The sequence below is a fragment of the Balaenoptera musculus genome, chromosome 3 (genome assembly GCF_009873245.2).
Source record: "Balaenoptera musculus isolate JJ_BM4_2016_0621 chromosome 3, mBalMus1.pri.v3, whole genome shotgun sequence".
NCBI lineage: Eukaryota > Metazoa > Chordata > Mammalia > Artiodactyla > Balaenopteridae > Balaenoptera > Balaenoptera musculus.
Genome location: NC_045787.1, coordinates 169,331,746 through 169,440,704, shown reverse-complemented (window position 1 = coordinate 169,440,704; position 108,959 = coordinate 169,331,746). Strand labels below are relative to the sequence as shown.

The 108,959-nt window shown below is 58.0% G+C and overlaps 3 protein-coding genes across 21 annotated transcripts; all 3 read left to right on the top strand.

Annotated features, from left to right (window-relative positions):
• Positions 1 to 45,260: 45,260 nt before the first annotated feature.
• TCF3 (transcription factor 3) lies at positions 45,261 to 81,181 on the top strand. 13 transcript variants are annotated; one of them, XM_036845645.1, is made up of 19 exons: positions 45,261 to 45,469; positions 47,408 to 47,545; positions 50,754 to 50,826; positions 64,075 to 64,148; positions 64,311 to 64,389; positions 67,166 to 67,233; positions 68,526 to 68,655; positions 69,347 to 69,396; positions 70,612 to 70,714; positions 70,797 to 70,966; positions 71,051 to 71,183; positions 71,593 to 71,651; positions 71,753 to 71,831; positions 72,638 to 72,711; positions 73,068 to 73,229; positions 73,304 to 73,406; positions 75,940 to 76,069; positions 76,307 to 76,495; positions 78,796 to 78,922. In XM_036845645.1, the coding sequence occupies exons 2-18, from the start codon at positions 47,474 to 47,476 to the stop codon at positions 76,479 to 76,481; spliced, it is 1,734 nt and encodes a 577-aa protein (XP_036701540.1). In that variant the 5' UTR covers positions 45,261 to 45,469; positions 47,408 to 47,473; the 3' UTR covers positions 76,482 to 76,495; positions 78,796 to 78,922. The 13 variants fall into 13 exon arrangements, with proteins under 13 accessions (XP_036701540.1, XP_036701539.1, XP_036701532.1 ...); XM_036845644.1 differs by lacking the exon at positions 78,796 to 78,922 and adding an exon at positions 78,357 to 78,480 and having other exon boundaries at positions 76,307 to 76,502; XM_036845637.1 differs by lacking the exon at positions 76,307 to 76,495 and adding an exon at positions 78,360 to 78,583 and having other exon boundaries at positions 45,299 to 45,469; positions 78,796 to 81,181.
• Positions 81,182 to 85,928: 4,747 nt separating this feature from the next.
• Positions 85,929 to 89,765, top strand: LOC118891852 (cytochrome b-c1 complex subunit 10). Its single transcript, XM_036845648.1, has 3 exons — positions 85,929 to 86,079; positions 88,959 to 89,107; positions 89,607 to 89,765. Exons 1-2 carry the CDS (start codon positions 86,030 to 86,032, stop codon positions 89,077 to 89,079), a joined length of 171 nt encoding a protein of 56 aa, XP_036701543.1. The 5' UTR covers positions 85,929 to 86,029; the 3' UTR covers positions 89,080 to 89,107; positions 89,607 to 89,765.
• Positions 89,766 to 97,304: 7,539 nt separating this feature from the next.
• MBD3 (methyl-CpG binding domain protein 3) lies at positions 97,305 to 108,497 on the top strand. 7 transcript variants are annotated; one of them, XM_036846544.1, is made up of 6 exons: positions 97,305 to 97,596; positions 103,100 to 103,259; positions 103,854 to 103,952; positions 104,814 to 104,907; positions 105,367 to 105,544; positions 106,718 to 108,497. In XM_036846544.1, exons 1-6 carry the CDS (start codon positions 97,487 to 97,489, stop codon positions 106,908 to 106,910), a joined length of 834 nt encoding a protein of 277 aa, XP_036702439.1. In that variant the 5' UTR covers positions 97,305 to 97,486; the 3' UTR covers positions 106,911 to 108,497. The 7 variants fall into 7 exon arrangements, with proteins under 7 accessions (XP_036702439.1, XP_036702440.1, XP_036702437.1 ...); XM_036846545.1 differs by having other exon boundaries at positions 97,311 to 97,596; positions 104,817 to 104,907; XM_036846542.1 differs by having other exon boundaries at positions 97,312 to 97,596; positions 103,815 to 103,952.
• The last annotated feature ends 462 nt before the right edge of the window (positions 108,498 to 108,959 follow it).

Sequence of the window (108,959 nt, the reverse complement as noted above, 5' to 3'; positions counted from 1 at the left end):
GACAGAAATGTACTCCCTCACTGCCTGGGGACCAGAAATCCGAGGTCAAGGTGTCGTCAGGGCTGGTTGCTTCTGGAAGTATCTGAGGGAGAGTCTGCTCCTTGTCTTTCTGCAAGCTTCTGGGGGCTCTGGTAATCCTTGGCATCCCTTGGGTTTGGCAGCGTAATTCAGATCTCTGCCTTTGTCTTCACACGCACTTCTTATCAAATTGGATTTAGGGCCCATCCTACTCCAAGTATGACCTCATTTTCAACTAATTACATCTGCAAAGACCCTATTTCCAAATAAGGTGGCATTCTGAGGTTCCGAGTGGACATGAACAGGGAGGGGGCACGGGACACTAGTTACCTCGTTGAGGGGTGTTTCTCATTTTCCCAGGCTTTGGGATGGTTAAATGGAATCACGTTTACTTCTCCTTTCTTTAACCGTGAAGGAACTTACCTGTGAAACCATCTCCGTCAGGCACCATCTCTTTTTTTGTTTGTTTGTTTCATATTTTTAAAAATTGAGGTGAAATCCACACAGCACAATTAGCCATTGTACAGTGTACAATTCGGTGGCATTTAGTGCATTCACAATGCCAGGCAACCACTGGCTCTCTCTCGTTTCAAAACCAGTGTAGTATGCTACTCACAGGCCAGTTCACTTTTTGCCAGCAAAGGTGTGGAGGTTTTTCCCCACACCAAGCAACTGTGAGACACCAGCTGAATGTCCTAAATTTAACTCAGTTCCTTTTTTTTTTTTAATAGTTGAACTTTTATTTTTATTTTTTAAAATTTTTTGACCACACCATGAGGCTTGTGGGATCTTAGTTCCCTGACCAGGGATTGAGCCCCAGCCCTCGGCAGTGAGAGCACGGAGTCCTAACCACTGGACCGCCAGGGAAGTCTCTTAACTCAGTTCTGATACCATCTACCTGAAGACAGCGTCAGATCCCACAGGTGAGGGCTCAGTCCCACAGGACTGCCCCCACTTCAGATGGCAATGGAAAAATCCGGGCTGTCACCTGCGTTATAAACCCAAGGGTCTCATGACCCCCTCCTCAGCTTTGATTAATTTCCTAGAGCGGCTTCCAGAACTCAGGAAACCAGTTTACGTACTAGATCGCCTGTTTCTTATAAAAGGATACGACTCAGGAACAGCCACATGGAAGAGGTGCATAGAACAAGGTGTGTCAGAAGGGCTCGGAGCTTCCACGCTCCAGGGACCATCCTCCTGGGAGCCCCCCCGCCACGTGTTCAACAACCCGGAAATTGTCCGAACCCCATCCTTTTGGGTTTTTATGGAGGCTTCGTTGTTGCATGATTGATTAAATCATTGGCTGTTGGTGATGGTGAACTCAACCTCCAGGCCCTGCCCCCTCTCCAGAGGTCTGGGGGGGGGTGGAGCTGAAAGTTCCCATCCTTTAATCACTGGTTCCCTGTCCTTAGGGACAGTCCAAAAGTCACCTCATGAACATAAACTCAGGCTAGTTGAAAGGGGTTTATTGTGACTCACACAAGACCCCTCTCTTTCTCTTGTCACTTAGGAAATTCCAGTATTTTACGAGCTCTGTATCAGGAACAGGGACAAAGACCAAATATATATTTATTATTATTAATTTCAATATCACAGCACCCCAGTGGAAAACCCCTACCCTCATTAGCATCATCCCCACCCCCTCCCCAGCCCCTGACAACCAGGAATCCACTCTCTGTGTCTGTGGATCTGCCTGTCCTGGACGTTTCCCATCAATGGAATCACACACTGTCTGTCCCTCTGTGTCTGGCTTCTCTCACTGAGCATCGTGTTCTCAGGGTCCGTCCACATGTTAGTGAGTGTCAGGGCTCCTCTCCTTTTCACGGATGAGTGACGGTCCCGTGTGTGGAGGGACCACGTGGTGTTTATCTATCATCTGTTGATGGGCATTTGGGCTGTTCCAGTTTGGGCTGCTGTGAATCCTGCTGCTGTAAACATTCATGAACAAGTATTTGTTTGAACATCTTTTTTCAAGTATTTTGGGTAGAGACCCATGGCTTCACCTTAGGACAAAGCCCTCTCATGTTTTTCCTTAAGTGTTCTGCTGCTTTTGGGGTCAATTTAGATAATTTATGTTTTTCCAAGAAAATCATCCATTTCGTCCCAGTTTTCACGTTCATTAGCATAGAATCCTCCATCGTTTTATCTTTGTGCATCTAAATGTCCTCGGTATTTATGGTTTCATAGCCTGTCTTTCATTCCTAATTCTCATTTGTGTTTCTTCTCTCTCTCTCTTTCTTGATTCCACCAGCAGGTTTATCTATTTTAGGGTGTTTTCCTTTTTTTCAGAGAAGCAGCCGTGGGATTTATTTATTAATTCTGCTGTGTTTCTCTTTTCTAACTTGTTAATTTTGGCTTTTATCTTTATTAATTTGTTCCTCTGCTTTCATTAGCTCTGTTTTGGGGTTGTTGTCTTCTTGAGACGCTGACTTTATTTATATTCACTGTTTTTTCCTTTAGCCATAAAAGCGTTTAAGGCAATGGATTTGTGCCTGGCCATCACCCATAGATTTTGGGGAGAAGAGTTTCATTATCATAATTTTTCAAGTACTCTGGAATTGTTTTGATCCGAGAATTAGTTCTTTTTAAGACTTTGCTACTATTTATTTCTAGTTTCATTCATTGTGGTTGACAAACATCGCCAGCGTTCTTCCCACTCTTAGGAATGGATCTGGATTTCTTTGGGGCTCAGTAGGTGGCTGGCTTTTGATCCACGGGTCTTGGAAAGAATTCTGTCCTCTGTCCCAGGAGAGTTTGATGTGTCTTTTAGCTCGACCTCATTATGTAAACCAGGCTGATCCTTCTCAGTCTTATTTTTCTGTGTATTCCTTTTGACAAGTACTAGGAGAGAGGGGTTAAAACCTATTATGAGGCATCTGCCCATTTTTTTTTTACTGTATTTCTAACACTGTTTCCTGTATGTGACAGCTTCGTGTCTTTAGTATCCTTGGGCACATTTAAGTTCCTGACAGTTGTCTTTCCATGTGTCCTGTATTCTTAACAATTATGAATGTCCCTCCTTCCCCGGTCTGGTTTTTTATCCTGAGGTCACTTTTGTCTGATGTCAGAATCATGGCCCCTTCTGCCTTTCTGGTCTTCATTTGCCTGGTGTAACTTCATCCCTTCTTTTGCTTTTTTAAAAAATATACATTATTTTTTAGAGCAATTTTAGGTTCACTGCAAAATGAAACAGAAAATATGAGATTCACTCTATACCCCAGCCCTACACACACACACACACACAGCCTCCCTCACCATCAACATCCTACATGGACACATCATTATCACCCCAAGTCCTTAGACTGCATTAGGGTTCACTCTCGGGGTTGTACATTCTATGGTTTTTTTAATATATATATAAATGTATTTATTTATTTTGGGCTGCGTTGGGTCTTCGTTGCTGCGCGCAGGCTTTCTCTAGTTGTGGTGCGTAGGCTTCTCATTGCAGTGGCTTCTATTGTTGCGGAGCAGGGGCTCTAGGCTGACGGGCTTCAGTAGTTGTGGCTCGCGGGCTCTAGAGCACAGGCTCAGTAGTTGTGGCGCACGGGCTTAGTTGCTCCGCGGCATGTGGGATCTTCCCGGACCAGGGCTCAAACCCGTGTCCCCTGCATTGGCAGGAGGATTCTTAACTACTGCGCCACCAGGGAAGTCCCGATTCCATGGTTTTTAATTGTTCCAACAATTACTATTTGTGGTTTCTTTGATGATAGCCATGTTGATTCTTATCCGTAGTTTTAATCATCCTTAGGTGAAGGCAGATCTGAGACGACTACCATTTGCTAGAAAATAGTGTTCATGTCTTCTCGCTGAGTCTCCTGACTGCTGGTCCGTCCTCCCTGTAGTAGAGGCGTGAGACCTCCCATCTCCTGCTGGTGGGGGTATAAGTTGGTCTCACCACTTAGAAGTATGGCCGTATCTCTTTATCCCATGTCCCAGCAATTCTTCTCTTGAGTGAATGCCACAGACAGATGAGGGCTCATGTCCACAAAAACAGACTTGTTAGAGATCATTCATAGCAGATTTGTTCATGAGAGCCCCAAACTGGACATAATCCAGATGTTCATCAAACCCAAATATCCACAGTAGAAGGGATACATAAATGTGGGGTACTCATACAATGGAAGACCACGGAGCAAGGAAAAAGTGTACATGGATGCATCTCTCAGATGTGTTGTTAAGTCAAAGAAGCCAGTCACAAAAGAACACACATCCACTTCCATTTATATGAATTTCGAGAACAGGTGAAACTGATTCTTGGTGATGGAGGCCAGAGTAGTGATGACTTCCAGGGGATATAGACTGGTTGGGGGCACGACAGAGCGTTCTGGGGATGGAGACGCTGTAGCTCTTCATTGGGATGAAGGTTACATAGGTGTATCTATATGTAAATATGCATCTAGCTGTAAACAACAAAATCCTCTCTGGTGATTCTAAACCGAACATTGGCATTGCTGCCATTCAGCCCCACGATGGGGAAAGGGGGAGTAGACTGGGGGAGGGTGTCAGTAGTCACGTTGTTTTCTCTGGATATGTTGGTGAGCTCCTGTCTTGGCTTTCTGTTCATCCCAACAACTTAAACGGTCCCTTCAGGCATGGCTGTATCCAGCTTTTGACCAGATCTAGGGAACTGCTTTGTCTCTGCATGGGGACACCTGCCTGTGTTCGGCAGAATAACAGCCCTACAAAAATGTCCCCGTCCTGGTCCTGGGACCTGTGGACTTTTCACCTCATGGGGCAGAGGGGACTTTGCAGGCGGGATTAAGTTAAGGCCCCTGAGACGGGGATGACCCTGGATTCCCGGGGGGCCCAGCATCATCCCAGGGTCCTTATAAGAGGGAGGCGGGAGGGTCAGAGGCAGAGAGAGACGGGAGATGCTGCGCGGCTGGCTGTGAGGATGCAGGAGGGGCCGCGAGCCAGGGATGCGGCGCCTCTAGAAGCTGGAAAAGGCGGAACCGATGTTCCCCTGGAGCCTCCGGAAGGACCAGCCCTACCTGCATTTAGCCCCGTGAGGCCTCTGACCCCCAGGGCTGTGTTGTTTTTAAGCCACTATCTTGGTGGCAATTTGTTATATCAGGAATGGGAAACTAAAACCCCCTGATTGAGGGAGGTCCCCCATGCACGGGGGAAGGAGAGTCTGGCTGTCACTGGAAGCCAAGGCAGGGAGAAGCTTTGTTAGCTGCAAACACTGAGCCCATACGCTCTCCCATCGGGCAGCCCTCAGTGGCCGTGAACTGTATCCAGGCCCACTGAGGGGTCCCTGTCAGCCTTGGACGATGCCTTCAGCTCCTCCCCAACCACTGTCACAGGGAAACAGGCTCCTGGCTGTGCCTCCACCCTGTTCCATAGGTCCAGGTGTGTCCTGGGCAGTGGGCTGGATGCAGGAGGCCAGGGGAGGGGGCGTTTGACCTTGCAGACTGGACGGGGAAGGAGGGGCCGAGTGGCTACGGGGTGGGGAGTCAGGGACTGGGGGGGCTACAGGCCGGCTGGCGGCATCCATCTCCCAGTCCAGTCAGCGCTCCCCAGCAGATCCATGCGGGTCGATGCAAAATTAATTAGAGTAATCAACTCGGCCGCAGCACCAAGAGCACCCACACGGGTTTCGGCCACTAATTGGTGGGAGCTGACAGTGTGTCCCCTGTGTCTTCAAGGTATTAACACTCCTCTCCCCACCGTAGATTAATTACCTTTTTGCATCTTGCACCTTGTTCGTTGCTCCTGGACCGGCCCTTCCTGAGGAGGAGGAATGGGGGTGGTGTGAGAGGGGGCAGCGTAGCAGACTCTGGGCCCCCTCGTGTCCCCCCAAGAATGTGGAGAGAGACTGAGACCCAGAGGGCAGCAGACGGCTGCATCCAGGCCTGGAAGTGCAGCCGCCGTGAGCCACCCAGGCCTTGGAAGTGGTGGCCTGGAGCCCTGTTGGGTGTGGGAATCACAGGGGCAATTGTCCACATATCCGTCTATCCATCTGTTCATCCATCCTTACATCCATCCATCCATCATCCATCCATAGACCCATCCATCCATCCATTCATATATTAATAAATCACCCATCATCCATCCATGACTCATTCATTCATTCATCCATCCATCCATCCATCCATCATCCATCCATCATCCATCCATCCATCCTTACATCCACCATCTATAATATGCTCTTCTATCCATCCATCCATCCGTCCGTCTGTCCATCCATCCATTCATCTATTAATACATCACCCATCATCCATCCATAGGCCCATAGATTTATGAATCATCCATCATTCACCCATCCTTCCATCTGTCCATTCCTCAATCCACCCAACCATTTGTTGACATATTGATGTGAACACTTATTTACATACCTAGTCTGCCTACGTATTCACTTACCCATCATGGCTTCATTCATTCATTCATTCATCCATCCTCCTACCACCTAGGCATTCATCCGTTCCACTGTCTACCCCCCAACTCCCTCCCCCATCCCATCAAAAGGTAACACTTAATTGATTGCTTACTGTGTGCCAGGCCTTGTTCTAAGACCTTCACCTGTTTTCTCTCATCTACCCTCCACCCGCCCTTCCATCCTTCGAGCCGTCTATCTGTCCACCTGTGTCCCCATCCATATGTCTGTCTCCCCATCTTCCAGTCAACACTTACCTGGCCCCTCAGGGCAGGGGTGACTCATAGCTGGGAAGGGACCCTCAGTCCTCTGCCAGGGGAAGGGACGAGCCTCAAAGGCTGGGAGACGGAATCTGAGTGATGGGAGTGGGGTGGGAGGAGAAAAGGGGGACATTTCAACCGGGAAAGAGTCCTCAACCCTGGGCTAGGGAGGCGGCTCTGCTCTCAGGGGACAATGCTGCCAGCAGTGGATTGTAAATTACAAGCATGTTTACTTTATTATATGCAGTGGCAAACAATATTTTCAGCCACAGCAAACAGAACAGAGCAAAAAGACTGCTACCTCAGTCCCCCTCCCCAGGGACGTGCGTTATGTGGGGTCTGGGGTCTCCTTCCAGGCACAGGCTGGGCTTGTGCAAGCCTGTGTGTCATCCACCCATGTCTCTTTTGACACTCTCCGACCTCGCAATTGTCCCTGGACCACTGGTCCACGCGAGCACGTAGAGATGTGCAGAGTTCGAGGGCCAGTCGGGTTTAGTCTGGTTCTTGGCAACAGCCCACCGTGCTGCAGTGAGCAAAAACCACAATGAGGAAATTCCCAGAAGAGGAAACGCAAATAACCAATAACATGAAAAACCGGAATTCATGAATTAAAACCACAGCGTTCCGATCTGGTAGAATTCTTTTTACACAAGGAGCGGTGCGTTTGTTAAAACGCATCATACTATAGACTAAGATCTGTGCATTTCACTGTGTGTAAATTTTACCTTGTTTTTATCCCATTCAAAAATGTTTTTGTATTGTGGTAAAATCTACATAACATAAACATTTACCATCTGCACCATTTTAAGCGCACAGCTCAGCGGCACTAAGCACATTCACACTGTCGTGCAACCATCCCCGCCATCCATCTCCAGAACTTTCTCATCTTCCCAAACTGAAGCTCCGTCCCCTTTAAACACTGACTCCCCAGCCCCTGCCCCCCACCATCTACTTTCTGTCTCTGTGCATCCAGCTCCTCTAGGGACCTCTTGTGAATGGAATCAGACAGTATTTGTCCTTCTGTGTCTGGCTTATTTCACTAAGCATCATGTCCTCAAGGTTCATCCACGTTGTAGCAGGTGACAGAATCTCCTTCTTTTTTAAGGCTGAATCATATTCCAGTGTATGGATGGACCACATTGTGTTTATCCACCATCCATCAGTGGACGCTTGGGTTGTTTCCACCTATGGCAGCTGTGAATCATGCTGCTGTGAATATTTGCGCACATGTACTTGTTTCAACACCTCTTTCCAATTCTCTTGGGTGCATATCTAGAAGTGGAATTGCTGGATTGTATACCTCAATGTTTCAAAGGTTAAAAAATGCCAACTCCCCCGGCTGGCATGGATGATGGCAAATGTACCTGCTGATACATAACTAAAGGATGTGCATTTTGTACAGGTGCTTTGGAGGTACTTTGAGAAAGTGTATCATCAAAGCCATAATATTTGTCTCACGGTCTCTGACAAGCAACTCCCTGACGCTAGGTTGTCCTGAAGGAAACTCCACGGAGTGTCCAAGTGCCCGTATTCAGGGATGCTCACAGCTGTCCTGTCTCCAACAGAAAGAAATTGGAAATGACCTAAGTGTCCAAAAGAAGACAATTTGTTCAATAAATGATGACATATCCGTGTCTGGGTATTGAAAGTGATGACTGCTGAGTATTTATTTGGGAAAATGTTCACATTATACTCTCGTAAATTGACAAGAGTGGAGTGTTTTGGATAAACCTACAGACAGAAAGAAAAGATTCCCGTGAATAGGAAAAAGAGTGAAAGGCCACACACAAATGTTTCAGAGCAGATATTGCAATAGTAGGACAGTGAACTAGCGTTCTGGGGCGCCTGAAACTAAGTAGCACAAAGTGGGTGGTTTAAAGCAACAGAATTTATTCTCTCCTAGCTCTGGAGGCCAGACGTCTGAAATCCAGGTGTCAGCGGGCTGGTTCCTTTTGAAGGTTCCACAGGAAAAACCATCCCAGGCTTCTCTCCCCAGCTTCTGGCGTTGCCGGCAATCCTTGGGTTGTGGCCACATCACTCCAATCTCCGCCTCCTTCTTCACATCACCTTATTCCCTGTGTGTTTCTCTGTCTTTTCCTTCCACCTTAAATCCAGAATGATTTCACATCTCAAGACCCTTAACTCATTACATCTGCAAAGACCCTATTTCCAAAGAAGGTCCCATTCTGAGGTTCCGGTGGACATGAATTTTGGGGGGATGCTATATTCAACCTATGACAGATGGACTGGGTAATTTTTCTTTTATTTTCTCTGCTTTTATCAAGATTTTTAAAAATTTCTATAAGGTTAACAAATTACTTTTGTAATGCGAATAAAGCTCACATTATTTTAATATATGAAACTATATCACAGGGAGTTCCCTGGTGGTCCAGTGGTTAGGATTCGGCACTTTCACTGCCAAGACCCAGGTTCAATCCCTGGTCTGGAACTGAAATCCCACAAGCCACACAACGCAGCCAAAAAAGAAAAAAACAAAAAGGAATGGAGGGGCTTCCCTGGTGGCGCAGTGGTTGAGAATCTGCCTGCTAATGCAGGGGACACGGGTTCGAACCCTGGTCTGGGAAGATCCCACATGCCGCGGAGAAGCTAGGCCCGTGGGCCACAACTACTGAGCCTGCGCGTCTGGAGCCTGTGCTCCGCAACAAGAGAGGCCGCGATAGTGAAGAGGCCCGCGCACCGCGATGAAGAGTGGCCCCCGCTTGCCACAACTAGAGAAAGCCCTCACACAGAAACGAAGACCCAACACAGCCAAAAATAAATATAAAAATAAATAAATAAATAAAAGATTACTATTAAAAAAAAAAAAGGAAGGGAGGGAGGGAGAGAGGGAGGGAGGGAGGGGGAGGGGAGGGGGAGGGGGAGGGGGAGGGGGAGGGGGAGGGGGAGGGGGAAAGAAGGAAAGAAGGAAAGGAAAGGAAAGAAAAACTATGTCACAGATTTGATCTTCTATTTAAACAGAGCTGAGGAATGGATTGTGACTTTTCTGGGCAAATTGGGATCCAGATGAAGATCGGTTTTCTGGGATGCAGCGATGGCTGGGGTTTGTAGTGTTTTTGGTCTCTCCATTAAGTAGCCCCCAAGTATGGAACATAATTTGTTGACTTTGGGTCTACACTGTTTGCCTCTCCCCTCACTGTCACTTCTCAGCACATGCAGGTCCCTCTCCCCTTGAACTTGCAGCCTGGAAACAAGAACTTGAACTTTGTCACGTTTGTTTGTAGCCTAAGAGTCACTAGGACCTGAGTGAGTCTCTCTGCTTTGAATAAAGGTGCCTGTGTGTTCATGTTGGGATATGGTGGGCCCTGAGTTTGTGTGCCTGGAGATTCTTAGCAGGTCCTTCCCCACTTTGGTCTCCTGTGTCACATCTGACCTCCCTCGCCCCTCCCATACTGGGAGTTTATGAAATGGCTTTGGAGGGATGCTGGCCAAGTGTCCACCCAGAGGCCTGGGTGGTCTTGCCCCGTCCTGTCCAGTTGGGAAGAGAAGATGGACACCTGGGACCACCAGCCTGGTGTCCCCATGTGGGCAGCCCAGCCGGGGAGCCCTGGCAGAGCCAGCTGCCTGGCACCCTCAACCGCTTTGACTCTGGCTTCCTGAGGGTCCCTGCTGTCCTGACAGCACCACCAATGGCCCAGGGTGACCTCTCCAACACGGCCAGGCCGCCAGGCACAAAAGACAAGGCCAGAGGGTCCACCACGCACACAAATGTTCACACACGTCCACACACATCTGCACAGACCACACCGACGTCCACATTGGGGCACACGCTGCCCGGACATCTACACAGGCCACTGGCGGGCACAAAGAGATACCGATGCAGAGCGTCGCTCCCACACGGCTGTGTGCACAGGTGCACAGGCAGACAGGCGTATGTCCGCGGGCACACGTGCACATGCGCACCCGCGCCCTCCATTCCCCCATCCCAGCCCCTTGCGCCCCTCCCGCTTCGATCTGGGCTGCTCGCGGCTCCTGGATACACCGAGAAGCCATCGATCCGCACGCTCCAGCCTTGGGAGGGATGCGCGGCCTGGCCGGGGTGGAGGCTCCCGGAGGTCCGGCCACACTCTCCCCGGGGAGCTCCTTCGGGGCCTCTGTGTGACCCCAGGAGCCCCCTGACCCCGCCACCACCTCCGGGCGGGGGGTGTCTAGGTCCCACAGTAGGTGCTTAATAAATGCTCCATTGTGGGGGTGGGGTGGGGTGGGCGGAGAGTTCGGGAAGTCAGCCAGGCCCTGGGCCGTGAGAGGGGCTCCCGCAGGCTCCGGAGCAGAGCCTGCCTCCCCCTCCCCCCAGAGTCTCCCGATAAAATCACGAGGCCCAGTTACACGTGAGTTCAGGAAAATAATGACTATTTAGTGCAAGTGGGTCCCGCGTGCGGGTGCGGGTGCTCGTCCTCTCGTACTGGTGGCGCCTGTGGGGGTCCAGCCCCCATCCACGTAAGCCCCGCCCCCACCCCAGTGAATGGGGAGCTAGGCTTCAAAGCCCCTGTGGTCGCCCGCAGCCCGGACAGACGTGCAGACAAGAGGAAGTGCTAAAACTTGCACTTGCACTAGAAACGTATTTGCTGCTTCTATGAAATTCGAATCTCACCGGGCCTCCTGTGTTTTTTTCCCTCTGGCTGAGATGCTGGCTGAGAGCACTCCCCAGATCAAGATACTTTTATAGGAGGAGAAACTGAGGCTGGGAGGCTGGGGGTGGGGCATACCCCAGGTCACAGCCAGGGCAGAGGGACACAGGATTTATTTGAAGGACATGGAGACAATGGTGGGGGGGAGGGGCAGAGAGGCCTTGAGACCCACAGCCTAAGGGGCAGGGACAGAGCTGGATAAGCGCACCCCTGTGTGGCCCGGGCCAGGCCAGAAGGAGGATTTCAATCTGGGAAATTCATGGGGAGGAGCAGTCAAGAAGGGCTGCCTGGAGGAGAAGGCATAGGAGCTGGGGATGGAAAGAAGTTGGGGTTGACCACCGGTGGGTGGGGCCTGCAGGCTTGGTCAGACCCAGCTGCACAAGCATCGCTGCCCCTTCCTTGACTCCCCCACCCTCTCCCTTAGGAAGGAGGCACCCCATGCACAGGTATTGGCTGCTGACATCCGTAACTCCCTCTCCCTTCCCAGCGGCCCCCGATTTCGATTTCCATCCCGAAGAAAATTACGTGCCAGAGGTAGAGCCAATCAGAGGGGCTCATCCCGGGGCTGTGGGATTAAGTCAGGGTGGTCTTGTGACTTAGGTGATCCAATCAGAGCAAACCTCAGGCCTTGAACTGCTTGGGGACAATGAGGGATGTGCCTCTCTCCCTCTCCTTCTCTCTCCTTCCTTCTTTCTCTGTCTCTCTCTCACTGAGCTCAAAGGAGGGAAGAGGCTGCTAGCCATCATCTTGCGGTTCTGGTGACCAGGCTGTGCCACTGGATCAAGCCTTACCTGCAGCTGCTACCTTTGGCCTTCAGCTCATAGGTCCATTCCACGGTTCTATTATTGGTGCCACTGAAATCCAGTTTCCTGTTTCTCATACCCACAAGCATCTGCCTGCTAAGGGAGCCCTGCTTATCTCAGGGAACTGGAGGTGTTTTCTGAAACTCACACCCACTTTGCAGACGAGAGCCCTGAGACTCCACGGGGTTGAGAAGTCAGCCAGGGTCCCCCCTCAAAGGAAGATTCAAACACGGGGTGGGGAAAGGATGGGGAGTCGCTGGGTCTGTTCATCTGTAGCACAGACCCCACCTTGCAGATGGCAAGGGTCCAAACGGATAAGGCACGGGGTGCCAGGCCTGCAGCAGGCACGGCCAGGGGGCTGGGACCCCGCCAGGAATGTAGACCAGGGCAGCCGCGGCAGCCCAGTGGCCAGTATAGGATTTTCCCATGGAAATCTCATGGCTTTTGTGATGGAAACTTGTTCAAACTTGAACACTCTGCTGACAAAGGACATTCAACCAGGGCCTGGGTGGGGGCCCCAGGTCCACAGGGAGGTGAGGCTGACGTGGTCCCATCCTGGGCTGGGGGCTCCTGGGGGTGCTTTCTGGGGGAGATCTCAGATCCTAGTTTGGATTCTGAGAGGGAGAAAGAGAGAGAGAGAGGTACAGAGGACAGAGATTGAGAGACAGAGAGAGACAGGGACAGAGGGAGAGACAGAGAGACACTGAGAGGGATAGAGACAGAGAGAGACAGAGAAATGGAGATTAAAAGAGAGACAGAGGGGCTTCCCTGGTGGCGCAGTGGTTGAGAATCTGCCTGCCAATGCAGGGGACACGGGTTCGAGCCCTGGTCTGGGAAGATCCCACATGCCGCGGAGCAACTAGGCCCCGTGAGCCACAATTACTGAGCCTGCGCATCTGGAGCCTGTGCTCCACAACAAGAGAGGCCGCGATAGTGAGAGGCCCGCGCACCGCGATGAAGAGTGGCCCCCGCTCGCCGCAGCTAGAGAGAAAGCCCTCGCATAGAAACGAAGACCCAACACAGCCAAAAATAAATAAATAAAATAAAATAAAGAGAGACAGAGACCCACAAAGACTTATTGGAGAAGCAGACGCCAACAAGAAAGGAGAGATAAAGAGATGCAAAGACACAGAAGACAAAGAAACACAGAGACATGGAGACAGACGGATAGAGAGAGACCCACGAACATGAGAGCCGCAGAGCAGGGCCCGAGACCCTGATGTCTGGCCACAGAGGTGCCAGTCGTGCCTGCACATCTGACCCCAGCCCGCCTCTCCCCCCACCAGCACCTCCCAATTAGAAGAGAGAAATCCCCAGTCTGTCTGCCTCGCCGGTTATTGATCTGCCCTCGTGGCTGCGGCTGGGAGCAGGTGGGGCTCCGGGGGGCAGCCTGGATGCCGGCCCCGGGCCTCCCTCCATATATCAGTATCGTTACGATTCACAGGGAGCACCCCCTAGACTTAGGGGCTCAGCCCAGACACCCCCGATACCAGTGGGCAGGTGGGCAGAGGGCCAAAGGGGATCCACCTCGTCTCTGTCCCGTAGGAAGAAAGGACCCCAAGATCCATGGTCCCCCTAACCCCGAGCCACTGGGCTGCCTCAGGTGGCCATCTCAGCCTCTCTGATCACCTGAGGGGTGTCCATAGCACCCCTTCCTGCCCAGATTCCAGGGACACAGGGGCCCAGGACCTCCTGCAGATAGCCTCTTTGTTCTGGAAAGGGAGAGTCCCCTCCTTCTGCGCCCTCCCCAGTGGCCTCCACGTGCGTGGCTCAGCGGATCCAAGCTCAGGCACCGCCAGATCTGACTCCCAGGTCGCACGGGGCTGGGCCAGCCCGGGTGTCCAGTGGGGCAGCGTTCTGGCCATGTGGGATGCAGCGACAGTAGCACCAGAATCCTTCTGCAGCTACTGGCAAGCAAGGACCTCGGCCCAGGCTGGCTCCTGTGCCCGGTCTCCATTCCTGGGGAGCAGGGCTGAGTGGACCCGAGGAGGGTCTCAGTGGACGGAGGTGAAGAAGACCACCAACCCCTCTCAGCCCCAGAGGCTCTGAGACCGAAAGTGGGTCCTAGACCCCAACCCGGACCTGCCAACCACTTTGGAAACGGCGCATATTCGCGTTCTCAGAAACTGGCTGTTGGAGAGAGGGTGAGGGAGGAAGGGACCCCTTCACAGACGAGGGCGCTGTGGCCAGACCACAGCCCACGCTCTACGCCCTGCCTCGCTTGTTCCCCGAGCCCCGGGACCCTCCGTCCACAGGCTCCAGTCTACACCGGCACGGTGCCATCAACCACACGGCTCTCTGGAATTTTCTCCTGCTTCTTAAACGTGATGCTTGGAGCAGGCAAACTCCCCGAGTCTGCGAGTGGTGGGGCCCAACCTGGGGTTTTCTTGACCTCCTGGTGATGGGTGACAGTCCCACCCGCCCCTCCCCGGCAGCCGGGTCCAGCCCATCTCTCTGGGGGCCCTGGCTCCTACCAAGCCCTGAGCGCCTCTGTGGACACCGCCCCACCCCTGTGGAAGGCAGGCGCTGCCAGCATCCAGCGGGAAGTTCATGCACTTGACACGGAGGGAGGGCGTCTAACACACGCAGGGGACAGGCCCGATCGGCCAGGAGGTGACCCAGTGACCACCGAGCTTCCGTCAACTGATACTGTGTGTGTGGCCCACACCAAGAGGATGGCCGGCCACCGGCCCAAGAAGGGGTCAGGACCAGGGCCTCCCTGGCAGGGGTAGGGTTCTCACCACCCAGGCAGCCCCGGGGTCACGGGACTCAGCTCCAAGCCGTCCAAAAGGGCTTCTTAAACAGTCTCGTCGTCCTAGCCAACTCTCCTCTTCATTAATGCGTAAAAATCATTAGGCACGGGTCCCGAGACCCCGATCGTAAACCGGCAGGTCCCTGGGGCCTGCGCCCGGTCGGCGAATGGCATCCATCCGGAGGCTCGCCCGCAGCCCCCCGCGCCCCCGCCCCGCCCGGCCCTGCGCTCCGAGCCTCTTCCCGATCGATTTTATGAAAGCAGTTAGGGGTTCGCAGTGTTTCCGCCAGCGCTTTTATGCCCCTGTTTAAAAATTCTTAATTAAGCAGGTTTTTTCTGTTTACACTTGAACTAATTACACTTTTAAAACCAACAATAAAACATTAGGCCCAGGCTATTAAGGGCTTCGGCGGAGGCCTGCGATGCGGCCCATCCGAGCAATTCAGGAACTGGGTCCTTCCGCGGCAGATAGGGGTGCCCGGTGGCAGGCGGGTGCCCGGCTTCGCTCAAGAGGGTCCCTGAGTCTTATCCGCCTTCCTGGAGGGTGGGGTGGGGGACAGCAGGCAGCCGCCCGGGCCTGGCTTCCGCCCGCCCCCGCGGTTGATGGAGCTATTGATCGCCCGGCCCTCCCCACGGCCCATCCTTCCGGGCATCCTCGGAGCACCAGGGGCTGTGCCAGGCGGGGCCCAGGGAGCACGGGAGGCCGCAGGGGCCCAGGCGGGGTGCTCGGGGCCGGGCCAGCGGGGGCCGTCGGGGCCAGCTCAGCACCCGAGCTGGGGGCCTGTACAGGGAACCATCGGGGCCAATGGGCATTTTCTGTAGGACCAGGGGCCCCTGTTCTGTGTGGGATGAAGCCCCCAAGCCTCTGGCCATCATCTGAAGCTCTGCCCGAGCTGCACCCAGCCCCCCGGGCCAGCCTTGCCCCCCACCGCGTGGGCACCTCTCCCCGGGTCACTTGTAGTGATTCCACATACTCCAGACAAGCCCTAGACAGTGGCTCACGGGCTTCCTCGTAGGGGAAACTTTCTGGACTCTGCAGCTCCCCCTGGACCAGCCGGGTGGCCACCAGGAAAGCTTCCATACCTGATGTCTGCCTTGCCTGCAGTGCAGTTCCAGACCCTCGGGGTTTCCGGCTGTGGGACCTTCTTCTGTCCCCACGAGTCACCAGGTGACCTCCAGCAACACAGAGGCCACTCTGAAGATAGCCGGCAGGGCCCTGGGGGCCCACTGGGGGCCTTGGCCCAAGCCCACCAGGCCCCGTGGAAGGTTCCAGGCCCACGGGCCACTGCAGTCCTCTCCTCAGAACCCCTCTCCATTGCCCCAGGCCCCCGACTTGGCCAGCTTCACTGGCCTCAGGGCCCTTCTGTGTCCCCATCAGTGATGGCCCTGCAAGCCACCCATCTCCCAGCTAGAGACGCTGTCCACTGGACCTCATCCGGCCCCCACAGTCAGTCCTTCCAACAATCTCCATCCTGCGTTCTGAGTCTCCCTGGAAGGGGCTGCCTCTGCAGCCTCCCCATGGCCTCGACTCCTCCTGGGCCTCCACCTCTGCTCTCACTCCTTTGGACCAGGCTGCAAAGGGCCAGAGAGTAAATAAGTTCAGCTTTCTGGGCTGGACGGTCTTTGTGAGGACAGCTCAGCTCTGCCCTTGTAGTGAAAGCACCGTAGGTGATGTAGAAGTGAGTGGGCGTAGCTGTGTGCCAATAAAACTTTATTGATAAAAACAGGCCAGGGGCCACATTTGGCCCTCAGGCCATAGTTTGCTAACTCTTGATCTAGACCATCCCCAACACTGACCTCAGGGGGCTCTTTCTCACGCTCAGACCTGGTGCATACCTCCCCTGAGCTAAATCTTTTCTCTGCCTCTTCATTGGTGGGGGACAAAGGTCCCACTCTCCTGGCTTGGCTTGGAAGGCTCTTCAGGGCTTTGGCCTAGCCTGCCATCACTGCTGCCTTTTACAGCCATACTTTCTCTCTCACTGATGCTGTTTCCTCTGTCATCCACCTTTATCACCAGGCAAACTCCTACTCATCCCTCAAAGCCCCAGCTCCAATGCCCCCTCCTCTGCGAATCCTCACCTGGGTCCCAAGCATGGCTTTTGACCATACCTTCTCCCCTGCTCCACCCCCACCCCAGCCTTGCCACCTGGGCTTAAAAATATCTGTGTCCAGCCCTGTCTCCTCCCAATCCCAGGGATTCTTCCAAACCATGTCTTGGCCATGGGAGTACTTTACCCAAGCCAGCCAATTGTGTAGTATCTCCTCCCCCTGGTTGTGCTAATTGGTCTAGAAATGGGCATGTGACCCACACTGGCCAATAAAAGTCCTTCCCTGGGCCCAAGCCAGCCAATTGTGTAGCATCTCCTCCCCCTGGCTGTGCTGATTGGTCTAGAAATGAGCACGTGACCCCCACTGGCCAATAAAAGTCCTTCCCTGGGGTTTTTCAGTCAGAGGCAGCAAGGAGGAATCCTTCCCTCCCTTGCTGAGAAAACAGAAGGCTGTGTGCTTGGCACCGTGGGGACTCTTACAGGGCAGCTGGGCTGGGAGAATGAATCGGGCCCCTCTTTTATGCAGACAACTTGAAATCAATTACCATCACCACCAACACATAGTAGGTGGTTCATAGACATAACAAATACATAACCACAGCTCCCTTTTCCTCCCCAATCTCCTACTAATTTCCTCCACAGCTCGTATCACCATCTTGTCTACTTCCATTCAGAATATTCATTTATTCCTTGAGTGTTTCTCCCACTAGAATGCCTGTCTATTCACAGCTGTCTCCAGGCCCCAGGATGCAGGAACCGAGGCATAACGGGTGGGGCTTTGCTGCAAAATGAAAATGCAGGACCGTCTGTTCCGAGAGCAAGAAATGATGCGTCGTTCAAGGTGCTAAAATGCAAAGCTTTTTCCTTTCTCCCTCGGTGTGTGTCTCTCCACTTGTCATGGTTTTTTAACACTTGCGATTCCGTGTCTTTCTAAGTAAAGGAAAATGAAAAGTTTGAACGATCAGCAGGAACATTACCACCTGTTTTGTGCAATTCAGGTCGTGCATGCAAACAGATACAAGATTGCGTACCTCGTATGTGCAACATCGCCAAAAACACAGTTTGGATTTTGTAGCCTGAGCCTGCATAAGTGTTTTGTTCTCATCAGAACAGATGAAACACAGCCCCAAACCTGGGTGTTTTCATTTCACTTCTGGACATGTGAACATTCTGCCGATGCTGTGGACGCCGGTGGTGCAAACAGGGCAGCAGGAACGTGGGGGCTCGCATTTCGTGCGTGGGTCCTGAGCTCACATCCTGCTCTGTGGTCCCAGTGGCTGTCACTTACCAAACACAAGGTCAGAGATCAAATGATCAAGAATCTCAAGAGGGCGGCAGCAGAGTGTTAAACCAAGTATAGAACCCTCGGCGACTACATAGGTCGCCCGCCTGCAAAGCTAGCCCCGCTAGAGAGGCCTGGTACACAGCAGATGCTCAATAAATGCTTGTTGCATGAGTGATGGAAGTTGGACATCATCTAATCCCAGGGGCACAAACAGTTTCCGCAGCCTCAGAGGCTATGAATGGTGTCCCGGCTGCAAGGTAGGATCGGGATGAGGGCGGTTGACTGGGGGGGTGTCCTCTGTGATGATCTGAATAGTGTGGCCCCCAAAGACATCCATCCCTAATCCCCAGGCCCTGAGGATGTGTCACCTCATGAGGCAGAGGGGACTTTGCAGATTGGATTAAGTTGAGGTCCCTGAGATGGGGGTGATCCTGGATTCCCTGGGGGGGCCCAGTGTCATCACAAGGTCCTTATAAGAGGGAGGAGGGAGGGTCAGAGGCGGAGAGAGATGCAGATGCTGCGCTGCTGGCTGTGAGGATGCAGGAGGGGCCGCGAGCCAGGGATTCGGCACCTCCAGAAGCTGGAAAAGGCGGGAACCGATGCTGCCCCGGAGCCTCTGGAAGGACCAGCCCTGGCCACGCCTGGATTTAGCCCCGTGAGACCCACGTCCGAGTTCTGAACTTGAGGACTGAGAGAGAATGAACATGTGTGATTTAAAGCCCTAAGTTTGTGGAGTTTGTTACAGCAGCAACAGGAAACTCATACACCCCCAACCTGCATGCCCCCGCCTCCCTGCTGCGGAGGGAACCCTGTTTCATCCATCCGAACCGCTAGTCTTCTGCAAACTGATTCTTTGATAAAAGCGGTTCTGCCACTACGTGCAAAGATTTGAAGCCCTGGTCTGACCCCATCTGCCCACCAGTCAGACAGGGAAACTGAGGCAAAGGGGGGAGCGGGGAGTCTGAACGGTGGTCTGGCTGAGCTGGGCTGAGCGTCCACCTCCTCAAACCTCTTGGTTTCACACCCCACTTTCTCAGGTGTACCTTCAGGAGCTGTAATGGGGCAGCCTCTGTGGAAAACAGTTTGGTGGCTCCTCAAAAAGATAAACATAGAATTATCACATGACCCAGCAATTCCACTCCCATGTATACACCCAGAAGAATTGAAAGCAGGGACTCAAATAGACATTTGCACACCCATGTTCACAACAGCGTGATTCAAAACAGCCAAAAGGTGGCAACCCAAATGTCCATCAACAGATGATGGATAAACACAATGTGGTCCATCTATACGGTGGAACATCACTCAGCCAGGAAAAGGAGGAAAGCCCCAACACTCGCTACCACATGGATGGACCCTGAGAACACGATGCTCAGTGAGAGAAGCCAGACGCAGAAGGACACACAGTGTGTGATTCCACTGATGGGAAACGTCCAGAACAGGCAAATCCACAGACAGACAGTTGGTTCCTGGTTATCAGGGGCTGGGGCGGGGGATGGGGTGACTGCTGATGGGGACGGGCCTTCCTTTGGGGTGATGGAATGCTCTGGAACTAGAGGTGATGTTTGCTCACAGTTGTGAATGTGCTGAAAATCGCTGAATTGTTCACTGTAAAATAGTTAGCTTTACATGAAGTCAATTTTACCTCTATTTTTAAAAATCCAGGGTTGCAACCTGAGGCTGCCGCTGCCCATGCCTATCAATCGCCGCCCTGGGGGTGGGACCGCGAGGCCACAAGGTGACCCCGTAACTTCCGAGGGATCCAGGGAAGAGCCCCCTGTGGCTGCCCCACCTCACAGCCCCTCCCACGATGCCCTAGGACTCCAGTTCCTCCACCTCCAAAACTTCTCATTTTTTTTCCTGTCTGCGTTTTAAAGCCGTTCCGATGGATGTGAAACTTTTGATATTTGTGGCAGAAATTGGAGGCTGGGGGCTCGACCCCTCCAACTCCCATCCGCCAGGCTCCAGCTCCTGGGAGGACTGCCTGGTTGTCAGGCAGGGGGGGGGGGGGAGATGGGGGGGCGAGCCTCCGCTCTGGGTGCAGCCAGATGAGGGGACGTTCCTCCTTTTCTCCTCAGTGTCTCCTCCCCAGCACTGGGGCTGGGGGCCTCCCTGCATCTCAGCACCCCGGCTACTGCCCACCAGAGCCCCATCTTCCCTCTGGGACACCGAGGTGACCTGGGCCAGGTAAGGGCTCAGGTGGGAGCACTTGGACAAGGATCGGCATGTCGCCTCCCGGGAGGCCCTGGGTGGGACCCCAGCCGCGCACAGCGAACTGCTGGTCAGCCTGGAGCGTGCGGCAGCCGTTCCCAGCCTGACATCAGGGTGGCCCCACCGCCCCAGCGCTGCCAGCCGCGACACCCTGGGGGTGACCTGGGCTGAGTCTGCTTCCTGGGCGAGGGGACCCAGAGATGTCCCACTCTGGAGGGCTCCTTGTGTCCAGCATGACCTTGGGCCAGGGCGGCCGGGGAGCCATCGGGGAGGAGAAGCTGCAGGTCAGCGTGTCACCCCCTCCCCAGTGTGGGGAGGGGACAGTGGGCAGGCATGGCCGTAGCAGCCCCCAAATCTGTGCTGAGTGGGTGTGAATTCTGGGCTCAAGGGGTTGTCAGTCCAAAGCTGCAAGTGGACCCCGGTCAGGGCAGGGCGGGGAGGCCGTCAGCTCAGAACCAGGAGGGACGTGGGGGAGGGGCCTGGTGGGCCCAAGGCCTGGAGGGGAAGGATGGGGTCCGCCAGGGGACAGGCAGGAGGTGGGAGACACTGGCCTGGGTGGGGTCTGTGGCTGGAGGGGGAAGATGGGGGCCGGCCGGGGGCAGGGGTACTGTCAGTGGCTGGTGTCTGCGGTGGTCCAAGCCCCCTGCCCGCGGCTGCCACATCTCTTGCCTAGCTGTTTTCCTGCGGGCGGGGGGAGCGTTTCTGAGAAGGAGAAGGAGTCCCTCAGGGTCCCGGGGTTTCTCAGAACTGTCTCCACCTCTTCTCAGAACTACCGCCTCCAGACCCATCCCCGGGCCCCAGCCTGACACACATCAAACTGCCACCTGCGGGCTCTGGGGAGGGGGTGAGCTCCCCGTCCCTCAGGGGGTGGAAGCGGTCGGAGAGGGGGGCGGGCTCAGACAAGGGCATGCCAGTCGGTGCAGCCATTTCAGAGCTGGGAAGACTGAGGCTCAAAGACACGCAGACCTACTGCAGGCTGTTCCCGGGAGTTTAGAGAGACGCCGGGGCCCCTAAGGGGAAGAGGCAACCCCTCCCTCCTCACCCCTCCCTGCCTGCCTGCCTGCCTTCCACACGTCCAGGCTCTGGGGACACACCCAGGGCAGGGGGCCCAGCCTCCCCTGCAGGAGGTGAAGTTCTAATGAGGGTGGAGTTCATTTTACATGGGTAACCTCATCTCTGGCACCCAGTCTGCGGCTCCAAGATCAGAAGTCTTCCTCAAGGCACAAACCACCCCCATTTTACAGATGGGGAAACTGAGGCTCAGAGAGCCCAGTGGCTGGCCCAAGGCCCCCAGTGGGCCAGTGGGACTGGCTGCTCTGGCGAGTCTAGACAGGACCCCACTCAGCCACTCCCTGACCATCATTTTCCAAAGTCGTCGTTTTTCTCTAACCACCAGCATCCTTCCCGCCAGGTCCAGAGAGGAAGGTCAGTTGGCCCAAGTAACAGGGGCACCTGGGAAGCCCCTCTCAGCCGCCCTGGGCAGATATGATTATTATTGTTGTTGTTGTTGTTATTGTTCTCCTGGCGCTCAACCAGACCCAGATGGCGAATCTGAAGCCTGGAGGAGCTCCCTGCCCTGACCCGTCAGGCTGGGGAGTTTGTGTACCGTCTCCCCAAGGCAGAGCTCGTAGAGGGATCACACACAGCTGCCCCTGGCTGCAGACCCCTATTAGCAACCTCTTTTCCGTCCACAGGAAGCCCCACTGCACAGATGGGTAAACTGAGGCCAGCCAGGTGGGGGAGCCGCCCGCCTGGGTGGCTGTTTGATGCTGGGCCGGGAGCAGTTTGCTTCCAGACCTGGCCGAGCTCACAACAGCAGCCAGATGCTGCCGGCACACATGCAGAGCTGGGATTCCAGCTCAGTGGCTGGGCCTGAAATATGTTTATGAATAATAATTCCAGGCAGCCCCGAGCCATCAGGATCGAAACCTTCTGTCTGGGTTCAGGCAGTTATGAAGGTGGGGGTGGGGACATATTACCACCTGTGCCTCTCCCCAGGCCGATGGAGGGGTCCTCCCTGATTTTCCAACCCCCTCCCCTTAAAATTGGACCCTAGGGACTTCCCTAGTGGTCCAGTGGTTACGACTCCGAGCTTCCAATACAGGCGGCGCCCGTTCGATCCCTGGTCAGGAAACTAAGATCCCACTCGCCTGGCAACAAGGCCAAAAAAAAAAAAAAAAAAAAAATTGAATCTGAAACTGGCCACTCCTCTCCACCTCTGTACCCCCCGTCCATGGCGCCCCTGGTTTCCTGCCTGGACCTTGATCCCCCACCTCCTCCTTCCTTTCCTCCTGCCTGGGACAACCTCCATGGGGAACCAGGAGGGATTTCCAAAAGACAATTGCATTGTTGCCTGCCCCCCACCTTCTGGAAGCCCCCCATGGCTCCCTCCCTTCTCAGTAAAATCCACATCCCCGACCACCCCACCCACTTTTCCAACCCGGGGTTTGGGGCTCTTCCACTCGCCATCCCTCACTCTGCCTGCCTCAGGGCCTTTGCACACGCAGATCCGATCCGGGTTTTCTTGTCACCTAGGCAGCTCCTTCTCCCTACTCAGAGTCCTCTCCTTGGGGAGACTTCCCTGCCCCCCAAGCAGAGCCTCCAATACCCCTTAGGCTCCACCCCCCCACCCCCGTCCCTCCCTCGCACTCCACTCTGCCCCACAGCCCTGGAAGCAGTCCGTGTCCAGTTCTGTCTGCCACCAGCCTCCGGGACCTCGAGACAGAGACCTCTCTGGTCTCAATTTAATCCAAATTCTTCCCGGGTGGGGGAATATTTGCTACCTGAGCCCTGCCCTCAAAGAGGGGAGACCTTGCCTGACTCACCTAGGCCCAGGCCACGCCCCGTATCGACCACGCCCACATGTAAATTCAGCGCGCTGGCCACCACCCCCACGCAAGCCGCCCCTCCAGAGCTCTGCTCCTGACCAAATGCCCCATCCCGCTTCCCTCCCCACGACTCCAGAATGGTTCCAGGTTTGGGGGCTTTCGGGACCCCCTTCATACCTCCCCCACTCTCCACCCCTTCCTGGTGGCATCGATTTGCCCCCGGCCACCCCTCCCCCTCAGCCCTTCCTCCTCCAGGTCTCAGCCCAATGCCCCCACCTCCAGGAAGCCCTCCCTGAATCTTTCACGGTTTTCTAATTAGACCTTCATTTGTCGCTACCACAGAACAAGGTCACTTCTGATGTCCTCACTGCAGTGTTCCCAGTGCCCAGACCAGGGGTTAGTGCTTAGGAGATATTCACAATATCTTTGTGTAAACATGCAGGAATGCGGGGTCTCAGTCCCCACCTGGAGGGCTCCTGAAGATCCCTGCCTGGCTCGTTGGCCTTGGGAGGGCAAAGGTCTGCCAGGCTGGGCTTGTCTGGAGGGGTGTCCTGGGAGCTGCCTGCACCCTTCATGTCCTAGGATCCCCCCACCCTGTTCAAGCCCACTGACTCCTGAAGACTTGGGGTGCCCTCTTCCCTGGCAGAGTTTGGGGTGCAGGTCCTCCTGGGGGATTCTCCACCCCTCCTGGCCCCTGCCCTGATATAGCAGGTGCACAATCAATGCCACAGTGACCACCCCCAAAGTCCCAGCCCTCAGAGCAGGAGGCGCCTTGGGATGTGGTTAAACTACATCCTGGAGCTCGATGCCCGGTTCACATGACCTCTTCTGCCCCCAGCTGACACATTCAGAAACGGGTGCTTTGTAGCCCTTTGCCAGGATTAAATGAAATGATACTTTGGGACTTCCCTGGCAGTTCAGTCGTTAAGACTCTGCGCTTCCACTGCACGGGGCACAGGGTTCCATCCCTCGTTGGGGAACTAAGATCCTGCATGCTGTGCGGTGAGGCCAAAAAATAAAATAATAAAATAAAACAAAATAAAAAATTAAGTAATACTTAGCTCCAGGCTGGTCCCATGACCCACTGGGGGATTGTTACGTTATTACCTTACTCCTTCCTCAACAGGCTCCTTGCCAACCTCCTTGCCAATCTGAGCAATGCCCCACTTCACAGATGTGGAAACTGAGGCCCAGAGAGGGGCTGTCCCTGCCCAGACTCCTCTGGCCGCCGGGCCTGGTTGGAGAAGATAAAGCCGTGAGCCGTTATCAGCCAGAGCGACGTGACGGATGAGCTGGAGAAATCCTCGCCGCCGTCCAGCTGCCCATCGATCGGGCGCTCCAGCCTCCGTGGCCGGCCACGATTAATTTATGTGGGACTGGAGAACACTAATTAAGTCTGTTTAAGAGGAAGTTAACTTTAATGCCCTGGCCACCTGCCTCGCGCACTGTGAGAGCTGCCGGGAGTTTCCGCGGGTGCCGGGGAGACCCCAGACGTGGACCAGCGGTGCCGAGTCTGGAAGGGAACCAGCACTGGCCTGCCACATACCACCTGGCCACTGAGACAAGGCTCCCGGCCCTGCGAGATCCAGCTGTTCCAGCTGTGCACAAAGGCATGGGAGGCCCTCCTGGGTCGCACAGTAGAAGCCTCAGGCTGGCCTGGGAGGTTAGCCCTGCTGTCAGGATGTGATACAGACAAAACCACCGCCACTGCGAGCCAGCTCCAGCCTTGGTGTGCTGGCACCTCTGAACATGAGGACAAAGGCTGGTACACAGTAGGTGCTCAATTAATCCTCCATTCTCAGTGGGGCTTCTCGCTCCCACTTGCACCCAGCGTTGAGTTATACATCTGGGAGGCGCAGAAACTAACAACAATTGTAAAGCAACTATACTCCAATAAAAATTAATTTAAAAAAATAAGAAAAAAAAAAAACAAATCGGGGAGGCAGATCAGGGGCCACAGCCCTCCCTTACTTGAGCCCCCACCCCCGTGCCCTCCTGCAAGAGCACAGAGTCCTCAATGGACCCTGGAACCTTGGTCTCAGTCTGAGCCTCCCCTTCTCGCTGCAGCCGGGCAGGATTTCTAAGGAAAGGATGCCCTTTCACACCTCTGAGCCTTTGCAAGCTCTGGTCCCTCTGCCAGGAATTCCCTTCCCTCTTCACTCAGAAAATACCCACTTTCTCATCCTTCAAGCCCTCCCCCAGGTCTGGCCCTCAGCCCCTCTCTGACCCCCTGCCCCATCCCTGGATCTCTCTCTCTGACTCCACCCTGACCTCCAGGGGGGTGGAAATGTCTGTGCCCAGCTCTGTCTCCACTCCATCTGGACTCACCAGCTGGGGCTCCAGGTCACCCAGGGCACAGAGAGGTGCACCTGGGGGCACGAGTGAATGAATGAACAACTGACAAATTCTCACAACAACCCTGCAGTGAGAGATTATTGTTGTCATTGTTGTGATTCGTGCCTGCTGGGCAGGCCTGCTGCATTTGTGGAGCCTCAGTTTCCCCATCTGTAAAATGGGCACTGCAGCACTCAGAGGCTGGACCAGAACCAGGACAAGAGGCCACAGCTGGGAGGGCTGAAGACACTGCCAGCTGGCCTCCCCAGGGCCCCTTGGACGTGCCCACTGAGGGGACCAGCTGAAACTTCACACAGTCCCGGGCTGAGAGGGCCGGAGCTCAGCCTTCAGAGTGAGCAACAGGCAGAGGAGGGACTGTGGGTACCAAGGCAAGGAGGGTGTGGGCCTCGAGACCCTGGCCCCGGGGCCATGACCCTGTGGGCAGTGGGCAGTGGGGAGCCCTGGCAGGTTGTAGAGCAGGAGAGGGCCCTGGTTGGATGACTGTTAGAAATGGCTCGGGCGAGGGACCTCCCTGGTGGTCCAGTGGTTAGGACACGGCACTTTCACTGCCGAGGGCCAGGTTCGATCCCTGGTCAAACCATCGGATCAAACAAGCCATGCGGCCAAAAAAAGAAAAGAAAGAAATGTCTTGGGTGGGAGAGATGGAGACCAGGAGTCTGAATCCTGGCTTTGACATTTGCCTGCGTGTAACCCAGCCACACGGTGCCTCAGTGTCCCCTTCTGGACAAGGGGGACAATGATTGTGTCCATGACAGACCTGGGTCCTGCTGGCCAAAGAAGTCAGCAAGGGTCTTGGGAGAAGAGGAGGGAACAAAATTGACCCCAGGCCAGCAGGGACCTAGACATTCCTCAGGGGAGAGGCGCCCACCTCCCTCCGTAGATGCTTTGCCTCCCTGAAGGAGAATAAAGCAGCAAACCCTGAAAATCTCAGAATCCTGACATCCTGAAATGCCCAAATCTCCACGTCCCAGAACTCCGAGATCCCGGAATCCCAGCGTATGGGATGAGCAGTACCATTACTGTCCTGGAGTTTGTGTCCCTTTACACCTTGCTTCCAACCCTCATTCCTGTGTCTCTGCCATCTCCATGCAGATTTCAATTAGTACCTTATTTTTAGATTTTTTTTTAAATAAAAACTTATTTCATTTATTTTACTTTGGTGTACCTATTTTTGTTCATATTTTTCTTAAATTTATTAGTAACCCACTTCAGTGGAAATTTGATGGAAAATAGCTTTCACTTATTTGAATAACAAACGGAGTAACGAAGAATTGCAGGTATAATAACACCTATGGATAGTCAGTAGTAGTGAAAATATTAAAACAATGTATAAGCATTCAAGTCGTAACAAAGTTTAAGCTTAGATCCTCAGTAAACCACAGAAGCAGATGCAGCAGTGGAATCCAGCGATGTGACTAATTTAGCCTCTGTGGCGTCCATAGGCTCATTTATTAAATGAATGTTTTAAATCTATCTTGATTTAGATTTTTTTTTTTTTAAATAGCAGAATCTGGGGACTTCCCTGGCTGTCCAGTGGTTAGGGCTCCACGCTCTCACTGCCGAGGGCCCGGGTTCGATCCCTGGTCGGGGAACTAAGATATCATAAGCTGAACGGCGCAGCCAGGAAAAAAAAAAAAGGCAGAATCTGGAGCAAGGAGGTGGGAGAGCTCCACGATGTGTATTTTCTGTTCCTGGATCTCAGAAACTCCAGTCATGGGGTCCCCAAAAGCTGAGCCCAAGACCAGGGCTGAGTGAGGGTGGTTATCCAGGAGCCCACCCAGGAAGGATCTTGAAGGACACACCCCAGAATGGTCACTGTCAAGGACAAATGACGGGCACTTATCCATCAGGTCATGGAGGGATATTGCCCCTCACCTCCACTCCCTCCAGAAGCACATAGGAGGCCTCAGTCTCGCTGGGAACAGGCAGCTGCAGCTATGCTGAAATTACAGGGGCCACGGGGCCAAGACGCCGGCCCCCAAAGTGTCTGCTGTTGGGGGGGGGCATTTGCTGAGTGTCACCCGCACTCTGGGACAGACAGGGTCCCTTCCCTCAGCGAGATGAGGCTGGCGGGGAAAACAGAGGACAAACAGGTAAACAAATAAATCACCAGGACAGAGTCACGGGTGTTAGAGACGTGAAGGAGGCCCCTTGGGGTGGGGAGGGTCAGGGAGGTCAGCAGAGACAGATGAGTTTGGATTTTCTCCACAGGGCACTGGGGAGCCATAGATGGCTCTTGCACAGAGGAGGGATGTGATCTGATTTTTGTTCTTGAATGTTCCCCCGACAAGTCCTAGTCCGCCAGCAGGCAGGGAGTCTGGGAAGGATGCGCCAGGCAGAGGGCACAGCGTGCGTAAGGAGAAAGCCAAGCTTGAGCATCTTAGCCCATGGCCAGCTGGCTGGGCTGGTGTTTGCTTTCCAGAAGCAAGGCAGCAGGAAGAGGGCTGGTGGGCGGTGGAGTGTCCAGAGGGGTCAGTCTGAGTTCTCACCACCCTCCCCGATCGCTCCGGGGCCTCCAGGCAGCTCACCTCCTGCTCTGGCCTCAGTCTCCCCATCGGCCCAGGAGTGTTGGTGTAACCCTGACCTGCTGGGATGTTTCACCCGGACGTTGGCTCCTGGTGCCCTGGAGACCCCCAGATCCGGGCCTGAGCCCCTTGTCTGCAACCCTGGCCCTGCCGCCCACTGGCGTCCCTTCTCAGGCAACATCTTCATTACGGAGCCGAGTTGTTTAAATAAATGAATTAATATTGACGAACCATCAGTGACCTAATAAATGATTAGTTAAGGCACACATACATCACGCCGCGGGGACGCCGGGAGCCCTTAATTACTGCTTCGGAGGGACCTGCAGGGCCACAGCCACTGCCCTGCACCCCTTCCTGGCCCTGGGCCCCTCCCTGGTCACCCTGCTCCTCTCCGGGTCTCGGGGGCTGGGCAGGAAGGCAAACCTGGCCCGTCGCTCCATCCCTGCCCTAGCTCAGGTGTCCACGTGGCCTTGGAGCAGCCTCGACCCAGCCTCCCTGCCTGCCCCCAACGTCCCTTCCCTCCCAGCGGCCAGGAGGCCTGGTTAAAATCATGACTCCTTCCTCATCCGCCCATCACTCTAATGCCTCCTGTGGCTCCCCAGTGCCCTCCAGAAAAAGACCCCAGACCTCACCATGGCCCACAGAACCTCCTGCATCCTGCTGTTCCCTCCGCCTGGAAGACCGTCTCCCCTCTGGGCCCAGGCCACCCTGCTCCCCTCAGCCTGCAGCCCCTCGGGGTGGACCTAGACGGATCTATGGGGTGGGGATGCTCCCAACCCAGGCCTGGAGGCAGCAAGGGGGACGGACGCCCAGCACTTGGGGCATTGGCCCTCCTCTGGCACCCTCGTCCTGCCGCTGCCTCAGTTTCCCTAGCAGGATGTGAGGGGAGGTCCCTGCAGGAGGGGGTCAGATCTGAAGGACTGCTGGGTTCATTTCTTCTCTCCTCTCCCTCCACCCAGCGTCCGCTCACCACGGGCGCCTGGCCCTTCGGGGGCCCCAGGCTCAGGGACAGAGACCAAAACAGACTCTCCCAGCCTGCGTGAAGGTGAGGGCTGGGCCAGGGGGAGGGATGGGGCCCTGCGTGTCTCCTCTCAACTGCCTGGAGACCCAGCCCTTTGGGGGTCTACAGTGGGGTAACATTGTCCAGAGAGGGCAGGGGCCCTGCCAAGGCCACACAGCCCAGTGGCCTAAGACTCTGCTCTGGGAAGGGCGGGGGGCGTCCGTGGAGTTTCTCAAGTCGTCGCGGCCCTGAGCTCCTGGGCCAGCCTCTCCCGCCTCCCCCACAAGGCTCTTGATGGCTGGGGGCTCAGGGCTGGGGCACCCAGCAAGGCCACGGCCAGTGGCTTCTGGGAGGGGGTGAGCCAGAGCTAAGAGGTGGGGAGACGTGTGACTGCAGCAGAGCCCAGAGACAGATGGAGAGAGAGGGGCGGAGAGAGACAGAGAGATAGGGAGAGACAGAGGGTCGCAGAGACAGAGAGACAGGGAGACAGAGGGACAGGGAGAGACAGAGGGGCAGGGAGAGACAGAGGGATGCAGAGAGACAGAGGGCTATGAAAGGGCACATGGCGGGCCCCTGGGGGAGCCCTGTGCTGGGGTGTGCAGGGGAGACTCTGGGAGGACATGGGTGGATCCCTCCTCCCCAGCCCTCCCGTTGCCCAGCCCCCAGGCAGCCCCTCCCACGGTCACCTCTGGGCCTTCACGGTGCATCTATTAAGCTCCTGCTGTGTGTAGGGCCCTTCTGGCTGGCTGGTCTGGGATCGCCTGTGGGCGTGCTCCCCTCCCGGGACCTCCCTCTACTCAGACCCCTCCTCCAATGGCCAGGCCCCTTCCCTGTGTGCCGTCCCTGGTGAAGCTCTCAAGGTCACACTGTGTGGTTTTGGCCCAAACCTGGCTTGTCCCCACTTTTGTCTAAACTGCCTCCCTGGCTCTGGGCCTCAGTTTCCCCACATTCAGAACCTCAGAAATACACAAGCAAGCCCCTTTCCTCAGAGATCACCCGAGGGGCAGGCAGAGATGGATCTGGGTTTAGAACTCATCTTCTGGGCTCTGCAATAAAGCCCCTCCACCTCCCTGACCCTGTTTCCTCCTTTGTAGACCAGATGGGTCACACTTCCTGCCTCACAGGGCTGTTGAGGGGATGAAGGCGGTAGCTGGAGCATACAGTCTGCACTCAGTAAATGTTGGGAATGACTGGATGATAGAGGTTTGCGGGATGATGAGGCTGGGAGGGTAAGCAAGAGGCGACATCCAGCCTAAGCCTTTTGGATTTAATTTACTGCTATTACCATTACTGCTAAGTACTATCGTTTAGTCAATCGACAAACGTTCACTGTCGGAGCATTTGGAACTGGGCCTCAAGACGCCTCGGGGTGAGCGTGGGTGGACGTAGGAATCAGCTCTCGCTGCGCATCCTGCAGGTGTGCTCACGTGAGGGCCGGCAGGGTCCCGCATGCGCACACAGTAGGTGGTCAAGGAAGTCCGCCTGTGCTCCGGCGTGCCCCTCCCACCCACTCCCCAACCCGCGGAGGAGTGTGAGCCAGGCGGGTCCTGCGCGCTGCCTGCGCGGCCCCGTCCACGCGCGTGGGCAGGCCTCGGGTGAGTGGAGCTTTCTCCCCAAGCTTCAGAAGTTGGTGGTGGAGGGGGGGCCCCAGCCCCACACAGGCGCGGAGGCCCGTCAGTCCTCCCCACGCTGCCCTCCCCACTCGCCACCTCCTCCGCCCACAGTGGGGGGTAAGTCTGCCTTCAGTCCTGCCCACCAAGCTCAAGCACCAACCAGAGGCCTTTGCAGGTGCAGAACGGCGTAGGGTTGGTGGAAGGGCTTGTCCCCCAAACCGGTCCCTTCCCGACCCTTTCCCCTTCCCGACCCTTTCCAAGTGACCCACCGGGGAGGCGCCCCAGGAATGAGCCGGGGCCTGCGCGTTCTGGCTCAGCCCCTCGGGCTTGCGAGAGCTCAGGCCTCGCTTTCTCCATCTGTAAAATGCGACCATGGGCTCCCCCAACCCACACCAGTTGTTGCAGTGATCAGAGAGGACGCGTATAAAGGCTTCGCAGGACAGCAGGACAGCACAAGCCACAGTTACTATTGACGGTAATAATACCATTTGATTATGTTTTTCTATATAGTGACTATTGGATTCACGCTCCCCTCACATGAGGTGCTCAATATATGTGGCTGGACAACAGCACACCCCTCTGTGCGGCCCAGTTTCCAAACTCACAAGATGGGAGCACAGGTTATCCACCCCTTCGTCCCTCCCGGGAGCACAGGGCCTCCCGCACCCGGGAAGCCCCCAGCATCCGGGCCCCGAGACCAAGCCCCAGTGCCCTTCGGGGAGCCGTTTACAAGAAGCCTGCAGTCCCGGCGCGGCCCCCGCCAGGCTGCTGTTCCTAGCCCATATAATCTAATCGTGTTTCCAAGGTTGCGATCGATAACCCGAGGCCGCGCCAAAACGAGGCTCTTAAAGGGCCAGTGGCCCCGCCCGGCAGGCGGGGAGGGGGTCCCCAGCTGCCCCCCAGTACCTGCCGCAGGGTGGGAAGGCCCTGGGTAAAGAAAGGCTTTTGCGTCAGCACAGCGTGTTGCGGGCCCCCACCCCCAGGCTGTGTGGTCCTGGGCCAGCAGCCTGACCTCTCTGAGCTGGAGGTGCGTCCTCTGGAAAAGGGGGCCCGGGAGGCCCACTGCAAACCGCCTCCACATCTGCACCTCCCCGATGGGGAAAGTGAGGCTGAGGTATCTTCTGTACTCTGCTGCGCCCCCAGCCACAGTGTCCCCACTCAGCCCCCTCAAGGTCCCCCGAGGCTCCCTTGGCCCTGCCTCCCCTCCCCGCGGGCCAGGGCTACCTGTCTCAGGATCTATACAAACGCACTTAGCGATCAATGTCCTCACAGGCCGGGCTCATCGACCTGCCACCGGGCCCCCTGTGGTCCCAACCCCTCTGCACTGCTCTGCGGAGCTGTGCCCCCCACAGCTCAGGAAGGGAGAGAGCCAATTCCTCCTGGTGTGTTTGGGGACCTTCCCCTGCCCGGAAAGGGAAAAACCTAAAGGCCCCTGGGGGTAAACTCTTCAGAAGCAGTGATGGAAGAATATTCTAGAAGCAATGCTGGTGGAATAGTCTAGCAGCGGTGACAGTGGAATCTTCCAGAAGTAATGATGGGGAATATTCTAGAAGCAGTAATGCTGGCCTGCAGTAGCAGTAATGGAATATTCTAGAAGCAGTGATGGTGGAATAATCTAGAAGCGGTGACAGCGGAATCTTCCATAAGTGGTGATGGCAGCCGGCTCAGGAGCTGGAATGTGGACTTGCCTGGCGTGCTGTGGACACAGCCCTGGTTTCCAGGGCCAGCTCTGACCAGTGCCCAGCCGGGCGGCCTTGTTGTCAGCCGTAGATTGGGATGAGGACCAAGCCGTCCTCCTGGTCCTCACATGTCGTGAGTGCTCAGAAGAACAGGCCTGGACCTGACTTGGAGTCATTGTGTGCCCAGGGATTGCTTGACCTCTGACCTTGCTAACCCTACCCCCAGAGACCTTCTCTCCCCCTCCACACCTTGCCACCCCCACCCTGGCTGAGGGACCCCTGTCCTAACCCTGCAGCATCCCCCCACCCCGCACCCCAGGCCTGACCCCACTTCCTTGTCACCGTCCAGGTCCAGGGTCGGGACTGCCGGGGTGAGAGGAGATTGATGGAGCCCCTGACCCCATGGCCACCGTTGCCAAGGAGATGGCCGCTGGGGGCTGTGGGGAGGTGGCCAGGCCGGGGGTGACAGAGGGACAGAGAGAGGGGGGAGAGGGAGGTAGGGATAGAGGTAGGGGACGGACAGACAGAGGGAAGGACAGAGGCACGGAGGGAGGGGCACACATCAGAGCCTCCTGGGCAGCATGTCAGCTCTACCAACAGCTGTGGGTGGCCCGGGAACTGGCATTCACCCTCCCTGTAGTCCACCTTTGATGCACCACTGATGGCCTTCTGTGTGCACACTGGGCTTGGACCACCCGGGGTCAGCCTGCCTCCATGGTGGCCTCTCATCCGTTCACGCCCAGGAGACCAGGCGAGGCATCCTAGAAGAGGGGCCAATGGTACAGGGCCCCACAGGATGAATAGGAGTTTGAGGGGTGGAGAGGGAACAGTAAGGAAGAGTGGTGTGAGTGGAGAGTAAGGGGTGGGAGGCTGGGGTATCAGGCAGGCTCCATGATGGTGGCACTTCTCCGAGGCTGGCGGACTGTGGCTGGTTTTCAGAGCCGGGCATAGATTTCCCATAATCATGGGGACTGCTGGGCATGTCCTTCAGACAGTCTGGCCTCTGAGCTGTTTCTCAGGTAGGTGCCCATGGGGTGCTGGACATGAGGGGTGACTTCACAGAGCACAGGTCATCATGGGGGAGAGGCAACAGCCGACACCGAGACCTGGGCAACAAAGGAAAGAAATGGGGTGGGGGACCTTGTGGGGGCCAGTGCTGGCCAGAGGCGATGCCAAGCGGGGGACATGCCAGCAGAGTTCTGGGGAGGTCTGGGCCAAAAGCCACAACAAAGGCCTAGATGTCAACTCGGCCAGAAGCTCCCTGTGCAGGAGCTGGGAGTTTGGAGCAGGTGACATGGAGCCTGTGGCCACCGATGGGAGGAGATTGAGGGCAGGCCATAGAGAGAGCAGGGAAGGAGCGGGATGGGCGTCAGGACCTCAGGGAGGACGGGTTCACGGTGGTCAGGCAGCTGAATTGGTAGGAGGGGGTCCTGCTGGGACCAGGGTCTCCAAGGGGGGGCCGAGTGTGGGCTGTGGCTTTGAGTGAGCACAGGTGTGTACACAGATATACACATGAGCATGCCGGAGCACACGTGCGTGTGCCCCATCACAGTGCATATGTGTGAACATGCAATAAACATGCCAGAATATGTGGACACGTGTTTGCCAGGACATGCGCATCTGCGGATATGCCAGGAAGCACGTGGAGACTTACACGTGTGACCATGCCGGAGGGCAGGCGGACAGATCAAGGCACAAAGGAAACGTGGATGTCTGGGCATGGCCAGCACGTGTGCACACGCATGAACAAACATAAACACGCCTCACGGGTGCAAACACAAATGTGCGTGCATGTGCATGGACACGCCAGGGCACACGTACACATGTGAACACAGCTGAGCACTCTATACCCAAACGAGCTGTTGCAGCCCGTGTGGGCACCCACGTCAACGTAGACAGGCCAGCGTGCAAGCAGGACCGAGCGCGTGAGCACAGCTGAGAGCTGCGTACACGCGAGCACAGCGTACTCACACGTGCGAGGACCCGCCCGGGCACGCGTGGACTTACCCGCGCGAGTCGCAGCGCCACGAGCGCTCAGAACCCACAGGCACAGGGCACGCTCGCGCGCAGATGGCGGCCGCTCACAGCAGGCGCCCCGCGGGTTTCTGGGCGACGGGCGTCCCCTGGTGGACAACGGCCGCGGCCCGGGCCCGGCAGCGCGTTTGTCCCGGGTAGCGCAGAGGAGGGTCCAGACCGGGAGACCCCAGCGCCACCGGGTCAGGCCGGGAGTCAGCGTGGGCGTAAAGTGGTCAGATTAGGGTGAGAATGGGACGGGAAGGTTTGGAGAGGCCAAAGGCAGGGCGGGAGGGGTCTGGACAGGGTCAGGATGGGGCAGCCGGGTCGGGCCCCCATTTCTTTTCTCACCATTGAAGCCTCTCCATCCCGCCCATTGGCGCCCGCGCGCCCGGGGCCGGGGAGTCTGGCCCGGCTCGGTATCCCCGCACCCGGGGGCTTCCCGGGGTCCCCCAGCGCGCGGTGGTCTCCATAGGGTGAGGGCTCCGATGCCGGAGGAAAACCGGCAGCCCCACATCGGGGCGCCACCAGGTGGCAGCACGTGCCCAAGTGCTCACCTCGGGCCTGAACCCCAGGACCCCGAGTCCCCAGGGTCCAGTCCCCGCCCCCGCGGCCTCTGGGAGGGGAGCGGTCTGGGAGGACCCTGTGTGACCCCGAGCACGCGGCCTCGCCGCTCTGTGCCTCGGTTTCCCAGCTTCGCGATGGGGACCTGGAGGTGACAGGGCGGACACATGCGTGGGCAGGGTGGCTCAGAGGACCGCTGAAGAGGTGACCTTGTAGGGAAAGGAGGAGCACACCCGGCGCGGGGAGGGGGGGGACTGCATGTGCTAAGACCCCGAGGCGGGCAGGTGGGAGCTGGAAGGCGTCCTGAGCCTGGGTTGAGAGAGCCTGGGGCCAACTGTGGGGCGCACCGCACCCACCACGGGGGCTGCAGGGAGTGGGGGTGGGGGCGGGGCTTCTGGACTGAACGCAGGAAGTGGGGATGACTGCTGGATCCAGGGTCTATGAGAGAATCCACAGGTTTTAAGGCAATCTGATCCTAAATTCTCAACTTTCCCATTATGGGATGCTCAGGGTGGAGCCACCTGCAGAAAATTCCAGAATCCCCATTCCCGCCAGGGTTGATGCCCCAATTTCAGGAGCAGAGACCCGGAGACCCCTGGGGGACATGGTCCCTGTGACCCGAGGGTCAGGGATCCTGTCCCCAGAGACCCAGCCCCCCAGGCGCAGTGAGGAATGCCCCTTCCTCACCCCTCAGCAGTTCCAGAGTTTCTGCACCTTTAAAATAATGCGGCAAAATTAGCAGCTCTGCCGGCATTAATATGCAAAAATGCAAATCAGGGGGTGATTAAGCCACAGCCCCCAGAGGATATTTCTGCCTTGATGGATTCTATTGTCAGGGAGGTGCTGGCAGAGGTGGGGGGATGTGACCTGGGTGGTAAGGGTCCTGGGGGGAGGGTCACCCAGCTCCCTGCCCCCGCAGTGTCCTCCTTGCTGCTTGCACACCCTGGGGGGCCGGGGGGTGGGGTACGGACACAGTGGACAGGGTCAGCCAGCTCAGCTTGCTGTGTGACCTGGGGGTGGGGACCCAGGAACTTGGCTGAGGGTGGCCCCAGGCCTCAGGGCTTTTGCACAGGCTGGGGCCCCCACCAGGATCGCTCCTGGCCTCTGTATCCTCTCCCCAGGGCCCTCTCGGGCCACCCAGCTTGGACCCCCCCGACAGGTTCAGATGCCTATAAAGTGGCTCCTTGGTGACTGTTTCTTCCCAGGCTGGCTGTGACACCCCCCCCCCACACCGTGCCCTGGCCCAGAGGGGGTGCCCACAAACACTCTACAGGTGGGAGACTTGCTCGGGGTCCCCCAGCCCATGAGAGGTGTGTCCCAGGCTCCCCATCTGGGGAGGGATAGAGACCACAGTGAGGGTACAGAGGCCCGGGTGTCCTTCAGTTCATGGCGTCATGCAGGCGGGTCGAAGTGAAGGGGGGATTCTAATGCCCTGAAATGGGGCCAGCCCCGCCCCCAGCCCCGACGGAGGAGGCAGAGAGCGAGAGAGGGGAGATAGAGACAGAGACAAAGAAACAGAGACCCAGAGAGACAGAAGGGGACAGGCAGAGAGAGAGATAAAGAGAAACAGAGACCGAAAGAGAGAGAGAGAGAGAGAGAGAGAGACACCAAGAGACAGTCCCGTGCAGCCCCTCCCCGCAGAGCCCCAAGCTGGCGCAGGGCCAGCCGCCAGCTGCTGCCTTCCCCTTCCCCTCCCCCTCCCGCCCTCCCTCCTGCACTCCGGGTGGGGGTTGGGCCCCAGGAGCCCCAGCTGCCGCTGCCACACAAGCAGGCCCGTTAGGCGCCCCACCAGCTGCCCCAGGACCCCGCAGCCCCCTGAGCGGGAGGAAATGCCTTTGCCTGGGCGGGGGCTTCTAAGTGCCTCTCTCTGCCTGACCTCAGGCCTCTCCCTCTGAGCCTTGGTTTTGTCACCTGTGAAATGGGGACCACCGTCCTCCCCAGCCTCTCCACCCAGTGGGTGCCCACCGTGTGCCAGGCCCAGGCCTGGGGGCTGCCCTGCAGGAACTGGGGTGGGGGCACTGAGCAAGCAAATCAGACAGTCCTGGGCATTGGTGGGGCGAGGGGCGAGGTGACAAGCCAGCATGATAGGCTGGAGAGTGAGGGAGAGAGGTGTTCCTGGCCAAGGGGCCAGCCGTGCAAGGGCCCTGAGGTCAGAATGAGGCGTGGTGTCCAAGGACCAGGGAGGAGGAAGCCAGTGTCGCTGCAGGGGCTGGAGGGAGGCCAGGTCAGAGCACACACAGTCGGTGCTTCTGCCCCCAGTTTGCTCCTTCTCCGGATCCCCCCCAACTCAGGCCTGCCGGGACCCCAGCCCTGGCTGGGGGGTGTCTTTGTCCAGCCTGACACAGCCAGGCCCCAGGCGGGGAAGGAATTAGGAGCTGGTGGGTGAATTTCTCGTTCTTCTCTGTGCCAATTCTGCAGACCTTATAAGTGAGGCACAGAGAAGTCACGGGCCGCCTGGGGCCAGCTCAGGGTGGGAGGAAGCCAAGGAGCAGTGAGGGGCCAGGCCCCACCCGGACAGCAGGGTGATGGGGAGGCCAAGCCAGAGAAACCAAGAGCTGGGTGGTTCCTCGGGTTAGAGGTAGGACCTCCACTCTTCAGGCTCCATGCAAAGGGGGAAACAGACAGAGATCTTCAGAGGGGATGCTCCGTCACCCCGCATTACCCAGTTCCTCTGGGCAGTGCTTGGGGCCGTCCCTGCCCTCGGGGAAGGGACCCCCCCCTCCGCGCTCCCCTAGCACCTGCCCGGAGACCAGGCAGCCCAGCCTCGCCCCTGGTGGGTGGCGTGCTCACCAGTCCACTTTACCTGAGAACTCGGGCCCCGAGTAGGGAAGTACCCCACGCTGGACTCTCTCCTCAGTGCTCCCTGTACTTGGCTCAGTCTCAGGGTCGCCCTTTGTGGGGGGGCCTCCCCGGGACACTTCCCCAGGTTTCCCCCCCAAGGACCCCGGGGCAGCTGAAAGCCTGCTCCTTCCAGGGCATGCCCAGTGAGCCTGCTCCCCGAGGGGGTCAGGGATCCCCCAAGTGGAAACCCACCCCACCCCATGCCATGGCTCTTCAGAGACCCAACTTCAGCCATGAGTTGAAAATTAAACTTTCTTTTAAGTTAAAAAATACCAGAACACACACAATCACACAGAAATACAATCCAACCTCTCAGTTCATCCCACCTCTTGAATATAAATATAAAGTAAGAACTGAAAGTTCCCCCTCCACCCCGCACCCAGAGGAACCGCGGAACCCCTGGGGCATTTCCTCTGCCTGTATTTCTTCAATACACACTTTTTTGCGTCGCAAGAAACTTTACTCTCAAAATGGCACCAAGTGTCTCGAACTTGTATTTTGTCTGAACAGTCCACCTCGGATGTCCTTCTGGCTCAGGACAGGTGTGCAAACCCCCTCTGCTGTCAGGCAGGATGGTTTTCCTTGTTCAGTCACGTTGGAATTTTCTCACGCATCCCCGGTGGACGGCAAGGGTTTTTTCTGAGTATTAGCTGCCACAAACCTTGTTCTAATGAACATCCTCATTTTTATTAGATTCCTGAGTGTTAGGGCTGGAATTGGAAGCGGAGGGAGCTCAAAGGGATTCAGAGCTTCTGTATTTTAATAAGCACCCCCCAGGGTGCCCCCACACCTACCTTCACCATTGCAGGATGTGACCAATCTTTTACTGTTTTGCCAACTATCAGGACAAAAGGTGGTTTCTTATTTGCGTATTTGTTTACACTTTTTTCAGTCATGAGTGACTAAGCTTCTTTTTCTCTGTCTCTCCGGTGGCCATTTGTGTGTCTTCATGTGTGAACGAATTGTTCCTTTCTTTGCCCAGTTTTCTGTTTGGTTGTTTTCTTATTGATTTGTAGGAACTCTTTGTATATGAAGGACACAAATCCTTATTCTGTTACCGTGTGGAAAATATTTTCTCCCCAGATGTCCCACCTCATCTAACCTCATCTGTCGGTCTGTTACAACTCAGAAGTGTATTTATGGAGTCACATTTGAAGATGTTTGTCCCTTTATAGCTCTGGCTTTTGTGCCTTTTCCACCCCCAAAGAAGGCAAGGAGGTGGGGGGACATGGGAGGCCAGCCTTTTCAGAGTTTCCTCCAATCCTGGGAGCACAGGGAGCTCAGCTGAGTCAACACATCCCGCCCCACACATGCTCCCTGCTGGCTGCACAGGACAAGTAGGGGCCAGGTGGAAAGATTGCAGGAGATGCTGGGCAGAAAAACTGCATCATGTTGATGGGTGACCCCATTGACTTGCCCCTTGTAAATACCCACCCGGGGACCCTGCCCTCAGATGGTCCTGAGCGTGGAGCCCTGCTGAGTTCACCGCCTGGTCAGGTGGCTTTGGTCATGTGGCTGCCTTCCTCTGGGACTCAGTTTTACCACGTACAACACGGGTGCCGTATGGTCACTGCCTCACAGGGCTGAGGTGAGATTCAGTGAGATGATACCTGCAGGGAAAGTGCCACTGAGCAGTTCCTGGGGCCTGGAGATGACCCAGTCCAGTCCTGCCCAGGGTCATACAGCCAAGACTCGGGGTGGGGTGGGGGTGGGACTTGAACTCGAACCTGTTGGCAAGCAGGGTCGAGGGGTTGGGAGGAGTCCTCACGCTCTGGGTCCTCCCCTGGACACCCGTCTGGCCCCAAACCTGTCCCTAGGAACCAGGAGCCCTGCTGGACCTTGGCTGCCTCACTGCCACCCTCCAGGCCTCCGCAGCCCCATGCCTCATGGCGTGACAGTGAGCAAGGAAGCTTGGGCCCCCACCCAGGGGCCTTTAATCTGGCGCAAGTGACGGGGTGACAGAAACGGCAAAAAGACGGACGAATGGTGACAGGAGTTATAGGACGGGCAGGGGGCCTGGCCTGCCCTGCGGGCTGGGGAGGCTTCCTGGAGGAGGTGGCACCCAAGCTGAGGGCCGAAGGATGAGGAGGAGAGAGCCAGGCAGAGCGAGAGGAAGGGTGACCCGGGAGGAGGGCACAGCCAGGACAAAGGCCTGGAAACTCACGGGGGGCTGGGGGGGGCAGACAAGGGGTCCCAGCTCCAGACAGGGTGGCCGGGACCAGGGTCGGTGCCAGGGCTCTCCAGGGCCCTCAGTGCACACCAGGGAACAGCTTTGATCCCCCAGGCCACACCCGGCCCTGGCCCCAGCTGTGCCCTCTTCCAGATCACCCTCCCTCAGCCTTTCAGGCTCAGCTCCCGTGTCCCCAAGGAAACCACGTTGCCCTCCTGGCTTTCCCCAGCACCCTTGAGTAAAACCCACACCCCTTAGCATGGCAAGGTGCTGGCAGCCAGGACACCCCCCTGTTCCTGGAAGGCACCAGGGAACAGGTGAAGGAGCTTGGGCGGACAGGTGAACCAGGTGTAGGAGGCTGGCCTGCCTTAGGCGGGGGCCAGAGCCTTAGTTTGCCCATCTGAACAATGGGTGGTTCCCTCCGCATGAAGCTCAGGGGAGCTGCGGGGCACTGGGGAGAAGGGTGTCACCCCAGTGTGCCCTGGGTAGCCAGGAGCACCCCCATGCCGCCGCAGGCAGAAGTCAGTGGGGCCACCCTGTGGGTGGGGACGCGGGCAGCAGAAATCAGGCCGGGCTCCCCCGTCCCCTGCCCTGCCCACCTCGCCCCCCCCACCCCCACCCCAGAACTGGGCCGGACAATGCCTGGGGGCCGGTCCAGGGGGAGGCGCCCAGTGTTGACACAGGCCGACCCGGAATGTGGTGGGACAGGCCCCCAGGGCCCCTGAGTCAGGAGCTGTGGGCACCGGGCCAGGAGGAGGAAGGGCAGCCCTCGACAGGTGGCACCAGCCCCCCGGGGCGGATGGGCACAGGGCAGGGGGAGGGGGCAGGTGGGGGGCCCGGGTGGGAGAGGCTCAGTGTGGTCGGGCTTGGGCCAGGGCCAGGGGCTCAGCTTAGTCTCAGGGTTTGGTCCAGGGTAGGGGCTCAGAGCAGAATTGGGGCTCAGCTTGGGGCGGTGCTCATTCATTCATTCACACAGCCCCTCGTGGCCAAGCCCTGGCTCTGTCCCCTGGGGCCTTGGCAGCGCTGGGACGTGGGCTTCCTGTGCCCCATTAATCCCTGTCACTGGCCCTGCGACGGCCCTGCTCGGAGGAGGGCACCACTACTAAGGCACTGAGTTCCCGGGCCTCACACCCAGCGCCCATAGGTGGCTGCCTCCTCACCCCCACCCCAGGCGAGCCTTCTGTTACCCCTCAAACGTACCCCCAGCCCACCCAGCTCACCACCCCACGGCCAGCCCCTCTCTCCCCTAACGATCATCCCTCCTCCCCTTTGAACCTGCAGCCTCCAAATGGCACCCCTGGGACCACTTCTCTCTCCTGCTCAGATCCCCACGTGGCTCCATAGTGACCCCACCATGGAGACCCAGCGCCCCTGACCTTCGCGCCTCTTCCCTCCGACTGTCTGGGCTCCAGCCTCGTGGGTTCCTGGAGTAACCTGTGCAGTGCCCCCACCCCCAGTGCTTCCTGTTCTTCACCCACTGATATCATTCATCCTTATGGTCACATCCAAGTGTCGCTGCCCCAGGGAACCCACCGCAGAGAAGGACAAGTTTAGAGCCCCTCCTCATGCCCCGACAATGGGGAAGACAAGGCTGGGGCTCCAGGCACCCACCCCGCCCAGCCCTCCTGGCCCTCTGGCTCCCTAGGACAAGCTCAGGTGAAGGGATGGGGTCCCCTCCTTATGCCCACGGCTGTGAGCGCCAGGGAAGGCAGGCTTGGGTAGTGGCCAGCGGTGCTGCTTCATCGTTCACTTTATGCCCGTCACGGCCAGCACCTCCTCCCTCCTCTGCATAGGGTAAGAAGCCCCCCACCCTGTATCCAGCGAGAGCCCCTCGCCCCAGACCCGAGCAGCAGGCCTTGCAGAGACCTCCCTCCCAGAAGCCAGGGAGAATGAATGAATGAATGAATGAGCCCCGATTATGTCTGGGGTGGGGGTCATGGTGAGCGTAGACAAATCGGGGCCAGGCCCCTCCACGGGGGTGGCCCACCAAGTCCCCAGCTCCAGAGGCAGTGCCACCCTCTGCTTCCCTCGGGACCATGAACCTAGGTTTGTATGTGGGGTCTGGCTTGAGTGATAAGGGCCCCTCCCCTCCTCCTCCCGGGCTTCAGAAAAGCAGGGAGGAGCTGGGTGGGGGTGGGAGAGTGTTGGGGGTGGGCTTGTTCACAGCCCAGGAGAAGGTGTCCACTCTGGAGACAAATAAGCACGATGTCAGGAGGGTGGCCCCCAAGTCCTAAGTCCAACTGCTTTCTCTCCGTGGTCAACCGTGGCCTGCACAACTACTGTCTTCTGGAAGTTTCCACCACCATCCCCATGTTCTGTCCCCAGCTGCCCCACTCACTGGTGGGAATCTGTCCTTGGCATGAGTTTGCTCAACCAGGAATGGGGTCCTCCTGCTCCTCTGGTCCCCAACCCGGGGCAGCGCACAGTAGGTTTGGCTTGGGGGGAGGGAAGGCAGCCCCAGGTGGGGAGGCAGGTCCCTGGCTCCAGCCTGCCTGCCCTGCTGGCACCCAAAGGAGAACAAAGGCCGCAGTCAGGAGGGGGGGGCGGGCTGTGGCTGGCCTCGAGGGGCCCCTGGCACCAGCTGCTGGCTGCCTGTCCCTGTGCCAGGGCCCCGTAGGGCGCACCCGGGCCTCGGGGCTGGGCAGAGCTTGTGGCCGAGTGGGGCCCCCACGGGCTGCTCCTCCCGGTGACTCAGCCCCAAGCCGGGTCTCCCCAGGGAAGACAACGGTGGCCTGTGGGTGCCGGGAGGGCCTCCTGGCAGGTGTGAGCCCCAGGGTGGACTGGGCCCCAGGGAGGAGATATCTGAACCTCATTTTCCTCATCTGTACAATGGGTTTAATCACTCGGGCGTGAGGACCTGACAGCCAAACATATGGATGGAAAGAGCACATTTGGGACTAAAGGGGGGAGCCTTTTAAAAAAATGAATGAATTAATTTATTTATTTATTTTTGGCTGTGCTGGGAATTTGTTGCTGCGCACGGGCTTTCTCTAATTGCGGTGAGCGGGGGCTACTCTTTGTTGCGGTGCACGGGCTCTAGGCGTGTGGGCTTCAGTAGTTGTGGCACGCAGGCTCAGTAGTTGTGGCTCTCGGGGTCTAGAGTGCAGGCTCAGTAGTTGTGGCACACGGGCTCAGTTGCTCCGCGGCATGTGAGACCTTCCTGGCCCAGGGATCGAACCCGGGGCCCCTGCATTGGCAGGCAGATTCTTAACCACTGCACCACCAGGGAAGCCCTGGGGGGGAAGCCCTGGGGGGGAAGCCCTGGGGGGGAAGCCTTTGATGGCTCATCTTGCCTTGGAGGATAGGGACTGGACAGGTCACACTCACCAATGTGCGCCAATGTCCAGCACCAAGCCTGGCACACCATCGGTGCTCAATATTTGCATGGCCTATGAATGGATCATTCCCCTGCTTCAGTGGGTGTGTCAACTCCAGGAACACTGGCCCCATGTGGGTTAGAACCTTAGCATCGTTGGGGGAGAGGGTGCTGGCCCGACCTGAGTGAGGCTGGGGTCCCGGAGGGGCCTCAGCCCCAGCCTGGTCCTTGAGAAACCCCTCAGGCTAGGAGGAAGCCAGAGCAGACAATGGACTTGTGCGGTCATGCTTGGTCCAGGGAAAGGCTGTGGGCTGAGGCAACCCTCACTTCGGAGACCTAGGTCTTACAGTGGGGAGAGGCCGCAGCATGAAGGCACATGCCCTCAGCACCTACTCTGTGCCCATCAGTACACCCTTCCATTTTCCTGATGGGGAAACTGAGGCCCAGAGAGTGGCAAGAACTTGGCTGAGGTCACAGTGATGCTGGGAGGGATGAGGGATTTGAACCCCGACTCCAAGACCCTCAGTCCCCTCCCCAGACCTGTGGCACATGGCAGCACTCTGGCCGAGAAGGGGTCACGGTGAAGGTCAGCCCAGTTCGGATGTAGCAGGAAGAGGCTTTATTAGGAGACCCCTGAGCTCCCCACCTGCCCCTGGGGTCTTCTCCACCCCCCTCCCCCCAGGACCCCCAATTTTCTTCCTTCCTTTCAGCCCTGCTCCCTGGACCGAGGGCTGCCCTGAACTGTGGGAACTCAGGGCTCCAGATGGGGTGGAAGAGCCTTCCAGGCAGAGGGCACAGCCAGGGCAACGGCCTGGAGATGAGAATGAGCGTGGCAGGTTCTGGAACAGTGAGGAGGAGGAGGCCGCTGAGGCCGGAGCCCAGTGGGCCGGGGGTACCGTGGCCTCTTTCTAGCCTGGAAGGGAGTGTAGCTTTCTCTCTGCGGACACAGGGGGCCACGAAAAATTGTGTTATTTTCATTTATACTAATTATTATTTTTATTCTGTAGGGTCTATGGTTCCTAAAAGCTGAAGAGCCCCTGGCTGTGTGGGGGCGGCCTTGGGATCTAAGTGGACTCTCAGACCACTGAGAGTCAGAAGGCCTGGTCCGGCCTTAGTACAGCCCAAACTCAGGTCCAAATCCCATTTTACAGATGAGCAAACTGAGTCTCAGGCAGGCAAAGGCAACCAGCAAGTCAGAAGCACAGAGCGGGTTACACGCGGGGCTCTCTGACCCTAAAACAGAGCTGGCATCGGTGGCCCTGCAGGTGAGATTAGTCTGATTCGTTCCTGGGGGGGGGGGGGGGTCTGGAACGCTCGCCACACCCAGCACCGGGGTCCAGCATTAGGAACTCAGATACGACCGAGCCAAAACGGCCGTGCGGGCGGCCACGCAAACCTGAGACTAAAACTGCAAACCCCACCCCCTACCGCTTCTCGCGGCCTCTAGCTCAGAGAGTCCAGCCTCTTCCTTCGTTGGGACGCGCGAAGGGGGCGGGGTGGAGGCGGGGCCTAGTTACGAAAGGCCGAGGGCCCCGCCAATCAGGCTTTCGCACTCTCCGATTGGCCCCGGTCTCTCTGCCTTATCTTTCCATCTCACGGTCCTACCCGCTTGCGTCAGGCTGTGCACTGAGACCACGTGCGCCTCCGCGCTGGAAGATAGTCCCTGCCCTCGACCCCCGCCGTTGGCCGACGGACCCCCGGCGCGCCCGCTCCAGGCTCCGGACTCCGCGGGACCTCAGCCGCGTTCAGCGGAAGCGTGGGGGCGGGCGGCGGCGGCCGGGCGAGCGGGCAGCGGCGGAAGGATCCGCGGACGGCGGCGGGGCGGGGCGCGCGCGGGGCGGGGCCTGGCAGGGGCGGGAGGCGGGGCGCGGCGCGGGGTTGGGGGCGGAACATGTCTCCCGCCGCAGGAAGATGAGGCAGCGGCGGCGGCCGCGGGCGTAGCGGGCCGGACCGAGCCCAACGACGCGGCCGGCGGGCACCGCGGGCTCCTCGTACGCCGCCTCCGCCAGCGCCCCGGCCGCGTAGGGCCCGCGGGGCGGACACGCGGGGAGCCGGGCCACGCGCCGCCGCCCACGCGCGCCCTTCGGGGCCGCGACGCCCCTTTGTCCGGGGGGGCCGTTCATGCCGCCGCCCCCCGCGCGCTGCGGGCCGGGCCACGCCGAGCAGGTGAGCGCGCCGGGACCCTCTGCCGCTTGGTGCCCGGCGGGTCGGGCCTCCCCGCGCGGCGCCGGGACGCGGGGACCGGGGGACGTGGGGCGGGGGCGGGCCGGGCGGGGGGCGGCGCGGCCGGAGTCATTGTTCTCCAACTTTGCGCGCCGGAGGGGGCCGGCGACGTGGAGGGCGCGCTCCGGCCCGCGCGCCCCCGCCGGCCGGCACTTCGGGAAAGTTTGCGGAGCCGGGCGGGGGCGCGGGGGGCGCCGCGGGGCCGCCCAACTTCGCGGCGGGGCGGCGGCGCGGAGGCCGCGAGCGCCCCTTCGCCCGGGGGCCCGGCCTACGGCGGAGTTTGGAGGGGAGCGAGTCAGGGAGAGGGAGCGTCCTTTTGTCTGCGGGGAAGGTGCGCCGCGCGCCTGCGGGCTCGGGCCGGGGGCCGGGCCGGGGGCCACATCTGTTCTGCGCTCCGCTCCGCGGGCACGGGCGGCGGCTTCGGGGTGAGCAGCGCGGTGGCGGCGGCTGCGCCCCGAGCTTCAAAGGGTTCCCGGGCCGCGCCGCCCGCACCGGCTGCGGGGGGTGGGGTGGGGATTGGTTTCCCGGCCCTCCTCCCACCCCTCCCCCTCCCCCCCAGAGGAAGACGTTCCTGCTTTTCTGCTTCCAGAGTGGCTGCACGTTATCTTCCGAGTCCTCTTCGAGCCCCCAAAAGTTCTCGTGACACCCCAGAAGTGTTTCAGCTCTCCTAGAGAAGCGTGTTTAGCCCCCCCAGCTCTGCCTTAAAATCGGTTTCAGCCACCCCACAAAAAAGTGCGGTTTCGTACTCTTCAAAAAAAGTCAGTTTCACACGCTTTCCAAAAAAGAAAAAGCTTCGTGGGGGAGGGGGTGCGCTGGGGCATCCGTTTCACACCCGTCTCCAGTTGGCAAACAAAGCGGGGGTTTCTCCGCTTCTGAGGTCGGGTCTCCCTCGATCTCGGAACCCCCTTCCCCTCGCGGCCCCCGCCCGCACCTGGGGCCCGGGGAAGAGAAGCTGGAGGGGCTTCACTGTTTGACTGTGGGACGGAGATCTTGCTCTCCTCTCTTTTCCGGATGGGGCCCGGCAGGTGGATCCCCCCCATTCTAGAATGGAGCTCCTAGGGACCATGCGGGGTGGGGGGGAACCCTGGTCTTGGGACCCCCTCCCCCCAGGGCAAGGGATGTTTTCAAAGTTGCTTAAGAATAATTCCCGGATACATCGTGACAATAAAACAATCTAGGGTGGTTTTTTTTTTTTTTTTTTCCCAGAATTTTGTTGTTTTTTATGGGGGGGAGGAGGTTAAGTGTAGTGGGAAGCTTTGCGGGTAGGTCCCTGCGCGGGGCATCCCCCCTATTTAGTTGTGGAGCAGGAAGGGGGTTCTGCCGTCTTGTGGATTTCTTTTGCTTTGAATTTGGGGGTGACCGGGCCTTCAACGTGCTCTGACAGCTGCTGGGGGGGGGTGGTCACTAAATTTCCCTTGGGGCGGGGCCGGGTCGCCCCTCCCCCTTCCCGGGGGTGGGGCCAGTGGAAAGCCTGCGGGTGGGTGGAAATGGGAGAGGTGTCGGGGAGAGGGGCGGGTTCTGGCCAAGCTGGGAAGGGACCACTCCACCCCGCATCCAGTTTAAAATTTGCAACTTGATTCCTTGATGGTCGCAGAGGGAGTTCAGGGAATGTACTCTGTGCTCTCCCCCCCCCCCCCTTGTTCAAACTCCCTGAAGGCTCTGGGGAGGGGTCTCTAAGGGCCCCAGTCCCTGAATTCTGGCTGCCCCACCCCCATGCCTCAGGGTCTGGAAGGGACGCAGCCTGGGAAGACCCAGACCCAGAGCAGTTAGAGGGGCTCTTAAACAGCTCTCCCCCATCTGCTCACCTCGGCCATTGTCACTCATACCTCTTCTCTTCTCTACCCCTCACCTCTTCTTGCACCCGCTGCGGGCACCCTGCAGGGCTGTCTCTAGGCCTGAGGAGCCCACCTTGGCCCCTGGCCCCTTGCCCCCTGTTGCTTCTGGAGAATGAACCAGCCACAGAGGATGGCGCCCGTGGGCACGGACAAGGAGCTCAGTGATCTCCTGGACTTCAGCATGGTGAGCGGCCCTCCCCGTCCCCCCGTCGTGTCCCCCCCCCCCACATGCCCAGCTGTCCACACTCCTGCGCCCCTCGGATGGTGGGAAAGAAGCTTGTGCCAAAAACACTCCCAGCATCTGGACCTCAAGTTCCTATGGGTTAAAGAGCCCCAGGTGGGGCTGGGGGAATTGGGGTGCCCTCGGATGGATGGGTTGACGCCCCCGCGGCAGGGTGCAGCTTTGGGGCCCTTGTTGGCTTCCAGAGGCACCCATCGTCGCCCAACTGTTTGCCCAGGCACAGAGTGGGTCCAACATACCACTTTGCAGATGGGGAAACTGAGGTCCAGAGCGAGGGAGGGACTGCCCAGGGCCTTCAGCTTTTCCTTGGGGAGGCTTGGCCCTGAGGCCCCAGCTTGGCTCTGGGCATGCAGTGACCTTGCCTTGGGACCTGTAAAACTGTGTGATCGGGGTTATTCATGCCATCGTGGGTGCAGAAGATGGGGTGGTGCCCAAAGCCTAGGTGCCTCCTGTGGGGACCTTCCGTGAATGAGGAGAGGCCACAGGCAGTGGACGTGTGATTCCTCAGTTGTTTACTGACACGAGAGCCAGTGCCGTGGGTCTGCGGGGTGGGGGGGCAGGGGGATGTCCTCACACTTCCCAGGTGGTGTGCTCTACCCGACACAGCCCGTTCCCCGGCCAGGCCGATGGAGGTTCAGAGAGGGTACTGCCTTCCAGAGGTCACACAGCTCAGACGGGCCCAGGGAGGCTGGGAGCTGGACCATCCCTTGGAGGACTGGGGGCCTTGGTTTGCCTGTCTGTGCAATGGGCCACCTGTGTCGGGAGAGGCGGGGTGGTCTGCGTTTCCTCACAAACCCAGGAGCTGTGTGTGGACTCCCTAAATCCTGCCCCCACCCCTCCCCCAGCGAGCATTATTTTGGTTTGAAATGGGTTCAGGGAGGATGCTTTCGGTCTGAATTTAATCCTCTGCCAGTATGAGGCCCAGGCCACTGAGGTCTGTCGAAACAAAAGTCCCCAAACTGAAACGGCATCAGCCGCCCTGCGGAAAAACACAGCCCACGGGACGGAGCGGCCGCGGCTCCGGAAGGGCCATGCCGGTATTTTTAAGCCCCGTTTTATTTTTGCGTCCCAGCTGAGGAATCAGGGGTGCTGCTCAGTTGTTTTTTTGTTAAACTGACAAGTCACAGACCACTGGGCCGGAACAGACCGGCTTGGGGGTCAGGGGAGGGGGTGGCACAGGTTCTGATGTCGCCCCCGCCCCCCCACCACAGCCTCAACCAGTTGCCCACCACCCCCTGCTGTCCGGGGGGTCCAGACTCCCCCGCCCCCCAGCTCAGACCCATTTCACAGATGCGGAAAGCGAAGCTGAGCGTGCGAGGTGCCCAGTGTGTGTCCTCTGGGAAAACCTAGAACTGGAGTTTTGTTCGACCTCCTTGTTCCCGTGAGGAGAGAGGCCTCGAGGCAGCCCCCCATCGCAGGAGGCTCACACCCTTTCCTTCCCACCTGCCCCAGAGACACTGAGTTAATTTGTTTTTTTGAAACAAATTTTCGACTGAAAAGATTTTGAAAGGAAAGCGCTTCCTTCGGGCAGGTCTGTGTAAAGTAAACGAGGCAACTGTCAGTTAAATACCAGGAAAAATGGCTCCTCCTAGCTGTTAAAATTGCATCTCTGCCCCAGCCCTGAGCTTCGCCTGTTAGGCTGGAGGCTCTGAGGGTGTGTGGGCCTGAGGTGGTCCCTGGGCCTGACGACGGCCTTGAAGGGTGAGGGGCTGGGGAGGGTGCTGTGGGCTTGCCTGGTGGCCCGACCGTGCTCCTCTGAGCTCTGCGCGTGCAGAGGCCCCTATGTGCCCAGGATGCCCACGTGCATTTGGGTTTCACAACAGCCCACACGGTGTGAGCTCTGTGTCCGTTTCACAGAAGGGAATACTGAGGCTCCGAGGGGGTGCGGGGGCCTGGCTGGGCTGATCACAGACCTTCAGTGCCCGCAGGACACAGCCCAGTGCCCCCCCCCCCGCCCCCCCCCACCCTGTGGCAAGTGCCACGTCAGCGGCCTCTGGCACCCTGGAGGGCGAAACAGAAACAGAATTGAGCACCACCCCCCTCCCGCTCCTCAGGCTCCTGATCCCCAGGCCTGCCCCTCCCCCAGCGCAAGCCTCAGTGTCCCCAGCAGGAAAGGGGCCCGCCTTGAGGCCAAGGCCCTGGGTGCAGTGAGCACAGCCCCGCCCCCGGAGGGGACAACAGACCCCGTGAGAACCCGAGTCCAGCCTGGGTGCACACCTGCCCCAAGTCTGCACTCGCCCTGCCAGCTCAGTCTGTGGCCTCAGTTTCCCCTTCTGGAGAACAGGGTGTGGGGGGAGGACCCCCTTTCCTGGGTCGCTCCCAGGGCTTGTGATGCTGCCCCGAGTCACGCCCACAGAACGCACACCCCCATGTCTTGCTTGTCAGTCTTCAGCCGCTCCCCCCAGAGCCTTAATGCTGATTGCGGCCACTCTGAATTGCTTGGTCCCCAAAAGAACCTCTGAAACTCAGACCGTTGGGGCAGGGCAGGGCCATGGTTTCTTGTGCTGCACGAGGGTTTGTTGATGTTGGGTTTTCCCAGTTAATGCTGCTAAGCTGTTTAATCTTGAGGGACTTAACACTGTGGGTTTGGGTGAGTGAGTGGGGGGGGCGTGGTGATGCACCCACACTCGATGCCCGCCCACCCGGGAGAACTGCCCCGTCGTTGGCCGGGAAGGGTGCAGCTCTGAGCACGGAGCCCGGCTCGTGGGGGCCCCCCTGCTCCCCATCCCGGTGGCGGGGCCTGGCTGTCTTCCCTGCACTCCCACCGCTCGGGGTCAGGGGCCCGTGGGGAGGTGGATGCCGGTCTCCTAGGGTGAAGGTCGGGGTCCGCGCTTGGGACACCGGTGGGACACGCCATCCATCTGGGAGTGTAAATGATCTCATTTATTTAAAGCTGAAACTTGAAGAAAACTTTGTATCACTTCTAAGTGGATACATTGTATCAAGTGCCTTCGTGTTATTTCATCCCCAGTAAAACAAATACAGAGGTAAACGGGAGTTTTCCCTGCCCCCGGCTGTGCTCCCAAGGGGCACCGGGGAGCCTCTTACCGCCAGGGCCCTCAGGGCGCCTCGGGCCTCCCGGGGGACAGGACCCCGGCAGAGCTGTGGCCTTGGGCTGTGCGCCCCACTCACCCCCTCTTTCTCCCCGCAGATGTTCCCCCTGCCGGTGGCCAATGGGAAGAGCCGGCCCACTTCCCTGGCCGGGGCCCAGTTCGGAAGCTCAGGTAGGACCCCACTGGCTGCCTGGGGGCTTCTTGTTTGCTTGAGGAGATCACCGCGTGCGTAGGGTGGGCCCATGGAGGGTGAGGGGGGGGCGACTGCGGGGTGGGGCTGGCGGCCGGGCGCAGCCTCGTGGACTAGGCACTGAGGGGAGAGGTGTTTGGGGGCAGCGCTCAGGCCCGCCAGGTGGAGTGGGGCTGAGGGGCCCGGGGCGGAGGTCCAGGCGCCCATGTGGGCGTGCGGTGGGGGGATGGTGAGCCTAAGGGAACCCCAGGAAGCAGCTGCTGTTGTGGTGGTGTGACTTGCCTTGGGGCTAAGGGAGGGAGCCCCGTGGTCAGCATGGTGTCACCGTCCACCCTGGCCCCTTGTCCGGGTGTGGGGGACTCTGTGTGACTCACGAGGGCCGGGGTGAGCTGGGCACTTGAGCCTCCAGGGTCTCCTTGGCCCCAGTGGGGTTCTGGGTCTCCAGTCCATCCCCAGGGAGGGAACCTGAGGCCCAGGAAGGGAGTTATGTGGAACCCCAGCTTTCTCCAAATCCTGCTCAGCTCCTGGCTGTTTTCATTCAAGTATGTATTAGGTGCTTATCGTTGACAAGACCCGGCACTAGCGTGATTACCTGGCCTGGTTTGTTCGAGGTCTGGGGGGGTTTCCTGGGATCTGGGACTTTGAACGTTCCAACTGGGGTCATCCCAGGCACACCTGGATGAGCTGGGCACCCTGCCTGGTACTGAGTGCAGAGGACGTGGCCCGGGGAGGACAGATGGCATGGCCTCAAGGAGCATAGAGCAGGGGTCAGGCTGCAGAGTGGTGGGGAGGGCAGTAGGGGCTGTCTCCACGGAGATGTTTGGATGTTTGAGCAGAGGCCTGGGGGCGCAAAGGCCCTGGGGCAGCACCATACCTGGCGAGTTGGAGGAACAGTGAGGAGGCCTGTGTGGATGGAGCAGAGAGGGGGAGGGGGAGGGGTGGGGGGGGGAGGGCAGGCCATGCAGGGCCTTGTGGACTCGGGCTTTTGAGAGGAGCCATGTGCATGGGGGGGAGCCCACTCTGGCTGTCGGGAGGGTATGGGGGACCCCTCGGGAAGGCCAGAGGTCTGCACGGAGTTCAGTGTCTTTCTGGGGTCTTGGGATGGGGGCTGTGTCCCCCCACGTCTCTGGGGTCCAAGACGGAAGGGTCTGTCTGCTCCAGATTCCATCAGGGTGTCCGGTGGGCTCTGGCTGGAGGAGGAGGGGGTTTCAAGGGTGGTTTGTACTCCCCCCACGCCCCCTGCAAAAGGAGGGACATCATGCTGCTGACCCCACTGCCCCACGCAGGCCTTCCTCTCTGCCTGAGGAAGTGGCCTCAGGGCTGGCCGGAGTCCTCCCTGAAGTGTGGAAATCCCCACAGGCCACCCTGCCTCCCCATTCCCAAAACAGCCCTGGGGAGCAGGGGGTGCTGCTGTTCCTCTGCCTCAGGCAGAGGGTCAGACCCCAGCAGGCTTCCTGGAGGTGGTGGCACAGTCCCTTCCTCATCTTCCCCTGGGTTCTCCCCTGCTCTCTTTTGTTGCCCAGTGTCCACTTGGGGCCAGTAGCCCCCAAGGAAGGGACCTCTCCAGGACGCCCCATGCCTGGCCCGGCCTGAGTGGGACCCCTGTGAATTTTGCAGGTTGATTTTGTGTGGTTTCTGCAGCCGTAACCCGCTCAAGCGCCCTGCCCTGGCTACTTCAGGTGGGGAGGGTCCGGCCTTGTCCCGCTGCACGTCGGGCTGAGTTTTCTTCTTCCCCACGAGGGTTGTGGTGTGGTTGGTCCAGCCCAGGAGGTCTCCAGTTCTGGACACACAGCTGGGGACCCCTTTCCCCAATTCATTTGAGCAGTTAGTGCTGTCTGGGGCGGGGGAGGGGGCATGGGACCGGGAGCCCTAAGACCTGAGCTTAGGGGTCCCCTCCTTGCTTCCACTTCAGGCACAAGGCAGGCTCTGTCACCTGACACAGGTGGTGTGACTGCAAGACTCAGTTTCCTCGTTTGTAAAATGGGAGTCTCCCCATCGGCAGAGGGTTCAGCGAGTCCTTGGGCGTGAAAGTGCCTTATAAACTGAGGCGCGGGGCCCGTCTCGGTGTCTGCCTTGAGGGGGTGCAGGGGGGTCGCAGCTCCAGAGCCGGGAGCCACAGGAACTGAGACTGGTCCCTTTGGGGGGGCTCTCCCAGCTCTGAGCTCATTTACCTACTCCCTCTCTGGTGGAGCTGGAGACTCCAGGAGAAGGTGGCGGTGGGGTGGAAGGGTTGGTGGCCCAACAGCGGGATCGGGCTTGGGGAAGTCACCCCCTTTCTGAGCCTCAGCTTTTTTCATCCGTAAGATGGGTCACTGCCCTCCAGATGGGCAGTGTCGCTTTAAGGGGACAGGAGTTTCTGAATGCTAGTAGGTCATGCCAGCCACATTCTCCCCTTCACTCTCCTTGCATGTCTTGGCCTCGTGTCTCTCTACTTAGAATTCCTTTGAGTCAACTTGCTTCTTTTAGATTCACTTGGAAAGGGCACTTCGTGTTAGAAGAGGAGCAGCCCAAGCCAGCGGGGACGGGTGTCTGAGGAGGGGTCTCCGAAGGTCTCGGGAAGAGGAGCTGAGCGTGTGGGGTGTGCGGGCTGCTTGTGCCGCCTCTGTTTAGAGATTCTTGTCAGGGAGGCGCCGAGGCCAGAGACTTTCTCCTCGTCATCTAGAGCAGAAGACTGCAGAACGGGGATAATTTTTCCACTCCCTCCCTTTTGGGAAGCCCCAAGGCACAGATCTCTCAGTGGCAGCACGTCCTCTGCCACAACCTACAGGGTCCGAGGCCCAATGAGATATGGGGAAACCCCTGCTGACACTGGAGGAGACGTCTTCCCTGTTTTCCTGTCTCGCAGCTTTCCTGGTCTGTGTGACTCTAAAGGTAACGTGCCCTTGGGTACAAACCTAACAGGTAGGCAAGGCAGCATCTACCCTGGCTCAGCACAGGTGTGCGGTTACAGCCTCAGAGTAGGTTCCCGGCTAGAACTGCCAGCCGTGGACGTGCATCCACGGTAAGAATGTCCCTCTGGCATCCCAGTGCTGGCTCTTTCCAACCTCCTCCAAATGCGCCGTTTCAATGGGCATTTACACGTTAATCATGGGCGATCATCTTTCCAAAAGCAGATTGGCCAGATGAGTTATTTTTTCATGAATTTCTGATCACTACCCCCTTTTTTTCTTGGATTTAGTGAACTTTTTATTTTGAAATCATGATATATTCACAGGAAGTTGCAAAGAAATGTGCAGGGCGGTCCCGCACACCCCTCCCCAGCCTCCCCAGCTGTCAGTCCTGCACATCCCTCACGTGACACCAAATCAGGAGGCTGACCTTGGTACGATTTACAAGAGTTTATTTGGATTTTGTAGTTTATTCACAAGCTCTGCGTGTACACGTTTGTGTGTGTGTAGTTCTGCTTGGTTTTATCCCGTGTGTAGTGCCATGAAGCCACCACCATGGTCTGTTCAGAACTGTTCTATCACCCCATGACCTCCCACCTGCTGCCACTCACCACCCACCACACCTCACCCTGGCGACCCCTGATTTACTCTTTTCCATCTTCCCAACTTCGTTGTGTCGAGAATGTTACATACATGGAACCATACAGCATGGAACCTTCTGAGATTGGCTTTTTCTACTGAGCACGGTTCCTTGGAAATCCCTCCAAGTTGTTGGCTGGATCAACAGCTTGTTCCTTTTTATTGCCGCCTGGTGAACTTTTTAACAACAGCAACAGTAACACTTATCAATGACAACTTATGTCGACATTTGTTGAGCGCTGTATGCCAGGTACTGAGCCTGGATTGTTTATTCTGAGTCCTCAGTCCTCACAGGTTGGTGCAATAAGTGCGATTGTCATCCCCATTTTACTTACGATGAAGCTGAAATTCAGAGTTTATTAACCATCCCAGCTAGCCACCCAGTGTTGTCTCCCTGTAGTGTCTTGTACTCCTGCACTATACTGCACTTATTGATTTGTAAGAGCTTTTCATAGAGGAAGGATGTTAGTCTTTTGTGATCTTCAGCCTTTTCCCTAAGTTTTCATTTATAACCGTTGTTGATGATGGAGACTTTTAATTTGCCTCAGTGCTTTACAGGTTTCAGTTTTATGTTGTCAAGTCTTCTATGTTGTTCTAGCTTTGGTGCCATTTCTGCAAAATCCTTGAGAATTAGATGACACAGTCCATTCTGCATTGCAGATGTGACAGTCATGAATGTGCCTGTTCCTCATTCCATCAAGTTGAAGAATATACGGGAAAAGATGCTGGAGGGCAGAAAAGCATGCCTTTGCAGTTCTTGGCAGAGCAAAGAAGTGAAAAATAAGTGGGAGGTAGAGAACCTCAACAGTGAAGTGATCAAGGTTGAGCTTATGCAGCAGTTTCTGGCCAAGGGAACACATCCAGCTCACCCGTGGGACTGCTCAGAACACACACCCCTGGGCCCTGGACCCAGAGACACTGATAAAAAGCCTGGAATGGGGCCTGTAAGACCTTCCAGGCAATTCTGAGGGGCACCTCCAGTTAGAAGCACTTACCTTTAAAGGCCATGCCTTGTAAAAGAGATCATACCATTCTTATAAAAATTGATCACATACTGTGCACAAAAAAAACCTGTAACATAAAAAAATGTGACCAAAGTATAAACCGTATTCTTTGAGAACAATGCGGTAAAACTGGAAATGAAAGACCAAAAAACGTAGAAGTAAGTAAAAAGCTTAATGACTTGGAAATAACAAAATTCCTTTTCATTTACCTCTTGGGTTAAAGAGGAAATTAAAACAGGCTAGACAGAAATCAGCAATAATCTAAACACACTGAAACTACAAGATGCAGCTAAAGCTGTTTTTAGGGAAGAATCATAGCCTTTGACCGTCTTCAGATACAATGAAAAGAAAAGGAGTAAGCATTTAATTTAGGAAGTTCTAGGACAACGGAATAAACTCAAGAAAACCTTTCTTGGTGGTTCAAAATGCCTTAAAGCATTTCCTAAATTGCCATTTACCCATGAATTTTTGTCTCATCTTTTTACCTTCCTGTTGCTACTTTAGTACTACCTGGTGTCAGTTACTGTAGCTTTTTAGAATTATTATTAAATTTTTCTTTTTTTCTTTTATTTATTTGGCTGCACGGGGTCTTAGTTGCAGCGTGTGGGATCTTCATTGCCACATGTGAGATCTTTAGTTGTGGCATGCGGGATCTTCAGTTGTGGCAAGTGGGGTCTTTAGTTGCAGCATGCAGAAGCTTTAGTTGTGGCATGTGGGATATAGTTCCCTCACCAGAGATCAAACCTGGGCTGCCTGAATTGGGAGTGTGGAGTCTTAGCCACTGGACCACCAGTGAAGTCCCCTAGTTACTGTAGCTTTGTGGTGTTTTTATAGTCTTCAGTTGTTGTTTTTCAGGTCCGCCCCCCCCCCCCCCCCATATTCAGACATGCTGATTCTTTTTCATGATCTTTAGAATAAATGTTATGTCTCCTCCCCCATCCCTCCGAAACAAACAAACCTACCTGTTGGGATTTTGATGTTGTGTTAAATTCATAGGTACATTTCGGAAGAACTGTTTGTGTTTATAGTACTGCATTTTCATGTTGTAAGAACTTGGTGTCTTCTTCCTTTACTTAAGTTTTGACCCTTAATATTAAGTTTTTAAGATAAACTTTGAAAATGAAAGCATAAGGCATTTAGCCATTTTATAGTTTTTTTCCTTTCCTAATTTGCTCACATACTTTTTCAGTGAGAGTTGTTTCTAGGTGTTTTAGGATTTTCCATGCTGTGGTTTGGGGATCTTTTTTACCATATTTTCTACCTGGTTGCCTCCTGACATCCCCTAATTATTTGCCTTCTTCCCTTGGCTTGGTTTTCCAGGTAAATCATCCTCAGGCCTCTTCCATCCTGGTGCGGAGGCCATGTGCCTTTTCACATCAGCAAGTGTTTCTAGAACCACATTGGGTGTGTGCTGTTTGGCTTCTTGTCAGCAGGACCGGGCCTGATCCTGGCTGTCGATTCGAGATAGATCTCTCTGACTGTCTGTGTTTATCATGTTCAGGGCGTTTCCTTCTGGTCCTATATGACCATCCACGCAAGTGATTGGCATCACTGTGGTGTGTTGGGTGTCTCAGGACAGCCCCTGGTTTTCTCCTTCCCCACGTCCTGACGCTGTCCATTAATGGTTTTTCTCACCCCGATGCTCCCTGAATTTTGGGTTTGGTCCATATCCTTGTTTAGCTGCCAGACCAGATCTGCCAGCATCCGTTTTGCATTTTGCTTGTGTTCCCATGTCGTGTGGCACTGAGGCTTCTTGTGGCTCCCTGCCATGTTTCTGCACCAGTTTCTCTGGAACAGTCTCCAGCAAGTGGGGCCCCCCATTCTCTGGGCACTGGGGAGCAGACCCGCCACCCTGTTTGCATGCGACACTTTGCCCAACTGCTTTATTTCTGCTACGGCGATTGGCCTGTTGTGATTTTGTCCACTCCTCTTGTCAATTCTAGCATTTTGGTAGGGGGGAAAAAAATCATCCGTTTCAGGCACATTTAAAAATGGTTCACGTTGCATTCTTTAATAACATATGAATCCATGTCTCAGTCCTGAATCTACTTATTCTTTCTTTTTGTTCCCTTGTCCTGGACCCAGCTATCTCGTGTCTGTATTATTGACTTTTTTCCCAAGGAATCTGCTTCATTGACGAATCGATGTTTATCAATTAACTACTTTTCTCTTCACTACTTCTATTTAATTTAATTAATTTATCCATTTTTTTGCCGTGCCGTGTGGCTTGTGGTATCCTAGTTCTCTGACCAGGGATCGAACCCGGGCCCTGGCAGTGAAAGCATGGAGTCCTAACCACTGGACCGCCAGGGAATTCCCCACTACTTCTGTTTTAATTCCTCCCGTTTTTTTAGTTTTTCTTTTCTTTTTTTCTCTTTTGACTTATGAATCGAAGGCCCGTTTGTTTATCTCTGGTCTCTCGCTCAGTAATCATGTTGAGGATTATAAATTTCCGTCCGAGGACCACTTTGGCCATATCCCGTTGGTTTCAATAATGCGTATTTTCGTTATTTTTTTTTATAAATTCTTGGTAATAATTTTTAAAGCACGTTTCTCTGTGAGTCAGGTTCTTCAGAGATTTCCAGTTTCCAGGTTGGCCGTGGAGTGTTTATTCCTCGATTGGCTAATTTCTAGGTCACCGATGCAAAAGTCACCGTGGCTTGGGCTGTTCTGCTGTTGGGGAGATGCAGGCCGTTCCTGCTCTCCTGAAACGGGGGCCGCGTTTGTCCTTATTCCTGAGGGCTTGAGGGATAATTTGACATGGAGCTGTGAGGTCTTCGTCTCCTGCCCATCACGTTTAGACTTCTTATTTGTTCAGTGTCAAGGACCCAGGGCGGTGGGATGTTCTCTGTGGGTCCAGCCCACTGTTGACAAAAACCCACCCTCTATTCCAAGTGAGAGCTTGCGCCTTGAATTCAGACTTTTCTGTGAACGTGACGGCCCCTCCTTTTCACTTGCATTGCTTGGTATATCTGTGTGCAACAGATTGTCTTCCTGAGTCACTCGTTCCAGAACTGTTTTCTGTAGGTGCTGTGTTCTCAGCTTTCAAAAAAATTGAGTCTGCACCTGTCTTATTATACTTTCCATGCTCTTATTTTAGGTTTTCCCGTCTTTATACTTTTTCCTTGCAGTCGTGTCTGGTGTCTTTTCTTGGGTTGGGTGTGGAAGGCTGTGCTGCTGGTCGTTCTAATGGTTTTAGGGAATGTGCTGAAGCCTCCCGTGTCTGGCTCCTTCCGCCTCAGAAGTGAAGTCACATCTTGTTGTCCTGCAGGAAAGAGTTCTTCCCCAACCCTTCTGTTTGGTATAAATACGTTGCCACTCTTTAGAAATGTTGTTTCTCTTTGTTCGCAATGTTTGTATCTGGCTGAGAAACACGTGTCCTTATTGTGTTCATTCTGCCACTTAGGAGGCTTCAGCCTCCTCATCTGGGAAGCGAGGTTGATGGCAGCCATTTAAGGGTTCAGTGGGATAAACCACAGGAAGTGCCTGGAGCAGCGCGGCACCTGCGGGCTCTGGTGCCCGTTCTTGGGATGGCGTCGAAATTCCACTTAGTTTAACTTAACGCGCGGCCCAGATGTGCTCAGCCTCCCTGCACCGTCGCGCCCTCCAGACTCGCGGGGTCTGTGCTGGGACTCCCCTCCCTCCCTCGGGGATGTTCTCCAGGGAGGGGTGCGGCTCTGGATGTGCACCTGGCGCCTCCCCTTGTGAGGGGCAGCGGGTTGGGGGTGGAACTCCCGGGGCCTCGCCTTCCTTCCCTCAGCTCCAGCCCCGTGGGTTGTTTCATTGTGCGCGCGCAGCCTCCAGGGAGTGCGTGCGTGTTCTTCCGGGTTTTTCTCTGACTCCAGGTTTGGGTGTTTTTCCTGTTCCTCCCGGGATGCCGGCTCTGGTGTCTGGGCTCGTGTTAAGCCGTCGTGTCCGTGGTCTCAGAATCCCCCCTTCCCCGGTGTTTGGGGGCGTCTCCAGAACCCACCCTTCTGTTCGATCACCTCTTCTGCATTGTCACTTCTGCCTCGCCGCCTCTGACGCTGCTTTTAAAATCTCTTGTGAATTGGCAGCAAAAACTTCTTAGTTTTTCCTGCTTTCGCTCTTCCTCTCTCCCTGAAGCCTTATCTTCCTTCTATTCCACGGCACCCACAAGCTCTGCAGTTTCCTTGAGGGTGCGTGGTGGTGGTCTTAGATATGCTTCCGTTTCCTGGGATAAATCCTAAATCTGTGAATGTCCATCTTCTGTGTTCCGCGTTTGTTTCGCCCTGGGCCTGTTTCTTGCAGGGAGGTCCCAGCTGGGATTCTGAGCTCATATTTGGCTGAGCGGTGGGGTGGGCGAGATCCTCCCATCCTCGCCGTTGGGTAGAGGGGTCCCCCTTGAGATTGAAGCAGGATGGGGTCTTTCTACTGTTGCTTTGGTCACGAATCTGAAATTCACAGGAGGGAGGGGGCAGGGCAGGTTCTGCAGCTGGGGGACCCTGTTCCTCTGAATTACCACGCATCGGTGGGCCCCCCACCTGAGGGCCAGCTCCGCCCACTGGGGAAGCCTCTGGGGTTGGGGGGTTGCTGCTCGGGGGGTTCAGGAGAGGTTGGGTTGGAGCCAAGCCCTGGTTTGGGGGACCATCTGCTCTTGGAAATGGTGGGCTGTGCCTTCCACTCACTTCCTCTCCAGCCTCAGATCCGCTTGCTTGGGCGCAGCTCCAGGTCCCCTGTCTCCCCACCCCCACTTTCAGGGGCAGGAACGGCAAGGGCTGTGGGCTGTGAGCCGCTCCGGCACTTTCCTCCAGCCACTTGGAACCTGCTCCCTCTGGCGGGAGCTCCCTGGCGCCTTGGAATTCCTACCAACTTTTGAAACTCTGAAGGCCAGAAACAAGTGTAGCTGCTGTGAACACGGAGGGGCAAATGAAAAAGGGGGCGCATAAAAGCGATGAGAGGGTCTGGGTTTTAGGGCATATCGTGCATCTCCCCACAGCAGTCCTTCAAGTCTGAAGTGATGTAAGAGTTCAGAAGTTGCCCCAAACATCACAGGAAGGGAGGCAAGGACCCCAACGGCCCGTGCAGGGAGGCCCCGGCCCACTTGAGGAAGGGCTTCCTCCTGACTCACACCTGTGTTGGTCTTGCCCCTCATGAGACCCCAGGTGCTGCTGAACAGGCCGCCATCCCGTTTCTCGGGGATTTTAATTCTAAGGGGAAAAAGCCAGAGGGGGAGCTGACAGCCTTGGGGAGCTGATAGCGGCAAGAAGGAAACACTTAGGTGAGGACCGGCAGACGGCTGCCCTTAGGTGCTGTTAATTTTTTCTCAGATGTGATCATGGTGCATGGTGGTTATTTTTATTGTTGCTATTTTAGTCTTTACTTGGGGGGCGGCACGTCCAGCACAGCAGCCGCTTAGCCGCACAGGGTCATCTAATCGTGCGTTAATTAACATCTCATCGAGGGGGGAGCTTTTTCCGCCAGTCCCGTAGTAGCTGCATGTGACCGCAGGAGGATGGCACCGCCAGAGGACATTGTGATTGGTTAGATAGTTATCGGAGCAATGAAGAGGCCAAAAACGTATTTGTCGAGGTTGTTTGGGGGCCAGCCCTGTTCAGGCAACGCTGGGGACAGGGGGCCAGCAAGGCGACCTCCCTGACGGGGGATGAAGGATTAGCAGGTGTGGGGACCACTGGGGCAGAGCTTGGGTCGGGGTTGGGGATCTGCTCACTTGTTGGGGGGCAGGGAGGAGTGAGCTGGGGGCAAAGGGCGGTCAGGGAGGGGTCTGGTCTTTACCCTGAGAGCAATGGGGAGCCATGGGAGAGGCTAGAGGGGAGGGAGGAGAGGCAGGTTTTGCTTCCGGAAGCTCCATCAGGCTGCTTGGGGTGGAGTGTGGGCAGGGAACCTGGGGTGGGGGGGACACTGCTGTACGGATGGGGCTTGACCCAGGGGACACAGGGCCGAGCCAGGCTCTGATCCGAGGCCACGGGGGTGGGGGGCAGTGGAGTGAGGGAAGGGGAGAGGACGGCTCCCGGGATTTAGCCCGGGCACCCGGGCGAGGGGGTGCTGACAGAGCTGGGGCTGCAGGACGAAACCCCTGACGACCATGGCTATGCGACAGGCTTGTGGTGGCGACGGTGCAGGGCCATGCCTAGGCCCTGTGACCACGTCTTCCCCCCACTCCAGGTACCGAAGTCTGCTAGTCTGGCTACTTTATACGGAGGGACTGGCTCCTGGAATCTTCTCCGTGCCTGGGTCAGCAGACCTTCCTTGTAAAGGGCCAGACAGTTTCTACTGCAACTGATCTCTGCGTTGTAACCAACACCGCTGTATACAGGGAACAAACGTCCATGGCCATGCGCCAATAAAACTTTACTGACAAAAGCAGACAAGGGCCAGACTTGGTCCAGTCACAGTTGGCACACCTGCCCTGGAGGAGTCAGCCAGGACGGAGGCCACTCAGAGGGGCCCGCCCCCCCATGTCATCCAGCCAAGGGGGTGTCCGGCTGGAGCCCGGGCTGGGCAGGTCCAGCTGTGCCACACTGGTCATCCTGGCGGCGGCAGCCCTCACGGTGGGCGGTTCTGTCACCCGGGCTGACTCGGATCAGATCTGAATCTCCGAGGGGCTGGCGGTGCCCCTGGGCACACCCAGCCCTCTGCTCCGTCCATCTCCCACCTCTTCCTGGGGGCAGGGCCGGGTCTGAGCAGAGAGATGACCTTTCCGGGGGCTGCCCTGCCACCACTTCACCTCTAGCACTTTAAAAAGAAAAAATTATACTGCGACAGCAACGTCTTATTCTATTAGTACATTTTAATTAGAACGTGAACAAGAGATGTTATGAATATTCATGATTGGGTTATTAAATGCATAATTAACCAGTGGGGGGTTAATAACTATTAATGGCAGCGGTGGGGGAGGGCCCATCCCTCTTTCTGTCGTCTTGCCTCCAGCAGCGGGGAGGCTGGGGCTGGGTGAGGGGGTTTTTACCAGAAAGGGCAGAGCAGGGCCTGGTTGCCTCTGCCCGAAGCTTGTGGGGCCCAAGTTGGAGGGGTCCCTGGGTGTCGGCCCCAGGAGTGCCCGTCACCCTGCCAGCCCTCGGGGGGGTAGGATGGCCTGGCTTTGGCCTTGGACCTGGCCTCCTGCCCTTGCTCAAGGGTCCTGGCGACTCTGGGGCCCGTGGTGGATGCCCATGGGGGTGGGGGACCCAGAGCGGGACGAGCTCGTGGGCGGGCACCGGAGAGCGAGGGGATGACAAGTAAGTGGCTGTGGAGGGAAACTGGGGCTCGGGTGCTGGCCCTTCGCCCAGGGTCACCCCCCTTCACCAGCTGCTCTCGTCCCCAGAGCCCAAGTGGGGACTCAGGACCTTGGGGTGCAGACACCCCAAACCTGGCGGCAAATGTTAGATGGATTTGTGGAGACCTTGGGAGCTCTGTCTGACCCCCTACCCGCCAAGGCAGCCCCCAGCTCCCCATGGTAATCACATTGGAAATTTTTGATTAGAAAACAGAATCTAACCGAGGTATATGAATATTTATCAGACTGGGAGATTAATATGCATAGTTATGCAAATCAGACAGCAATTAAACACCAACTCTCCAGGGGAATGATTAACTCAAAGGCACCAAAAGAGAAAGATGCAATTTAAAAGAAGTTTCTGGTACAGATGCGCAGAGGAGGGCCGGGTGAAGGATTCCGGTCGGGTGTTCGGGATGTCCACCACGTGGGGTCGGGGGTGGGGTGGGGCACGTCCCCTGGCACAGATGGCAGGGCTGGGCACGGCCTCTCCCGCCCAGCCTGGCCTGGGCAGCTTTGACTCGGACTCGTATGTGGACACCCCCAGCCCTGCAAAGTAGGGCGTGTTTGTGACCCCATCTGCAGAGGAGGGAAACTGAGGCACAGGTGGGAGGGGCCCGGGGGCTGCTCCCATTCTGCTTGTCCAGGCCCTGAGCCCCGTGGCCCCCGATGGATGGTGTTGGAGCCCACCCGGCCCGGGAAGGGTGCAGGCCCCTGTGCCTGCCCGCTGGGAAGATCTGGGTCCTGGGCTGGGCCCCTGGGCGAGTGTTCAAGGAGATAAGGGCCCTGCCCTGCCAACCCTCCATCCAAGGTCCTTGTCCCCACGTGGCTAACCCTGCCACACCTGGGCCTCCAGCCCCGCCTATCTTACGGGATTGGATTCCTCCTTCCCTGCCCGCCAGCCAGCCTGTGCCTGGTGGGTAGTCGGCGGCAGCTGCTGCTGTTACTTCAACAAAGGGACGGCCCCGCCCCTCGGATTGGCAGCGACGGGAAGGGGGAGGCTTCCACTCTCAAGATGAGATGAGAGATCATCCCTCATCCCCATTCCCTGACGCCTTCATGAGCCTGAGCCAGAGGGAGGGACTTGGGCCTGGAGAGGGAAGCCCAGAGTGGGAGTGAGGGCTCCGTCCAGGTGGGCTGGGGGCTGGACGGGTGGGTAGAAGTTTGCTAGCAGCAATGGCAAATTTGCCAGCAGCTGGTGGAATTGTTTCTTGGGCCGTGGACCCGGAGGTCTGCTTAGTGCCTGTGTGTCCGGGGTGCTTGCCGCTGGCAGTGGTGTCACCATGGGCAGTGCTAGGGTGGGTGCATCTGGACGGGCTCCAGCACCAGGCTGGGTTGGGAGGGGCCTGGAAAGCTTCCCAGGTCGAGTGAGGGCTCCCCGAGGCAACGCGGCTGGTGTGGAGCGGCCGGGGGCCGGGCCCCTAACCCTGCCTTCCTGCCCTGCAGGTCTCGAGGACCGGCCCAGTTCGGGCTCGTGGGGCGCCAGCGAGCAGAACAGTTCCTCCTTCGACCCCAGCCGGGTGAGGAGCCCGTGGAGGCCTGAGACCCTGGGGTGGGGGTGGGTGGGCGCGCGGAGAACCCCCGGCCTGGCCTGCAGGGGCTTTGGGCTCTGTGGCGCGCGGTCGCATCCTGGCCCGGAGGCGTCCCCGAGCCCCCCTCATCCCTGCCCGTCCCCCCCACAGACCTACAGTGATGGCGCCCACTTCAGTGAGTCCCACGGCACCCTCGCTTCGTCCACATTCCTGGGACCTGGGCTCGGAGGTGAGTGTCCACGTGGTCCCCGCCGCCAGCCCCCTGCCCGCTCGGTTCTCGAGCACTGGGGCTTCCGGGATGGCCACCCAGAGCAGAGGACACAGGTGGGGACCAGCCAGGTGCCTGCTGGGAAGTGGACTATGCAGTCCCGACAAGCCGAGTCTGAGGCCGGATGCCTCGCCTGCTCTCCCCAGAGCACCGGCATCCTGACCGTGAGAATCAGGATCGGGACCTGGACGAGGGTCCCCTCTCTAGCCCCCGTTTCCCGACCTGCAGGGATGGGGATTCTCACAGAGCCTTCTGCGTAGCCCGTGGTAAGGACTCATCTGGCTCCCCAGGCCCGAAGGCCCACCCCCATCTCGCAGATGAGCAGACTGAGCCACAGCGAGAAGGGACCCGGCCTCCGGGACCCTCAGGGCCTGGTTGGGTGTCCGAGTGCTGGCCCTGCTGAGCCTGGGCCCTCCCTGTTCTGAGGGAGTGTTGGGGTGGCTGCAAAGCTGGCATCTCTGGGGGTTGAAAGGGGCCGGGGGGGTGGGTCAGCTCCCGCTTTGGGGCCTGGGCTGCGCACTCCCGGTGCTCTTGAGACACGAGGTCCTTGCACATGACAGCCAGGTGAGGTAGGCTCCTTCGGCGCCGTCCCCAGCGGTTCCCAGGCCGAGGTGCATGGCGGCGGGGTTGGTGGCTGCTGGGGGAGGTGGGTGAACTCTGGTTGCCGGGCCCAACCAACCAGTGGGGCAGCCAAGGCCGGAGGGCCTGGGGTCCAGCCCTCGTGGGCTGGTGCATGGAAGGAGCCAGACAGGCGAGCGGGGCCTGGACGCAGTCCCGGGCAGGGAGGGGGAGCACAGCGTCCGGTACCCACTGTGTCTGGCGGGAGTCCGTGTGCATCTCCAGGACCGGGAGGTGAGGGCTGGCCGGGTGGCCCGGGGTGGCCTCTGCACCTGCCGCGACACCGGTTCCCCTCTGCTGTTCCTTCCTCCGGCTTCTTCCTGGCACGGGCAGTTCCCACAGCCAGGCCTGGTCAGCAGGGCCCAGAGCCCAGCTGTGTCACACACCCACCACACACCCCAGTGGCCGAGGAGCTCAGAGAGTGCAGCAGGGAGCCCAGGCCAGGCCCAGCGAGACAGTGGGGAGGTGGGCGCAGTTTCGCCCTCCCTGGATCCTGGTTTTCTTGCCCGTGGACCGGGGCTGGCGATAGCCATGGTGGGGCAGCGGGCGGTGAGTGCCAGGCCCAGGGGGCGAGGGTCACTCTGTTCCCGTGCGGCCCCCGACCTGGTCCAGCTCCTCGATGAGACCCGGTGGTTCTGCTCTTGGTGTCTGTCCTCCTCCCGCCTCTCATACCCTGATGCCCGGGCCCGGTGCATGGCTTGGGCACCTGCTGTATACCCACAGGGCTCGTGGTCCTCGCAGGTCCCCTCCCAGAACCTCTGCTTTCTCTCCTCGCCTCCCTCAGCCTTCCTTTCAGGATGCCTCTGCTTGGTGCCTGCTGTACGCAGGGTCAAACCACAGCAGCCCCACCCTGCAGTGGGGAGCCCAGAGCCCTGGCTGGGCCGGCCAGCTTTGCTTCCCATGGCCACCCTGGGAAGGGGGGGAGTGCACCCTCTGGACTGGGGGCGAGTCCCCTCTGGCCTCCAGGCTGTGGTTTGTTCATCCCTAAATGGGCCCCGTGTCGCCTGCCCTGAGCTTGGGCTGGTGGGCGTGGCCTGTGGGGCATCTGGTGTGTTGGTAGGAGCATGGCCCTTCTCCCTGCCCCCTAAACAGCGTTTGCTCCAAGAATCCACTTGAAATTGTCCTTTTAAAATCAAGGAGAAAAAAAAAAAAAAAAAAAAAAAAAAAAAAAAAAAAAAAAAAAAATCAAGGAGAGAGGGAATTCCCTGGTGGTCCAGTGGTTAGGGCTCGGCACTTTCACGGCCGAGGGCACAGGTTTGATCCCTGGTTGAGGAACTGAGGTCCCACAAGCTGCGCAGCATGGCCAAAAAATAAGTTAAAATATTCAAAAAATAAATGGATAAAGCGGAGAATTTCCCCCCACACACACCCAGTTTGAGAATAAACCAGATTAGTCAGTCAAGCATTCTGATTCCTTGCTCACGGTAAGGCTGGTTAAGGTCCACCCTCAGTCAGGATAGGTGCCCAGCTGAAGCCAGAAACAAGCTGAAATTGTTCAGGTACTGATGGATCCAGGGACCTGCTTCAGGCGAGGCTGGATCCAGGTGTTTGTGTAGCTGCAGGAGTCTGTTCACACCAGCTGCTCTCTCGGGCAGGCTGTCCCCCCACAGCTCGGTCTTGCCCACCCACACAGAGGAAGGGCTCGTTTGCACCGAGTGGCTTGAATCAGCGTCCCCAGGGATGTCACATGCTTGTTCGTGAGCTGACCCTGTCCAGGAGCTGGGGAAGGAGCCCAGGGCCTGGGTGCTGAACCTTGCAAGATACCAGGGACCTCGACCTGTCCCCTGGGAACCCAGCACCCTGGGGAGTTGACACCTCATGACCTTGAACAGAGGAAACCGGAGCTCGAGGAGGGCGGGGGTGGGGAGCCGAGTCAGTGCTGTGCTGCTTTGGGGATGGGGCATGTGGGGGCCCTGGCGGGTTTGCAGAATCCTCTGCGGGTCATCCGGGGATAGCGTCTGGTTGGAACCCCACTTGTCCCTCGGCCCCTCGCCACTTGATGGGGAGACCAGTGTCCCACCACGGTTTTCACTGTTGTGCACTTGTGGAGCGCCTGATGTATACGGGCATGTGTCGGCTTCTGGGTCAGCTCTGGGTGATCCTCCTTCCTTTTCCCCAGGCAAGGGCGGCGAGCGGGGCGCATACACCCCCTTTGGGAGAGACGCGGGGGTCAGCAGCCTGACTCAGGTGAGGCTGCGTCTGCAGGGTGGGCGGGGGAGGGCGTGGGTCCCATCGGCCCCCGGCGGCCCTTGGAGCCTGGAGAGCCCCTGTCTCCAGACTAGGGAGCAGCGCAGGTGGTTAGGGACTGGGGGGTACCCAGTGGGGGCCACAGTCACCGCTTGACTTCTCACCCCACCTTGTATTCCCTAGTTTTAATTTGAAACAAATTCGTACCAATTGCCTCTTGATCTGTGAAGGCTCGGCCAAGTGCTGGTCACTCTCCAGCAGTTGCTGAAACAGGCCCAGGCCCTGGGCCAGGCCGGGTGCGTTGTCGATGGGGAAAGGGGAGGCTGGGGTCCAGCCTGTGGCGCCCTGTGCACAGCTGAAGGGGTTCCAGGAGACACCTGCCCGCCCGCCTGCCCCCAAGTGGCAGACAGGGAAACCGAGGCCAGCCCGGCAGCCGAGGCCTGACCCTCGCACCATGCCCCCGGCCTTGTGGTCCAGCCTCGGCACAGTCCCCGGCCTGGGCGAGATTGTCACCCGTGGCCACCCCACTGGGATGCTGACGGGCCAGTTGCCTGGCACAGTGGTCCCTTGTGGCCTCCTGTCCTGGTCCCCGCTTGGGTCTCTCTCCCGCCCCACGCCCGAGGGCTTTATTCCCTGCCCCTGCCTGCAGTCCTGCAACCTCAGGGTGCAGCTAGGCCCTGCTGCAGGCAGCGCCGCCTGTGTGCACACTGGGCTTCAGCCAGGTCACAGCCACTGAGTGCCCACGGGGCCCCAGGTTGTCGGCCAGGGGCAGAACTTGCATGGCTTTATCTGTCCCCATGACGCCCCTGAGCCGTGGAACGTCTGACATGCCCATTTCACAGACAGGAAAGCCGAGGCTGCAGCACTGCGCCTCGAACCCCAGTCACCGTTGTTCTCCTGGGAAGAGAGTCTATTTCAAACTTACATCTGCGAGATTAAACCGTTTACCTTAAAAAAAAAAAGGGGGGGGGGAGGCTATGTACAAAGTAAAACAAACAGATTCCCTTGACACCTGAAGCATAGTTGTGCCCGCTTAGCACCCAGACAGCGACACACCTTCAGGCTTGACGGTGTTTCTCTTCCCGTCTTTTTCCTTCATGAAAATGGCAGTCGGTAGTGTCCTAGATCAGAGAAACGCCACCAGTGTCAGCAGGGAGGGACCTATGCCCCAGGTCACTGTCACCCCAGGACCCTGCCATCGGCCTGGACCTTCACTCTTGCCTCTGTTGTTTTAAACCGGAATGGCCTGGGGGCTGGGCAGGGGGCCGGCTGCTAACCCCCCCCTCCCTCAGGCCGGCTTCCTGCCCAGCGAGCTGGCCCTCAGCAGCCCAGGGCCGCTGTCCCCCTCGGGCGTCAAAGGCGGGCCCCACTACTACTCCTACTCTGGTCACTCTCGGCGGAGAGCGGCGGATGGCGGCCTGGGTGAGTGGGGCGGTGGCGGGGCGGCTGGGATGGCGGTCCCCGTGGGTCCTAGCGGTCGCGTCCTGTGAGGTCGGGCAGCGCTGAGTTGGCACAGCGAGGGTCCCCACAGCCTTTGGTCGCTTCCCCGGCCATACAAACCCTGCGCGCTGTGCGGTTCTGTCGAAGGACGCCTCGTTTAGCGAGGTTGCTTTGATTCAGTGACGCTAAAGTCACCCACCCAGAAGTACACAGGTGCCAACGCGGGCCCACAGCGAGGGGGACCGGGACTCCGGCTTCCCATCTGGGCTGCACTGGAGCCGGAAGGCCGGCGGCACCTGGCAACCATGGAGGCGCCCAAGCCAGGGTTGGGGCTTAGCAGTTTCGGCGAGGGGGGAGCTTGCAGGTCCGGGACTCGGCGACCGGGCGGCTGCCAGGAGCTGGGGCTCAAGGAGCAGGCACCGGCTCCCGTGTCCATGAACCCTGCAACCCGGCTCCCAGCACACACCCGCCCCCCCTGAGTTTGCCACATGGGCCCGAGGCTGGTTTAAGTCATTCTCTTAGTAGGGAAGCTTGGGGGTCTCCGAGCTGCAGGGTGGGGCTGTCTCCCATCCCCTAGTGACAGGAGTGTCCAAGCGGGAAGGGCCCCCTGCACCACTCCCGGTGGTGAGGGCGGGAGCCTGGCCGGGGGTGCTCACTCCTCTTGTCCCAACAGACACGCAGCCCAAGAAAGTCCGGAAGGTGCCACCGGGTCTCCCATCCTCGGTGAGTTGTGGGACAAACGGGCTCCACAGGTCGAGCGCCTCTCGTGACCCCCTCCCGAGGGTGGGCCGGCCCTGCATGGGGTCTGACGAAAGCCCCATGGGCTCAGCTGGACTTCTTCCCCGAGGCCCCAACCCTGAGGTAGTTGGAAAGTCCTTCCTTGGGTCTAGCCTGGGTCCCTCCTGCTTTAAGAGAAGGTGGTTCCCTCTGGCCGAGGCGCCTCAGAAAGGGCGTGAACGGGGTCCTGGAAGCAGGAGCAGGCGGGCGTCCTGGCGGCCAGTTAGAGGGTTTCCCGCCCCGTCCGCCCTGCTTGGAGCTGCCCTCTGTCCTCGCCCCGATATCTGGTGGCTGGCGGGCGGCCAGGCCCAGCAGATGGTGCCGAGCCGTCAGCGGCTCCCAGCACCGTGCTCCCGAGACTTAACCACGTTGGGAGAAAAGGCAATTTGCTGGGCTCCCCGGCTCGGCCACCACCCCCTCTGCTTGCCTTCTCTGCTGAGCCCCGGAGGCTGACCCGGCCCGTACCAGGCCGCAGGCCCAGAGGCTGTCTTAAGGCTCAGCTCGTGATGTCACATCTTGGAACATCAGAGCTGAGAGGCCCCTGAGCCCACTTTGTCCTACCATCTCTTGGCACTTGCACCCCGCTTTCTGCTCCAGTGTTGGGGCAGACGTGGCCATTTGACCCCAGCACTTTCCTGCAGTGCCCAGCCGATCAGGGTCGGCGCTGATCCTTGAAAGCCTTTGCTGTCTCACTGCTCTGGGGCAGCTGGGGCAGAATATTCACCCGGGGCCCTGCCTCTGAGGCCCCCAGGTCTTGTGTGATCAGGGCTGGGGTTAAGGCAGGTTCCAGTGCTGGGGGCGGCACAGTTGGGCTCTGCTGGATCAATAGGAGTTTACTGGATTAAGGAGGGAAAAGGCAGTCTGGGCTGGGGGTCCAGTCTACAGAGGCCTCAGGGGCAAGGCTGGGACTGTGGGGAGGGCAGGAGGGTGGGGGTGAAGAAGGAACAGCAGAGAGGTGATAACACAAGCAGAGCCTCAGATGCGGGGCCGAGATGCAGTTTTAGAGGGAAGGTTTGGAGAAGCACAGGGAAGTGGGCGGTGGGGTGGACAGCCCTCCAGGTGGAGGGGGAGACCCAGGAGGGGGAGCTGCGGGGCGGGGGCTGGCCAGTCCCCACCCTGCCCAGCCCCTCCTGCCTGACCATGCCCGCTGGCCCAGCACAGGTGTACCCACCCAGCTCAGGTGACGACTACAGCAGGGACACCGCCGCCTACCCGCCCACCAAGACCCCCAGTGGCGCCTACCCCGCCTCCTTCTACGTGGCAGGTACTTGGGGGCTCGCCCGGGTTGCCAGGGTCGGGGCCCGGGCTCCCTCTGCCCACCCACCTCACCATTCCCCTCTCCGCAGACGGCAGCCTGCACCCCTCGGCCGAGCTCTGGAGCCCCCCAGGCCAGGTGGGCTTCGGGCCCATGCTGGGCGGGGGCTCGTCCCCCCTGCCCCTCCCGGCAGGTGGCAGCAGCTCCGTGGGCGGCAGTGGCAGCGGTGGGTTTGGCGGCCTGCACCAGCACGAGCGCATGGTAGGCCCCGCGGGGTGGCCGTGGCAGGGGAGGTGTGTGGGCAGTGCCCCGTCTGACCCTTCCTACCCCGTCCCCCGCACACAGGGCTACCAGCTGCATGGAACAGAGGTGAACGGCGGGCTCCCGGCTGTGTCCACCTTCTCCTCGGCCCCCACGGGCGCCTACAGCAGCGTCTCCAGCCACACGCCCCCCGTCAGCGGGGCCGACAGCCTCCTGGGTACGGCCCCCTCACTCCACACCCCCGGTGGGCTCAGGATCCAGCCCTGGGTATCATCATTAACCGCATCCCCCTCGCCTGGCTCGGGCTCCTCGGGCCCCCTCAGGTGTTTCAGAGTGGCTCCTCGATGAGTAGGTCCCACTGTTCATTTGGGGAAACAGAGGCGCAGCGAGGGGGCTGCTCACCCCGAGCCCCGCAGCCTGCCTGTCCCCAGAGCACTGTGGAGGCACGTGGTGAGGCGGCAGGAGACGCCCGACTGAGACCGGGGCTGCCCAGGGCCAGGCTGCGGCATCCGTGCAGGCAGCTGCGTGCAGACGGGAGCTCCCCGTCGGCCGGGGCGAGTAAGCCCGGCCCAGGTGCTGGGGCTGCTGCATCCCAGAGGCTGGGCCTCACCTCTCTCCACCTACAGGCTCCCGTGGAACCACGGCCGGCAGCTCTGGGGACGCCCTTGGGAAGGCGCTGGCCTCGGTGAGACTCGGCATGTGGTGGGTGGCTGGGTCGGTGACCCAGGAGGCTGACTCCTGACCGGCCACGTGGTGGCCCTTTCTCTCTCCCTGTCCCCGTCACAGATCTACTCCCCAGACCAGTCAAGCAATAACTTCTCATCCAGCCCCTCCACCCCCGTGGGCTCCCCACAGGGCCTGGCAGGTCTGTGCAGCGTGCTGGGGGAGGGGACTGGGTCTGCTGACTGTAGCCCCGGGTGGGCGGGGAGCTGGACAGACCACATGCCTCAGAGCTCAACGTTCCCATGGCCGTCGAGGAGGGCTCCCTAGAGGATGGGGGGCTTCCAAGCCAATGCTCCTAGGTCACAGCAGAGGCAAAGGTCAGGAGGCGCGACGCAGCAGGCTATGCATTGTGAGCATGAGGGGCAGATGGGATCCAGCGGGGGCCTGGGATGCCGCCTGGACAGAGGCAGAGCAGCCGGCCCGAGGCTCCCGCCTGGACTCCAGGACGTGGGCATGTTGGCGTTTATTCACCCCGAAAGCTGTTAGGCACCTACTGTGTGCCTCATGTTCGGCTTTGCTAAGGGGGCCGGGTCCCCTGTCCCTAAGAGGGTGCAGCCGGGGCTCAGCCAGGGGCTGCGGAGAAGTGAGGGCCACAGGTCTCCAGAGGGCGCACAGGCCCGCACGGTGCCTCTGGGGCTCCGGTGGGGCAGGACTGGGAGGAGCCACCTGCCCCGTAGGTTTTGCATTTGGAGAGACTGAGGCTCAAAGACGTGACCTGCCCACTGGGTTCACAACCCAGCCTGGCAGAGCTGTCGGGCCAGCTGGGCTGAGATTCAGACGTGGGGCCCTTAGACTGCCTTGTGGGCGTGGGAGCCCCTGTGTGGCCAGTGTGGGCATCACAGGCACAGATTCCCAGCCCAGCCTTCCTCCCTCCCTGGGTCAGGCTGCACAGACACCGCTCCCCCCACCCCGCCCCCCCGCCCACTTACGCGCATCTGCCCCTTCCAGGGACGTCGCAGTGGCCTCGAGCAGGAGCCCCCGGTGCCTTATCGCCCAGCTACGATGGGGGTCTCCACAGCCTGGTGAGTGTCCTGGGGGCCAGGGAGGGTGCACCCTCATGGGAGCGCGGGGAGCAGAGGTGCTTGTGAACACAAAGGGACACCCGTTTGGGGTGGGGGGTGGCTTCGCATGTCTGCCCTGGCTGTGAAGCCACATCCTATAAGAGGTCTCAGGTGTTGTGGAAACAGCAGAACGTGCGATAGGACAGGTGCCCCTTGACCAGGTTAAACTTGTCAGCTAATTTGTTGGGAATAGGATCCAAAGCTGGTGGGTGGCCAAAGCTGTTGCCGTGGCCTGTGGCCCGCGACGGGCAGCTAGGCTGTTGGCAGCTGTATGGGGTCCCGGCAGCCCAGGCACCTCACCCCTTTCCACCCCACAGCAGAGCAAGATGGAGGACCACCTGGACGAGGCCATCCACGTCCTCCGCAGCCATGCTGTGGGCACAGCGGGGGACGTGCACGGAATGCTGCCCGGCCACGGGGCGCTGGCCTCGGGCTTTGCTGGCGCTGTCATGCCACTGGGTGGGCGGCACGCTGGCCTGGTGAGTGCTGGGCGAGGACAGGCTGGGGGGGCGGCCGGGGCCAGGCCAGCACTGATGATCCCCCTCGTCCACAGGTGGGTGGCAGCCACTCGGAGGATGGCCTCTCCAGCAGCGGCGGCCTCGTGCACAACCATGTGGCCCTCCCCGACCTCTCCCGGCCGCCTGACTCCTACAGTGGTAAGTCCCCGTGACGTCCCCTGCACAGGGGTGGCTGCACCCCAGGGTGGCCCGTGCCGTGGGCCCGCCAGTGGGCGCCACTCCTCCTTGGAGCCACATTCCTCCTCTGGAAAATGGGTACTGAGAGCCACCCACCAACCTTCCCGGCGGCCTGTGGGCTCAGGACTGTCCACCCCCATCTCCAGTTGAGGAAACTGAGGTCCAGGGGAACTAACTGGGCACCGGTGCAGAGGGGGGGGCAATGCCCCCTGCCGCATCACCGAAGCCCTACCTGGCCTGGTGGCAGGATCCCACAGGGGTGGGAGGGGCCCTGCTGCTTCTGGGGTGGGTTGCTACCTCTCTGTTCACCTGGTCAATCGGGAGAGTCCCAAAAGGCATATATGTTTAGCATCTATTGTGCGTCTGGTACTTTTCTCGGCACCAGGGAACAAAACAGATCGGGCAGAGAAAGGGGGTGACTTGTGTGGAAACTGGAAGGTGAAGTGAGCATGTCAGGATGAGTGCTGAGGAGAAAGTTGCGGGGGGGGGGGGTGCGCGCGTGCAAAGGCCCTGGGGCAGAGCCGTGCCTTGTGTGCTGGAGGAACAGCGAGGAGGCCCGTGTATCTGGAGCAGAGTAAGCGAGCGAGGGGGAGAGGAGGAGGAGGGCAGGGCCGGGAAGGGATGGGGGAGGGGACGGGGCAGGTCGTGCAGGGCCTTGGGGAGGACTTGGGCTTTTACCCCAGGGAGGTGAGGGCCCTGGAGGGCTGTGGGCAGAAGAGGGGCGGGGCCTTGCTCAGGTGCTCATAGATGCCCTCTGGTGGCTGCTGCTGGAAGGACAGACTTGGGGGGTGGGGCTTGGGTTGGACGTGGGAAACAGGGCAGAGGGGACTGCTGGTCCAGGAGGAATGGTGTGGGTGGATGCTGTGGACCGGCCTGCGAGGGGCCGAAGAGGGGCAGTGGTGGGCAATTTCCAGGTGCTTTGAAGGACTTGCAGATGTGGAGGAGGAGGTACGGTTCCGGTCTGTAGGTGGGGGTCTCAGGGTCCTTGGCACACGGTGGAGTTGATGGTGGGGAGCCTGGGCAGGTCCCAGGTGGGGCAGGGTCTCAGGTGGGGTCAGGGTCCCGGGCAGATCAGGGGGTGCGGGTGCTGAGGGGCCTGAAGGAGGGTGCACTATGTTGGATGCTGCGTTGAGGGCCCCGTCAGGGCAAGTGGGGTGGCATTGGAGTTCTGGGGTGTTAACTGTCCAGGGAAGCAGAGAAATCAGTAGCGAGAGGGGGCGAAGTCACTTGGCACGAGGTTATCCACACAAGGGAGTAACGGTGGCAGGCTTGTGCATGCCCACTGGGGTTTGGGGCCCTGGGTCTCACAGGGACCTGTCCCAGGGTCGCTGGTGAGACCAAGGCCTGGAGAGGATCCAGGACTCCACCCACCCTGCCCCCATCGACCTGGTGAAAAATACGCTGTGCCACATGCTGCGTGCATTTGACAAGGCCCCCTGAACCCAGCACACAACCCTCATGTCCGCCTGAGGACCCTGCAGCCCCAGAACCAGCCTGACTCTTGACACGTGCTTCCGGGGTGTCTAGATTTTGTCACTCCACACCTGGGTGGCGTCTGGGGACATCTTCGGCTGTTACAGGGGCAGGGATGCCGCTCAGCCCCCACAGCGCCCGGGACACCCTGGCCTGGTGGCAGCAGTGCTGAGGGAGCCCCCAAGCTGGTCTCTTAAGCACTGCCCCAGTCCTGTGGTTCAGCTGCGGGAGAGCCCAGGCCACGTGGTGGTTTCAAGCAGCTGTGTGCCCTCGGCCACAGGTCTCTTTATGTGGCCTGGGGGTTTTGTGAGTCGTCCTACTGGGTGGCTTTCCCACCCGACTGCTCGCTCAGCTGCCATGCAAGGACCAGCCCTGGCCTCACGGGACACTAGGTCCCGCCCCACCCTGGGCCCACGCGTGGGTGCTTTCCCGAACCTTCCGAGCGTGTCTCCTGGTGGCGGCTGTGATTCTGGGTTGGAGGGTTGCTGGGCACACACGTGCCTGACTTTTCCAGATAAGGCGGAAAAAGTGTTTTCCAAAGCGGTCACCCCCACAAGCGATACTCAGACCCGCAGCATTTCCGCATTTCCTGAAGCGATGATGCAGATTGCAGGCTCCTGGGGGCCCTCCCTCCTCCCCTCAGGCTTCTCCATCACGTCTGCACTGACTTGTAGCAGTTCTTGCGGATCGTGGGGACTTGCCCTTTGTTGGCTTGTACGTGACAGCGTCTTCTGTCCATTGGCGCAGCCGCTTATTTTCTTGGTGATGAGAAGTTCTCAATTTTGATATATTCAAGTTTATCGATTTCTGTTTCTTTTGAGGACAGCTCCTTAGCGTTTTAGGAAAGTTTTCCGCCCCTGAGTGGCCACGACATTTCGGTGCACTTTCTTCTGAAGGCCTTTCGGTCCGCGGGGCCTGGAACGGGTGCCCGCGTGTGGCGTGAGGCCGGTGTCCCGCTCTTGGTGGGCTTCTGGGTGGCTTGCCGTTGCGAACGCAGGCCCCTGACTCCGGCCCGTTGCAGATCTCGGGCGCGGCGCCGCCCCGGGGCCCGGCGACATCAAGCGGGAGGAGCAGGAGGACGAAGAGAATGTGGCGGCCGACACTGCCGAGGACGAGAAGAAGGACCTCAAGGCCCCGCGCGCCCGGACCAGGTGCCGCCCCCCACCAACCCCACAGGCCGGCTGCGCACGTGCACGCTCGCCCCCCCCACCCCACCCAGGGCGCACGCACATGCGCACGGGGCCCGTCAGGGCGCCCGCGCACACGCTCGGGGCGCCGGCTCCCGAGGCCGCGGCAGGCCCTTGCCCGGCCCCGCCTCACTGTCTCCCTCTGGCCCCTGGCCCCGTAGCCCGGACGAGGACGAGGACGACCTTCTCCCCCCAGAGCAGAAGGCTGAGCGGGAGAAGGAGCGCCGGGTGGCCAATAACGCGCGGGAGCGGCTGCGGGTCCGAGACATCAATGAGGCTTTTAAGGAGCTGGGGCGCATGTGCCAGCTGCACCTCAACAGTGAGAAGCCCCAGACCAAACTGCTCATCCTGCACCAGGCCGTGTCGGTCATCCTGAACCTGGAGCAGCAGGTGCGAGGTCAGTGGGGGCGCCGCTCCCCTCCCCCACTGCTGCCCTCGCTCTCCCCTTCTCCCTTCCTGGAGCCCACCTCCCCTGCGTGACATCCCCCGCTGTGACCTTCCTCCCTCCCCTTGTGACCTTTTCCCTGCAGTGACATCACCCCTGCAGTGACCTCCCCCTGCTGACTTTCCGCCTCCTGTAGTGATCAGCCCCCCTTCAGTGACCGTTTCCCGTTTCCCTTTTCCCTGCTGTGACTATCCACCCCCCGTGACCATCCTCCTCTGCAGTGACCGTTCCCTCCTCAGTGACCATCTCCCTCCTGACCGTAGGCCCTCTGCCTGGCCAGGCCCCATTGCCTCCTCTAGTGGTTTTTTTTGGCCGCGCTGCGTTGGCAGGCGGGATCCTAGTTCCCCAACCAGGGATTGAACCCGCACCCCTTGCAATAGAAGAGGGGGAAGTCTTAATCACTGGACCGCCAGGGAAGTCCCATCCCATTGTTCCCTCTGAAGTGAGAGGAACAGACTCTGGACTCCTAGCCCTGTAGCCTTGGGCACTTTGGCACAGAACTGTGTTCTCAGACCCCAAAGACCCTACCTGCCCAGCCCTTCCTTCTGAGGAAGCCCAGAGCCCAGCTGGCAGGGACTCGTGTCCCTTGGCTCCCAGAGACTGTCACTGTCACTCTCGCTCTGAGCAGACACTTCGTGGGGCGCCTGAGCCCATCGGTCCCCACATGCAGGTGGGGTTCACCCCTCACCCCCAAGGCTGAGGGTCAGGGAGGCTGTGTGACTCCCTCCAGCTGATTCCTTAACGCCCCCCACCCTACCCCCGCTGCCCCGTTAACCCTTTCTCTCCTGCAGCGCTGTCGCTTGGACCGGAGCTAGGGCCCTGGCCTGCTGCCCACTGTCCCCTGAGCTCTGGGGTTTCCGCGTCTCCACGGCGGCGTGGGCGTCACGCCGCGTCCGCCCGCCTCTCTGCTCTCTGCCCCCCGTGCTCCCCCACCCTGGCCGCCCACCTCCTCACTCCCACCGGCTGCCCTCCTTACCTCGCACTTGCGCCCAAGCGCTGAAACGGCAGGGCTGCGACCCGGGCCTTTCATCCCCCACGGCCCCCGTCGGGACTTGAGGGAAGAAAGGGGCCCCGAGGCCTGACTGTCAGTTTGGTCTGCACGCTTGTCCTGAGCTCCGGCCGCCGCCGCCGCCCGCAGGGGTCGCTCAGGCCCGAGGGCAGGGTGGGCGGGCAGGACGGGCTCCCAGGGAAACAGGCAGATGGAGAGGTTGCTCGTGCAGAGCCCCACGCTGCGCCCCTGGGGGGCCTGAGCTGGCGTGTGGACCCCGTGGTCAGCTCTCTGAGCCCCTGTTCCAGACTCGTTGGGGGGACTCAACACCGTGCCCGCCGCCCAGCGGTTACAGCACAAGTGCTAGGCCCCAGGGGCCTGCGCGCAGGGCTCAGGGCGGCCACTCCAGGCCCAGCTCTCAGGCAGCCAGGGTCCAACGTGGGGCAGGTGCAGTCCTGTGGCGCCCAGGCATGAGGGGTCTCCAGGCTGTGAGCTGGTTTGCTCCTGTAGATTCAGTGTCCCGAGCTGTGGGAGCCCCAGGCCCAGCTCTCCTTCACCCAGCAAGCAGCTGCTCTGAACGGGGAAGGTCGTCATCTCGGGGTTGGTGGGGTGGGGGCATGGGGCCTCCCTGCTTCCTGGCCAGTCCTGGGTACGGCGAGCGGGCGGGGGCAAGGGCTGCGCCCAGCTCCCCGCAGACGCGCGGGTGGGGGTCAAGGCCCCGCCTCCTGCCAGGCACACGGCATGCGCACTCGCAGCCAGCGGGTGCCCTCCCCACGACCCCTGCCCAGGACTAACGGGGCCCCGGTGCTGTGACCCAGCAGTACGGAGGAGGTGCTGTCCCTGGAGGAGAAAGACCTGAGGGACCGGGAGAGGCGCATGGCCAATAACGCGCGGGAGCGGGTGCGCGTGCGGGACATTAACGAGGCCTTCCGGGAGCTGGGGCGCATGTGCCAGCTGCACCTCAAGTCGGACAAGGCGCAGACCAAGCTGCTCATCCTGCAGCAGGCCGTGCAGGTCATCCTGGGCCTGGAGCAGCAGGTGCGAGGTAGGCGCCCGGGCCGGCCCCGCCCCGCCCTCCTGCCCACCGGGGACCTGAGCCGCTGGCGCCCCCCGACGCTCATCCTGCTCTGTAGACCCCCGGCCCGCATGGCCTTCTCGGGGACGGGGACAGGTCAAGAGATGGAGCAGCCGCGTGGGGCCCCCGTGTTCTTCCTCCCCCGGGGACCCTCTCCCACAGTGCTCTCCCCCTCCCCCCAGAGCGTAACCTGAACCCCAAAGCGGCCTGCTTGAAGCGCCGAGAAGAGGAGAAGGTGTCCGGCGTGGTCGGAGACGCCCAGATGGTGCTGTCGGCCGCCCACCCCGGCCTGGGCGAGGCCCACAACCCCGCCGGGCACATGTGACAGGAACGCCGCCCCGACGAGTGACGCCACCTTGGTCTAACCTGGGACGGTCACGCCAGGCGCCTGGTCCCCACCCCACGCAGCCCGTGGTCAGCCTTGAGCCAACATCGCCTTGGGGGCTCCGGAGGCAACACCACCGCCAGGTCTCTGGCCTGATGGATCCTGAAACTGAGTCTCGGCCCTGCTGCCCAGGCCTGGGCGGCAAGGAGCATTGTTTTTGGTTTGGTATATACACGTTGTCAGACAAGAAAATGAATGCCTTAAGTATAAAACGTGAAGACTCAAACATACCGTTCACAGGAGGGAAATGCTGTGCGGAGCCAGCTTGGTCGGCAGCCACCAACCAGCAACTTGTGCCTACGTCTGAGAGGTTTTTTTGTTTTTTGTTTTTTTTAAGGAAAATAAAAGGAACCTTAGTTATGAGAATTTTTTTTTTTTTTATACTGTAGAAGAAAATTAGAATGCCTTTGGTCTCTTTTTTTTTTAGCTTTTTTTGCGTATGTTTTCTAAGCAACAAATTTTTTTGTATAAAAGTCTTGTGTCTCTTGCTATTTTTGCTGCTGTTTCTAGAAATGAGCATCGCATTTCATGATCAACAAGGTTATTAAAAGTTGTATTAAAAAGACCCCAGGACTTCCCTGGTGGTCCAGTGGTTAAGACTCCGTGCTCCCAATGCAGGGGGCACGGGTTCAATCCCTGGTCGGTCCCACGTGCCACGTGGGGTGGCCAAAAAACTTTAAAAAGACCCCGTGTAAACTTGAGGTGAGGTCCCCCTCCCCGCCCGGGGAGCCACGGGACCAGGGGTGGCAGGTGCCGTCCAGTTCAGGTTCTAGCATGGGGGGCTTGCTCTTGTGGTTTTGCTCCCTGTGAAGTAGTGGGTGGGCCCTTGCCTGGTGGGGGCCTCCCCTGCCCGATCCGCTCCCCTCCCTCAGGAAGGGGGACACCCTGCTGGGGCACCTCCAAGGAGGCAGGGACACTCCCCTGTCACACAGCCGAGGTTCCTCCCCGCAAGCAGCTCTGGTCCCCCAGGCCCCTGCCTGCGGCCTGCCAGCCCCACATCCCTCCAAGCCCTGGGACCTCTCTCAGATGGGACTTTGTGAGGACCAGCATTCCTGGGCCCGGGGCCCGCGTTGCTGAGCATGGTGCTGGGGGGCCTCCCTAAACACCGCGCCTTTCATTCTCTGAACTCTGGCACAGAAACCCCCTGCTCCCCAAGTGGCCGTCCTGACGTGGACTGGGGAAGTTACAGGATCCCCTTGCCCAGAAAGGCCCCCAGGCTGTGTGACAGGGTTGACACCCGGTTGCAAACCAGGAGGGTGAGCCGCCCTCAGGCCCTGGGCGCCAGCTCCCAGGCCTCCCCAAGTAGCCCTCTCTCCCGTGTGTTCAGGGGAACCCACTCGGCCTGGGCTGTCCCAGGTTTATAAACAAAGTCCAGGGCGGTTGGTCACCCTACGTGTCACCTGGGCGTGGGGTCAGGCCTGCTGGGGTCTCACCTGCCCTCCCTTTACCCCCTGCATAGAGGCCTTACGTACCCCCAGGCTGGCTGCGTGCACCCCACCCTACCAGTATCCCAGGTGTCTCCCCCAAAACCCCACCCTCCCTCCCCGAGCACCGGGGCGGCCTGACTCCTCAAGACTGGAACTCCCCACGGCTGGGGGCCGGGTGCCCCCCGGGAAGCTTGAGGGAACCCCAAGGCCAGCACGAGCGGGACATCCCAGCTTGGGGCCGGGGCCACCTCCAGGTCCCTGGGATCCCCTGGGGTCTGCCCCTGAGACCGATCAGGGGACTCTCCTTGGTGACTCCCCTGGTCTGTGGGTCTTGTCTCTCTTTGGGGAACCTGCCTCAGTTTCCCTCTGCCTCGGGCCTAACCCACAGACCCAGATGGGCAGGGGCCGAGGAGCCTCTGCGGCCCCCAGAGGCCCGCAAACTTTTGAACTGTGTATTACATATATAATTTAAGTTTTATATATTTTATATATATATAATGAGATTAACCCAGCACGGGAAAAAGTAGCCTTGGGGGAGGGGAAGAACCACAATTACGGGGAAAATTGTGCTCTGAGTGCCTCAGGATAACTGATTTTTTAAAAAACAAAAATTTTTTTAAGTAGAATAATTTTATATAAGTGTCAACACAGCTGGCTGAATTCTTTGGGATTTTTAATAACGATCCTCTTTAAAGTCGATTTGGAGACCTGTACATAACAGCACTGTAGCAATAAATGTGACATTTTATGACAATACTCTGCTGTCCCTGGATCTTTCAGCTGCTGTGTGCTTACAGATGAAAAGAGGGGTTGGGAAGGTGGTGCCCCCGGTGTTGGTGTCGGCGGCGTAGGCGCTCACTAGGTGGCCTGAGTACATCCCACCAAGGATGGCCTGGGGGGTGTGGGCTTATCCGCACTGCGCATCTCCTGGACAGCTAAAACAGCTCGGCGGGCGGGCGGGGGGCTTGGAAACCATAGGAATCTGTTCTCACACATTCTGGAGGCCAGATGTCCCAGGTCCAGGTGTGGTAGGGCCGCGCTCCCTCCTGACACCCCCCCCCCCAGCCCAGGAGAGTCCTTCCTGCTTCTTCCAGCCTCTGGGGGCCCCAGGTGTGCCTCGGTTTGCAGCCGCATCACCCTGATCTCCACCTCCATCTTCAGGTGGCCTCTCCCCGTGTGTCTTGTGTCCAGGTGTCCCTCCTACACACACACCTGTCATTGCCTTGGGGCCGCAAAATCTCTAGCATGACCTCATCTTAACCAATCACATCTGCAAAGACCTTATTTCCAAATAAGGTCCTGATGACAGGCTGTAGCAGGGGTGGGGGGCGGTCAAGACTTGAACATGTCCTCTTGGGAGGACACAGTTCAGCCCTCAACCGGGGTTTGATGGGGTGGTGGTGAGCAAGGCCGCAGACACTGGGAAAGGTGGCCACGGTGATTCCTTGCTCTAGAAGCAAAGTTCCTCGGGCAAAGCCAGGGACCTGCACTTGGAATAAGGGCTCCCGGGATGTGGAAGCTAACTGGCTCCTGGCGGAAGGCCACTCCCTGAGTTAGTATGTATGTATGTATTTATTTTAACATCTTTATTGGATCCCAATGCAGGGGGCCCAGGTTCTATCCCTGGTTAGGGAACTAGATCCCGCATGCCGCAACTAAGACCTGGCGCGGCCAAATAAATAAATAAATATTTTTTAAAAATAAAATAAATATTAAAAAATAATGTAATACACCAAAACCCACTGAATGATGCACATTGAATGGGTGAATTGTATGGTGTGTGGATTATACCTCAATAAAGGTGTCTAAAAATATCTTAAAGGTGCCAAAATCCTTATCCGGGGAGGCGCTGCCTCTGTCCCAGCAGGGGTCGGCTCCATGGAAATTTCTGGAAGGAGCATCTGCTTGACTCAGGTCAGAGAAATCTGGTGGCAGGGGGTTGGGCACAGGGAAACTGGGGCGGTGGATGTGTGTGCGGCTTGACAGCGCCAGTGGTGTCGCAGGTGTGTTCCTGAGTCCAAGCCTTTCAAAGCCTGCAGCTCCCCATCTGCTGGATGCCCACCGGGCCCTCCAGGGCTGACAGAGAACACGCAGAGCCCGGTCCTGGGGCAGCCCTGACACCCGCAGGCCAGGGAGGGAAGGGACATGCCTGACTGAGACAGACGGTGCCAGGCTGCAGCAGGGTGATGGGAGCCACAAAAGAAACGCCCACGTCCTGACCTGTGAAGGGCACCCTATTTTGAAAAAGGGTCTTTGCAGATGTAATCAAGTTAAGGATCTCAAGATCGTCCTGGATTAGGGTGACCCCAAATCAATGACAAGTGTCCTTATAAGAGACAGAAGACAAGAGACACAGAGGAGAAGCCACGTGACAAGAGAGGCTGGAGGGAGGCAGCCACAAGCCAAGGGACGCCGGGGGTGGGGCGGGGTGGCAGGGTCCAGAAGCTGGAAGAGGCAGAAAGGACCCTCCCTTGGAGCCTCCGGAGGGACCACAGCCCTGTGACACCTTGATCTCAGACATATGGTCTCCAGAACTGGAAGAGAATAAACCCCTGTGGCTTTAAGCCACCCAGCTTGTGGTCATTTGTCACGCAGCCACGGGGAATTAATAGTATCTGTGCCCTTTTTTAAAACGGCAAAACATCCAAACGCAACAGGGACTCTTCATACCTGGCTGGTGGGAACACAAACGGATACAAGGACTTCGGAAAAGACTTTGGCGGTGCACCTGAAACTAACATGTTACACGTCAATTACACCTCAACAATAATAAAAGCGTTTGGCAGTTTCTTCTACAGTTAAACATAAGCCTCCCCTACAAGTCAGCCAGCAGCCAGTCCACCCCAGTCATCCACCCAAGAGACACAGACACACGTCCACACAAAGACCTGGATGCAACTGCTCATTGCAGATTCCTCTCCCACCGCCAAAACGTGGAAACAACCCAAATGTCCTTCAACAGGTCAGTGGGTAAACACAAGGGTCCACCCACTCCATGGACCATGACTCAGCAGTAGAAAGAATGAACTGCTGACAGAAACAATGGCTTGGATGATTCAAAATAGCTACGCTGCATGGACAAAGCCAGACACCAAAGAAAACATACTCTATGATTCTCGGTAGAAAAGTGTAGAAAATGCAGACTAATTCACAGTAGCGTGGTTGTAGGGGCTGGAGGGGGGAGTGGGTGGGATCCCAAAGGGGCAGGAGGAAACTTCCAGGGGACGAAGGGGAGGTGTTCATTATCTTCACAGTGTGATGGTTTCATGGGTGTGCACATATGTCGAAATACCAAGCTGTATGTTTTAAATACGTGCATTTTTGTAGGTCAAATATACATCAGTAAAGTTGTAAAAATTGTAAAAGAAAAGAATCCAACAGATGAACGGATAAACACCATGTGGTCCCTCCACACACGGGAGCATCACTCAGACGTGAAAAGTGGTGAAGCACTGACACTCGCTACAACGCGGATGGACCCTGAGAACACGATGCTCAGTGAGAGAAACCAGACGCAGGACACACAGTGTGTGATTCCATTGATGGGAAACGTCCAGAACAAACAGATCCATAGACAGAGAGTGAATTCCTGGTTGTCAAGGGCTGGGAAGGGGGCGGGGGTGGGGTGACTGCTGATGAGGACGGGGCTTCTATTGGGGTGATGGAATGTTCTGGAATTCGATGGAGGTGGTGGTCGCACAACCTTGTGAACGTACTAAAGACCAATGAATTCTACACTTTACAATGGTTAATTGTATGTTATGTGAATTTCACATTAATGAAAACAAGAAAAGTCGTTCCATTTCCTGAGGGCCAGATAGGGATCCTGCATGGAACCCAGGAGGCCAGGGCAGAGGGCCAGCAGGGTGCGAGGGGGGCCAACCGTCCTTGCTTATCCACCATCTCTTCTGGTCACAGAATCCTGGTATTCTCTTTTGGGGATCCTCCTCCAATTTCAGCCCACATCCTCAAATGAGAGGGGCCAACTCTGCCCTGTTTCCACAGCACGCGAATGAGAACCAGCTTAGGGGCATTTTCTGTGATTATTGGGAAAGAGGTGCCATCTTCCTGCAAGGGTTGCTGGAATGTCAACCAAGAGTTTCTGGGTGCCTCTGCTCAGAGTTCACCAGAGAGTAAGGGCAACACAGAGGAAAGAAGAGCTGAGAGATCGAGAGAAGAGTCATAATGATATTGCTGGACTCCTGGATGCAGCTGTGCCTGAAGCCATCTAACATGCCATAGAACTTCCTTCTGTTCTCTTAAGCCAGTTTTTGTTCTTCGTTTATCACTTGAAGCAAAAAGCATTCTGCCTTGTGAGCTGAACTGCATTAAGCAGAAGGAACAATGCGGCAGAGCTTCAGAAACTGCTGGATCCAGGACCTGCAGCCTCAAGGCCTCTATGCCCACCTCTGCTCATCTTTTCACGCAGGTCTATTCTCTGTCTCATGATTTCTAATCTCTGTCTCAGATTCTACAATCTCCAGGGTGGCCCCTACATCCCACTTTTTAAGTTTCCATCGAGGACAGAGACTTAATTCAGGTCCTCTCTGATCCCAAGCTCAAAAATCCCAGGGCAACTGGAAAGGCGGAGAAACAATGTCCAACTCAATAGCAACGAGCACCCCTCCTGCCCAGACCGTGGTCTCCAACCAACCCCCTGGTCGGAGGCCAGGGCTAGGTGAGAACCTGCAGCCCCCTGGGAACCGCAGTCTTGGAGGGTGCCGAGGGGCCGATCCCAGCAGGATGGGCTGGGCTGGGCAGACAAACGCCGCGGTGTCCAGTCCGCATCTCCAAGCCTGCATTCGACGCTGGGACCCCGGAGGCGGTGAAAGGAGAAGGCGAGCCCGAGCGAGGCTGGGGCGGCGGAAAGCAGAGGGCGGAGGACCCACCTGTCCTGGGTCCGTCAGCTAACAGGTGGTATCCTAAATGTTGACAGCGCGAGGAACCAGGCCTCCCTCTGCTGCCGGAATGAGGAATCACTCCCAATCGAAACGTGCAATTTCCCACCGAGCCTCCGAGCAACAGACAACAAAATGCCAGCAAAACGAGGCTCGGGGAAGCGCTGTCATCTGGCCAAGGTCCCACACACAGCGAGTCCAGTGACAACGCCTAATTCCTCCAAAAGGGAGTTCAAATCCCACCCTTCCCCTCTGTGCGACTCTGGGCTTAACCCTTCGCCGTTTGGCCTGTTTCTTTAACTGTAAATAAAGTTCTGGCACGTAATAAGGACACAAACTCACCAGTCAAATGTCGCGGGCCACACTTAGTCGCAGGAGGTTACGCAGCTTGGGGCCACTCTGACCGCCAGAGCGGAGAGGCAGACCCCGCGTCCCCACGTCACGTGGTCAGAAAGCCCCGCCTCCCGGACCCGCCCACTCTAGTCTGCGTTCTTCAGACCCTCCCCGGAAGTGAGTGCAAATATCTTCCGAGTCTGCGCGCGCAGTGGCGGTCCCCGGATCTCGCGCGGTAGCCCGCCCGGGCTAGGCCGGGCCGGGCCGGGCGGGGCGGGGCCTCCCTGTGGGCCTGCGCGCTGCGGCGGCCGCTCCTGCGCAGTGCGCCCGAGCCGGCGGGGCCAGGGTCACCCTGAGCTGGGACGGCGCCGCTATGTTGGAAAGGTTCCTGGGCCCGCGCTACCGCCAGCTGGCCAGAAACTGGTGAGGATGCGGCTACCGCCCCCGGACCCCTTGTCCTCCCAGGTCCCAAATGGGGAAACTGAGGCACAGAGCGGCGGCGCGGTCTGCCCCGCGCGTGGCTGGCCCCCGATCCTGAGTCGCTCTGCCTGGGGGCCGCGACGGTGCCCACCCAGTCCGCGCCCAGCACCTCCGGCTCAGCTCCTGGGGCCTGGAAACTGATCCTGTGCGCTCCTGGCTTTGTTGTGAAGCCGACGGCTGCGCCTGTCCTTGACTGACCCCCGTGGGAGGCGGGTGGGATGGGGGTGACCCCACGTGGCAGCCGAGATTGGGGAGCCCACGATGTGAGGCGCTGAAAAACAGGGGGCCTGTACTCCGCAGTCGTGTCCCTGAGCCCCGGCAGGGAGAGTGACGGGTGGGGGCTGTCCCTGGACAGTGGCGCCGGCAGGGACCTTCGGGTGGACAGTGACAGTGGCGCTTTACAGCTGGGGCGACCCAGGCTCAGGGAAAGGCCGTCCCTGGCGTCGGGTGGGACCGCCAGCGGCCCCTGCAGCCCCTACCGCGGGCGGCTCGAGCCCCCGGGCGCTGTCGGTCCGTCCCCATCTGCGCATGGTCAGACCAGCGACCCCCTCATCCAGGGTTTCGTTCAGTCGGCAGCAGCACCCACTGAGCACCTGGTGTGTGCTCGCATCTACCACTGAGTCGGGTGCCAAAGACACAGCGATAAATGGAACCTTCCTGGCTGACGCTGTAGGTCGTGGACCAGAAAAAAATTAAACCGATGTGATCCATGGCATGAGGATGATGTAAAGTAATAAAGGGGGTGGGTGCAGCACTGTCCCACCCACACTGGCTTCCGGAGGCCAGGAAGCGGGACTCACCCCCAGGAGGCACTGTGGAGTTGTGGGGTCTCAGGCTTGGAGCATCCGCGCTCACCAGCTGGGTACTCTGCACTCAGCTCCTCCCCGAGCCCTGGGCGTCATCCTGTGAGGAGGGGGAGGAGAGGTGGTGAGAGTGTAACGAAGTCCCACGAGGGACTGTCAGCAGCATCATCACCTTCGGTGCCCCGTGGAGGTCAGGTGTGTGGCCACCTCCCTCTCTGTGAGCTCCATAGGGCCCCAAGGGGAGTGGCCAGGATGATTGGGGGGGGGGGCCGGCGGTGGAGGCCTCCCTGAGGGCAGGCTCCTCTGACATCAGCACCCCTCAAAGCTGTTGGACTGTGAGAGGAAAGATTCCCTCTCTGTTCGTGACACCTGCCCCAGAGCCTGTTCCAAAAGCAGCAGTAACCGGGACCCCACCAAAGCGCAAAGTTGAGTTGTACGGGCCTCTCCCCAGGGAGCAGGGGGTGTCGTTGGTGAGGCAGGTTGGGGAGGGGGTGTTGCTGCTTCCATCTCTCCACCCCAACACCCCAGGCCCATGGGTTACGGCGATCCAGTGAAGTGGGCACCCATGTACAAATTCTGCCCCTGCACAGATCAGCGATGGAGCCTGTGAGAGTTCTCTGTCGCTGCGTAACGAAGAGCCTACCAAATGCAGCAGTTTTGCAGACATTCATTATCAGTTTTTGTGGGTCAGGAATTGGAACACAGCTGAGTCCCCTGATCAGTGTCTCATCTGAAGGCTTTACTGGAGGTTTCCAGGTCACACCTGTGGTTGCAGCAGGGGGCCACCCTCAGTCCTCTGCCACAGGGACACCTCTACAGGGCAGCTCACAAACTAGCAGCTGGCTCCCCGCAGAGAGGGTAAGAGCAAATGAGCACGCCCTGACCTAGCCAGTCTCTAAAAGCCCATCTCAGAAGTGACATTCCCTCGCGGTCCAGTGGTTAGGACTCGGCGCCGCCGGGGCCCGGGTTCAATCCCTGGTCGGGTGACTAAGATCCCGCAAGCCGTGTGGCGCTGCCAAAGAAAACCAAACCAAAACAAAAGAAGTGACAGCCCATCATCTCTCGTATTTGATTCATCAGAGGCGAGTGACTGGATCCTGCTGACCTCAAGGGGAGGGGCTGTTCAGGGGTGTGAACACCAGGAGGTGGGACTGTTGGGGCCATGCTGGACCCTGCCCATCACTGGACGTAAATGTGGAGTGTGGTGGTCTTGGAGTCCCTGCTTCGGCTGTGCACCCGGTGGGCTGTGTGTCTCAGGGGCATGGCTTGCCCTCTCTGTGCCTTGGTCTCATCTGTGAGACAGGGACCCTGATAACTCACATCTCCCTCAGTCCATCGGCTGTCTCAGGGATCGAGCTGCTGCAAATCGCGTTAACGTGCCTACCTGCAAAGTTTAGATATCCTTATGCTTTACAAGCTTGGGCTTTTTCTCTTTTTAGTGGAATTCCTCAAATAAAACCTTAAGCAGGGACTTCCCTGGTGGCGCAGTGGTTAAGAGTCTGACTGTGCAGGGGACACGGGTTCGAGCCCTGGTCTGGGAAGATCCCACATGCCACGGAGCAACGAAGCCCGTGCGCCACAACTACTGAGCCTGCGCTCTAGAGCCCGCGAGCCACAACTGCCGAGCCCGCGTGATACAACTACTGAAGCCCACACGCTCCGCTCACAGCCCGTGCTCCGCAACAAGAGAAGCCACTGCAGTGAGAAGCCCGCGCACCGCAACTAGAGAAAGCCCACGTGCAGCAACGAAGACCCAGCGCAGCCAAAAATAAATAAATTAATTTACTAAAAAAAAAAAAAAAACCCTCATGCATATTCTAATATGAAAGCAGATGGGAATGGAGTTGCCTCAGGGTCACCTGCCTGGTGCCTGCCCTCAGGGTCATCAGCAGGATGTGTCCACACGCTGGGCAGGGCCAGGTGTGTTGGGGGGTGTGGGCACCTGGTAAACGGCAGCTTGGGATGGGGGGGATCCGGCCACGCTACCGGGAGGGTGAGGCCTGACCCCCGTTCTTGCAGGTTACCCACAGTGGGCATGTGGGGCACCGTGGGAGCCGTGGGGCTGGTGTGGGCCACTGACTGGCGGCTGATTATGGACTGGGTGCCCTACATCAACGGCAAGTTCAAGAAGGACGATTAATTAAACCCATCTCCCTCGGACCCCTCCGGTAAGTTTCAGCAGCTGTCGGCTGGTGTAGCCCGGGATTCCTGAGCAGCAGAGGAGCAGTGTTCCCCGCAGGTCCAGGGCTGGGCCGGCAGGTGTTGGGGGCTCACCTGGAGAACCCTGCCTGAGGGCGGAGCCCTGCACTAGCCTCCTGCCTGGTGGCGCAGAGCTGCCAGCCAGCAGCCTCGGTTTGTGGGGCTGGGGAGTGGGCGCTGCCCCTCGGGGCTCAGTCCTGGAGGCTGAGCCTGCACCCTGGGTGGGACGGAGGGATGCCCCGTTTTACAGACAGGAAAGTGGAGGCTGGCCTCCCTGGGCGGGCTGCTGTGAGCACTGACGAGCCCGGCGCTGTGCTGCCCACCTGACAGCCCAGAGTGCACGTGCATCCCCATTTCACAGACTCCTAAGTGGCACAGCCAGATCTGGTGTTAGAGCCTGTCTGCAGCATCTGTGCTCTTACTGGGCGCTCAGCATCTGCTGCTCACCCTGCTTCGTTCCCCCTCCAGGTGTCTGGTGGTGCTGCCCCCTTCCATCTGCATCTGGAACGGCCCAGGCTCTTGGGATTGACCTCGAGGAAATACACGGCGCGAGTTAGGTTTCCTATGTTGGTGGAAATAGCTTTGGTGTGTGAACACACATGGCATTAAACCTCACTCTGAAACCTGCTGGCCTGCACGTGCTCATGCTGGGGCTTGGTTATCTTGACTGCAGGCCCAGGGGCCCAAATGACCCGGAGAGCCTTTCAACTCCAAAACTGCAAATCTGCAGTTTCCCAGTGGCTGGCAGATATGGTTTGCTTACTTCAGATGTTTAGTGGATAATACCTGCACGGGGTTTTTACTGATCGCTGCCTTAACAAGTTCCCCTTGACCTAGTGGCTCAAGACAAACATTATCTCTCAGTGAGAATTTGGGAGTGATCTTTCTGGGGGGTTCTTGGCTGAGGGTCCCTCATGAGGTTGCAGTAGAGGCATCAGCTGCATGATGAAGGGTGGTACCGGGGTGGGGTGGGGAGTCGGGGCTTCCAGGAGGCCCCCTCACGTGGCTCCTCCCCACGTGGGCCTCCCAGACGCTGCTTGAGCCTCTTTACTACACAGCAGTCCAAGAGCAGGCAGGGAAGAGCCTCTGTGCCTTTTATGACCTACTCAGGACTCTCAGGCCATCTCCTGCTCCACATCTTATTCGGGAGGAGAATTAGGCTCTGTGTCTGGAAGGAGGAACATCAGAACCTGTAGACATGTTAAACCATCACCGGGGATACAAAAATGAGCGGGTACACGAGGATATACTGCATACAGGCAGTTCCCTCCAACTCCTGCCAAGTTCTGGAAAATTCTAGAAACGTTCTATTTGTGCAGAAGAGCTGTTTTATTAGTCTGTTTGGGCTGCCACAATAAAACACAGGCCAGGCAGCTTAAGCTACAGAATGAATGTCTCACAGTTCTGGAGGCTGGAAGTCTGAGCTCAGTTCTGGCAGGGTTGGTTCCTGGCGAGGGCCCGCCTCCTGGCCTGCAGACAGCCCCCTTCTCACTGCATCCTCACGTGGCCTCCCCTTGACATGTGAGCAAGTTAGCTCTCCAGGGACTCTTAGGACATGCTAATTCTAGGGGACCAGGGCCACACCCTTCTGACCTCATTTAACCTTAATTGTTTCTGCGGGGGGTGCCATCTCCACATGCAGCCACACTGGGGGTTAGGGTGTCAACATACACATTTCAGGGAGACACTTTTCAGTCCACAGCAGCTTTGTATATTTTAACACAAGTATTGGCATGTTCTACACACTTCTGCACATTTTCCACCTATGGCTTATTTCCTGGAAGCCATGCTACTTTGGAAAGCACAAAGCATCATGAAAAAGTCTACAAATAAGGGACTTCCCTGGTGGTCCAGTGGTTAAGAATCCACCTTCCAATGCAGGGGTTGCAGGTTCGATCTTAGTTCGGGGAACTAGGATCCCACATGCTGCGGGACAACTAAGCCTGTGTGCCCCAACCAGAAGCCTGCAACGAAAGATCCTGCGTGCCGCAACTAAGACCCAAAGCAGCCAAATAAATAAATATTTTTTTAAAAGTCTGCAAATAAATGCTGGAGAGGGTGTGGAGAAAAGGGAACCCTCCTACATTGTTGGTAGGGATGTAAACTGGTGCAGCCACTATGGAGAACAGTTTGGAGGTTCCTTAAAAAACTAAAAATAGAATTACCATATGATCCAGTGATTCCACTCTTAGGCATATATCTGGAAAAGATGAAAACTCTAATTCAAAAAGATACATGGAGGGCTTCCCTGGTGGCGCAGTGGTTAAGAATCCACCTGCCAATGCAGGGGACACGGGTTTGAGCCCTGGTCTGGGAAGATCCCACATGTCGCGGAGCAACTAAGCCTGTGCGCCACAACTACTGAGCCTGCGCTCTAGAGCCCGCGAGCCACAACTACTGAAGCCCGCGTGCCTAGAGCCCGTGCTCCACAATAAGAGAAGCCACTGCAATGAGAAGCCCACACACCGCAAGAGTAGCCCCCACTCGCCGCAACTAGAGAAAGCCCGTGCGCAGCAACAAAGACCCAACGCGGGCATAAATAAATAAATAAATAAATAAATGTATTAAAAGAAAAGATACATGGACCCCAATGTTCATAGCAGCACTAGTTACAATAGCCAAGGCATGGAAGGAACCTCAATGTCCATTGACAGAGGAATGGATAATGTGATACATATACACAGTGGACTATTACTCAGCCATAAGGATGAAGTATTGCCATTTGCAGCAACATGGATGGACCTAGAGATCATCATACTAAGTGAAGTCAGCCAGACAAAGACAAATATCATATGATATCACTTATATGTGGAATCTAAAAAGATGATACAAATGAACTTATTTACAAAACAAATAGGCTCACAGACAGAAAACAAACTTCTGGTTACCAAAGGGGAAAGGGGGGAAGGGAGGGATAAATTAGGAGTTTGGGATTAACATACACACACTACTATAAACAGATAAACAACAAGAACCTACTGTATAGCACAGGGAACTATAGTCAATATCTTATAATAAACCATAATGAAAAAATATGAAAAAAATATACATGCATGTGTATAACTGAATCACTTTGCTGTACACCTGAAACTAACACATTATAAATCTACAATTCAATTAAACAGAAAAGAAACACACAGCGTCCTCAGTTTTTAAATGGCTGCCTGGTACCAACATTTACTAACCAGTCTATTAGCAAAGGACATTCATTTCCTGTCATTTGCCATTATAACAATATCTGTGGAGTGATGTTATTTCATACATAAATGAATAGATGCCACTTAAATACCTATAAGTGACGGATTCTGAGATAAGTTACTCAATTTTTAAAAAAAAATTTCTAACTCATGCAGATGTGGACAGTCCCACAGCCCCCCATCAAAGCCTGAAACAAAAGGAAATGTGAGCCCCTGTACACAAGTTATGTATTTTTGTAATGGCTAATGGTTTTAATGAAAATATCTGAGTTTGCTTTTGTGAAAGCCAAAAAAGTAAAATTCTAATAACTTCAGGTTCGGATTAAGTACAATATTTAGGCTTAAACTTCTGTGAGTTCTCATACAAATCCTTTTCAACATTTCAATACTTTTTCAACCACTTTAGTGTTCAGGGAGGGGAAAGTTAACCATCAAAAACTACATAAAAACTTATTGTATAAAGGGGGACTTCCCTGGCGGTCCAGTGGTTAAGACTCTCTGCTTCCAATGCAGGGGGTGTGGGTTCGATCCCTGGTCGGGGAACTAAGATCCCACATGCTGCGCTGAGCGGCCAAAAAATAAAATAAAATAATAAAATAAAATACTAAATAAATAAAATAAAAATATCTTCCTACAATGTCTTGTACTAGGTTGGTGTTCAGTAAATATTGCTTTAAAAAATGTATAAAGGGCATATCTTCCTCATTTTGTCTCACTTTAAAATGGCACAGTACTGTTCAATCTGTATTTAAATTTTTTACATTTTGTATATAAATAGCTCCTACAATTCAATAACAAAAAAAACAGTCCAATCGAAAAATGGGCAGAAGACTTAAATAGATAGTTCTCCAAAGATGGCCAATAGGCACACGAAAAGATGCTTAACATCGCTAATTATTAGAGAAATGAAAATCAAAACCACAGTGAGTTACCACCTCACACCAGTCAGAATGGCCATCATTAAAAAGTCTACAAATAATAAATGCTGGAGAGGGTGTGGAGAGAAGGGAACCCTCCTACACTGTTGGTGGGAATGTAAATTGGTACAGCCACTATGGAGAACAGTAAGGAGGTTCCTTAAAAAACTAAAAATAGGGAATTTCCTGGCAGTCCAGTGGTTAGGACTCCGTGCTTTCACTGCCAAGGGCCCTGGTTCAATCCCTGGTCGGGGAACTAAGATCCCACAAGCCGCATGGCGTGGCCAAACAAAAACAAAAAATAGAATTGCCATATGATCCAGCAATCCCACTCCTGGGCATATACCAGACAAAACTATCATTTAAAAAGTTACAGGCACCCCAGTGTTCATAGCAGCATTATGTACAATTGCCAAGACACGGAAGTAACATAAATGTCCATCGACAGATGAATGGATAAAGAAGTTTGGTACATATACAATGGAATACTACTCAGCCATAAAAAGAATAATGCCATTTGCAGCCAACAGGGATGCAACTAGAGACTGTCATACTAAGTAAGTCAGAAAGAGAAAGACAAATACCATATGATACCACTTATATGTGGAATCTAAAATACAACACAAATGAACATATCTACAAAACAAAAACAGACAGACACAGAGGAACAAACTTGTGATTGCCAAGGGTGGGGAGGGATGGAGTGGGAGTTTGGGATTAGCAGATGCAAACTATTATATACAGAATGGATAAATAGCAAGGTCCTACTATATAGCACAGGGAAATACATTCCATATCTTGTGATAAACCATAATGGAAAAGAATATGAAAAAGAATATATATATGTATGACTGAGTCACTTTGCTGTATAGCAGAAATTAAACACAACATTGTAAGTCAACTAACTATATACTTCATTAAAATTTTTGACATTTTGTTCATCATGGATTTTTTGCATTCATTTCGGATTGTTAAAATATTGCATTAACTGCCATTAATCTTGAAGTTTCTGGCGCCCACTAAATTTTCTGCCCAAGGTAAGTGCCATGAATGCCTCATATTAGCTTGCAGGAACGCTTGGCTGGGGACATCTGTGGTTGTCACGACTCAGGGGGGGCTCCTGGCATGAGTGGGCGGGGCCAGGGATGCTGCTCCACACCCCACAGTGCCCACGATGACCCCACAGAGAATGTACTGGCCCCGACGGCAGCAGTTGCAGGGGAGAGAGACCCTGCCTCCGAAAGTCTTTTCAAGGTCCTCACATGGCACCTCCTGGTTTAATTTCTATCTTTCACCTTGTGGAGACGGGCAGGACAAGACGTCTGCTTGGGGACTGGGCCAGCAGGCCTGGGCAAAGAGTTTATTTCAAAGGAGCAGCACCCAGCCCAACGGGAGAGGAGCTGGGCAGCCCCCGTCCCTCCCATCCAGGCCTCCTGGCCTCTCGTCTCTGCGTCTGCCACCAGCACCCTGGGTCACGGCCACCCTCCCGGTCAGGCCTCTGGACCAGTCCCTCGAGGACAGTCCTTGGCTCGGGCCAAGTAACACCCAGAGACCCACTGTCTATGCTGTGGGGTCAGCCTGGGCCCGAGGGGGTCAGATTCCCTGAGAAGCAAGTGAGACCGGCGGGGCTGGTTCTTGAGGTGGAGGCGTTGCATTTCCATCATCCAACCATGAGGTCAAATCCAACACCACACGTCCGTGGGTATACGACTGTCAAAACCCAGAAAATAACAATGGAGGATGTGGAGAAATCAGAGCCTTTGTTCGCTGCTGGTGGGAATGGGAAATGGGGCAGCCACAGTGGACAACAGTCTGGCAGTTCCTCAAAAAATTAAACATAGGGCAACAGGCACATGAAAAGATGCTCAGCATCACTAATCATCAGACAAATGCCAATCAAAATCACAATAAGGTACCACCTCACACCTGTCAGAATGACTATTATCTAAAAGTCTACAAATAAAAAATGTTGGTGAGAATGTTGTGGAGAAAAGGGAACCCTCCTACACTGTCGGTGGGACTGTAAATTGGTGCAGCCACTATGGAGAACAGTAAGGACATTTCTGCAAAAACTAAAAATAGAAGTACCATATGACCCAGCAATTCCACTCCTGGGTATATATCCAAAAGAAACAAAAACACTAATTCAAAAAGATACATGCACCCCAGTGTTCAGAGCAGCACTATTTACAATAGCCAAGACATGGAAACAACCTAAGTGTCCAGCGACAGATGAATGGATAAAGATGTGGCACATATATATAATAGAATATTACTCACCTATAAAAAAGAAGGAAATTTTTCCATTTGCGTCAACATGGATGGATTTGGAAGGTATTACGCTAAGTGAAATAAGTCAGACAAAGATAAATACTGTATGATACTGGTCATCTATGGAATCTAAAAAATACAGCAAACTAGTGAACATAACAAAAAAGAAGCAGACTCACAGATACAGAGAACAAACTAGTGGTTACCAGTGGAGGGGGAGAGGGGCAAGATAGGGGTCGGGGGTGGGAGGTTGGGGGTGGGAGGTACAAACTGTTGGGTGTAAGATTGGCTCAGGGATGTACTGTAGGACATGAGCAATATTGCCAATATTTGGTAATAACTGTAAATGGAAAGCACACTTTGAAAACTGTATAAAAGTTACAAAAAAAATATTAATGTTCTGCCCTTCTCAAAAAATGAACAAAAACAAAAACAAAAATTTAAAATATAGGATCGCCACGTGATCCAGTAATTCCAGCTCTGGGTGTGCACTCAAGAGAAGTAAAAGCAGGGCTGGGGTGGTGCTGGGGTCTCCTGTCACAGGAAGGCTGACAACTTTTTCCTTTAAGCGTCTTCACGTGCTTTCACTGATTACAATGCACGCATCTATCTTTGCAACTTTGATTTTTAAATGAAAACGAAGTCGCACACGCTGGGAGAAAACACAACAGCGACCAGCACTGCCCTCTGTGGAAGGCCAGGTCCTGGAGCCCTGGGTTTGGGCCTGACCTGCACACAGGCATCCAGTGCCCCGAACCAGCTTTGTAACGGGGTGATCGCTCGCCGATCAGGGTGCCTCCCCGGCCACGATGCCCTTTGTCTGTGGGAGAGCAGCCCAGCTACCCCTTGGGGAACCCAGGAGGGAAAGGGACGTAAGAAATTGAGAAGTTGCACTTACCCGGGGACTTAATATAAACAAGTGACACCTGTGGGCCATGGTCTTCGGTGTCCCGCCCAAGCCCCGCCTCCAACTAGAGCAGGGACCTGGGCGGCCCCAAGGCTGCGAAGACACCTGCAGGGAGCTCCAGGTGCGCGGCCCAGGCCTGTTGCCCTCGGGGGAGCCCAGGGCCTTCCCACCCGCAGCCTCCCCCTCCCCCAGGGACCCGACGCCAGGACAGGCCCGTCGGGAGGCCCAGCCCGCTCCTGGCACTGCCCACAGCTCCGGCCACTCACTCAGCAGTCTTTTCTGAAGTACCTGCCCTGGGCCGGCCAGGCTCTGCCCTGGGGGAGCAGAGCAGGCAGGAGAGGGCCTGGGGGAGGGGGAGGGGACACAAGACGGGGGGGGGGCGGGAGATTCCCAAGTAAGGGACTGGAGCCCCAGGAGACAGAAAGCGGATGGACTAAGGAGGAGGCGGGAAGAGGGGGCCGGATTCTGAGATGTCATTAAAGCGTCGGGTGGGCCTTGGGGTGTGGAGGTGGGTGGTCACCGACAGTGACCCTAAACGCGGATGCCAGTGACGAGACCAGGGAGGCGGCGGGATGGCGGTCCGGCACTGGACGGGCATCCCGGGACACAGACGGGGCCTCGGAGGAGGCGCAGGAGAAAGACCAAGGCGAACAGCGCAGCGGCACGCAGGGGCCACCAGCCACTTGCGGGCGGCCCAGGGCGCAGGCGCGGAGCGGACGAGCAGCGTGCCGCCGCAGGCCCCACCTTCAGGCCGCGCGCTGATTGGCGCCGCCGCCGAGGGGCGGGACCTGCGCGGCGCCTGCGCAGCACGGGGCCCCGCGCGCGGGCGGGTGGGCGGAGCGGGCCCCCCGAGCGGGGGCTGGCGAGCGCGGGGAGGGGGCCGAAAGGGCGGCAAAGCCGGCGCGCGCCCGGCTGGGGGCGGAGGGCGGAGGCCCACGGGCCGGAACAGCCGCGGCAAGTGGCGGCGGCAGCGGCGGAGGCAGCTGAGGCGGCGGCGGCGGCGGCGAGTGGGGGTCCGGGCGGCAGCGGCGGCGGCGGGCCGAGGAGCCGGGCGCGATGGAGCGGAAGAGGTGGGAGTGCCCGGCGCTCCCGCAGGGCTGGGAGAGGGAAGAAGTGCCCAGAAGGTCGGGGCTGTCGGCCGGCCACAGGGATGTCTTTTACTATAGGTGAATGAACGTGCCGGCCGGGCAGGGCCCCAACGGGCGCCTCCCAGCGGCCTCTGCGGCGGCCTGGGCGCCTCGACCCGGGCCGCGGCCTGGGCCCCGCGCGTGCGTTGTGCGTGCGTGCGTGCGTGCCGGCGCGCGGCGGGCGCTTGGCCCAGTGCGCGTGCGTGCCCGACGGGCCCGAGCCCAGTGCGCGTGCGTGCCCGGCGAAGCCCTCGCTCAGTGTGCTTGCGCTCCCCCCGCAGCCACATGGCCCTGGGACCGGCACCGGGCTGGTGGCGGCCTTTGTTCGGCGGCCGCGGCGAAGCGGCCGGCTGGGCAAGGGGCACCCCGGCGCGGGCCAGACGCCGCTGGGAGGCGGGGGTGGGGGCTGGGCTGTCCCTTTGGTCCTCGTGGGGCGCTCCTGGGGCCGCGCGCAGCCTGGGTCGGGTGGGGATCCCGGGTTTCAGGGAGCAGGGTTCGCTCTGGGGGACCAGGGAGGGCTGCCTAGGGATGCAGGTTCCTGGGCCCTTCACAGGGTGGCCTGGTCCTGGAGGTGCGTGTCTTTTAAGAGCCGCCCCTCCCCCATCCTTGGGCACCGTGGGTAGTGGCCTCTCCAGTCGCCAGACCGGGGACGCGGCCTTTGTGAGCTTCCCTCACCCAAACTGGAGAGAGGGCTGCCCTTGGCCTGAGAGAGGTGGCAGGGACCCCCCCCCCCCCCCCCCAGTGAAACAGAATCAGTAGGCGGCTGGAAGCCCAGCCCCAGACCGTCAACCACCTGCTGTTTGCCTTTTCCTTCCTTTTTTTTTTTTTTTTTTTTTTTTCCTTCTCCTGACTGGTGGAAGATGCTTTTGTTTCTGAGCCAGGCTTGATGGCTCCCTCCCCTTTGCTTTAGAACTCTGACAAAAGAAAGGCAGGCGGGACACCTGCCACGTGTTGAATGCCTGCCAGGTGTTGGGGGGTGTGCAGCAGGTCCTGGGCCTTTGCTGTCCCCGTTTTGGGAGGAGTGAAGGAAGTGAGCAGGGTAAGGATGGCAGCTCATCCAGGACAAGCTCAGGTTCTAGTGTCCAAAGAGTGCTGGTGGCCCTCCAGTGTGTACTGTAATTGGCTGGGGTCCCGTAATGTCAAGCATGAAATAGTGGGGTTACGATCGGTATCTCTTAGGGAAACGTGTGTATTCCCCCTCACTGCGGCTGTCTGTGACGTCACTCCCTCGCTGGCTGTTAAGAAAAGCTTCCTTCTGGGTGCGTGAAGAGGCCTCTCACCACCTCCCCTCATTTAATTCTGAGCACACTTGTGTTCTCACTTCTTCCGTTTAGGTCTAAAGACTGAGGCAGATCTGTGTTCCTCTAGTCCTTTGTTAATTTAACAGACGCCTCTGCAGCACATGCTGGGTGTCTGTCCTGGCCATTCAGCTGGGAGTGAGACCTGGGCCCTCCCCTCCTGGGTGACAGCTGGTGCCCCAGCCATCACCCCGTTGCTTTCATAGTTAACAGGTGATGACATATGCAGAGAGATGTAGGGGTCTGTGAGGGGCAGATGATGGGAGTGCCTGGTCGAGCTGGGGGCCGGTCAGTGAGGGCTTGTCTGGGGAGGCAGCACAGAGCTGAGCCCTGGCAGTGGAGCCAGGAGGAGAGTCCAGGCAGCGCCAGCAGCCTGTGAGGAGGCTCAGGAGCTGAACCGGGGCCAGCGTGGCTAGAGGGCCCCAGCCCGTCATCGCCTCACCTCTTGTCCCCACCTGCCTGGGAACCTCTCCGGGCTTCTGTCAAGTGGGACACCGCTCCAAGGCCCCGCCCCCGAGCATAGGGGTCTGGTGGTAGGGAAGGGCTCCAAACTGGGGCTGGACAGATGGAATTTCAGGTTTCCCACGGCTCCAATGAGAGGTGAGGGCCTGAGACAGGATGCGGGGTGCGGGGCCCAGTGCCACTCCCAGGTCTCTCGTGTGGGTGACCTACCCTGTCCCAGCAGGTCGGAGGTCTGGGGGGGATGTGATATGTTTTCTGGAATGTGGATCCTTGGCCTTCTCACCACCCGATGCCGAGCCAGGTGACTAAGCAGGGAGCACAGATGGATTTCCCTGGTTCTCTCTTTTTTTTTTTTTTTTTTTTAATATTTATTTATCTGGCTGCACTAGGTCTTAGTTGTGGCACGTGGAATCTTCGTTGTTGCTTGCGGGATCTGTAGTTGTGGCATGTGGGATCTTTTAGTTGCGGGATAAGGATCTAGTTCCCTAACCAGGGATTGAACCTGGACCCCCTGCATTGGGAGCATGGAGTCTTAACCGCTGGACCACCAGGGAAGTCCCTTCCTGGTTCCTTAATGCAGAGGGAAGGCAGGTCTCCAGTGCTGTTGAGTCAGACAGACCTGTCCTTGGATCTTAGCCCTGCCCCTAGGGATGTGGAACCTTGGTTTGCTAGTCCAGAGAGTGGGAGAGAGCCAGTGTGTTCTTTGAAGGAGAGGTGGAGTGACCTCACAGACCGTTCTGTAGGACTCACCCACACGCCCTTCCAGCTTGGCGACCTGGCCCTCAGGACTGGGAGATGGGGGCGGAGCATCTGGTTACAGCTGAGCATTTACTTTGGAAAAATCATCTCCCTGCCTGACATTTACAATCCAGGCAAGAAGTTGAGGACTTGGAAGTTAGCGTCATTCTTTGGGGTGCGTGGAATAGAGAGGACTTACCGGAGCTTTTTTTTTTTTTTTTTTTTTTTTTTTGGCTGCACCATTGCAGCATGCAGGATCCTAGTTCCCTGACAAGGGATAGAACCCACGCCCCCTGCATTGGGAGCGTGGAGGCTTAAACCACTGGACCACCAGGGAAGTCCCAGAGGTCTTTTTTTTTTTTTTTTAATAAATTAATAAATAAATTAATTTTATTTATTTACTTTTGGCTGCGTTGGGTCTTCGTTGCTGCACGCGGGCTTTCTTTAGTTGCGTCGAGTGGGGCTATTCTTTGTTGCTGTGTGTGGGCTTCTCATTGCGTTGGCTTCTCATTGTGGAGCGTGGGCTCTAGGTGCGTGGGCTTCAGTAGTTGTGGCACGCGGGCTCAGTAGTTGTGGCTCACGGGCTCTACAGCGCAGGCTCTGTAGTTGTGGCGCACGGGCTTAGTTGCTCTGCAGCATGTGGGATCTTCCCGGACCAGGGCTCGAGCCCATGTCGCCTGCATTGGCAGGCAGATTCTTAATCACTGCGCCACCAGGGAAGACCCCAGAGGTCATTTTAAAGGTGCAAATACTCAGGAAAGCAGGAGGTGCTCGGCAGGTTGACCCCCCTTCCTTGGGCAGTGGGCTCAGCTTGGCCAGAACCAGCTTCATCTTGCTGTTTGGGCCTCACTGGGCATCTTGGGTTACAAGCCTCCTTATAGGCCTGGGGTCAACACCCGCTCATCACCCCTCATACAGCCCTGCATCCGGCCCAGGCCCTGGGCGCCACGCTTGGTGCTGGCTCCATCCCCATGACGGCCCCAGTGCTTCAGGGTCCCACCGACTCAGCGGCTCAGCCGAGGGCTGCCCTCCGCCCGGCTTCTGGCTACCTGTCTACTCCACCGGGTAGGCCTGTTTCCGTAGAAAGGCCACAGGGCTCATTTTTGTTCTACACGTGTGGTTTTACTACAGAAGTTTTTTTCTTTCATTGGATAAAACAACTCAGACATTTTTCTGTCCCAATACAGATCTGCAAAACCTGTTTTTAAAATTGAGGTATAGTTCACATTCCATACGATTCAGTCTTTAAAAGTGTCCAATTCAGCAGTTTTCATGCACCCATCACCACTCTTTAGTTCTGGAACGTTCTCATCACCCCAGAATGAGCCCTGTGTCCATTAGCTCCCCAGCTCCTCGTAGCCCCCATCCACTCTCTGTCTTGCGTTCACTTTTGTGACAGCTTTATCGAGGTAGGAGTCACATGCCGTACTGTTCACCCGTGTAAAGCGTACAATTCACAGGTAGCTGCAGCCACCACCACGGTCAAAGCTAGAGCCTTTTCCTCCCCCCAGAAGAGCCCTAGACCTTTAACTATCTCTGCCCTTAACCCTGCTCCCCAGCCCCTAATCTACAGTTCTGCATTTCTGTTTCCCTGTCCTTATGCATTTTTTAAAGCAGAACAGCAGCAGGTGGGGTGACTGGAGGCCAGGAAGTGCTGGCGAGTGCTTGTCAGGGTCCTGGCCCTCTTTGTGGCCATAGTTGGAGCCAGAGTCGGGACTCAGGGTCCTTTCCGCTGCTCCAGGCACGTAGACTCCGTTCACGTCAGCCAGCACAGAGCATAACGGAAAAATGGATCTTCCAGAAGAGTCCACGGGGGTCTCAGAACCCAAGGTGGTGGGGCTGGCCCTGACCCAGGTGAGGCCCTGGTGGGGCGGGAATGGGTTCCACTCTTCCCGCTTTTGCCACTTGTCCGCAGTGCCCAGGGACACCTGGAGGGGGCGGGCGTGTGCTGGCTTGAATTCAGGCTCAGCCTAGAGGCTCTCAGGGGAGATCAGCAAAGTGCAGGCCCTTGTTAGCCTCAGATGGAGAGTGACAGGGACGTCCTAGACGGGTGCCAGGCCTGCTGGAGGCTACATGTGTGCCACTCACTGGTTCCTAGTACATTCAGGGCTGTGCAACCATCACCTCTAATTCCAGAACATTCCATAACCCCAAAGAGCAGCCCCAGTCCCTGACAACCAGGAACCCACTCTCTGTGTCTGGATCTGCCTGTTCTGGACGTTTCCCATCAGTGGAATCACACTCTGTGTGTCCTTCTGTGTCTGGCTTCTCTCACTGAGCATCGTGTTCTCAGGGTCCATTCACGTTGCGGCGAGTGTCAGGGCTTCTCTCCTTTTCATGGCTGAGAGATGCTCCCGTGTGTGGAGGGACATCTGGGCTGTTTTCACTCTGTGCAGTGAGTCATGCTGCTGTGAGTAATTAGGTGTAAGTTATTATGTCGACATGTGTTTTGATTTCTCTTGGATACTTAGGGGTGGAATTGCTGTTTAACCATTAGAGGAACTGCCAGACTGTTTCCCAGAGTGGCTGCAGGAGTCCCCGTGCCCGGGGACGTGTCATCATTAATGCTCACTGGGTCCCGTTCTGGTCACCTGTAGCGTGAGCTCTGAGTCTGCACGGCAGCAGAGGTTGGCGTTAGCTTTTCCTAGAAAGGCGAGTCCCCTGCGCTGGTCCATGGGGTGAGCAGGATCGCAGAGCTTCACAGCCAGGTTTCAGGCTTTCCCAGCAGGTCCTGCCTGGGCAGCTCTTTGGTGTCCTGGCCCCAACACCGAGGTTTTACAGCCCAGCCCCCCCCAGGACAGGTCCATAATGCTGTAATGGACCTGCTATCCTTGGGTCTTTTCTCAAGAACACGGCCAGATTCTGTTTCTGGAATGTTCCAGAAACTCCAGCCAGGCTCCCAGGGCTGGGCCCCATCCTTCCGAAGGTCGGGGCGTCCATCCCTGCTCTCGGCCTCGGCATCTGCTGTGCTGGGGAGAGGGTGGACCGGCCCGGCCTGGCCCTCCCCCCGGCCCCCTCCTCCGCTGACCGCGCTGTGTCCGCAGCCCGAGCGGGAAGAAGTTCCGGAGCAAGCCCCAGCTGGCGCGCTACCTGGGCGGCTCCATGGACCTGAGCACCTTCGACTTCCGCACGGGCAAGATGCTGATGGGCAAGATGAACAAGAGCCGGCAGCGGGTGCGCTACGACTCCCCGAGCCAGGTCAAGGTGAGCCCACGCCGACCGCTGCTGGGTAGGGCTCACCCCCCATCCTGGAGTTAGAGGCCTAGCTACTCACTGGGGGAAGCTCAGCAGCTGTGGAAAAGCAGAAAGAAGACAGGAAACCGCCCATCATCTGTCCCCAGGAGAGGCTCGGGCACGGGGCCTGGGAGGCGGCTCGGCTCTGGTCCATACTTGGGCGCCTGGTGACCAATGTGCCTGCGGGTCTCTGATGGACGCGTGTTCGGGGGACTTTGTTCCCTGGCCCGGCTGCAGAACAGAGGTGTCCAGGGCGCCCCCAGGCCCGTGCTCTGCGGAGAACGAGGCACGGGAGGTGAGAGGGACGGCGGGGGGTGGTGAGAGGGGGCAGGTGTGTGTCTGGAGCCCCCGCTACGGCCGCACCGAGGGCAGCGAAGCAGCTGGGCCTGGGCTTGGCGTTACCTCTGGATCCGTGGGTACCACGCGGTGTGCTGGTGACCGGGGCCTGTTCCCCGAAGCCCCTTGTGGGGCACGGCTTTCTCGCTGACGGGGAAAGCCCGCTGAGGACCCCGCCCGACCCTGCAGGGCAAGCCCGACCTGAACACGGCCCTCCCGGTCAGGCAGACGGCGTCCATCTTCAAGCAGCCAGTGACCAAGATCACCAACCACCCCAGCAACAAGGTGAAGAGCGACCCACAGAAGGCCGTGGAGCAGCCCCGTCAGGTGAGCTCCGGCACTTGGTCCACTCTTCAGAGCTGAGTCCGTGGGCCCCGGGCCCCAGCGCCACGGTCAGGAGCCATCACCCCGGGGCATGGTCCTGCGGGCACCAGCGCCCGACACGCGTATGCTGGGCCTCCTCGGGCCGGCCACTGTCTTGGACAGATTGATAAGATCCCACAAATGCAGTTTTGTGATCTGTTTTCCAAAAACTGAGCCTTAGCCACGTTTTCATGCATCTTTACGAACTCCCGGTAGATAGTGGGCTGTGGAGGTGTTAGGCCAGAGCAGGGGGCCGTGGCCGTCAGAGGGGGAGACGCTCAGGGACCCTGCAGGGCATGGGCCCCGCCATGGGCAGCCACCCTGGGTGCCGTGCCGTTTGGGTTGGAGCCCTCTAGGTAACAGGTCAGAAACCTGTGGGGCTGCCTGTCGCCCCCCTCCCCAGAGTCTGGAGGTGCAGTCGAGGGTGTGAGCTTGTTGCCCGTCCGGGGGCTCCTGGGTCCCCTGTCTGCACCGGGCGGTGCCCACGGACAGCGCTTGCTCGGGCTGTGGCAGGGGTCGGCCGGGGCTGTTGCCCTGGGCCCGTGGCTCGGCCTGGGGTGGAGGTTGGACCTCCCAACCCCCAACTCCAGGGTGAAGGGGAGCCACAGACTGTCCGATGGCGCATCTGACATCCTGGGTCTTCATCCTGCCGGAAACGGGGCTTGGGGTTTCTCTGCCCTGCGAGGACCCTGGGGCGCGAGCAGCCCCAGCAAATGTGGGGGTCAGAGGTCACACTGAGACCCCCATCCCGGCCGCCTAGGGTCGCCTGCTGTGGGAGCAGGTGGCCTGGCCATCCTGTCGGCCTGACGTCTGTCTGTGTGGCAGCAGCTCTTCTGGGAGAAGAAGCTGAGCGGCCTGAATGCCTTTGACATCGCAGAGGAGCTCGTGAAGACCATGGACCTCCCCAAGGGCTTGCAAGGTGACCCCCTGCGGGGGGGAGGGGGGAGATGGAGGAGGAATGAGGCCCGTGCTCCCCCAGCCTGGGGCCAGCCGGGCTGCACTTGACGCTGGGGCCGCGTCTGGTCACGGGGTCCTGAAAACACTCGGGGGTCTGGTTTCCCTGCCGCGCCATAAAAGCATCCCTGCTGTCCCTGAGAGGGTAGTTGTCTGCCTGTACTTCGTGGGAGTGACCGCCCCCTTCCAGCGTCCGGGTGTGACATGGAAATGGCCGGGGAGGGCTCGATTCAGACAGGGAGACTCCTGGGGGGCGGGGCTCCTGGCCCTGCGACGGCTCCCCTGAGCAGGGCTGCCCGTGGGCTGTGAGGCCCTGGCGCACGCAGGACCGGGCAGGGTCGGCTGTAAAGGGAGGTTCAGGATGAAATCGGGGCTGAGGGGGCAAGGCTGGTGCCCACGGCGACCACCCTCCCTTGCCCGGCAGGCGTGGGTCCCGGCTGCACGGATGAGACGCTGCTCTCGGCCATCGCCAGCGCCCTGCACACCAGCACCATGCCCATCACCGGGCAGCTCTCAGCCGCCGTGGAGAAGAACCCCGGGGTGTGGCTCAACACAGCCCAGCCGCTCTGCAAGGCCTTCATGGTGACTGACGAGGACATCAGGTAGCCCCCCCCCCCCCCCCCCCGCCAGTGTCCAGGTGTGATGTGGAAGTGGCCGGGGGAGGGCTCGGTTCAGACAGGCGGGCGCCTGGGGGGTGGGGCAGCCTGCGGGGGCGGGAGAGGACGGGGCTCTTGGCCCCGCGACGGCTCCCGTGAGCGGGGCTGCACGTGGACTGTGAGGCCCTGGGTCAGGGGGCGCTGGTGCACGCAGGACCGGGCAGGGTGGGCTGAGGGGAAGCGGGACGTGTCCTGGGTCCTGGATGCTGGGCCTGCGCTTGGCCAGGACCCCATGGGTGGTGTCCGGGTGTGGGTGGAGCTGTCTGGGAGGGCCTCCTGGAAGGTGGTTGGAAGTGGCTCCTGGGCAGGAAACATCTAGAGGTGCTGAGAGGGTAGAACATGGGTCGTATTCAGCTTTGAAACATAAGTGCACAGCTGAGGTTGGGAGAAGGCGGGGGGCTTAGGAACCCACAGGAGGGGCTGGAAGGCAGAGCAGCCGCGCCTCGAGTACTGTGGGGGGAAGTCTCGGGACTGCAGGTAAAAGCCAGGTGGGTGTGAGAGGGCAGCCCTGTGCCCCGAGAGAGGCGAGGACACAGCGGTGAGACCACACACACGTGTACACACGTACACACAGATGCACGTACATAGGTACACACACACTACACATGCACACATGCACTGCACGTATGCGCACACGTATACACATGCATGTACACGTACACACATACACGTGTGCACGTACACATACGTGTATGCACAGGGCTCATCCCTAGGGAAAGGGCAGGAAAAGAACACGACTGTCTGAAAAGTCCAGGCAGATCTTTAAAGCACAACTTGCAGAAATAGAAAGTCAGTGAGGTGGGAACCGCAGGTGTCAGGTCCAGCAGTGGCAGTGGCTGTGGTCCTGCCGGGAGGAGGGACTTGTGGCCGGTGGAGGGGAGCGACAGGCACAGAATCAGGTCCCCGTGCTGAGGGGGGCAGCGTAGAGGCGGCAGGGAGGGGACAGGGGTCCTTGGCCCAGGCCGGCAGCCGCCCTCTCAGCGGTGCTGATTTGGGGAAGGCCTGCGGGCTGTGCTGGGGCCAGGGGCGGGGGCATCAGTCTGGACGGGGCGCCCGCAGCACCCCCGTCTCCCCAGAGATGGGACGTGCCCTGGCCAGCGGGTCTTCCTGTGTCCCCAGGAGGCAGGAAGAGCTGGTACAGCAGGTCCGCAAGCGGCTGGAGGAGGCGCTGATGGCCGACATGCTGGCCCACGTGGAGGAGCTGGCCCGGGACGGCGAGGCGCCGCTGGACAGGGTGGGCGCCGACGAGGATGAGGATGACGAGGACCAGGAGGAGGGGCCCGACCAGGACCAGGAGATGGAGCACGTCTAGAGCGGGCACTGGCCGGGTCCCAGGCTCCAGCTCGCGCGGGTAGCGACCACGGGTGAGGGGTGGTCCGGGTCTCTGGGACCTGCCTTGTGCCAGTGGCAGCAGTGCTGGGCCGGGCGCCTCCCGAGAGCACCTGTCTTCAAGGAGGACGGCCCGCCAGGCACTGATGGCGCCCTCTCTGTCCCTGCACGGGCCCCACCCGCCCGTGGGCCACCTGCAGACTCGGCCTGCAGACTCGGCCACCTGCAGACTCGGCCCTCACCCTGCCCAGGCGTGTCCCCTCCCCTGGGCTACGGGGACACGGCTGAAGGACGGCCTCTCGCCCGATGGACCCCCCATAGCTGCTCCTTGGGGTCATGGCTCCACGCTGGACTCGGGCCAGCCTGGTCCCCGTGGCTGCTGCCCTGGACCTCTCGCACAGGACAGCTGCCACTGGGCCGCCTGCGAGGCTCCCCGCGGGGCTGGAGAAACACTTGCGGAACAGTCTCCCCTCCCGACCTGCACACGTGAGGGACGGTGTCCCAGACTGCCCGTCAGCCCTTCCAGAAGGGGATGCACAATGGCTCCCCGGGGCCCACCCAGCGGGCACAGCGCTCCCAAGAGCAAATGGCACAACCCGGACATTTTCCTTCAGTAAAACCCATGGTAGAGGCGAGGCCGATGTCCACGTAGCTGCTTAACCTTCTGTCTGTTGCACACGGACGGGAACTCAGGCCTCAGCGCCTGAAGACCTCGCTGTCTGCAGCCCAGCCCAGCCTGATGGTCGGCGCCGTGGACAGAGGACTAACTGCTCACGGCCGGACTCGGGCCAGGCTCCAGGCCAGCGCCGCCACCGGCTGACCTCCAGGCCTCGGTCTTGCCCCATAGAACAGGGACAGTGGCGCTGATCCGGCAGGTGTGGGGCCTCCCACCACCTGGGGCCTCTGCATCCCCATCCCAGGCGCGTTTCCTGGCTGGGCCTGGGCAGCGGCCTCTGTGGAGCATGGGGTTTGGAGGCGGTCAGAGTCGTGCTGTCCCTCCCTGCAGCAAGTGCCCCGGGCCAGGGGAGCTGGCGCACGCAGGACCGGGCAGGGCACGCAGGACTGGGAGCTACCCTGAGTGGACCCCGGGCCAGCCCCCTTCCCTCAGCCCCAGGAATGCCCTTGGGGTGGCCCCCAGCCCCTCCATCAGCCTGGAGACACGAACCCTGGGCCGGTGCGGCCCCAGGGACCGCCAGCCCTGTCCCAGCCCTGCCACACCTGTGGCCGTGACTGTCGGGAGGGACCTGGGTTGCTGCCTCGTTTGGCCAGACACCCTGGGCCGCCGTGGCCTGCCCGGCGGGGCGACAGTGGCAGTGGGAGCCCCTCGGGGCTGAGACTCGCTGCCCACTCCCTCCAAGGACGCTGGCCCAGGAGGTCGGGCTGACTGCATCCTTCCAAGTCCAGTCAAAGCACAAAGCCCTGAGGACCGCAGACGCTGCACTGCAGAGGCCGCAGTGACACTGCCTGGGGCCAGGCCATCACGGGCCCCAGGAAGGCCCCTCCACAGAGGCCGCGGCCCCGAGGGAGGCTCCTGTGGGCGGTGTTGAATAAAGCGTGTCGGGCGAGCGTAGTCTGGGGCCTTGGTTTATCGGAATCCCAGTTTTCGTGTCACAGCGCTGGGAGCCTGCCTGTGCTGAAGTTCATCATCCTGCCCTGGGTTGGGGGATGGGAGAGGATGGCAGACCCCTGGCCTCTCCCAGGCAGGCGGGCTTCCCATGGCCCCAAGTGGGGCCTCCTGACGCTCGGGCCCCGGCAGTGTTGGCGTGAGAGCTGGGTGTGGAGGCTTCCAGAAGGCCGGCACACTTGGGCGCCCACGTCCTTCCTGGGAGAGACGAGGACCCGTCAGTGGGGTCCGCGCCGGGAGCTCAGCGGGGGCTCCTCGCGGCCAGCGCAGGGGCAGGGGAGAGGGTGCGGCTGAGCTGACCCTGCAGGCCCGGGCCGGTGCTGACAAGTGGCTGGGGAGGGGGTGCTAGGACATCGGCCACACCGGCCCCCTCTCCAGCTGCCCCGCCACCCCTGGTCGGGTGGTCAT

Excerpts from the sequence above, each read along its gene's own strand:
- LOC118891852 (XM_036845648.1), top strand. The coding sequence starts at position 86,030 with ATGTTGGAAAGGTTCCTGGGCCCGCGCTACCGCCAGCTGGCCAGAAAC. Across the intron at positions 86,080-88,958 it reads CGCCAGCTGGCCAGAAACTG|GTTACCCACAGTGGGCATGT; the intron begins GTGAGGATGCGG and ends CCGTTCTTGCAG.
- TCF3 (XM_036845633.1), top strand. The coding sequence starts at position 47,474 with ATGAACCAGCCACAGAGGATGGCGCCCGTGGGCACGGACAAGGAGCTC. Across the intron at positions 50,827-64,074 it reads GGCCCAGTTCGGAAGCTCAG|GTCTCGAGGACCGGCCCAGT; the intron begins GTAGGACCCCAC and ends CCTGCCCTGCAG. Across the intron at positions 64,390-67,165 it reads CCTGGGACCTGGGCTCGGAG|GCAAGGGCGGCGAGCGGGGC; the intron begins GTGAGTGTCCAC and ends CCTTTTCCCCAG.
- MBD3 (XM_036846542.1), top strand. The coding sequence starts at position 97,487 with ATGGAGCGGAAGAGGTGGGAGTGCCCGGCGCTCCCGCAGGGCTGGGAG. Across the intron at positions 103,953-104,813 it reads CCGTGGAGCAGCCCCGTCAG|CAGCTCTTCTGGGAGAAGAA; the intron begins GTGAGCTCCGGC and ends TCTGTGTGGCAG. Across the intron at positions 105,545-106,717 it reads GTGACTGACGAGGACATCAG|GAGGCAGGAAGAGCTGGTAC; the intron begins GTAGCCCCCCCC and ends CTGTGTCCCCAG.